The following is a 144,179-nucleotide window of genomic DNA, read 5'->3' on the forward strand; positions in this document are numbered from 1 at the left end:
ACTAACACTTTCTCTTTCTTCTGCATTTGAATTTTTTTTAAAGTCTTCTTTCCATCCCAGTTACAAGGAAATTTGCAAAACTTTGGCTAGCTCTTAAAAATGAACCAAATAAAATTTCCATCCATCTGCACCATCCAAATTCAAAAAGTAGAGCTATTCCAAATATGGAGAGGACCAGGCTGTACCTGTTAAAGCTTTGGGGGTGGAGGTGGGCTATGGGAGCGGTATATAAGTGCAATAAATAAATAAGTAAATAATAGTGTGGGAGAGCCCACCACTTCCCTGGGTAATTGGTTCCATTGTCGTATTGCTCTAACAGTCAGGAAGTTCTTCCTGACGTCCAGCTGGAATCTGGCTTCCTGTAACTTGAGTCCATTATTCCATGTCCTGCACTCTTGGATGATCAAGAAGAGATCCTGACCCTCCTCTGTGTGACAACCTTTCAGGTATTTGAAGAGTGCTATCATGTCTCCACTCAGGTGATAGAGCATCTTGGAACAGGGTAGAGACATTGGAGGTGCGGCTTACAGGTGCTCCCTGATTGCTACTATTTTTTCAGCCCCCGTGTATGAAGACTGAACGCCTGCATAGGACTGTTATAAGTAACTTACCTTATTCATGTGGGAGGCTGCTTCTGCATGGAAGCCCCACACACCCCTGCTATAGCATCAAGTCCAGCTTACCTTTTGGATTCTCTGAGTCACACGGGGATGTTCCTGAAAGTGTTCATATTCGCAGAAGCAGCCTCCCCTGCAGAATCAGATATGGATCCAGATTTAGTCATATTTAGAGTAGGCCCACTGAAATCAACGGGACTTAAGTTAATCATAACTAACTCGAGTCTCATTGATTTCAATGGGTCTGCTCTAGGTATGACTAAATCTGGATTCAAGGCCTGGTAATAACCCCCTCCCCATGTATTATGTACCAGATGAAGCCTTGCATTGCATCCCATCTGCAGTACACTGTGCACAACAAAGGCACAAGTGGCACTTTTGTGTTTGAGTGGCACAAATTGGAACTGAGCCATGAAGAAATGCCTGGCCTTTTATAGAGCACGTTAAGTCCTTTGACAAATGAGTCAAACAGGGCCAAGGAAGAATGAATATTTTGAAGGAGCTTCACCATTCTGCTCTGGACATCTTTCTTCTCCTAAGACATCCCAAAACTACGAGCAGGGATCAGCTTCCTTTGTGATTGTAGCTCGAGGCCCCGTGCTTCTGAGCACTTAGCTGTCTACATGGACTACATTACAAATCCATTTAAAATGATGTATTTGCTACTGGGTTCTAGCCTCTGATCTCTCCGGCAGCTAGATTAATCCTTTATGCCATTTGAAAAGCTGGAATCCTGGCCTTTCAAGGTGGTATAAAAATTATTTCTCTCACTTTGATTACTGATCACTTGGCATCATGTCATAAATCACATAGGAAAAAAGACGACAGCAATCAGAATGCACTTTAATTTCTTTCTCTTTTTTTCCAGAGAAGGGACGATATTTTGCAAACCATATTACCAAGACCAAGGCCGTTGCTGGACAAGGGTTTAGCCTGGGCTGAAACCCAGGCTCACCCCTGTGCGTGCAGATGAGGGGATCCTGGGGTCAGGCTGGGCTAAACCCTCCCTTGACCCGGGATAACCGGATCCACTTGTGGCCCGGGGCTGCGGAAAGTCTAGCTGGTTCTGCGGCTTTTCCCGGCTACGCGGCTTACTCATGAGAAGCCGGGAGAAGCCACGCACTGCCGGGAGAAACCACGCTGTGCCCATTGGGCCAGGGGCGGGGGAATTGTGGGGGGGGGGGAGAGATGGTGGTCTGGGGGGAAAAGAGCAGACCCGGCAGGAGAGATGGGGGGAAGAGCGGAGCCAGGATGGGGAGTTCGCAGCCATGGTGGTGGTGGAGGGGGCATCGGACATGGCGAGTGGGGGGCATCAGACATTGGGGGGAATCGAGGGCAGGGGGAGCGGGAAACCCTTTATTTTAAAAAACAACAACTTACCTTTTCGTTGGTGCGCTCCTGCGCACATGGCCCCTTTAACTTTTTATAAAAAATGGAGGACGCGACGGACTTTCCATTCCGCATTGCATCTGATGTGTGGAAAGGAGCGACAGCCCGTGCTACTTCTAGCATGGGCTGGCTGCTCCTCCCACACGGATTCTGAGGTAGGTCTAGCAAGGCCCCAAGTGTCAGGTGATAAATGTAAATCACAGGAGGGAGTCTTACAGAAGTTTCAAGTCGATTTTAGAACAGTCACCTGTGGAGAGTACATATTTTAGGGGAGTTGGGACAGCCTATTTAAGATGGATCTGCAGGGTTGTTGCTGTAGCCCTTGCATGTGTGTGTGTGTGTGTATCATCTCATTCCTCCAAGTCATTTAGAGAGACAGCTGCTGGCCTATAAGGGATATATACCAGCTAGCAGGGTTCAGCAAGGGTCAACAGCCTCCTTTGGTGGTAGAACCAATTTCTCTGGTTGTACTGCCAGTTTCCTTGGTTACTTTTGGGAAGTGGCCAAAACATCTCACCACAGTATCATGCCTGATGTAGGCCCATTCCAGGAAGTCTCCTCCGCTGATGTAGGTTCCAAAGCTGAAGACCCCATGAGACCTCCCTTTCCCCAGCTCTCTCATATGCATCCCTCACAATCCTGAAGAGGCTACACCAGGCCCTTCAGCAACAGTGAGAGCCAGTGTAGTGTGAGCCAATGTGGTGTAGTGGCTAGAGTGTTGGTCTGGGAGTCAGGAGATCCAAGTTCTAGTCCCTGCTTGGCCATGGAAGCTGAATGGGTGACTTTGGGCCAGTCACAGACTCTCAGCCCACCCTACCTCACAGGGTTGTTATTGTTGTGAGGATAAAATGGAGAAGAGGAGGATTACAATGCTTGGGTTCCTTGGAGGGAAAAAGGCAGGATATAAATGCAATAAATAAAAATAAATGTGGCCTTGAAGCATCTACGGACGGGGCTCCTGCTGAACCCACCTTGTGGAGATAGAAGAGAAAGCTGAGTGACCATCCTAGAGAACATTGGTGCTCAAAGATGAAGGTGGCTTCCTGTGGGCAAAGTGCATACTTGAGGGTCCAAAGAAACCAGTTTCCTGTGGATTAGGAGGGCTCCTCAGGAGCAGGAAGCTGGAGGACTGTGGCCTTAGCTAGACCTACCTTTAAATCCGCGCCGGACAAGGAGAGACCCCGTGATGCAAGTATCGCAGGATGTCACCCTCATCTACATGTCAGGCACGACGAGCTCACAAGGAGAGCCGTCGCGTCCGCCATTATTATTATTTTTAAAAGTGGCCAGATGCGCACGAACGCTCGTGCGCTCGGGTAAGTGGATTTTTTTTTAAAAAAAAGTGTTTTCCCCGCTCCCCCCCCCCAACCCTGCCCCCGATGGCATAGCCAGGAAAAGCGGCGGAACGCGCTACACAATCGCGGTCTCAGGCTCAGCCTGAGTCCGCGGGAAATACTGGGCCAAAAGTAGTGCCCATTATCTTGGGGCAAGGGAGGGTTGATCCCTGCCTGAGCCTGGGATCTGGATGCACAGGGGCGATCCTGGGTATCAGCCCGGAATAACCCCTTGTCTAGCTAAGGCCTGTGTTGACGTTTTGCAGCTGGGTCTGGACAAGGCTCTGAAGAGCAGGCTACATAAGCCTTAGTTCTGGTCAACCCACTGCTGGAACAACAGATTCTGTTTAAAACAGTTGCTCCCTGTCTCTGACTCCTAGCTACCAGCTTTACTTTGTTCTTGAGGCTGTGTTTGTTTCTGTGTGGGTGAAGAGTGCACGTGAGAAACATTTCAAAGAATCATAGAATAGCAGATCTGGAAGGGGCCTACAAGGCCATCGAGTCCAACCCCCTGCTTAATGCAGGAATCCACCCTAAAGCATCCCTGACAGATGGTTGTCCAGCTGCCTCTTGAAGGCCTCTAGTGTGGGAGAGCCCACAACTTCACCAGGCAACTGATTCCATTGTCGTATTGCTCTAACAGTCAGGAAGTTTTTTCTGATGTCCAGCTGGAATCCGGCTTCCTTTAACTTGAGCCCGTTACTCCGTGTCCTGCACTCTGGGAGGATCGAGAAGAGATCCTGGCCCTCCTCTGTGTGACAACCTTTTAAGTATTTGAAGAGTGCTATCATGTCTCCCCTCAATCTTCTCTTGTGTGTGTGCAGCCGATGGCTTTCATTGACACTGGCCCGCAAGGCTGAAAAGTTTATGAACCCCTGAGTTATGGTTCCTCATCCTCATTCTAGCACAGTCTTCCCCAACCTGGTGCATTCCAGATGTTTTGGACTACAACCCCCAGCATTCCTAGCCTTTGGCTGTGCTGGCTGGGGCTGATGGGAATTGCAGTCCAACACATCTGGAGGGTGCCTGGTTGGGGAAAGCTGAGATCAGTAAATAGACATGCAGTTCCTGGGTTCCATCTCTTGGTCATTAGATTTCCCATCTTAAAAACAAAACAAAACATGAGGATGGATTGGATTGAGGCAGGAACCTCAGGGGAGTGGTATTTAACATTTCCCCCTCTCTGTTTTCCAGATTGAATTCCCCCCTCCCCCAGCTGCTATTGGCCCCACTTGAGTGAGGGACATATGTATCAATATTGTGCCTCCCTTTCCCCCCAGTAGAGCTAATAGCAGTTGGAGGGGGGTTTACATTGATCTGGAAAATGGAGCAGGAGATGGGTTCAACACCATCTCCCCTCATGCTACTGCAGGCTCAGTTCTCAATGTCCACCACTGGGGCAGATAAGCAGGTTGCAAGCTGGGACATAGCTGGGGTGAGGGAGGTTGTCCCTTCCGCCTAGATGTGTCCCCTAATTGCCTGATTATAGCCAGCTTATTTTCTGTGATTCAAGTCAGTTACTACCAATGATTTTATATAGGCCAATGTAGATATTCTTCAAAGGCTGGATGGTGGAATGAAAAAGCACCAGGGTCATCACAGACAGGAGGAGATAGAATCATAGAGTAGTAGAGTTGGAAGGGGCCTATAAGGCCATCGAGTCCATGCTCCTGCTCAATGCAGGAATAAAGCATCCCTGACAGATGCTTGTCCAGCTGCCTCTTGAATGCCTCTTGTGTGGGAGAACCCACAACCTCCCTTGGTAATTGGTTCCATTGTCATACTGCTCTAACAGTAAGGAAGTTTAACTTTTCACTCCAACAGTGTTGTTCAGGCCACAACCACCTTAGGAATGGAAATGAAAGGTGGGTATGAAAATGTCTTAAATAAAACGTGGAGAAAGAAAGGAAAGAAAGGGCTGTTCTTGGAAGACACCATCAGAACATGGGCAAAGCTTGCCTCAACCACTGGTCTCCACCGGCCTCCACTGGCAGGGATACTACAGGGGAGGTTCAGGCCTCTGGTGTACTTACAATCTGCAGGCCTTCCTTCCACCATCATAATGACTGATTTTGACAGTGCAGTCCTATGCGTGTCTACTAAAAAATAAGCTCCATTGAATTTAGTACAAGTGCATTTAGGTACATGCATATAGGATTGCAGTTTTATTTTCATAGCAGCCACCCAGATGCATAGCATTTCCTCTTTGCCAGTAGGTGGCAAGGAATGGAGTACTAACTAGGGGTGTGCGCTCCTGCTCCATAAAACTGAGGGTCCGTCGGAGGTCCGATCTCACAGAGTGGATATTGGCCATTTTCAAAACCAACAAATCCCTGCGGTGCAAAGCGAAGGTCATTCAGAGCTCTGAAGGCAACTGAAGTATCCAGCTTTGTGAGGGATTGTTTTAACTTGATAGACTAACTGAACACTCTCCCATATTAGGAAGATGCTGATAGGTGAGGGAGGGGTAGTTTTGAGATTGACATCTGTGAATAACCAATAGCCACAGTCTCCTCCCTGTCATCCCCCGGTCCAATCTCAGTGCTTAGGGGAGGGATTGCAAATGACCCTTATTACATTTCTGTACTACCCAGTAGCAGAAGCTCTCTGTGTCGCCTGGCTCTTGGGCTCTCCCATTGGATCACCACCAACCATGTAGTTCTGTCTGCCTATTTTATATAATTTTATTATTTATTGACATCCATAGCTCACTTTTCTACACCAGAGGGTGCCCAATAGGTAAAGTTGGATGACTCTTTGTGAAGATTGGTGAGTAGGTAGAAACGACCACACTCATAAGTTTTAAAAAACAATGTGAAAACACTGGCAAAGTTCTGGAAGGAGGGTGCAACAATGGCTAGGTTAAAAGCTGTTGTACCTTAACTTACTAATTCAACAGTGGTTATTATTTTTATAATTTCTTTCTTTCTTTCTTTTTAGAAAAGGGTGTCTCATTTATTTTTAACGCATATTTTTTGTATCCCATTGGGTTTTGTGTATTCTTTATGCTTTTGTAAATGCTGTTATGTTTTTCTCATAAATAAGTTTTTTTTTAAAGCCTAGGGTAGTACCCAATCTCAGCAATTCACCATCGCCAATCATGTTGTGCTAGTGGGAATACAGTAGCTGCTAGTGCAATGAGAAGCGAGCACTTCATAGCACAACTCCGGAAACTAGCTCAAACTAGCAGTTCCCAAGCAGGACAAATCAGCTGAGCTCCCTTCCATGAGCTCCACTGACTTGTCCCATTCCATAAGCACTAGTTTGGTTTAGTTTCTGGTTGTGCTATCAAGCACTACCTTCCTGCTGCACTAGGGAATCTGGTGAAATTTCCTCTTCATCACAGTAGTTAAAGCTGCAGGTGCCCTGCCCTCTTTTAAATCTGGTCACTCCACTATAGCTCCGGCCCTTTAACTGTTGTGATGAAGAGAGAATTTCACCAGGTTCTCCATATATACAAATGACCCCTGCTGAAATTCCCTTTTCTATGCAACTGTTAAAGATACAGGTGCCCTGTCCTCCTTTTCATATGGTCACCCTAGGCATTAGTGGTTGTTTCCGCTAACACAAGGGCCCTAGAAACAAAGTGCAAACCCAAGTAGACTGCTGGCAAGCATATCTTACAGAGGCCACATAACAATTAAAGCAATTAAACCACATAACAATTAAACAATTCCTTTAACAATTCCTTAAAGGAATTGCACTGGCTGTCTATATGCTTCCGGTCGGATTTCAAGGTGTTGGTAACGATGTTTAAACCCCTAAATGGCTTGGGACCTCGATAGTTGAGGGAGTGCCTCTCCTTGTATATGCCTGCCCGAGACTTGAGATCTGTTGGAGGAGCCCTCCTCAGCATCCCACCAACGCAACACATACGCTATGGTGGGACATGGGAGAGGGCTTCCTCTGTTGTGGCACCCCGATTGTGGAATGCCCTCCCCTTGGAGGCCCGACTGGCACCAATGCTGACTCTATTCCTGCACCAAGTAAAAACATGGCTTTTAAACAAAGCCTTTAATGGTTAAATTCACCTGGCTTGCACATTGTTTTAACTGTTTTAATTGTTTTTTACTGCCTTTAAATTATATACTGGTTTTAACTTGATTAATGGTTTGATTTGCTTTTAGTTGTGTATATTTATTGTTTTATATTGTATGATTTTCTCTGTATGCCGCCCTGAGATCCTAGTGATATAGGGTGGGATACAAATATTTTAAATAAAGTAATAAATAAAAATAAATAAAGTAGGGTGTAATATTATGAGCTGTTCAGGATACTTCTAGCATATATTGGAGCACATTGTGCAAACATTGAGTCAGTGTGGACTATGGACATCATTTTAATGCTGTTTTTTTTTGGCCGCCCATGCACATTCTGTCACTTGGCCTGCAGATGTAGCTAAAGACCACTTTGAGAATCAAGGCTTAAGAGGAGTCACTGTGCTGATAATGTATTTATTTATTTAGTACATTTATATCCCATTTTCCCTTCAAAGAATCCAAGGTGGTGTACATATTCCTCCTCTGCTCCATTTTATCCTCACAACGACAACCCTGTGAGGTAGGCTGGGCTGAGAGACTGTGACTGGCCCAAAGTCACCCACCAGTGAGCTTGCATGGCCAAGTGGGGACTAGAACCCAGATCTCCCGATTCTCAGTGCAGCGCTCTAGCCACTACACTACCCCAGTGTATAATGATTATATACTGCTATGGGTATATGATGGAAGTGCTGATAGCCTCCTTTGGTGCTACTTCATAGGCTTGGTTTTAGTAAAAGTGGAATTTAGAACCATGGATTTAAGAGCTGGAAAGGACCTTGGTCACTATCTAACTCCCTGCTCAATGCATGAATCAGACAACTACAAAATCCTGGAGTCATGGCCCCCCAGCCTCTGCTTAAATACCCCTGGTAAAGGAGAGCCCACCACCTCCCAAAGGAGTCGCTTCCACTGTTGAACAACTCTCCCCATTAGGATGTTTCTCTAAACGTTTAGCCAATATCTGCTTCCTTGCAATTGCCACCCATTAGTTCTAGTCCTGTCTTCCAGCACAGTGGAGAAAATTTGCCCTGTTTTTTTGGAGCAACATAATGATTTCCCAACATACTCCTAGTGGCACATTCCCCCCACCCCATTCCATTTCCTGAAAACATACAAGAAAACCCACAACATAGTAACATACAATATTGGAGAATGTCACCAGTAATGCTATAGAATGCCATCCCAGCTGTCTAAACTTTTACCATCTCTATGCAAGGCTCAGTGTCATTGCCTTTACACTGCCTTATGACATTCACCTTCCCTTTATCAGTTACTACTAATTAAAAGATCAGGAGATCTGGAAGGTCACCCTGAGGGACAGGTTGTTACAAGCACATACAGTGCTTCAAAGAAGAGCTAAATATTCCAGCCCCTCTTAGGAACATAAGAAGAACCGTGCTGGATCAGATCAAGCAGCTGCCTGTGGGAAGCCCACAAGCAGGACATGAATTACCTAGGGAGGTTGTGGGCGCTGCCACACTAGAGGCCTTCAAGAGGCAGCTGGACAAGCATCTGTCGGGGATGCTTTAGAGTGGATTCCTGCATTGAGCAAGGGGTTGGACTCGATGGCCTTGTAGGCCCCTTCCAACTCTGCTATTCTATGATTCTATGATTCTATGAATGTGACAACAACCTCCCACAACTGGAGTACATAGCCATATGCCTCTGATACTGGAGGTAGTGTTTAGCCATCAGGAGTAGTCATTGATGGCCTTCTCCTCCAGGAATTTGTCCAATCCCCTTTTGAAGCCATCCAAATTGGTTGCCATCCCAATCCACATTCCAAATGTCTCCCAATCCACATTCTCTACTCCATATATATTTTTGTATACTTCTATCAAGTCTCCCTTTACATGCATCTTTTCTAAGCTAAACAATCTCAGATGATGTAGCCTTTCCTCGCAGCGGAGATGATCCAGCCCCTTGATCATTTTAGTTGTCCTTTTCTCCTTTAGGCCCATGAACCTCACAACATCATCTGAAATGCAAAGTTGTTATATACATTCTATGCAACAAGGGTGCCATTGGCATGAGCATGGAATTTCATTTTGAAATAAAGTTTAAAAAATACAGGGATGCAAAGCCAATCCCTTAGCACTGAACTATGCTCTCTCCCCAATGCTGTTAAGATAAGAACATAAAAAAGTAGCTATAGTACTAATTGCTAGCAGTATTTGTAGTTGTTGGAAAGAACCTTCATTTATGACTGTGTTTATAATATTTCAGAATGATCTATTATAATAGATCTAGTTCTTTAACCCCCTGGAGAATCCAATATGACCAACTTCCATGAACACTGTCTTACTTATATGCAAAGTAATAGCATTGACTTTTCAGTTCATCAAGGTTGGATCTGTATAAGAACATAAGTGCCCTGCTGGATCAGACAAAGGGTCTATCTAGTCCAGCACTCTGTTCACATAGTGGCCAACCAGCTGTCAACCAGGGACCAACAAAGCAGGACATGGTGCAACAGCACCCTCCCACCCATGTTCCCCAGCAACTGGTGCACACAGGCTTACTGCCTCTGATACCAGAGGTAGCACATAGCTGTCAGGACTAGTAGCCATTGATAGCCTTCTCCTCCAGGAATTTATCCAACCCCCTTTTAAAGCCGTTCAAATTGGTGGCCATCACATCATCTTGTGGTAGTGAATTCCATAATTTAACTATGTGCTGTGTGAAGAAGTACTTCCTTTTATTTGTCCTGGATCTTCCACCAATCAGCTTCATGAGATGACCCTGGGTTCTAGTATTTTGAGAGAGGGAGAAAAATGTCTCCCTATCCACATTCTCACTCCATGCATAATTTTGTACACCTCTATCAATAGCCTCCTTTCCCCCCCCCAAGCTAAACAATCCAGTTGTAACCTGTCCACAACCCCACAGTCACCTCTGCATATCATATTCTCCATCCTGTCCTCATGATTTATCTGCTTTGGGAGAAAGAGAATTTCACTTGCCCTTTCTGCCTCCTTAGGGAGGATGTTGCGATAAGCCTTAACTCCCAATTTCCCTGGGTTTTGGTGCTTGGTTAAAGCCTACATGGTTTGGGTCCAGGTTACCTGTGGGACCACCTTCTCCTGTATAATCCGCCCTGTACACTCAGGTCCTCTGGGAAGGGTTTACTCTGACAACTGTTATCCAGAGGACCTTCTCTTCTGCTGCTCCCAGACTGTGGAATGGCCTGCCGGGAGAGATTCGTCAACTTAATAGTCTTTTTGAATTCAAGAAGGCTATATAGACTGATCTATTCCAGCAGGCTTACCCAGATTAATTTTAAGATGTTTGACTGTTATTTTAATATTGTATCAGTTTTATATGTTTTTAATCAGTTTTGTGTATTTTATGGCATTTGTATCTAATGTTGTTCACCACCTCGATCCAGAGGGAAAGGTAAGAAATAAATTATTATTATTATTATTATTATTATTATTATTATTATTATTATTATTATTATTATTATTATTGGTTGAAAGCTCTAGAGCCTTAACATTGTTTTGTAAACCATAGGTTTTTTGTTTAATGAATATCTAATTAATTGCAGTATTCTATAGGGAAGGAACAAGATATTTAGATCTCTTTTCCTAGGTACTGTGAGAGCCAACATAGCTATTGGCTTGTAGATAGAGACATTTTCACCCCTATTAATGAATCACCTTAGTTTTCTACCAAGTAATGTACTCGTGACCTGACACATTATTAAAAGTACCAAATGTTCAAATCAAGGCATTTCTTTCAACCCAGAATCTCATTCATTCATCTGAGATCCCCCCTGTTATGCTACTAACTGTAACAATTTATCACACACATCTCATCCTCTCTCTCCCCTAATTTAATTCCTGAATCATACATACACAGAAACTCACACTTGTAGCTGTCTTTCTATCATGCATGGACAGTGCACCCCTGCAAAATTCATTCCCCCTGTTTGGATCTTTAGGGTGGCCACTTATGCATCACTAAAAAGGACCAAAAAGGGCAGAGATTATCATAAAATGTGATTAAGCTAATTTATATATGCATAGATGCAAATGCAGAAGTAATGACTGTCATTGTAACAGAAATACAATATAATTCACCACAGCAGGGGCATAAACTACAGGGGCGGGGTGGGGGTGGGGGTAGCGGGGCTCAAGCCCCCTCTGGGATTTCCCAGAGGACAATGCCCAACCAGGTAACATCAGTAAGCTCACAGCCTGGCTGGCAGCAGTGAATATCCTGAATGTATTTCTTCTCCTCGGTGCTTTGTTTAGTTATCTACCCTTCACTGTTCCCTCTAGTTAGCTAAAATAAATTCGTTTTAATTCCTAAAAGGATTTTGTTGATTTTTATCTTGGGCTTCAACCTGGATAGGACTATGGATGGTGCGGAAGTGTGTAAACTATCATAACATTATAATTAAAATGTAATATTTTTGTTGAGTACTACTTATTTTAATATGTGGCTTTAAACACTCTAGGATCCATTGATGAAGAGGTTCATCAGAGGCGCGTTTTATTGCATTCTCTCTACTGCCCACTTACGGATGTGCGTGCATCCTTTAGACAACAATGTCCACCTCTCGCATGCCTCCTGCTCCTTCCACTTGTTTTTCTGTAGCAAAATAGTCCCCTTTCAATCTGACTTTTTTAAAACAACAACAACAACAACCCAAAATGTGCTGTGATCTCCTGCTGTGTGCAGGAAAAGCCACACGATAAAAACAGCCTCTGAATAGGCCACGTGCAGAGAAGCAACGGTAAGGAAACGTGATTTCCCCCCATGTGATGATGATCGAAGGATGGTTTCCATATATATGCCTAGCCCCTTTCCCTAGGTTTAGCCCCATGCCCTCCATCCCAGGAAATTGATCATTCTACGCCCCTGCATCACAGTGGGGAAGTTTTTCAGGTTCAGCTTTGCTTGATTCCAGCTAAGCCAGATCAACTGCTGGGAATGCAACATGGCTGAAGAGTTGGTTGTCCTGATGCAATCCATCCATAGGCTGCCCATGTACGCTAACTAGCTGATATTCACAGATGCCAGAGGATTCTATCCACTGAAGGCAGCCACGAAAGCCACTCTGTCTTCAAGGAGCTTTCCAGGCACAAAATGAATAGCATCCTTCCGGGGCTCTGCCTTGATCTTCCACTCCCTTCCCAGCCTGTGAAAAACAAGAGCTTGTTATCTAACGGAGAGGCGATGAATTAACACAACCACTTCTCCATACAGCAATTAGCAAATGAAATCAAAACAAGGGAAATGTCCTCCATTTATCTCATCCTGCCAAAGAGCACCTGACTGCCATATAATCCACAGCAATTAGCCAAATAATAGGACAGTGGGAGATTTATCATGATGCAGGAATTAAGGAGGGCACGATTGATGTACTGAACATGAGCCTTACGCTACAGAGCTACCGGGGGGGGGGGGAATAAGGGGGAAATGAGCACTGTGGTACTGAACCTCTTTGTCTTAGCAGGTATGTAGAAAGCCATCTTTTGAAAGGAGTGGAGACTGTTTGCATGTGCTACGTGTCAAACCAGAACCCCACGACACCCTCACAACACTAACGCACAGCCTGGAAGGGGTGGGTGGGCATTTGCAAGGAAGGATTGGCAGGCAGGCAGGAAGGAGTGATTAAGCCAGCGACCTCCAGGTATTTTGGACTACAGCTCCCATCAGGCCCTGCCAACATGCCCAGTGGTCAGGGATGATGGGCATTTTTGTTCAAAACATCTGGAAGGCACCAGGTTGGGAAAAGCTGGTACCTTGGATAGCTCCTTTAGAGTTCTGATTGGTTCTGACTGAAACCCGGAGTGGATTCACTGCACCACTGACATGGGAGTCACCAGCCTCCACTGGCTAATGCATTTTGTGGGATTTTGTGCCTCAGGTGCCAAATAACTTGATTGCCCTTGAATACTCTGCATCTTGACTTTGGATGGGGTGCCCTTTGCTGCCCTGCCCCAGGTAGCTAAATTTCTTGAGCTGGCCCTGATGGGAAGGATCTGATGTCTTGTTATATATCACCGGTTGCCATCTGCCAGGACTGTCCCCAGGATCAGCCACGGATGTAAGGTCAGATGGCCGAAGAGCTGGGGTGAACTCGCTCTCACCGGACTTTTTTTTTCTGTGCAGCTTCGCGGAAACACCCCACTGTGGCTGCGAATCTGTGGCTGAGTCATATAACTGACGCAGCACAGATTTGCAGCCACTGCGGGACTTTGAACATCTATGGGCAGCCCCCTGGCTGCAAGGGATTGAGTCTGTGCAGTTTTTAACATAGTAGAGGAAGATCATGCTCCAGCACTGCCAAAGGGGAGGGCTCACAGCCTCCAAATGGGGTGATGCAATGAGAGGAAAGCAAAGGGTAGGTCAACCTAGTTGAAATGGTAAGGGATCCAAATGGCTTAGGGACAGGTGGGGTGGGTGGACAGGGCAGGCTTGTGTAGCAACCAGGGATGCGCAGATTTTTTTTATGCCCATTCCATCTGTGATTTGCAAATTGTCAGGCGTCTTTTGTCCTATCATCCACTCATTGACAGAATTGGAGTGGTTTTTTAGGGATGTACAAGAATTTAGTTCTACTTGTGCATTAGCACAAGTGTGAATGTGTGCAAATCCCCCCCTCAAAAAAGTAGAAAAACTGGTCTGAACACCGCAGAATTTGCATGACTCGGGAAAAGCTGGTTCGCTGTGTAATCCGCAGGTCAGATTCATAGAAATCTGAACTCATTTGAATCCACTGTAGATTTCTCTGACTTCCCTAGCTGCAGCATTTGTAATGTCACAGGCACCATCGGTGCTTGCAAAGAGTATTGTAAACGGCTTCCACAAAGCAAGTTGCTCCTAATAGGCATATCAGCAAAAGAATTCCCAGGCATTATTACATAAGCTGTATACATGTACAGTAAATGTGTATAGGAGAAATGGCATCATGGCAGGAAACCCTAGCCTTCCCCCATTCACACACACATTTGCACATTTTCATTGTGCCTACGTTTGTGTCTACACCTAAGTGTGATCCTGGACTCTACTTCACAAAACCAATTATTGCATTTGTACTGAAAACAATAGTAACAGGTATGCACCCAGCTGTTGAACTAGCCAGTAAGAAGACTCAGAAAAGACCAAGTAGAACTTGTTCAACACACGTAAGAGGAGCAAACAGCTACTTTTGTAATAGATTAAGAACATAAGAAGAGCTATGCCAGATCAGACCAAGGCTGGACAACCATCTGTCAGGTATGCTTTAAGGTGGATTCCTGCATTGAGCAGATGGCCTTAAAGGCCCCTTCCAACTCTACTATTCTATGATTCTATTATTATATAAGGTTCTATCTAGTCCAGCACTCTGTTCACACAATGGCCAACCAGCTGTCGACCAGGGACCCACAAACAGGACATGGTACAACAGCACCCTCCCACCCATGTTCCCCAGCAACTGGTGAATATAGGCTTGCTGCCTCTGATACTGGAGGTAACACATAGCCATCAGGAGTAGTAGCTATTGACAGCCTTCTCCAGGAATTTATTCAACCCCCTTTTAAAGCCATCCATATAGGTGGTCACCACCACACCTTTGGTAGTGAATTCCACACTTTAACTATGTGCTGTGTGGAGGAGTACTTCCTCTGATCTGTCCTGAATCTCCCCCTAATCAACTTTATGGGATGACCCATGGTTCTAGTATTATGGGAGAGGGAGAAAAATGTCTCTCTATCCACATTCTCCACACCATGCTTAATTTTGCACACCTCTATCAGGTCTACCTTTAGCCTCCTTTTTTCTAAGCTAAACAATCCCAGCTGTTTGCCTGGTACAAAGTCCCATATTGTAAAGCGGTTGTGCAGTGTCTTCTACATTTAGTGCATACCTACTTCTCCTCATTCCCCTTTTTTTTTCTTTTGCTCTACTGATAATTTGAGATGGATGAAAATATTTTGTGGATATATATATATATATATATATATATATATATATATAATGAACCTTTTTATTCACTCAGTATTTTAACACTTAATTTTAACTTAAATTTAATTTTTACTGTTTTAACTCTGTATTTTAATCTTATATCAACTTTGCTGTGTGGTTTTATCCTGGTTGCGCTTTTTATACTGTATTTCGTAATTGTGTTTTAACCTGTTGGGTGTTTTACAGTGGTTTTAATTTTTGTGAACCGCCCAGAGAGCTTCGGCTATTGGGCGGTATAGAAATGTAATAAATAAATAATAAATAAATAAATGAACGTAAGAAAATTTGCATATTTCTCCATAAACAAGATGAAAAGACCTTGAGATTTAAAATGTTCAAATATGGGAGAAAAAGAAAGTGACAAATTATTATTATTATTATTATTATTATTATTATTATTATTATTATTTCAAAAGGTAAAATCCCCTAATATACATTGTGGTTTCATTGGATTCTTGGTGGACAGCAGTGTAATATTTTCAAGAATTGTACTCTTAAACCAACATGCTCCTACACCCAATATGCACCCAACATTCCACCAGGCATTTACACTTTGCAATAATATAAATGTCCCAAATCATGTTTGGGAAGCTGATACATCCCAATATTCACTGAAGACCTCTAACTAGAGCAATGTCAGAAGAAAGTAGCAAGTTCTCTAGTGAATGTCGAGGGCTGAAATCCTGCCTAGAGGGTTGTGTCAAGACTAAAAGTGTATAAGGAACTAGGGTGGTTGGGATGAAAAGGATGTTTTTCAAGAGTCAACCCAAAGATGGATGGATTTCTAAAACAACCAAGACAAGAACCAGGCAAACACCCAGAAATAGACGGCGTTGTGGAAAAAGCTAACCAAGAGCAACCCTGCTGGGCACAGAGTGGGATGCTGAACTTGCCACGATGAGCAGACTGACTTTAAGGCGACCTTCAGTGGAACTCTGAGCAGTGTATGCCAGGCAATCGCTGGTAAATCTTTATTAATTTTAATTGGCGGCACCCATTTATAAGAACCATTAAAAAGGATAAATTGAGCCCATCCGGCGTAATGTCTTTTGTTAATTAGTTTGTCAGCACTGTTTTAATATCCCCTAATGACTTCATATTTCAGGCCTGACATTAAAGGAGACGCTGTGAGAAAGGAAATGGTCTTATCACTGTGTACCTTCTCTCTTCTTCTTCTTTTTCTTTTTCTTCTTCTTCTTCTTCTTCTTCTTTTTTTTTTTTTTTTTGAACAAAAAAATGTCCTTCCAGGGCTGACCAAGGTTAGGTGTCATTAACTCACAAGCAGGTACTGTGGGACTGAGAGGGATGCTCTGACCTGAGCCGAATTTCTCCTCTCACTCACAAGTCAGGGTGTCAGACAGATCTCCTCATGAAGTTCCCTCTCTTATTCACCTGCCTGGACAACAGAGTTGCTATAGGGAATCCCATTTGAAATCTTGGAGGCCTTAAACCAGCCTTACCCCAACCTGGTCCCCAGGTGTGTTGGACTGCAACTCTCATTGTCCCCTGGGAATGATGGGGATTGTAGTCCAACACCTCACCAGGTTGGGAGAAGACTGCCTTAAACCTTGGTTGTCATAGTTTCCCTACCTTCCATCCTCTGCTAAACTGGATGCCTTTACACCAGCCTTTCCCAACTCTGGTCCCCTTCAGATGTGTTGGACCACAACTCCCATAATTCTATTGACCATGTTGGCTGCGAATTGTGGAAGAAGTAGTCCTCCAGGAATCTCACAGGGAGATTCCTCCTGTAGAGATTCCCTAGAGATTCTTCCAGGGGAATATCTGTTATCTCCTGCTGTTATCTCTGATCTGAGGTTGGAGATAACAGTGAGGATGTGGGTGGGTGGGGAATGGCTGCTCTTTCCAGAGCTAGCCAAGTCTCTTTGTGAGGTCCAGGGTGGGATGGATGATAGTGAATCCACTTTAGATAAGAACACATTTGACCCAAAACACACATGAAGGTTGAAATGCAACTCTAAATTAGAGCTGTAACATGTGGTGAGAGAAATTGGGTGTGTGTGTGTGAACACAATTTCACCAAATTTCTTCACTGGGAGGAGAAATTCTTCAACAATTTCTCACAGGTAGGCATCACCATTAGCAAGAGTTGTAGAACAGCGTCTTTCTTTTCTTTTCTTTTTCCCCTAAGGGTTTTTGTTCTGTTTTGTTTTTGCACTGCCACTGCTAGTGGCAACTGGCTTGGCAGCTTGGCAACCATTTTGCATCCTCCACAGTGCCCCATATACCTAGCGTCACTCCAGGGCATTGAGGGGGTGGGTGGGTGGGTGGAATGCAGCCATCACACAAGAATAATGGTGAACAAAATGTAGAGAAAATTCGGAAAAGTTTCTTTTTATTTCTAGCAGGTAAGAAAAGAAAAATCTCAGGAATTTCCTGAAAGTTTTTTTTCTTGATCAGCCCAGAGTAGAGGACACAGAATAATAGGTTCAAGTTACAGGACATTCAAAAAGAAGAAGGCCGTAGTGGGAATGATTCAATATATACAAAGTGCCCAAAGTGCACACTACACAATATACATACAGTGATGAATAGTAACAAATAACCTTATTTATTTACAATATATAACTGATGCATATCAGCTGCACTGTCATTAATGGCCAACTGGACATCAGGAAAAGCTTCCTGATTGTTAGAGCAGTACAACAATGGAACCAATTACCTAGGGAGAACTTGTGCTCTCCCACACTAGAGGCCTTCCAGAGGCAGCTGGACAAGCATCTGTCAGGGATGCTTTAAGGTGGATTCCTGCATTGAGCAGGGGGTTGGACTCAATGACCTTATAGGCCCTTTCCAACTCTGCTACACTATGATTCTATAATCTGCATTTCTCCCCCTCAGAAAGATGTACCTGTATTTCAAAAAAGAGAATGTGTCGAAATATGATTATTATTTTTTAGAAAGATGCCACCCTCTCATTTGTTCATTGGCTTTGATACATATGTACTAAGAGGAGACATTATGGTAAATGTTCAGTTTTTCATCAGGTGGTGGTATCACAGTGGCTGATGTTGCCTGTTATTAACCTTATCATAACTGGAGGCAAAGAAAATGTTGATTAATACCATTCCAGACAGCTTCTAGAGCTTGCCTAAACAATGTGAAATAAGATTTATTGCATAATTTATGGGAATAAAATCCACTCACATTCATTAAAATGACTGTTCTGTTAATATTATTCAATCTGTTCTAATCAATGACGAAACACACTCTGCAGAAATGAGACCCAGCAAAGCAAGAACAGTGAACAGTTTTGCAAATTGAAACTCCAGCTAATTAAATTGAAGCACTTTCCTACAGTACTTGCAAGTGCATTATTTATAGATATGATGGTGGGGGGTGAGGGGAGAAGATCAACCCCCCTGCTTACCTTTTGATGGAGTTCTAGATCCCCTGAAACATTGACAGACATTTCACTTAAACAGCCTAAATACAATAGCTGGGTTCGCACAAAATGCTAACCCACGCTCAGTGGTTGAGTGTGTATTGTTTTTGAACCGCGGGTTGTTAGTTTGAACCATGGGTTAGCGTGTTATCCGAACCCAGGACATTTTCCACAGGGTGGTTTGTTAACCATGAAGTGTGCAAGCCACCATCTAACCCATTATTTGTCCATCTAACCCAGTATTGTTGACAATGACTGGCAGTAGCTTATCATGGATTTCAGGCAGGATTTGTTTCTAGCCCTACCTGGAGATGCCGGGGATTGAATTTGGGTCCTTCTTCATGCAAAACAGATGCTTTACCACTGAACTATGGCCCTTCTTCTCTGCCTAGTGGTAGAAGGACAAAAAGGAAACTATCTAGCCTCCCTTGACAGGGATTTCCAGTGCCTAGGAGCAGCCACCAAAAAGGCCGTCTCTCAAATCCCCATCAAATGCGCTTCTGATCACAGTAGGACCAAGAGAAGTTCCTCCAGCCAAGATCTTAAACCCTGGGCAGGCTCATAGGGAAGAATGTGGCCTTTCAAATAGCTCTGATTGCAAGATCTATTGCAAACTATCCAAAAAGCTACCAATAGATCATGATCTATCTTTAGCCCATCCCTGGGGTAGGAAGCGAAGTCTTTTTAGAAAATGGGCCGTGATGTTCTCCTTCCCCCCCCAGCCACCCCCCGGCCTTTCTTACATAGGTCCTCTTATCTTTTCAACAGCAAGCTCTTTCTCAGCCTTTCCAAGTCTCCTTGTTTTGCCCTCTTCTTAGAGTTATGGGAGGTGCTGGGTGGATCCACAGAGGCTGCTGAACTTAACTGGGCAGTCCGTGGCTGCACAGGGCCATCAGCTGAGGGCAAAAGTCTGAACGACACATGATCCTGCAGGCTGGCAGAAACGGGTCTGCTTTAGAGCAAGCAGTGGAGGCTGGTGACTCCGATGTCAGTGGGGCAGTGAATCCGCTCTGGGTTTCAGCAAGAACCAGTCAGAACAAGGAGGCTATCCATGGTGCTTCTTGGATAGCTTCTTTAGAGTTCTGACTAGTTTTGACTGAAACCTGGAGTGGATCCATTGCTACACTGACATCGGAGCCACCAGCCTCCACTGAGAGCAGGGACCAGATCGTAATAGTGGAGCATTTGCTGCAAAGGTCAGTGCCAGCTGCAACTTTTGAAGACCCCTTGGGTAGGGTGACCCTATGAAAAGGAAGACAGGGCTTCTGTATCTTTAACAGTTTTATAGAAAGGGGAACTTCAGCAGGTGTCCTTTGTGTGCATGCAGCCCCTGGTGAAATTCCCGCTTCATTGCCTGCTCTTTGACTGAATTGGACTTTGTGGACTTGGGTGTGTAGGAATTGGACCGAACACCTCTGCAGAGGAGGATGCGATAGGAATAAGAGACCCCAGAGTCAGACATCAGATGAAATGGAAAGAGCAACGTAGGGTCATGAGGTGCCCCAAGAGACTTGCAGCAAGGAAGGGGACCCTGTGAAAAGACCCACCTTGGGGATGTCTACACAGCATTCCGAAGGCGCCCCGAAGTCACTTCCTCGCCCCGTTTCCCTTTAGCCAGCAGGCCCTGCGAGAGCTCCCAGCAGCGGGACTGGGTCGTGGGAGGGAAGAGAGCGGACGAGCGAGGAAAGGGGCGGCGGCGGCGGTGGAGGCCCCTGCGCGGTCCCGGGGGCGTGGGAGGTGCCCTCCCCTTTCTTCGCCTCCTCCTCCGCCTCTTCTGGGGACGATTAAGGTACGTACTACACGAGCGTTTTCAGGGCGCCCTCAAGGGGCTTCGGGGCGCCTTCGGAACGCTGTGTAGACGTGGCCCTTGAGGATAGGATTTGGTAAGCTACTCAGACTGTGAAGGGAGGTCTGTAGTAGCCGGTGACAGTTTAAAAGCAGCTATCATGATGTTTTAATCCAGGTAGTTACTTGAGGCATTGTCTATTATGCAAAGCCTACTAGAAAAGCTTGTTGTCAATTGCTGCATAAGGATACTGTCTGTAGGCTGAACCAAGGTTTGTTTGTTTGTAGCTTGCATAATAAAAGTAATTGACTGGAAACATGGCTTGACAACTTGACAACAAAGGAAGCCAGGGGCTGGGCACCTCATTTGGGAGGGGGTTCAGCTTTGGACCTTTATTCCCTACCCAAGGCCCTATAAATAAAACAAAGGATGCTGCTTCTACCTCCTCATTCTTATCTCCACTTGTATGCAGAGGAGGAACAGCCAGTGACAGTAAAGAGAACAAGCAGTGACAGAGGGCTCTAGAATTTATTTTTATTTATTATTGCATTTATATCCCGCCTTTTGTCCTCTTAAGGAGCCCAAGGTGGCATACATAATCCTCTTCCTCTCCATTTTTTTGGGCTGAGCATATGCAACTGGCCCAAAGTCACCCAGTGGGTTTCCATGGCCGAGTGGGGACTAGAACCCGGATCTCCCAACTCCCAGTCCAACTCTTCAGCCACTACACCACATTGGCTCTGAATTTGTCCATGGGGCTCCTGTATGGGCCTGGGCAGGGTCCTTACAGTATTATTCCCCTATGCTGGCCCTGCAGAAGGTCCCAAATTCAATCCCTAGCAGCTCTCGTTAACAGGGTCAGAGAGCAGGTAACAAGGAAGACTTCTGCCTGAGAGGCTAGAGCAGCCTTCTGCAATAGCCCTCGGAATATGTTGGACCACAACTGCCATTGTGGCTGATAGGCAGAGATGATAGGAATTATAGTCCAAATGTCTTGGAGGCACCATCTTGGGATAGGCTGCCCAGGAGTGCCCCTGCTGGTCAGAATAGAAAATACTGGTCATGTGTGAATTGCCACAAAGGAGGACACCAATTTCCATTAAAAAAATGCTGAAGCTAATTTGCTATCTCTGGTATCAGTGGCAGAATCCCTATGTACACCAGTTGAGGGGGAATTTCAGCAGGAAAGTGCTGCTGCATTTGTGTCCTGCTTGTGGGTTCCTGGTCAAAGGTTGGCTGGCTGGCTGCTGTGTGAACAGAATGCTGGATTATTTATTTGTTTGTTTATTTATTTATTACATTTTTATACCGCCCAATAGCCGAAGTTCTCTGGGCGGTTCACAAAAATTAAAATCATGAAGAGCATAAAAACAACCAACAATCTAAAAACACAAATATAAAATACAATATAAAAAGCACAACCAGGAGAAAACCACTCAGCAAAAATTGATATAGGTTAAAATATGGAATTAAAACAGCAAAGTTTTAAATTTAAATTAATTTAAGTTAACTTGAGAAAAAAAAAAGATTTTCAGCTGGCGACGGAAGGAATACAGTGTAGACGCCAGCCAAACCTCTTTGGGGAGCTCATTCTACAGCCGTGGTGCCACAGCAGAGAAAGCCCTCCTCCTAGACCTCTGGTCTAATCCAGCCTGGCTCTTCTTAAATTCTAATTCATATGTATAAATAGAAATTTAGAAATAGTGGTTGTAATTTAGATAGAAATACAGTACATCTCGCCCTAGTGTGGAAGGTTGTAACCAGATGAGCTGTATGTCTTGTTTAGTCTACTGTTCAGGTTCTGTTGATGAGCAACTTTAAGGCTTCTTTATTTTATATCAGCCCCCCCGCCTTTTTTTTTTTTACATAAGTCTGTTAATTGGCTATTAATCTGCTGTATCTACTTTCTGTTTCATTGCAGAACTGAGATCTGAGCACTACACAAGGAGCATTTCCTTTCCTGCTTTTCTGCTAAATAAGCTGTAGGTGGCACTGCTGTATAGCGGAATAGTGCAAATATACAAGAGGGAATTGCACTTTCTGTCGTTTTCACAATTAAACGTCGCATTATTCCTGCTCTAAAACACCCCCACCTTGCTTAAAGGGCTGATTAGACAGAGAAGCGAAATTGATGGGCCATGAAGCCATCTAAAGAACTCGTAAACAACTGTGAGTAAGGAATGACAAGTGCAGGGTAAATGCCTCAGGTAGAAAAGCCCTTGGATTGGAATAGAGGATGCTTCTAAATAGAGGACAGTCCTCTGGCACCCCTGTAAAAGAGGACACATGGCCACCCTGACAAATAGTCTGGCCTGGCATAAGGCCACTTCCTATGCTCAGATCTCCTGGGAATCCTGTGTATGCTGCCTTGAACTTCATTGAAGGAAAGTAGGGTGTAATTTTTAAAAAATCTGTGGGGTCCCTATCAGAGCAGTTGTTATCCAATGTCACATGAATCCTGCAAGCCATTGCTTTGGCATCCCATTTCTTTGGCTGCAATAACCATAATTAGTCTCTGTGGGACTGTTTTCATAAGAACAGATATATCATGGGGGTAATTTCCAGATAGCTCTATTAGACTCTGCTCATGCATGCATTTCAGTAGGCATTAAAAAGAAAAAGAAAACACTTCATTGTGTTGTGTGTCTTAGTTTGGTCCCCTAATGTTGAAATCAAGGTTACAATATAGCAGTTGTTTATGTAATCAGGGACGGCAGCATTATTTGACAGATGCTGATCAATCAAGAGTTTTAAATCACTTTCTCCCCACTCTGTTGGAGTTAGTTAAACCTCTACTCTACTTTATTGCTATGGATCAGGACAGGTAACAATTTGAAAACCACAACAAAGAGCATGATGGTGTGATGCTCTGCGCATTTACTCAGAAGAAAGCCCCACTCCGTTCAATGTGGCTTACTCCCTAGAAAGTATGTTTAAAATATCAAATTATAATTATATTATGTGAACATGTTTAAAATTACACAAACTTTACTAAAACTGCATCAGTTGCAAGCTAGACCTAATGCCGTCACCCTTTCTGCTGACTTCCTGTTTCCTCCTTGGGGCTTTGGTGTTACAGAGATGAGGAACGAAATTGCGAGGGGAAATTGTGGTTAAGGACAGGGAAAGTGTGCATTGGGAGGGGGGCAAGAATAGAGCAATTCCCACCATAGGAGTGAAACAGATATGGGAAAAGTCTAGAAGTGTATGGTTTTAAACATGAAGTCTGGGTTATTCCTAATAAAACTTTCTCTCTTTTTTGAGATTTTACAAAATATTATATGCAGGGCTATTGACCTCAAGTTCTTTTTCTAAACAATAAGCCATCATGAGTTAATGTGGTGTCTGAATCCAGTCACTGTGTTCAGGACAGGTAAATGCAACACATGCTTCAAAATTCAAGTGATGCTGAACAGCTTTCCTCCACCAGGTGCTGTCCAGACATGTTGGCCTACAACTTCCATCATCCACAGCCAGGCGACTGGGGTTGAAAGGAGTTGCAGCCAACATATCTGGAGGACACCAGGTTGAGGGAGGCTGAAACAGAACAATACAACTTCATAGCAATGTGTGTGACTAAAATATTTCTATACCACTCTGCAGAAACGGTAGCATTCATATCCTTTCTTGATTCCATCTCTTAAAATGTCTCCAGTAGCCACTAGAGGGCGCTATAGAAAGCTGTGAATATCGAGGAATTTGTGGGTTGTTTTTTTTAATTGTCATTATTTTTAGCTAATGCTTTCTAAGGTGCTTGTGATTCAAAAACAAGGGAAGCACTTCCAATTAACCCAGCTAATGAATTAGAGACAAGGAAGCTGCTCCTTCTGGGAAATCAGTGAACAAATGAATCAGAAGAAGACATTACGACTTGCATTAGAATTAGGGGTGTGCACGGACCCCCCGCTCCGCTTCACTTCCAGATCCGCGATTTTCGGATCGGGCCACTTCGCCCCGCCCCCGCTCCGCCCATGTCCGCTCCGCTCCGCTCGGAGCTCCGGATCCGGATTGGAGCTCCGTTTCCCCCCCCCCATAGGGTTGCATTGAAAGCTAAAAAAGTAAACAACTTTTTTTCTGTGAAAGTTAGAAACCTCATGTTTGGCACCATGACACCTCATGGGGGTATACACATGCACGCCAAGTTTCAAGGGAATCCCATCATCCCCTGATTTTTGGGGAATTTTTGAAAATCAGGCACCCCATTCACACCCCTTTCCATAGCTCCGTCAATTTGCACGCTAAAAATCTCAAACTCGCCACCATGAGAGCTTATCCAGGGACACACACGCATGCCCAGACTCAAGGCAGTCCCATCATCCCCTGATTTTTGGCACGGCTCTAACCTCTAACGCACCACCCATAAGCCTAAGTCACACCCCTTTTGATAGCTCCGTCAATTTGCACATTAGAAACCTCAAACTTGCCACCATGATAGCTTATCCATGTGTCCACATGGACGCCCAGACTCAAGGCAATCCCATCATCCCCTGATTTTTGGCGCGGCTTAACTCACCCCAAATTGTCCCATTCTACAACTACGTCAATTTGCAGGTTAGAAACCTCAAACTTGGCACCATGATAGCTTATCCATGTATCCACATGGACGCCAAGTTTCAAGGCAATCCCATCATCCTCTGATTTTTGGGGAATTTATGAAAATCGGGCACCCCATTCAGACCCCTTGGGATAGCTCCATCAATTTGCATGTTAGAAACCTCAAACTCGGCACCATGATAGCTTATCCATGTGTCCACATGGACGCCCAGACTCAAGGCAATCCCAGCATCCCCTGATTTTTGGCGCGGCTTAAATTTTTTAACTCACCCCAAATCAAGTCCCATTCTACAACTATGTCAATTTGCATGTCAGAAACCTATCCTTTGGTCCCATGACAGCTTACCCATGTGTCCACATGGACACCAAGTTTCAAGGCAATCCCATCATCCCCTGATGTTAGGGGAAGTTTTGAAAATCGGGCACTCCAGTATGTCAGGGATTTAAAGTTGCAATGCAGACAGCTCAATGGGGCCAGTTCAAAGGAAATCCCAACATGCCACGAGATAACCCTAAATCTTCTTCCACATTTGAAAAATGGATTATTGAACTTGATAAAGTCTAAGTGAGCGCAGGAAGGACTTCTCCCCTGAGTCAAAGCAAGACACATACACCATCCCTGCAAGGCGGGAAGGGGAGAAGGGAGAGAAGGCAGGCAGGCAGGCAGGCAGGCAGGCAGGCAGGCAGCATGCATTGTAGTGCCGCAAGGATGGCTTGAGCACTAATGCATAGCAAACCAACTCGTAAGCGGGCGCAAGGAGCAAGTGAGGCAAAGATGGCTGGTTGTTTCTTTCTAAGCCAGCAGTTACGCATTGAGGGGCACAGAGGAGGACGACTGGGAGCAAGCGTGCCGGAGGGTGCTGGGCACGAACCGCAAAGCCCATCTCCCAGGCACCAGGCGGGCAGAGAGGCAGGCAGAGCAGGCGTGGAGTCAGTCCTGGCAGATGCCCCACCACAGCAGCACCCCGGGGGAGGCGGGGAGGCGGGCAGGCAGGCAGGCTGCGGGCATTTCTGGGGGCACAAGGAAGTGATGGCTGGTTTCTAAGCCAGCACTGCAGTTAGTCACGCATTGAAAACGCAAACCATCCCAGCGAGTCGGTCACCGAGGAGGAGGACAGGTCCAGCAGGAGGCTCGTGGGCTCAAACGATAATGAAGGACTTGGGGATACTCCTCCTCCTCCTCTAATGCCACCTGCCTCTTGTAAAGGGGCACTTTTCCCATTCCCACCCTCAAAAAGAGAACGCCGGGCACAAGTTGCAGAAGAGAGTGCCTCTGCCTGCTCCTTCTCCTGCTTCTGTTGCGGAGCAGCCAGCCAAGGAGTTGCCCATTTGATTTTCACAGCAGGAGAGGCAGCCTGCTTACTGGTGCCAGCCTGAGCCTTGCCTTGACCACTGCTTTCAGCACGCCCCGCCACAGACATGCGCCTGCTCCCTCTTCTCATGATGATATTACTAATAATAATATCTATAAGAATATACTAATATACTACTACTAATATGTATAAGAATAAAATATTAATACTAATAATAATATGTATAAGAATATACTACTACTAATATGTATAAGAATAAAATATTAATACTAATAATAGTATGTATAAGAATATATGTATAAGAATATAAGAATATGTATAAGAAAATTACTGTATGTAGGGAAATGGGACAAGAAGTGTGTGTATGCTTTGCCCAAACAGGATTTGAAATGCTCAATCAGTGGCTGTTGCACTTCACAAACAGTGCACTGCACACACAGCACGCTCACACAATCACACAGTCACACACAGAGTCCAAGTAACAGAGAGAAGAAATAGAGAATAATTTTTTTTTTTTGGTATTTTTTTGTATTTTTTGGTATATAGAAGGAAGGAAGATGAAACACAGTCAGGCTTTAAGAGAGGGGAGGGGGGGGACAACCAACCAATCAACCAAACAAACACACACTCCAAAGTTTAAAAATAAAGTTTATATTAAATCAAAGTAAGGGAAAAACACAGAGCAAACTAAGCTAAAAGTCAGAAAGAAGCAAACAAACACACGCCAAGCTAAATCCTAATCTATCTCCAAAGTCCAAACACAGCAGCAGCACCTATAACTAACTCCTCTCTCCACGAACGCCAACCCACAAAGAGACACAAAGCAGAAAGCTGTGAGGGTGACTCTGCCTTAGTCCCCCCCTCGAACGCTGGGATTGGAGGATGCTTCATGAGGTGATCAATTCTCATCAGGATTGGGAGTTGAATGTGCCTGTCATCGCTTCAAATAAACCCCGCCGCGCCGCAGCCGGGTTTACCCTACCGTTTGTATTGTAAATGTACCCGATTTTTTTAAAAATTCTAGCACGCGAACCAAAGGACACAGAAAGTTGAGAGTAGTCTCAAAATGACCCCCATTCACGACTGTCTAAGCACAAGAATTTTCAGAACGATAGCTTAAAAATCAACCCAGTTATCCCCGATTCTTTTCCGCAATGCAATCCTATGGGCGAAAACCGCCGTTTGACCCGCGCTGTCCCTGTTTGTTGACCCGATTTTTAAAAAAATATAGCACGCGACCCGCACGACGCAGAGAGGTGAGAGTAGTCTCAAAATGGCCCCCATCCACGACTGTCTAAGCACAAGAACGATAGCTTCAAAAACAACCCAGTTATCTATGGGCAAAATGTTTCAAGATGGCGATCGGAGCGCTCCGCGGAAAGAGAAGCGCTCCGCCAATGGCCGCTTCTCTTCGCCTTGCTTCTAGGGGTCCGCGGTCCGCTTCTACTCCGCCTCTGGGCAAGGTGGAGCAGGCCAATTCGCTCCTGCTTCTGCGCTTCTAATAGGAGCGGAGCACATGCCTAATTAGAATCATGTGTTCAAGTTCCAGTCTTTGCATTCCTGATGTCTTTGATGTGGAAATCACTTAACTTAGAATAGGCCATACAGAGGCCCTTCCATAGAGCTGAATATAGTGCATCTTAACTGAACATTAAGGCTTTTTCTTGAAAAACAAAATCAAGGGCATTTCTACATGAGGCTTTTCTTCCCAGAACGGTACTGCTGTTTCTGCTCCGTCTTTCAGGGCTCCATCTGATGAGCGTTTTATTGCACACTTGTTACTGGGCACTCACGGATTTTTTGCAGGTCCCTCACATGACATTGTCAACATCCTGGAATGGGGATGCTTCACACTGAATGTTTGCCTGGTGTGCAGTTATAAAGATACATTAAAAATCTGCCCAATGGGTGGATGGAGGGATAAAAGTAAAATTTAAAAAAATACAAAATTGTAAATACATGGAATTCAGAGGTTTTGATTTTTTTTTTTAATGATGATTCATTTCATCACTAGTTGGTACAGGGCTGCCAACTTTCTTTTTACCAACTCCTGTTTCAGTGTCTTTAACAGTTGATTGATATATAGGGTGTTAGCAGGTGATAAAGCCTCTGTGCATGTCATGAAAAGTTTCACTTGCCAATTTCTCCTAGTGATGCTGCTATTAAAGGCACATGGATAGGAGTGGGCATTTTCTGGTCTGATAGTAAAACTATAGTTATTATAATGGTGTAAAGAATTATACCAAAATATAGGGGATGTGTCTTCAATGGGGGAGTGTTGGAGCAATAACGATGGTCTATACAACTTCATGTTGAGTGTGGATATGACCAGGGCAGTGGGGGAAACCAAGAGAAGGGCCTCCTGATGGAGAATTGAATATGGAAGATAGTCAGCATAAGAACATAAGAGCCCTGCTTGATCAGACCGAGGGTCCATCTAGTCCAGCACTCACACAACGGTCAACCAGCTGTTGGCCAGGGACCAACAAAGCAGGACACAGTACAGCAGGACCCTTCCACCCATGTTCCCCAGCAACTGGTGCATATAGGCTTAGTGCCTTGGATAATGTGTTTATTGTAACATATTAGCAATCTTGCCACAACATTGCAAACCAGTCAAAGTGGAGTCTTCAGAAGTGGCTACATGTACAATGCACTACTGTAGCCTAACTTAGATGTGACTGAAGCATGAATAAATGTGGCAACTGGCCAGAAACATGGCATGGAGATAAGCATTAACTCCATGCCATGAAATGCTGTGTCTGCTGATTCCTGCATACCAACTTGCAGTTAAGGGCATATACCCCTGTACTTCAGCCTTCCTCGTGCATGGCAATTAGGTGCTAATCCCCGTACCAATTGCATGTTCAGCAGCTGTGTAACCTGATCATCTCAAAATCCTATGGTGGTGCCTGATGTAAATACATTAATATTTGTGCACACAGCCCCTTCACACCAGTGCACAAGGTGTGGGTGACGGGGGCATGGCCAGCAGGTGCATCAGGGGAAAGGGGGGTGCTTGGTGGGTGCAACCCCACTGCCCTTATGCATTCATGAATATGTGAGGTCATGTGAGCGCGCGCACACACGTGTCATGTTGGTAAGGGCAAGGGGATTAAACAACTGAATCCTGAACTGTTTTAGAGCTTTAAAAGTAAAAACCAGCACTTTACTAGAGATGGAAAAGGACCAGCATCCAGTCAGCAATGGTATAACCACAGAGAAGCCCTACATGTCAGGGGGAACAGAAGGGATCTTTTCCCCAGACATCCGTAACCTCAAGCATCACTTTTATGAGAACAGAGTTCATAAAATTTGGGCACAGATATATAACATATGCCCTGTGGCTGTTTCATCTGCAACTTTCAGATTATTTCACCAGATTGCTTTATTTATTGGCACCACTGATTAAATAACAAAACAGTCTTTCTTCTCTCAGTTTCTTGCAGCTCTGTGCAATGATGAGGAGACAGGAATACAAGCAGCTGACTCTGCCCATGCGAATATGTCATGGACCTTTTACCCGTGCTTATTAGGAATATGCCATGGATGCATTTCAGCCTAATATGCAATTATAAAAACTCTGATAAAGAATGATTCACCAGTTGCTGCTACAGACCATGGGATCAAATGCTAGGCTACCAGCACCAGTGCAGAGAGGCCTCAGTTCTTTCCCCAGAGCCAACCCTGCATTTGTTGCTGAGCCAGAGCTGGAGATATGCTCTAATCAATACAGCAATAGTTCCTCTTGTTATATCCTATAGGCCATCAGTGAAGCCTCATCCACCTATTGCTGCCATATTGCTCCATCCGCTTCAACAGCCAGCCAAGGTGGTGCAGTGGTTAGAGTATTGGACCACAAATGGGGAGGTCTAGGCTCAAATCCCCACTCAGCCATGAAGTTCACTGGGTGACTTTGGACAGTCACTCTCTGAGCCAATTCACACAATCACAGTGAAGGAAATAAGCCAAAGTGGCTTATTTCCTCCACCACAAGTTCCTGGAGAATTTCCCTAGTTACCCTCGCTGGCCATGTCATCCAAACCCAGGTGGCATGGCTTGTTCTTGGGAGGGAGGGCAGCAACCCTCAAATGACCCAACATGGTTATTTAAGGGTTGATGCTGCCTCAAACAAGCCATGCTGCCTGGGTTTGCACAACATGCCAGCCATGACAGTGAGGGTAATTAAGGAAATCCAACCAGCATATGAGCAGCATGAGCAGCAGGGTTAACAAGCCTCTCTCAGCCTAACCTACCTTACAGGAATGTTGTGAGGATAAAAATGGGGGAGGGGAAGTCCCATGCAAGTAGCCCTGACTTCCTTGGAGGAAAGACTAACGTCTTGAATGGGGAAAACCGAGTGGAATCAGAAGAAGGGGTGTAGCCATCTGGGGACCCCAGAGGTTCTCCATCCCTGCTTTGGGCCAAGTGATTCAAGTAAACAGCTTGAATAGGTTTCATTCCTTTGGGCACCTCAGAGCCTAGCCAGGTCTGAACCAGTCATAAACATCTTGCCCGAGAAGGTGGCTATGTGTCCTACTTGACAGAGGACAGCCCTGTATTTGAAGAACCATCTAGTCCATGTCTGGTTTAAAGATAAAGGACCATAAGGAGGGAGAGCTGGGCCTCAAAGTTGCCCATCAACATTTAGCACCTGGGCAGCAGACTGAATAACAGGTGCCCAGGTCACAGCCTTCCTTACTATGGTGAGATGTATTGTATTTGCATTTACATAGTAATTATTTCTAGATTTGCATCTAGGACTATAAATTAGAATATTAAAATTTTATGCAAATCTGCATACTCTGTGATGCTGTGTTTTCTCTTGTTTGGTGATGCATAACTGAACTATTAGCATGGCAGTTGCAGGGAACTCCAGACAGGGCTTTGGCCTAACAGTGGCATTGTTTACAGGCAGTTTAAGGTTAAACAAACTATAGTATTAGCAAGATAGTATTTGCAATGAACCACAGAGTCTGAATTAGAAGAAACAAACTTTACTTAGCAGTGTGCTGCTATACGTAACTGAAAATAGGCAGAAACTCCTTAGCTTCCTTTCCTGAGTGGTCTTCTCCAAAACTGATTCCCCTATTTCTAAATCACTTTAGTTCCTACTCACATAGATGCTTTTGAACTGTGGTGTTGGAGGAAAATTCTGAGAGTGCCGTGGACTGCAAGAAGATCAAACCAGTCCATACTCCAGGAAATAAAGCCAGACTGCTCACTTGAGGGAATGGTATTAAAGGCAAAACTGAAGTACTTTGGCCACATAATGAGAAGACAGGATACCCTGGAGAAGAGGCTGATGCTAGGGAAAGTGGAAGGCAAAAGGAAGAGGGGCTGACCAAGGGCAAGATGGATGGATGATATTCTGGAGGTGACAGACTTGACCTTGGGGGAGCTGGGGGTGGCGACAGCCGACAGAAAGCTCTGGCGTGGGCTGGTCCATGAAGTCACGAAGAGTCGGAAATGACTGAACGAATAAACAACAACACATTACACAAACAGATTTATTTATTTATTTATTTATTTGCATTTATATACCGCCCCATAGCCGAAGCTCTCTGGGCGGTTTACAAAAGTAAACACATAGATACAGCCCAAGTTTGGAAGGCTGCCCATTCCAGCTTTAGATATAAGCTATCCTAACTTGGAACACGTAAGCTCTGCTGGAACCAGTCAGAACCAGTCCAAACTCTAAAGGAGCTCTCCAAGGTGACTGAAACCCAGAGTGGATTTCCAACCTACTGACATCAGAGCCACCAGCCTCCATTGGTAAAACTTGAAAGCCTCGTAATCATCTCCTTCACTAGTCAGAGCAATGAGGATCCATCAGTTACCCTGATTCTCGGGAGGTGGGGGGAGTCCCAGAGCTGCAGTCCCTTGTGTTCTCCCTCCACTGCATCCCCCAAAAGCATTGTAGCAGTGAAACCAGGTCATCTTCTGCTTGATCATGTAAATATATAAATTGGAGGACTAGAACTTGTAGATGCAAGAGAAGTAACTGATGATGAACACACTGGATTTAAAGAATTAATTAATAGAGGAGTGAAAAATTAAAAGAAGAAACCAAAAGAAATATGTTGATATAGCTCACTTTAATTTGTGTGATGATTATTTAAAATATATGTTGTGAGACGTCTCTCTCTCTCTCTCTCTCTCTCTCTCTCTCTCTCTCTCTCTCTCTCTCTCTCTCTCTCTCTCCTATGGTGCTATACACCTTGAGCTCATATTTACATAGGACAAGGGGCTCACCCTCTCAGCCCCCTAAAAAATTAAATCCAATTCCCAGAGAAAACAGTGGTGTTAACCTCTCACCTCAACGTTTAGGACCCTGCCCATGAAAGCCTCCTAGACCTGTTCTGCTCCATCAGTATGAAGCAAGTGCAATACTTGGAGAAAAATGACAAGTGAATGTTTGCCAATTGCCACAGAGTGCTGAGATCAGATAATGGGATGTCCCTCATCCATTGCTCACTGTGCTGTTGTCTCTCACACAACTGCCACCCACACAGTCATTGTCACTTTCTGCAGTAACCCCCCCCCCCCCAAATGTGTCTCTGATCCACCCACTGACCAGAGGCAGACCTGCTTAGCTTCAGGGACTTGTCTTTGGTCCAGGACTGAGCCCCTGCTATGGAAAATTCTTCCCAGGCCTGATCAGTACTTTGCATGACCAAAATTAAATGTGAGCCAAGGCTTCTTCTGGAATCTTATTTTCAGGTGGGAGCTCAGCCCCAGAGTAAGTTGAAGTCAGACGTCAAGACAAAACTGCCTTTGAGCACGTACAGAGTGTCTTCCCTTAAGTGGCAACCACCGGTCCCAGACCTCTGGGACTAGGGTTGCAGAGGAGAGAGAAGATGGCTTGGAAGGCCACCCTGCCCCTTCTGGCGGTTTTTCCCTCGCCTGGCTCCAACCAAAGCAGCCGCCGGCCCAGGTTGTGCGGGAGCCGCTGTCCCTTTAACTAGCCCCAGCCGACAGGAAGAGACGCATGCGCAGGCAGCATTTGGCGCCGGGCATGGGGCGGTGGGGAGACCCAGCGGTGGCCGCCCCCGGTGCAGCCCCCGGGCGTTGGAGCCCCAGCCGCGCCACCAGGCCGGCCCTTTCCTGCGCTCCGGCCTGAGGCGCCGCCTGGACGTTTGGCAGAACGCGGCCCTGGTGCTTTGTCCCTCGCATGCAGCAGCGGCAGCATCTGTCCCTGCCCAGCCGGCTCCACCTCCTCCTCGCCCAGCGGCAAGAGAGCCGCTGCCTCCGGGCAGGCAGGCAGGCGAGCGGGCCTTTGTTCCTCCGCCTCGCCCGCGCAGCTAACGGGTTTGACTGGGAGGGAGCGCGCGGGCTCCCTCATTATCCCCAAAGCCCAGCAGCGGCAGCGGCAGCTGCAGCCCTCGCCCGCCTCCCTCCCTCCCTTTCCCACCAGCCGCCTCCCTTTCCCGGCCGCGCTCGCGGCATTGTGACCGGCTCTGAGCTCACCTGCCTTGCAAGCGGGCGAGGTTTGGGCTGCACCGAAAGGCAACCTCAGGCAGCCCGGGGAGGCGCCTCTCCCCCGCCCGTCCCGTTTGCTCCTCCAGCCTCTTTTGTTTGGCTCTCTTCTTGTCTACTGTATCTGGGCAAAGGGGGCTGCGCGTCTCCAGGTGCCTGGGCTTGGCTGGCTGGCGCTTGGGCACCTCTTCGGCTTTGCCCTCCTGCCCTTGGGATGGTTTCTTGGACCTGCTGCTCTCACAGTTGGCGACGTCCTGCTAGGTGAGCCAGACAGATCTTTCTTTACGTTCTGCCAGGATTTTAAACACGCGTCTCTCTCCTCCTCCCCTCCCTGTGGTTTCTCTGAATAACTGAACCATATCATTGTTCTGTCGCTGCATCCTTGAGGGAGAGCCACTCCGGTCTTGTTTTCTTTAGACAAACAACCACCCTCTCTCTTTCTCTCTCTCTCTCTCATATTCTCTCTTTAACTCTTTCTGAGGTCTTTTTATAAGTTCCTGAATCAACAGCCTCTTGTTCCAGGGTTCTTGTGTGAATGAACCATACCCTTTTTTGTGTCTGTCTGTTTTTCTTAAAGGGCCTCCTCTGTTGTCTAACTGCTATGTCTTCAGCAACTCTGGTTCTGTCTCTGGCAACCTGAAGAGGCCCGGAGGGGCTGAGCACTAAGTGGCAGAAGGTCAACTTGATGGATGCCGGGATGTCGGGTGGCAAAGTGGATGGTGGTGGCAGTGTTGCTGTCCTGCGGCGGTCTGAAGCCAGGGAAGGGGTGGCCCAAAGAGAGGAAGAGCAGGAAGAAGAGGGGGATGAAGATCTCCGAGATGGCGGAGTCCCCTTCTTTGTGAACAGAGGAGGGCTTCCTATCAATGAGGTCACCTGGGAAAGGATGTGGAAGCACGTGGCCAAGATCCATCCTGAGGGAGAAAGAGTCACTCTGAGGATCCGTGGAGCTACGGACCTACCCAAGGTGAGAAGACTTTGCGGAGGAAGGATGTTGGGGGGTGGGATTGAATGGTGGAGTTTCTAGCCAAACCTCCGGTGAATTCGTGAACATGGCAAAAATAAAAATAAAAATTGAGGATTGGAACATGTAATGCTAAGATACTAGTGCGGACTCTATATTTATAATGATGAATGGATATGAATTCCAGATGCTGGATTCTGTCTCTATATACATGGGTAGGATAGGCAAACAGTGGGTGGGTATCTAAGGGAGATAGTTATTTCGGTTAGTTAGAGAAACCAATTTGGGTTTTCAACCATAGCTTGGCAGAATGCAGCATCCTTGGAACATGTTTGGGAAGGCTATGTATTCTGATAGGGCATGAACCTATCTTGGCTTCAGCAATGCCCCGCCTGCTGCACATGACAGACTGAGGTGATGCAAGTTACCTTTGCTCGTGCTAACTTGTTTTGAACAACTTTGTTAACATACTTAAATAATCCACTCTAATGCTGAGAGCACGGTGCAACCCATGCTGGGAAAATAACTGAATTATGTATATATCATTGTCCGTAGCTATCTAAAACACATATTGAGAGTAATTTCCAGAAGGACTGTACCTGCAGGAGTTTGGGCTAGAAAAGGAATAGGTCTGAGGAAGCACTAGTGATAGGAAAAGGTTCTCTATACTTTTAACACTGAACTAAACAAGCTAGTAAAGTACTTTTGTTAACTACAGATGTCTAACAGCAGGTTAGGTTACAACAATTGTAGGATGCTTTCATCCTGCTCATTGCAGGGTTGCTTAAAAGGGAGCAATCCTATGGCCCTTAGACATTGTCTGAGGGGCCATAGGATACTGGGTCTTCCTTTCTCTGAGGTTGGAGACAAAGCTCCAACTTTGGAAGGGGGAGTCAGAGATCCACCCACCCACCCTGGTCTCCTCGCAACTGGTGTGGAAAGAAACATGCTGGCTGTCCTCCAAGGTTGGAAAAGCAACCTTCAGTGGGCAGGGAGGGGAGGAGACCAGAGAGGCCAGGATACAAGCTATCCTGAGGCCTCTTCAGCCTCTTTCCATACCCCTCCAATTACAAGGCAGGGGGAAGGGAAGGCGAAGATTGCCTCTGTCACTCCTCCCGCTTTTCATTGGATGATTGGAATCCTCCCAAGTTTGGAGGCTTTTGATCATCTAGAGTCTTTATAGGATACTTAAACGTTACAGTGAGATGCTAGATATGTTTCATTCACTCTTCTGTGGGGGCACTGCAGTTCTATAGACTGCCTTCTGCTGCACTTGGAAAGCTTGACTCTTGTTCTTCTAGACTAGGAGCACTGGATTGGCTCTGAGAACAAAACAGCCACACTGCAACCACATAGGTACAAACCGAGGATTACTCTTGTTTCTGTGTCGTTGAAGTTTCTCTGTAATTAACCAGCACCCCATTGAATCCCAAATAAGAAAAGCAGCTGTCTTCATATGTTGTAGCAAAAATGACTGTAGCAGGCAACCTTCAAAGTGAGCACATTTATTGTGGTGGGAGCTTTCATAGGGTCCACATGCATGAAGTGCCCTCGAAACAAGTAGGTAGGGAAGTGAAGGAAACTGAGCTGCAGAAGGCTTGTGGTTGCCAACTTGTATCAAACTTTGTAGTGTAACATTTTTTAAATATCAAAGGATAGAGACAAATCTTGAACAATGGGAACTTGTTTGTCCTCTTCTCCTTGACAGTGTTGGCCTTTGGTCTAGGGCAAACATGAGCAACTTCTGGCCCTCCAATGTTTTGGCCTACAACTCCCTAGCCAGCACCGCCAATAACTTGCCCACTCCTGATCTAGGGAGATTGCTCAGAAGCACATGAAGGGATTCCTGTTGTACACCCATGGCTGGAAAATGTTTCAGTGGTGATTTTAGCATTCAAGAAAGCTATCAAGACTGATCACTTCAAGCAGGCCTATCCAGTAGAATTTTAGTATGCGTTTAGGATGTTTTTTAACAGTGTATACTATGTTTTAATTAGTATTTTATGCTTGCTGTTGTTCCCCGCCTCGATCCAATCGGAGAGGTGGGTAAGAAATTATTATTATTATTATTATTATTATTAATAATAATAATAATAATAATATGCCTACATCCATGCCAAAGAAATTGATTCAATGGGTATTGATCACACTCTTCCACATGTGGCATGGAGAACAATTTGTACCTCCATATTGTTTTTTACTCCAACTTAGTATAACTGTATTTCCAATGCAGTTTGTGTGAAACACAGAATTAGCCTGGTACAGGATACTTTAAAAAATACTATAGTATTAGAGGCCAATGACTTACGTAATACAGAAAGATCCTGCTTCTGTCTGACAAGCAGCAATGCCAGATGGTTGAGTTGAATGGGCCATGGGAGGAACCACTCTAGGGAGCAGAAGAACAGATGGGAAACTAGTACTACTAAAACACAATGTAACGTGGATTCCATTTCATATAGATAGTACCTGCTATTAACAGCTGCTTTGTACCGGGCAAAAATACTGTCTGACTGCCATGGTTGGCAATATAATGAAGGACCCATTTATGCATGTACTGTTCAGCATGGAAGTTGATTGAAAACTCAATCATGTAGCAACCCATGTGGCCCCGGCAGTTTTAAGCACACTGGTGCAACCCCCTGAAAAAGATTTATGAAGGTGTGGCTGAAATGGCCAGAGCCACTCTGTACTAATAAATGGTTTACTGCTTGGGTGTAGTTACATTTTCAAGTGCGTGTCAAGTGCTACCTGTATGAATGGGAGGGAAGACTGTCGCTTTACCTGCCTTTGCTGTTGGCCATAGTGGGTTTGCATCGCATATCTGGTATGATATACCTGGACAAGGTATATCATACAAGCACCGGGGAGGGAGGAGGAATGGGGCAGCCGGCTCTCCTCACTCTGGCTGCTCCGTTCCTCTCCCCCCCCCTGTTTTTTTATTTTTAATCTTTAGATGCGAACCTCCCCTCTCCTTGGTTTTACCAGCGGCGGCAACTCCGATTTGGCGCTCCTTCCCATGTAGATGCTGGGAAGGAGTGCCAATTCAGGAGCCCGGGATGCAGACCCAAGGCCATCAAAGCGGGGGCCAGATTGAACACAAGGATTCTAGTACCAGTGAAAATTGGTTCATTATGGTTCTTTGCTGGGAACTAGTCATTGATACCATTGGATGGCCTCATGATATGGCTTAGAATTGGGCACATGCCATATTGCTGGAGGTGGGCATAAGGCCCCCGGCTGTTACTGTGTTCAGTGGGATTTGCCATATTGCTGGAGGCATAGACCTGTGCAAGAGGCAGCTACAGTATGCAGTAAATGGCTTGATACAGGATTCCCCTGTTGTGGAGCACAGCCAGATTAACCTGCTAGTCTAAGGTTGCAGTCCTAGTCACGTTTACCTGGGAGCACATCCCGTTGAGCTCAGTGAGGCTTACTTTTGAGTAGACATGTATAGGATTACACTGTAAGGATGCTTCTCTCCACCCCCTTTGCTTTCCAAAGATGATCTTAGGAACATGGATAGCTTCCCAGTATGGTTGTGGAGAATCCAAAAGGACTCATTTGTTCTGAAAGAAGTGAGCAGAATGGCTGGAATGAACAGAAGCACATTTCAGAGCTAGTACTGGACTACACTCTATATTCTGTGCTACCTAAGGCTGAGAGGGGCATGAAAACACCTCCTGTATCTGGTTGGCTGCATTCTTGTGCATTCTTGCCAAGCTCTGTTTTCCCTTGATGCTTTGTGATTTAGTGCTGTGCTATCTGAATGTCCAGAACACACTAGACCTGCCAAATCTCCAAAGTTCTTTGTTCTGTAGACTTTTCTTGTCCAGCCCAAAGCTCTCTGAGTCAACTATGGGAATCTGGCAGTTCCTTTAACCCAGCCTTCCTCAACCTGGGGCGCTCCAGATGTGTTGGACTACAACTCCCAGAATGCCCCAGCCAGCTCTGCTGGCTGGGGCATTCTGGGAGATGCAGTCCAACACATCTGGAGCGCCCTAGGTTGAGGAAGGCTGCTTTAACCCAATTCTCAGAATTCTTATATAGATTTATGATGGAATATTGTGTCTGCATTGCAAGAGCTGCATGGGAGCGGCTGAAGTGTGCTCACTGTTCTGCCTCAGAAGCAATACATTTATGCGGTAGGGATGTTGGAGAAAATGAGTTCAGATTTCTTTGAATCTGACCTGTGGATTCCATTGGCTTTTTTTTTTAGTGACACAGATTCCATGGACTTGCAGACCATAATTTTTTAAAAAAAAAAAAATTTTTTTTTGGTAACTTTCTGGTATTTTATGTAAATTTTGTTGTAGAAAAATACGTAAAATAACACCCGCCAAAAATGGCCATCTCCCCCATAGGCTAAAGCATGAAAATACCCATTTAGGGAGGGATTTGCGCATTTTCACAAGTGCAAATTTGCAGAAATGCAACTTTGCACAAGTTCGGGAAATTGGAAAAAAAATCTGATTCCAGTGGTGACGGAACACCATGAAATGCAATTGGAACAGATTTTACAAAATCTATAATTCCCTAATACTAGATCAGATGTGGGCATGAGGTAGATCTGTAACTACTGGTAGATCTCTGGGTGATTTGCAGTAGATTGGCAAGAATTTCTAACACCATTTTTTAATAACAATAGCAATAAAATGATGCCTGGTGCCCCAAATCATACTTCCACAAGGATGTTTTTTTCTTTGGAAGGACTCTGACGTTCTAGGTCCTCCAAACAGATTCCTGGACCCAGAATTCTTTGATTTGAAGTGTAAGACTTCTAAGTAAATAAAAATCAAATAGATAAGCCTAAAGTTTCTTCAGCCTTGCACTAGATCAGTGCTTTGCAAGTCTTCTACAGAGTGGCCCCTCCAATAATGCATTGTTTACTGTGTAGTTATAAGCAAGGCAATCTATTTGTCAAAACCCTCTTTAGAAGGGAATAATGGCCAGCCAAAAAATTATGTTTCCTTTTAGCAGTTGCTTAGATCAATTATAACTTTTCCTCTGGCATATTTTGAGTAGAAGAAATTGCAGCAGGACTGTATCCCATTAAAGCATTAGCCTAGCTTATCAGTTAGCTCTGAGATAAGAGGAACATATTACTGTCTCTCACCCTGCCCCCTCTTTCTCTAGGAAACCGTAACCCAGTCTGGGCTCCAGGCCCAGGTTTGTGTCTACTGAATTCCTCATCAGCCTAATTGGTTAAGTGAGGGGCTAGTTACAGCCGGAGAATCCTCTACACTTTAAGTGGTCTCCATTACACTGTCTGGGAGTATTGCATATGCCCTAGAGGTAAAGCAGGTGGGAAGCAGCAGTAGCAACAACTTCTGCTTTTTCCAGTAGAGAGAGGAGCAACTAAGCAAAGTGTTAATTGCAATGGAGATGAAGCTAAAATTACACACATGCACAAAATATTGATCACTAACTCTTAACATTGAGGAGATTGTTGCTTCTTTCTTTTGTATGTTGTTGTCCCCAACCTACCCCTGTCTCTGTTGTTAGTGTAGCTTGATTTATTGGCTTGAGCTATCACATACTGATTTTTTAAAATTTATTTATTTAAAAAAAACCTTTTTGGAATCTCCCAGTCGCTTCTCACCTGGGCAGTGCTTATGCCTTTGTTATCAGGGCTTTGAAAAACCCCTAGTTAAGTTAGGGTGACCATATGAAAAGGAGGACAGGGCTTCTGTATCTTTAACAGTTGTAGAGAAAAGGGATTTTCAGTAGGTGTCATTTGTATGCATGCAGCCCCTGGTGAAATTCCCTCTTCATTGCAATAAAGCTGCAGGTGCCCTCCTCTCTTTTGTATCTGGTCAAGAGGGCAGGACTGCTGCAGCTTTAACTGTTGTGATGAAGAGGGCATTTCACCAGGTGCTCCATGCATTCAAATGACACCTGCTGAAATTCCCTTTTCTATACAACTTTAAAGATACAGGAGCCCTGTCCTCCTTTTCATATGGTCACCCTAAAGTGCCTGCATTGCATTTCTAGGAGCCCATCCAGCTCTATGACTTCGCTTGGCAAGTACATTTCAGCTCTCCTTCCCCCCCCCACCCCCGTGCATGCTCTTACTGGAGAAATGAATAACTATTGAATGTTGTGGACATCTGACACCATCCTGTTTGTATTCCTTCTGTCTAACAGCTAGTTTCTGTGACTGTGTATAATAACACCTACGATAGTTTAGTGTGCATAGATTTCAGACACAACTCAAGTTCTTGAATTTTTCCAAGGCCTGCAGTACTAGACATGGGTATTCTTGTCCTCATCCCCCAAAATGCCTACCACTGGGAGTGCTTGATATCGTACTAGCTGGGATTCCTGCATGGTATTTCATACAGTGCTCAGTTAAACTGTGGAATTATTTATCACAAAATGTAGTGATGGCCACCAACCTGGATGCATTTAAATGAGGATTAAATACATTGATGGAGGATAAGGCTATCAGCTGTTAGACACGATGGCTAAGTGTTCCAGAATCGGAAGCAGTATGTATCGGTATGCCAGTTGCAGCAGGGTTATGTTGCGCTCATGTCTTGCTTGTGGGCTTTTCGTGAGCACCTTGTTGGCCATGGTAGAAACAGAATCCTGGCCTACACATAGGCTTTTGGTCTGATCCAGCATGGCTGCTCTTCTGTTCTTAATGATCCCTACCAGGAATGAAATGTGCTCCTCACAAGGAACTTCCTTCCTTTTAGCATATCTGCTTGTGACTAGGGATGGATGAATCTTTCACTGAAACTAGGTTTTATATATATATATATATATATATATATATATATATAATCTAGTTTCAGTGAAAGTGATATATAGATATAGATATAGATATATATATATACACACACACACATACATACACACACACACACACACACACACACAAACACCCTCTCAAGTTCTTTCCATTCTGTTTTTAAAGAAATTTGGAAAAAAATCGGTAAATTGGGGTTTTGAAAAATAAGAAATTAAATTCTTGCCCACTTCACCAAAGGTTGAAATTTTTGCAGAATGTTAGTGTAAATTAACATTATTATCGCAGATATGTTTCATAAAATCTACACTGTCCATTTTCATTTCTGCTGTGGTTGCTTTCACAATAAACTTGTAAAGTAGCTCATTATTCTCACTACATGACTTGCCTCTCTCCTTCATTTTTAAGAGTTTTTGAGACCGACAGTCTCCCCTTTTTAAGTATTTGAACATGAAAGTATAAACTCTCTCTCATTCTGTTTCTGCATGATGAACATCGGGTGACCAGCAATAAAAATGGGCTATTTCATGTGGTTGTGTGGGACGATGACCTAATGTGCCTTCAGTGCTGTGTCTGTGTGCAGGCTCTGTATGTAAGTTGATGTCTGCTTGATGATCTCATATCTTCCCTTCTTCCTTCCTCCCCATCTGTACAGATCCCCATACCAAGTGTGCCTATGCTCCAGCCATCCACACCTATCCCTGAGCGCCTGGAAGCTATACAGCGCTATATCAGGGAGCTTCAGTATCCTTTCAACTTCTGCCAAATCACCAAGGAATGAAAAGAGAAGCAAGGCAACTTCCCTAGCTTGACCACAAGAGAACATTTCTGAGCGCTTGGCACTTTGGCCTAACTGGGAAATGAAACTGCCTCCCTATTTGTTGCAGCCTGTGGTTTTGCTGTGTTACGAGTTTCCTTTTCTTTGTTCCCTTGACATCCCAACATCAGCAACATAAGCAAAGCAAACTTACTCCATTGTAAGCTTCCCTCTTCCTGATATACAAAACACAGTATTCAAAAGGCATTTGACTCGATGCCCATCATCATCAGGGACACTAAGGAAGATGTTAGTCTTCTCTTTCTCAGCTTTGTTCAGGGAAAGGGGTTTAGCATTGTAGTTTTGAATGCTCTTGGCCAGCCTTCCCCAATCTCATGCCCACCAGATGTATTGGACTGCAACGTCTATCATTCCCAGCCAGCGTAGGGAAGGCTGCTCTTGGCTCCGTTGAAAGCCAACTCCCATAATTACAACTGGCACCAATGGAACATTTCCCCCCCCCCCCCCAAAATAGCCAGATATGTGGGGCAATTGTCAAGATTGCAGCTGGGGAGGAAAAAGGTAAATGTGGTCCTGATGAAAATTAAACACACACCCCGCCCACACACAACCATATCTTGGCTATTAAATTTTTAATGCAGCGTTAGAACTACATCTAGTTGCCCCTGATTGCACACCTTCCCTGTTGATTTCTTTGTGCTGCTGATTCTTTGCTTGCTGACACCAAAGTGTTTTGTGTAGGTAGCAACTGGTCTTTTTGATGAGGTGGAGGTTCCCCCAGGCCAAACGTTGGCTGCATTGGAGGTGGCTCCGAACTCAGCCAGCTCTTCCAAGCTGTGTAGACCTTAACTCCTTGTCCCCAGGTACAATCATACAGGGACACAGTTCTTTGAAATCAAGAAAAGCAGGCCTTTGACTGGGTAAGTATTATTATTATTATTAATTTATTTGTATCCCACCTTTTGCCCAATACTGGGCCTCAAGACGGCCTTACAAAATTTAAAACATATACATTTTAAAACCTATGAAAAGAAACATACAAACGTTTTAAAAAATTAAATATTAAGTACTATCACTCCAAAGCTCTCTTTTCTAGAGTTTATCTTCTCTGCAGGCTCTTCCCCTTCTGAGTTGGGTGAAATGCCTAGGCTGAGCTCACTAGCATCTGGCCTTTCCAAAGAGGTTGAATTCTAGGTTACATGCAGCTGTTCAGAGCTATGATGTTGTCCTAGTACAAGAGCAAGATTTCCTTCCAGCTGTTGGAGGATCTATTTTAGCAGCACCAGAAAAAGTATTCATGTTAGAGGTCCATCACACTGGGGGTTAACACACTCCCTACCATCGCTTCTCCACTTGTGTCTTCATTCTTCAGTTACTTCCTCTTTCAAAAGAGGAAGTACACAACGAGCACAAGGCCCATTGAGTCTGCTGTTCTAATGGCGCTGCTTCTCCTGCACACAGGAGAGAGCAGCAATTCCGTGTTTAAAAATACATCGGACTTAACTAGGGTTTTTTTTTGTCACGCAAGGAAGGCCAGAAGGGGCAGAAGATGTGCAAGAGGCAGATGACGTCATGTGAGGGACCTGAGCAAACTCCATGAGTGCCTAGTAACGAGCATGCAATAAAACACTCGTTGGATGGAGCTTTTGGCCTGTAAAAGAGAAACTTGGACTTAGTAATTACGTCCTGGATCCACAGGCCTTTCATAGTCCATATCCTTCCTAATACAGGCCTGTAGTGCTCTAGGATACCTGAGCTCATCCAGCATAGCAAAACCTGCACCTTAGCTGTCAGTAATGTCTTGCTGATACAGCAAATGTAAATAGAGGTACACAGATGTGATTGCAGATGGCACCCATGCAGTGGATTTTCTTACAGGCCTCCATTCTGCATTGTGCTTGGTAGCCTGATAGGAGGAACACCATTGTGTTTCTATTAGGTGTTATTCAAAATGTATATACTGAGAATGCAGTCTGGCTTGGAAGATGAATTGTCACTGAATCACTGACAGGAAATTCTTTGTCAGCAGTGAGTGAGATATGATGAGGAACTGAGTCTGAATCTAATACATGGCTTCCCGTCTGTCCTTGTATGACTAGACCGTTCTTTCTTCTTCTGTTTTGTGTCTCTCCGAGCTCATTCTCTGCTCGACACAAGCCTTAACAATAACAGAATTCTCTTGCTTCTCCCCTTGTCTTGTCCCATAGGCTGATGGATCTGGCCAAAGAAATGACGAAAGAGGCTCTGCCAATCAAGTGTCTGGAGGCTGTGATTCTGGGAATGTATCCTTTTCTCTTTGAACAATATATGCATTCCTGTTCAAACACAGGAGTTCCAACTTTATTCCTCTTATACTTTGGCATTCGAAGCCCACTGTATATTATGTGGTGTTACATGCATTAGCAAAATGCATTTGAGTAGATATTATTTATTTAAAGTGACTTTTTAAAGGCCACGTTTAAGGGTAGAACTCTTCCATGATGGCGTACAAGATAAAAACAATTCAGAATATGGAAAATCAAATAGAAAAGTAATAAATATTTAATAAAATACTTTTTAAAATGTCAATAAAAACTGGCTATGGAAAGGCCAGTGAAAGCAAGTAAAAGGCCTTGCTGGAGACCTGCAAAGGAGGGTCCTGACAAACCTTTGATGGAAGCTGATTCCAGAGGTGTAGGGGCACCACTGAGGGGGGGGGGCACTCATCAGCCCAACCATCTTTGGGGGTGCGCAGGAGAGAAGGGCCTCTGCTGATGACCTCAGAGCTTGGGCAGGCTGATACAGGAGAAGGCAGCCCTCCAAGTAATTAGGTATTATCTGGCTTTCCTCTCTCTGGACAGAAGGATATATAAAGGACAAAAGTGCTTATTAATATTTTCCATAAATATATTTAAGAAAATGTGGCAGCCTCATTTTCTGCATAGCATTTTCCTTTGCTTTGTCCTAATCTGGGAATCCCCTCTTGTGTGGGTGTACCTAGATGACATGGAACTGTGAACCTTTTAGTTAGTTTTTCCTCTTAGGAGTTGAAAATATTCTGAAAATTTCAATTATTGTTTGCGGGAGGCACATAAAGATATTTTAGTGACACTGCATGCTTGCCGCATGAACTTGCTTTAAAGCCTCTGGGAAATGAGCTTTTCATTATGCTGCTTGATGAGTCCATCCAATGTGTCCAGGCCAGCAGTGTTTTGCAAAAGCTGTTTCAGAATATCATGCAAAAAAGTGCTGCCCTGCATCCTGTGATTTGTCAGAATTTACATTCTGCTTCATGACTGGAGTGAGAGAAATTAAAGGCGTACACTTCTATGCGATTTTGCAGGATGTAAGTCATTTATTGTTCTGTTTCGAGGTCATTGCATTGCCCCCTCCTTCATTACCAAAGGCCGCATGCCGTGCCAACCTTCTGGGAACAGGGAGTTACACAGTAGCAGAAAATACTGGGTCCGTGAGGGACAAAGGTGAAATGAATGGCTACCGTTGCATATCTGTTTCACCCAATATCTCTTAAGAAAGTGCTTTGTTTTGGTTGCTCCTAGAACATTGGACATATTCAGATGCTTGTATTTCACCTTAATAAGCTGAGATATGAATAAGCTTTTTATCGCGCATGTAGCCCCTGTGCTTCTCCCTTCACATGAGCTGTCAAATGAACTGGGAAGTCTTCAATCAACCATAGTTTTCCTATTTTTCTCCAAACCAGAAAACTATGCTGAACAGCTTTGGAACAAGCCCAGATATTTAACCACAGTTTGAAGGTGGTTTAATATCCTGGCTTATTCTGAAACTGTTAATGCCTGGTTCTGGCCTATGGGAAATGATAGACTTCTGGTTTGTTTGCCAGCTTGTGCGAAAGGTCTGTTTGTGCAGGAAAAAGGCTTGTTCGTATCTTGGCCTATTAAGCCAAGACATGATCATTCAAATCATTCACTATGTGTAGACTGCAACATTTTTGTCATTACTGAAAACCCTCCTAGTGGACGTAATACAGTAATTGACATCAGTGACGCATTCTCTTTCTCTCTGACTTTATATTGCCACAACCTACAGCATTTGAACTTGGGTTGGACAAAAGGTACCTTAAGATGCATAGACTCAATCAAATAGCATTCAGTACCTGTTTAAGGGGCTACTCAAGAGGACATTCCATATTTTAAGAAGAGGAGTCGAGATCCTTGTATGTGTGTGTGCATCTAAGGTGTTCACATGATGGCAAAAAACAAACATCAAGGCGGGCCTCCCTAGGCAAGGAGTTCTACTACTTAGGAGGAGCCAGAGAGAAGGACTCTTTAAGCCCCAAACTAGTTGCATCTCTGAAGTTGGGACATGGAGAACCAGATGATCCTGGTACCAAGTGAGAACCTGATGCTCAAGTATGTGATGCGCCATCACTTAGAGAAGAAGGTCCCCTTAGAGCAGACTTGGGTTTTTTTGGTAGCTTGTATCTTCAGATGGGGTTAATGAGGTTTAGTACCTGGGTCTACCTATCTATCTAAAATTATTTCTAGGATGCTTGAAAGGTGGTGTATAAGAAAATAACCACACAAAGTGAATACAGATCTTAAAAATCCTGAAAACATGTTTCAATAAAATCCATAAAAAAAGAGATTGACAATTAAAACCAACAAAACAAAATTTACCAATAAAAACCAGTGGCCCAGAGTTAAGGGAAGGCCAGTGAAAACAATGGAATCTTCAGAGCTTTTCTGAAGTTCTGCAAAGAAAGGGCCTGACAAATCCCTGATGGAAGTTGATTCCAGAGATACAGAAATCAACCAGAGGCATTGTACCTAGTTGAAATAATTGACTCTAACCAATAGAGTCTGGCTAAGATATTGTAGGAGATGTGGAGAAGGGGCCTTATTAGTTTGTTTCCTCTTTTGTCACACGACCTATTTCCTGAATACTTCACCATTAACAGTTACCTCACCAACAACATGCCAACACTGGAGCGTTTCCCCATCAGCTTCAAAACCTACTTCTCAGGGAACTACTTCCGCCATATTGTGCTGGGAGTGAACTTTGGAGGCCGCTACGGGGCGCTGGGCATTAGTCGGCGTGAGGATCTCATGTACAAGGCGCCCACTTTCCGTACACTGAGCGAGCTGATCTTTGACTATGAGGAGGCATACCGCCGCTGCTGGCACACCCTAAAAAAGGTGAAGCTTGGCCAGTGTGTGTCCCACGATCCTCACAGCGTGGAGCAGATTGAGTGGAAGCATTCTATCTTGGATGCAGAGAAACTGGGCCGTGAGGACTTCCGCAAGGAGCTTGAGAGGCATTCCCGTGACATGAGGCTAAAGGTGAGATTGCTGGGGGTGCTGTTTATTCATGTTTAATCCTGTCTGCTGGGCCATGCCCTAAAGCCAAACGTTGTTGGTTGAGTTGAATGCTTTTACTTGCATGCTGAAACGTATACGGTGCCTTTCAGGGCAAAGTCCTGCAGAGACTCTTGTGTCCAGCACTAGGCAGAAGCAGTTGAGAAGGGAGGGGAGAATTGTTGCTTGCTCCTCCATTGGTCCTGGTCTCAGATAGGGAGGGGAGAACCAGGGATGCTCGAGCTCTCTGAACTTCACTTCAAAGCTTCATTCGGCTCACTCATGTTGCAACCTGTTTTCAGTTCATCTGAATGGGAAAAGTTGCACATTTTTCAAATGTTGTGCATTTTGAGAAAGTTCAGCATTTTTGCAAATCCAAACACATGTCCAGGTATTTGTGAACATTTTTGGAGAACTTGCACTCATGCTCGAGGCTGCAAGTGGGGCATTTTTGAGTGAGTTGCAAGGGGAAATAAAATTCTCATACATCCCCAGTCTCAGCTTTGCTTGTTTATTACATTTATATATCGCCTATTTGCCAGCATAGTAGCAAAAACATCTTTCTTGCTTCTGTACACATATCTAGTTGGGCAGGGCCAGCCCTACTCTTAGGCAGAGTGATGCAGCAGCAGTGGGAAGCCCTCCCCTCCCCAGCCATTCCCCTCTGGTGGAGGACAAAGTTGTAGATGCCATACAACCTGTTTTGACCCCCTAAACTAAACTATTGCCTTAAGATGCAGTGGAGAATGCTAACCTGTCACCAGCATTGAAGTATGATGTAACTTCCAGTACCGTTGGATTCTGTATGTGGAATGTTGAGGGGCGTCATCTTGTTCATTTCCTCAGGCAGCAAAATGTTTTGGGCTGACCCTGTAGCTGGGATTTGGGCAGATATCAATGTGTGTGAGAGATAGAACCACGGAGGTGGAAGGGCCTTCAAAGGTCTAGTCCACTCCCCCTGCCAACACAGGGTGAAAGGGGAAAGTTGCCTTGAGTGCAACACCTTAACGACTCACATATTGTCAGCTGGAGCAGAAAAGTGGCCAAGGGCATGAACTGTGACATCCCCTGGTTCATACCTTGTCTCAGCCATGCTCACTAAGTGGTCCTAGATAAGCCATTATGTTCTCAAGCAGTTAGTTCCTGCATGTCTCAGAGGACTTGGGGAGGGGATGATGCTGAATGAGAGCCATGATGAGCCGCTGAGCCAAATCAAGAATTTTGGTCCTCCACCTGGGTTCTGCACGAAACGTATCCTTGAAGGACATTTGGGATGTCTAGCTGGCCGAAGATCCCCCTAAGAACATAAGAATAGCTCAACAAGATCAAAGGCCTGTTTAGTTCACATTTGGTTTCCACAGTGGTGAAGCAGATGCCCTTGGGAAGCCCACAAGCAGAACATGCAGAAGTTCTGCGTAGGATATTGAAAGAGGAGATGAAGCACCTCCCCACAGTTGGGGCAGCTTAGCATTTGTTCCATTGTAACCTCTTTCTCTTTCCTCTTAATTTTTGCTGCATTCTTCTCACACCTCCCAGCAAAGGGAAGTCGTTTGTGGCTGGTATTGCTCACTGTAATTTTCCTTCTCCTCCCAGATCAGCAAAGGAACAGGGCCACCATCACCCACCAAGGATAGGAAGAAAGATGTCTCATCCCCGCAGCGAAACCAATCCAGTCCGCATCGTCGCAACAGCCGGACAGAGAGGCGGTGAGCTCACAAAGTTGTTTGTTCTGTGTGGATGACCAGCCTTTACGTGGGATTTTTGTCCTCCGCATATGTCACACTATAATTTTAATGCACATAAGTGGTGCATATTTTGACTCCTGTGCATGGAGGCATATTTTACATAGTTGTACTTGAATCTTTTCAATACGCACAACTCATTGCTGCTACTTGAGCAATACCTCGCTTTCCTTCTGTTTGGAAGTTGTGAATTTGCTCACAGCACCCGCCAGCTCCTTTGAAGGTGTCTTTGAGTAAAGCCCTCTGTCGCACAGAGGAATCCTATGCATATTTACTTGGAAGTAAGTCTCATTGCATTCAGTGGGGCTGATTCCCTAACAAGTGTGTTTAGGACTCAATTGGAACAGACAGCTACATCTGCCCCTTAATGATGGAGATGTCCAAAGGCCTCTGCTACCTGGATTCTCAGTGCATAGCAGAAAACCAGTGCGTGCCCAGTGCAAAGAGACCACCCTCACCCATTCTCCTCTGGCAAGGGCAGGGTTATCTTTGGCCTGGGCTGTGAGGAAGCTCAGAAATGGCAAGAAACTGGCACTGCTTCTGGCCCTTCTCTAAAGTGCCACACCAAGGGAGAGACAGTCACCATGTCCTCTACTGAGTTAGTTCCAGCATGTCTCAGAGGACTTGGGGAGGGGGTGATGCTGACTGAGAGCCATGATGAGCTGCTGAGCCAAATCAAGAATTTTGGTCCTCCACGAAACGTATCTTTGAAGAACAATTGGGATGACTAGCTGGCTGAAGATCCCCCTGAGAACAGCTCGACAAGATCAAAGGCCTGTTTAGTTCACATTTGGTTTCTACAGTGGTGAAGCAGATGCCCTTGGGAAGCCCACAAGCAGAACATGCAGTAGTTCTGCGTAGGATATTGAAAGAGGAAATGAAGCACCTCCCCACAGTTGGGGCAGTCTTTTTAGAGACCTTTCCTGAATAATGGCTCTTTATTGCTCATGATCATAGAATCATAGAATAGTAGAGTTTGAAGGGGCCTATAAGGCCATTGAGTCCAACCCCCTGCTCATTGCAGGAATCCACCTTAAAGCATCCCTGACAGATGGTTGTCCAGCTGCCTCTTGAAGGTCTCCAGTGTGGGAGAGCCCACAACCTCCCTAGGTAACTGGTCCCATTGTCGTACTGCTCTAACAGTCAAGACGTTTTCCTGATGTCCAGCCAGAATCTGGTTTCCTGTAACTTGAGCCCATTATTCCGTGTCCTGCACTCTGGGATGATCAAGAAGAGATTCTGGCCCTCCTCTCTGTGACAACCTTTCAAGTATCACACAGAGGAGGGCCAGGATCTCTTCTCGATCATCCCAGAGTGTAGGAGGAGCCGTAGCTCAGTGTGTGAGAGAGCACATGCTCTGCAAGTAGAACATCCTGGGTTCAATCCCCGATGGCTCCAGTAGGGCTGAAAAACTCCTGCCTGAAACCCTGAAGAGCCACTGCCAAAACTAGACATAGATGAACCAATGATTTGACACAGCATAAAGCAGCTTCCTATGTTCCTACACTATATTTCACTTGAGTTTTTCCCCATTTCCCCCCTACCTTCTAGGCCATCTGGAGAGAAGAAACCTGCAGAGTCCAAAGCCATGCCAGATCTTAATGGCTACCAAATCAGAGTGTAAAGAGTCTCTTGCCGTGTGTCGGACCATGGGCTGGACGGCGTTTGGACCGATTCCGCCTGCAGGGTGCGTGGTGCCGGAAAAGAGAGACATTGGGTGGGAAGTGCTGGTTTTCTCCAAGGTGTTTCCTGCACTGCTGCCCCCAAAGCAGTGCCCTGCGGATGGCAGAGTGTCCACTTCTCAGACTTACAAAGGGAGATGTTTTTAAATCCAGCAACTAAACAAAACCCTTAAAGTAGCAGACCTGCCAGCCGGTTGTTCAGTGTTGTACAGTATTGGTAAGGAAAGGAATCTTTCACAGTGCTGCTGCTGTCCATGCAGCCCACGTGGAGCTGTGATACTTTTAACTTTTTATAGCCCCTTAGTGGGCATTAATCTCTTTTCTTTGCTTCTGAAGGAATCAAGCTAACATGGGGAGGAAGAGAGCTGGGGCAGGGGACTGGAATCAAAAAACCCTGATCCTGTGAAAGATTTTCTGAATTTGTACCTTCTGAGAATTTTAATATTTTTTACTAAGGTGGAGAAGGAGGGGAAACAAACCATATCTTTGCAAATGCTCTAAAATCACCCACTTGATCCTTGTGCTCACTTGGTGGAGTGCCTTGTAGGATGAGAAGCTGCTCACCTGTTACACAGCTCATGCGGCAAGCTGATGGGTTTGATCTCCAGGAAGCAAGACTTTAGAGGAGGCAGCTCAGGAGGTGCCTGCCTGATTGGCTCTGGAAGCTGAATGAAGGGCAGTGAGGTCTTAATGGCCTAGTCATGGCACTTGCCCACGGAGAAGCATTCAAGAGAGACCAGATTTCCATCTCTTCACTTTCTGGTGCTATTCTGGTGTTGAGTGTGTTAGTAGAGCATCACAGTCGTGGAATGGGGGTGCAAAGAGCAGATCCCTCTGGCTTGAATTCGTAAGCCAGAAGCGCAGAGCCTCAGTCCCAGAGACCAAACCGGGCTTTCCAAAGGGGCCAAATCCAGCCCCCTGGGGCAATCCAGGTGGCCAAACTGCCTTCCTCCAAGCACCAAATTCTCTGGTGGTTTCCCTGCTTTTTGTGCATTCCCCCCCCCCTGCTTTTTGTGCATTTTCGTTCTCAAAGGTTCAAATGCCTCTCCCCAGGCTTAGTTACTGGCAGTCAGAGCTTCAAGCTAAAATATGCTGATTTGGGGGGTATTTTGGCCCTTCCCCTTTTGCCTTTAGCCCCACCCACTGCTGGAATGTGGCTCTTGAGACTTCTCTGAAATGGAATTTGGCCCTTGGGCTCAGAGAAGTTCTGCACGCCGGCCAGAAGCATTTCTCCCCTTTGTTGGGAAAAGACGTCTTGTTCTCTTTCTAGCAACACTACCCTTGCTTTTTTCTCTCTTCCGAGGTGAGCATTCCTTCTTGCTAGGTGCAGATCGCACCCTGAGGAATCCTAGGATGTGGTGCAGAGGCTTTTAGTAGGAGAGTATGTGGATATTAATGCATGAAGGCGGCTCAGGCCACACCACGTCCTGGGATACATCTCTTTTTGTGCCCTTCTTCTAATTTTGCAAAACGCTTAGAAGTGGAAGGTTTTCTGTGACTGGTCCAGACCAAAGTCTTGCGTTGCCTTTCTTTCTGTCTTGCGTTTTAAACAGTGAATCTGCACCTCTATCTCCTTTTCACTGAGACACCTTGTTAATTAAACATGGTGGCGGCGGCTGCTTTTAGCAGAAGCCAAACTGCATGAACCTGTCTCAAGGCTGCAGCTGTATCCCTTTCTCACCAAACTGGTTGTGGGGAGGCGGCTGTATGTACAATTGCAGTAAAAACACTTAAAGAGGGAGAGAGCCCTACAATTGCTGTGCACCCTGAAAATATGGACAAGAAAGGGCCAAAACTGAAATGCAAGGAGGGTTAGTCTAGCCGCATGAAACCTGCTTTGTGAAAAGGAGTGTGGTGGTCTTCTCAGGCAGAAGTTAAATCTGCGAAAACTGAGAGTCTGCTGTGGGGAACAGTAGTCTTCCTCATCTGAGTCTATTGGCTTACTCTCGTTGGGACCAATTGGCTATGGAGTAGTGCACACACCCCACAGTGGCTGAGAATGCTGAGAGAGGTAATTGTGCCAAGGGGTCACGTATTATGAAAGGAGGGTAGACCCAGAAGGACCTTAAAACCGGAGTGGGCAGAAGGTAGATGAGGATCTACTGGTAGATCTCTAGGTCGTTTGCAGTAGCTTTCTGAGGTTTGCTGATCCCCAATGCTTTAATAAGAGCAAGGAAAGTTTCAAAAAAAGACATTTCTAGCATAGCTGGCCTCATGCTGCTTCTCTCTCAGCCTCAGTGTTCCTCCTCTGTAAAATAGGAGTACTGCTTGGTTGCATTTGACCAGGTCTTTGTTCAGCTCTGCTGGCTGGTTTCAGAGTGTTGTGTTAGTTTCTGTTTCGATAACTCATGTGTAGATTGTATATATGCCAGTGTTTGGGTCATGGGGTGCAGGCCCTGGTTGAGAGACCTTGGCATTAGGGGGGAGGGGGTTCCATACTTGCTCCACAGTATCATGGTTCCCAGTTCTCCTGTTCAGTAGGCTAGTTCATCAGGCAGTAGCTTTTCTGTCATCACGAGAAGCCTGGCTGCCTCCTGTCTCTTTCCCACTTCCCCTCCCAGACATACAATCAGCCATTTTTCAGATTTTGTTTTATTACTTTAACTACCTTTTTGTAGCAGGACCAAGCTGGTCTTCCTCTTGACTAGTGAGCTGTGATTGAGTAATTGAACAGAAAACCATATGCTATGGGTGTCTCTAGCTATAGAAGCAGAGAGGGAGCAGTATTAGGATGTCCTTAAGTGCAATACTTACACAGCCTTCACCAACTTGATATCCTCCAGATGTCTTGGACAAGAACTCCCAGCATTCCCCAACCAGCTGGGGGATGGCTAGCTTAAAGTGTCTTATTACACGGCCGAAGGTCTCCGGATGCTTGTAAGGCAGAATGCAAGCAAATCCTGTTAGAATAGGTTCACAAACAAATGACCCACACTTGGAGTGTTGTTTAGGGAATTCTTCAGTATGATCATTCTCTGTCTTCTTTTATGTCCATCCAAGTAAGAAAAACACAGTTTAAATATGACTGGATCATATTTATATTTAAAGATCGCTATTCCTCTTGTAGTTTACATTGAGCCTAATTTTTAGTTAACAGTGAAACACCACTTGAAATGAAGCCTGTATTAATCCAACAACAACTGCTAGGGATGGGCAGATCTGTCAGGCTTGATACTGTTAAGGTTCTCATATTTTTTCCACCACCAAGCTCGCTCCAACTTGGGTCTGCACTGGATTGTGAACCCTTCCCCCCCTTCTCCACAGGCATTCATATGTATTTCCATGCACATTTTTTTTTTATAACTACATGTTTGTATGCATTTCTTAATGTATGCATTTTTCCCATGGAGGAAAGCTGTCTTGTTTGTGCATTTTTCAAACTTGCTCATTTTTTGTACACAACCCCCCCCCCCCCACTAACAAAAACCAAAAACACCTAATTGCAAGACTTGAAATGTATGAATTTTGTTAGTCAGATGAGTTCTTCTCTGTGCTTAGTCTTGAGAGATGCAAATTGGGTATTCTCGCATAAAAATGTGAACCCAACTAATTTCTCACCAGATCCTATCAACCGCCTCTGTGAAATATCTTAAGCCCCAGCTCCATTTTTTTTTAAAAAAAACACCAGATGCTGTCATCTTACTTGTACTCCATAGCCATTGTTTCCATCTTTCCTATGGGAAGGGGCTGTAGCTCAGTGTGATAGAGCACTTGCTTTGCATGCAAAGGGTCCCCGGTTTGATCCCCAGCTTCTCCAGGTAGGGCAAGGAAAAAATCCTGCCTGAAAAGTTGGAGAGCTACTGCCAATCTGTAAACAATGCCGAGACAGATGGACCAATGGTCTGACTCAGTATAAGGCAGCTTCCTATGTTCCTAGCTTGCTTAGCTGCCAGGTCCCTCTGCAAAAGTAATGGACAACGAATGGGGGGAAGGGAGAAGATGATCCTCATTACTGGGCTGTGTGACATGAGCCTTAAGTTTGAGCGATCCTTCAGATCTGGAAAGGTTTGGCCAAGTTCCAGGATGGAATGCAAAGAAGGTATTGAATGATTGATGCCAATCATTGAGCTGAGCCCTTGAAGTGAACTGATCACTGCCATTAGTAAGCTCTCCCCAAGAAGATGCCATTATGAAGCAGCCTAAGACTTTTTTTTGCTAGTGATGGTGATGAAGCACAACTAATGTGGAAGTAAACACACCACACAATTGGAACGTGTTCTTTTGCCAAGCATGTAACAGGCCCTGCCTGTCCCTAAAAAAGAAAAGAAAAAAGTTGTCTGGCTCTAAGCAGAGAGAATTACTTGGTTGGAAAGTTGGGAAGGATTCAGAGCAGAGCCACAACAGGCAGTAGTAATGAGGACTGGCTGAGAAGTGAGGGAGAAATACATTACATACTTAGTGTAATGAAAAGATGTGGGGGAGAAATAGTTTGAAGAATCTTACGAAGGGCTGCAGCTGTTCTCACCCTCCACTGAACTTATAAACTTCAAGAAGGTAGATTGTGGGAAACTATTAGGAGAACTCCCCAATTGTAATAGAATTCACTGATGGAATAACTATGCCAGGGGCTGGGTTCACACAACACGCTAACCCACCATGAGTTATTGTGTTGTCTGAATGCATCATGTTTTCCACAGGGTGGGTTAATGTGTTCTCTGGACACAGTGCATATTCTGCAGGGCGGTTTTTTAACCATGCGGTGCAGTTTATTTTTCTTGAACAAGTCACTTTGAGAACCCATGGCTGCTTTTTAGGTTGTTCAGGGTAGCTAACAAGCCACAAGGCATGTTTACAAATAACCTTGCGGAAAACCTGTTATGTTCAGATGACACAATAGTGCACTCTGTGGAAAAAGCACTGTGTTCAGACAACACTATAACCCATGGTTCAATAGCAACCCACACTGGGTGAATTAGCATGTTGTGTGAACCCAGAGGGATGTATGAAATTCCCTTCCCTGCTCTCAGGTCAGCCACACATTATTTAAAGAGTATTTTAGTGATGGGGAACCTTGGCCTTCCAAATGCCCATCAGCTTCAGCAAGTATGGACAATAAGTAGGGATGATGGGAGTTGTAGTCCAACATTTAGAGGGCCACAATTCCCCACCCTTGCTTTAAACTTATTACATCTCTGTCTCAAGTGACTTGAGAGAGATGCTTTTCAGTGTCTATGAACTTCAGTCTGATGTGAAAATATGGAAAACACATATAACCTAGACCAGGGGTGGACAACTTATGGCCCTCCAGATGTTTCGGCTTGCAACTCCCATCAGTCCTGGCCAGTATAGCCAATGGTGAGCGATGGTACAAGCTGTAGGACAAAACAACTGGAGAGCCACAAGACAGTTTTCACAATGTTAGTAACTGTGAGGAGCTATACTTGTTAAATCCGTGTTCCATCTGGGCCCATGTCTATCCTGCTTCAAAGTAAATCCTCTATCCTAGAGTTGAGCTTCAACCAAAATACCTTGGACATGTAATGACACTGTATATGTTAAAACTGAGGGTGGGATTGTGCACTGGTGCAGTTTGTTTCAAAGTCCCATGTGGTGAGGTGAAAGCTGATGCATCAGTTTGGACTGGAGAACCAAACTGTATGATCAACAGCCCCATGTGGTGATGGGGGAATTGAATGTTTAAATGCCTCCCTGTACACTTAAAAATTAACTTGTTAGGGAGAAGGTTTTCCTTGGCAAGCTAAGTCTGATTATACAATGAGTGTGTGTGTGTGTGTGTGTGTGTGTTCGTTCGTTCGTTCGTTCGTTCGTTCGTTCCCCCACTACCTTCAACACAAAGAAGCAATTCAGGCCATGGTGTTGGGGAAAATAAAACATCTGAAGTGATACAGTCCAACAAACAGATGATCATGTGACAACTACTGATCCTGTGTCTGTCCCTGGGATGCTCTTTCTTGAGTGTCTGAATTAGTGTGCTTTAATTTGGAACTTCTTGTGTGAAGAATTGATGAAAGAACAGTACAATCCTTCTAGGAAAAAATACAAACCTATGGAAGAGACTCAAAGTGGACAGACATAGAAACTTTCCCCTTAGCCTTGAAGGGAAAGGAAGGAGCTGCATACCCTGTAGCAGAGCTGGAGCAAAAATATTCATCACTTCTGTCCATGGGGGTGCGGGGTGGGGGGGAACTGTGACAAAAGGATGATATATAGGGTTTTTTTTCCTCCCACTCCCATGTGCACTAGTATTTAAATTTGTGAACTGCTGCTCCCCCAAAACTAGCATAGCAGTGTCTTAGATGGAACATTTTAAAATGAGCAGTAAGTTAGTTTGCACGGTAGCTGTGTCAGTATAGCATATCTGCTTTATAATAACAAGGGCAAGTGTTGTGTGTCAGCTATAATTGGTTTGTTTGTTTGTTAAAAAAGAAAGTTAGCTGGACCCTTCCTCTGGAAGTCACGTGGCAGGCTGGTTATATTTTTCTATGGTGTAATGTCCATTTCCAATGTCTGTACACTTGCATGGTAGAAATCTCAGTTTGTGTCCTTTCCCATTCTTTAGCATCAAATTAGCCTGTCCTAATGAATGGACAAACTCATTGGGTCGTGTCAACATAGCCAGCCCCGATTCAAGAGAACTGCATGTTGGCTTAATGCAGTGGCAATCAACCATTTTGCCTTCAGGAAACACTTTTCATACAGCCTTGTCTGTCGGAGAACCCCTGTGTGCTGCAGAGTTTCCAGAGCAGGTCTTGGGGCATACATATGGTTACAGAATAGGTTCTCCAGAGGTTCCAGAGCAGAACTTGCATCCATAATGTACCAGTTGGTACTGCCTTTTAAGTATGTATATCCCAAAACACCTCCCCACAGCTGCCTATTGTAGAGAAAAATGTATAGTGATTGGGAAGCTTGTCTGCCATTAGTGATTTCTCTTTGAGGATCTGTTCTAAACCTGAGATTCCCTGGAACAGAGTTCTTGTTGTTAATCTGCCTTAGATGGCTGCAGAAAACAGAGTGTATCTCCTGCCCCCAGGTTTACATTTGCCTTCTCTTAAGATGTATACAAGGAACTTGTGACTCATTTCCTTGACATTGATTGCTGTTCCTGCCCTGTTAATAGGCCAGAAAGTCAGCTAAGCTGGGCTCCTCAGGGAATTCTAAATGAAGCATGATCTCAGTAGCAGATGTCTTATTTCTCCATCAACCAATCTTCCCTCTCTCTCTCGGCATGGTTTGCTGACCACCTGGCTCAAACAACTGTGACTGCCTCTAAGCTTTGTGGTGCAGAGACACTCTGCCTGCTTTGTCAGGAACAAGATGGTGCTAATGGGATTTGTGGGTTTGTTTCCAACACAATCAGTATTTAATTCTGGGTTTAGTGGCTAGATTTTGTTTTCAGATCCATTGCCATCATAACAGCACCGTACTGAAAACAGCTTGTTTTCTTTATTGGCCTGTCATGTTCGTCTCTTCTGTAAATTCGTGCCACTTGTGGATCTGTGACCTTAAGTAGACACCACACAGACCCTCCTTAGATTTAGTTTTTCTTGCTTCTCGGTTCTGTATTCCTCCCCCGATTCCTTTTCAAAGTAAAAATAATAATTAAAAAAATAAAGTTCTTTTCTGCATAATTATTTACACCCTGAAAAGGGGACAAAAACTCTGTTCATTGATGCTGGCAGGTACCATAACAAAGGATACTTTTAATCTGTGCCTTCTCCCTCCCCAAATAACAGCTGGTACATTCAGGTGAACCCAGAGGATGAAGATGCTACACCAGAGTGGTATATAAAATGAGGGTGTCAGACAGCAGGGTTAGCCATCCTATTCAAGAGATAGATATATTTCTGTATTCACTGTCATTCATTGTAGTTAGTAATAGTTGTTATTGCAATCCAATGAACTGTTCCAGCTGGGGCTGAAGACTTCAAACAGTGCCATATGCTAACTGGAAGCAAGATTCTTTCCAGTAAAGTTAAGTGCTGGCTTCTATTCAATTAGCTTCCCGGTGTGATGATGTCATGAATGCCACCAGCTTGTTAAGGGGTTGACAATGATCTAAATTATCATCAAAGATGCATGTGGATCCTTAATGAATGCAGAGTGGTAGAGAAAGTGAAGTAGCCTTGGCAGCCACCCAAAAGGCCTCATAACAGAAACTTGCCACCTTGACTTTTCCCAATTTGGAACTTTTTAAGCATCACCACCTGTAAAACTCTGGCCGCTTCACTGCACTTTAAATAATCACTTCTATGCCTAAGAAGGTTTCCACTTTGCCTACCTACCCCTTCAAGAAGCCTTTCCACCAGTCGTTTAAAAAAGGACACCAGCCACTTTTAGAAGGAGTAAAGAAATTAAGAGAGGGCTTAATGCCAGACAGGATAGACAACTGGGAAATGTTGTATATCTTTATGGACCCTGTTGGGGAAATGGGTTCGCTGTTCTACAAAACTCAGTAATCACAGGTGCTGCTGTCTAGTCAATCCACCTAAAAAACAGACAGTGGATAAACGTGTTTTACTTAAGCTGCAATCAGGAGAAATGACAGAAGGTGCTCTCCCCACCCACCATGCCTTCCTGTGTATACCTTGCAAAGCACCTTGGATAGCTCCTTTAGAGTTCTGTTGAACTGAGAGTGGATTCACCACCCCACTGATATTAGAGCCACCACCCACCACTGGTTGGTGGTATCTTGGCATCTGTGCCTTTCCCCACCCACCCAATTCTAAAAGGTTGAAATGCCTCTTCTGAAGCTTTTTAACCAGCTAATCCAGATATATCCTGGGATTTTCAGCCCCACTCATGGGCCTGAGAGCTTCTCCAAAATGTAATTTGGCTTTGGGGCTGAAAGAGGTTCAAGACCCATTTAAGGGTTGGTGTGTGTTTCTCAACCCTTCATCTTTAGATCGCACACATGCGAAGAAGGAAAAAAAGAGACAGATTTGTGCTAAATTAGGCCAGAGTTTGATAAAAGGGATTTGGTTTCCTGTTTGGAACATCAACTCAAACTCCTGAGCTGGACTGAAAACTGAGGTTGGGTTGAATTGCTAACAATATGGCAGCTTGTCCTTGATCGCACAGTGTAAAGACATACTTGCAAGAACTTGTAAGTTAAGCAGCATGCTAACCATCTGGAAATAAGTTGTACTGAAAGCAGGTAGCTTTAACTTTCCAATAAACCTGCATTAGAATAAAGCACTGGGATTATAAACCAATTCCTTCAAGTCAGGGATTCAGACGATGAATTTCCCGTCAATCTTATAAACATTTCAACGGCTCATTCATAATGAATTACAAACTCTGCAGTCATTTTTAAGGGGGTGGGGGGTTAGATAACTTGGGAAATGCCAACACAAGTGCTGGAACATATATGTAACCTGGACAGCAAGTGGCAATGTTTGGACCAATGCCTCAAAGGGAGATCACGTGCAGAAAATGTGACTAAGGGCACAGTCTTTTGGGGATGTCCATCAGCCTTCAAATGCAGAGGTTAGCAGACATCCTATGTAGGGTGGGAGGAGTGTAGAGGTGATCATCGCCTCCATGGTCCTCTCCTGCATTTTGACTAGATGGGTGATTTTGCCCATCTAGCTGGAGCTCTGCAGAGAGGGAGGGAAGGAGGCTGGGGTGGCCAGAGGATTCTTTGTAAGCCAGCCACCCTGGTCTCCTCCCCAGCTCACCCACAGGACTGCCCCCCTTCCTTCCTCTCAGAGTCTGTGGGCTTGTAAAGGCAACCAGTGTGCTTCTCTCCATACCTGCTGCAAAGGGGAGGGGAACTCGGACTCCTGGGTCCAAGGCCGGAGTGTTGTTTCTGGCCTCAGATCCAGGAATCCCAAATATCCTATGGCTCCCAGATTCTACCTAGGGGCCATAGGATTGCTCCCTAAAAGTAGTATCCTCAAAACAGGAGTGCTACCTTTATAAAAGCTACATGGATCTTGTATTAACGAGAAATAGTTGCTCATTGTTCCACACACACACAAAAGCAGCCTATTCACAATATGCCCATATTCTGGGCATCTCATCCCCATGTTGGCTGGGGAATACTGGGAGTTGTAGGGTTCCCCCCCCCCCACACACACACACTAAACATGCACAGGGTTGTGGTTTAAGAGTTGTTATATGCAGGTAATTTCTTCAAAGAGGCTCAGTATTCCCCGCTTTAAGCACATGTTTCTAGCATTCTTGCTTTTCAGAGAAAACGGCCAGAGACACCATAGTAGCAGGTGTCCTGAGCATTTCCCCACTGTGTCCACAAGAGGGCCCTTCCTGGAGCCGCACCTCTCCACAAAGCACTTCTGATCAGCCTTGTCCTGCGTCCGTCTCCCCTCACTCCACTGTCCCAAACAGCTGAGTTTACAACTTTACTGAAATTATAAAATTTTATTTTGCAAAGTTAACAAAACATTAAAAATATTGAAAACTCCCAATGCATTTTTTTTTTGGGGGGGGGGGGGGCGAGATTAATGTTGCGCCATGGCCCATGCACAGCTGATGTGATTCATGTGGGTTATGTGCACCAAGAAAAGGGTGTGTTGGGGGGGGGGGGGGGTTATGTAGAGATTTGACCACTACTTTCAGCCACAATCCAATGATGAAAAAGAATGAGAAGCAACTGCCAGGCTCAGTGGAGAGACCCAACGCTGTGCCTTCCAAGCTGTAAAAGAAAAACAACAACGCTCCGATTTGACTTTTCTACCACTTTTCACAGTCCTTTCCTCTCTCCAATGTGAGACAACAAAAACATCCCATGCTGATGGATGAAAGACAGTGATAAAAGCCGTCCGAAGTCCCTGAGAATAAAATGCTGTAAGGCTCTTAAGAGGGGAGATCAAAACGCCTTGGTAACACGTGCAGAAGGCTTCCAAACGTCTGCTACTCATGCAGTCTGGCCAGGGGAATCCTAAAAGGGGTGGGGAGTCTCTGTTTGCATGGTCAGCTGATTCGATTCCCTTTCCAAGTGGACCAGAGGGACATGCCAGTTGACAAGCACCAGCCTTTGGAGATGGTGAGCAGAAGCAGCACCCCACCCCCCAAATGCATCATTTTGCACACTTGACAAAACCAGCCTCACTACCACCATTGGGGCCTGTGTGCAACGGGTGGGGAGGGGCAGGGAGAGCCCACATTAAGACTCAGGCACAAATCAGCTCTTGTCCTGCTAGCCAAAGACTTTGCGGTGCACAATGGCCAAACAGAAGAGGGCCATATAAAGACATAATTTGCTGGAAGGCCGCCCTTAAAAAAGATGGTGTGGGAGCCAGAGTGCAGGCAGGCATAAACTGGCAGTGAAGCTCAGACTAGAATTGCAGCACTACAGGGTAAACCCAGTGGTTATTTCCTCATGAATAAAGCATGGGAGAGCAGAGCAAGGGCATCTCCAAAATAGGGGAGGGGGAGGGTGGGAGAAAGAGAGAAAAATGATTTTTTGTTGTTGTTAGCTGATGCAAACTTCAAAAACGGCATGATTTTCCCAATCAGAATAACTCCCGTGAGAGTCCTAGAGATCTGGCACATGATCAGAAGTCGGAGATCTCTAGGCCAAAGCTGGCCAGCAGGCAGAGGTGATCAGATGAACAGAAAGGGTTCGGCAAGCCGTTTGCGGACCAAAGGATGTCTTCAGAGAGGAGGGAGAGGCGGCCGAGCAGCTTGAGGGCTCCATCTCGGAACATCCGGCGGCCTGAAGATGAACCAGAGTGACATGTGAGACAAGGCAGGCAGAAGCCGCACCCTGCAAAACCCACGCAGAGACTCTGAAAGCAGCATAAGCTCCACCATATGCAGAGAGTGCAATGGAAGTGTCAGAGGGTAAAAACACACACACTGATACCAGAGCAGTGTGTAAGAGCATAAGGACGACCCTGCTGGATCAGACCAAGGATCCATCTAGTCCAGCATTCTTCTCACACGGCGGCCAACCAGCTCCCCACAGAAACTCACAAGCACAACATGAGTGCAAATGCATCCTCCTGCCCATGATCCCCAGTAACTTGTGCATGTAAGCACACTGCAGTCATGGCAACCAATTTCCCCCACTATGTAGCTCTATAGAACAGCCTTTCCCATCCTGGTGATCTCCCCAATGTGCTGGACTGCAACTCCCATCACTCCCAGCCAGCATGGACAATGGCCATACTGGCTGGGAATGATAGGAGCTGCAGTCCAAAACATCTGGCAGCTAACAGATGGGGGAAGGCTGACATGGACTCTGGCATTTCACACAACCCCTCACTAGCATCATTCATTTTGTTTTCTTAAAATAAGAAGAATCTAACAGCCTCCCTCCGTGATTGGAAAGAACCCAGATGTTCATGCAACTCATCCTCCTGAACCTCTCAGTATCCAGGAGTGTGTGAATGCTGGCTCGGAATAATGGGAGTTGGGTTCCAACTTGTCTGGAGGGCATCAGGTTGCGGAAATTTGATCATAGGTACACCACCACCACCACGGCAACTCACTGCAAAAGAGCGTCCAGACGAAAGACACGAGGGGCTAAAACCCCTCTGTCTAGTGTCTAGGCATGTATGGATTTTGTAAAATATTTTCTGTCCGCATTTCGTGGATCAACAGGTGCCTTTCGTTCCGTCGTCTGCTCATTGGTGGAATCAGATTTTCACCAATTTGTCAAATTGCTCAAATTTGCACTTGCAAAAATCCATAGTTGTGAAAATGTACAAAGCCCCCCAAACACAATTATTCACACTTTAGCCTATGGGGAAAATGCGCACTTTTCAGCCAGTGTTATTTTACATATTTTTCTATGACTAAATTTGCATAAAATTCTGGAAATTAAAAAACCTGGTCCGCAAGTCCGCAGAACCCATGTGACTAGGGAAAAGCCGGTTCACTACGGAATCCATGGGTTGCATTCATAGAAATCCAAACTCCTTTGATTCCATTGTGGACTTCTCTGATGTTCCTACTAGTGGCCTGCTGTGGTGAGGAGGTTGAGACGGACAGGCCACAAGGAGATAAGAAGAGCCCTGCTGGTTCAGACAAAAAGGCTTATCTAGTCCAGCATTCTGTTCACATTGTGGCCCACAGGACATGAGTGCAACAGTACCCTCCTGCCCATGATGTTCTCCAACAACCGGTGTATGCAGGCATGTTGCCTCTGATACTGGAGGTAGCATGTAGCCAACAGGACTAGTAGCCATTGAAACCTTCATGGCTCTCAGGCCTGCTAGGAGCAGTTGTTCAAGAGATTACGTTTCTCGCACTCACATTCTTCACGATCATTCTTGATTGGCTTTGCCGAGTAGAAGATATAATCAACGGTGGCCCCCACACCCATTGGCATGGTTGTAATCTCAGGGCAGCCTCTCTCAGGCAGGAAGTGGCTGTAGGCAGAGGTCAGGTTGAGGCCATGCTGAATATTGCCTGGATACCTACAGAAGAGAAAGAGCAAAATGGGAAGGGGATATTAAACTCAATGAATGGAATCAGAAGCAAGAAAACCCTGCTTTTAAAGGGCAGCTAGTATTCACAGCCTGTTTCTACTGCTGCTAAACCTTAGAAATCTACAGAAGCCAATGCCACAGTTGTACACCAAGGGCCAAACCAGTCGGGATGTCAAATTTTATTTATTTTATTGTAAATGAGTTTAAGGCCATCTTGATGGGAAGAACCATCTAAAGGCAGCATACAAATTAAAACACTACAAAACTATGCAAAACAAATGCAACAAAACCAATCAATCAATCAATTTTCAATAAGATGCTATAAAAACAACTATCACCAATAAAACCTACAGTTCAGTCTATGGAAAGGCCAGCAAGAGCAGGTGAGTGTTCAGAATCTTCTTGAAGACCTGCAAAGAAGGGCCCTAACAAAGCCCAGATGGAAGTGGATTCCAGAGATGTGGGGCCACCACTGAAAAGGCCCTCTCCCTTGTACTCACCAGCCTAACTGCCCTTGGCAATGGTCAGGGGAGATGGGTTTCTACTGATGACTTCAGAAGGCAGGCAGGCAGTTTTTTCAAGTAACTTGGGCCTAACTCGTATAAGCCTCTAAAGGTTAAAACCAGCCCTTTAAATGCATCTTTGCACTTAATGTGCATCTTATAAATCATGCAAATAGAAACTGCTGGAGGGCTGAAGACTATTTGGATCAGAGCATGGGGGGGGGGAGGAGTTTAACCCATTCCTCCCCTGCTACTGTTCTGACAAATTCACTTCTTTGAAACTCCTATTTCCATTGGGAAGAAAGTGCCAATGGGATAACAAGGCAATATCAGCCCCTCCCCTCAATAGCTATTTGCATTTTTAAAATATGTGATGCAAAAATGCATTTAATGTCATGTGCACTTTGGAGCTGTAGGACTTTCCCCTCCTATGTTCCTGATTATGGCCCTGCCACAATCATGCCACCCAAACCCCTGCTCTTTTCAGGTTACCTTGAATGAAACCGTTCTGGATCAGTGTTGTTCATCACAGTGAGTTCCTTTGGCCAATACGCAGGACGGTCTGCAGTGCAGCAAAACAACAACAAAAACATGAATCGCACCACCAAATTTGCAGCCTTTGGGGTCAAACGCACCATGAGCGACATCATCGAAGTTGCTGCCCCTTCACAAACACCCCACAACAGGCAACAAGCAGGAGAGGCTGGTTCCAATGTTGAATGCAGATAACCATGACGCTTTCAAATCAGTGGCAACTGGTGCCCATTACAGCTGGAGGCAGGGATTGTCAGAAGAGGGCAGTAAAAGATCACACATGCCATGGAGCAAATGTACCTGGTTGTGGTGGGATTTCTCTGCTGCATGGTGGGGCAAGAGGCAGAAGGTCGCCACTCCATTTGCCCCAAATATAGAGCCACCTCTGCTTTCATTTTGAAAGCATCATGGGAGTTTGCAAGAAGCAATTTTCATGCAGGATTAGAGGTGGAACATGAAGCAATTTAGCCCTCCTCTCCCCACATGCTGGAACACACACACACACACCAACTCTCTTGCATGACGACAAAGCTTAGAGAGAGAGGGGAAAACCTGCCATTGGAAGCTTTTTTCCTAAGCTTAATTGCAGTTTAAGTGTAGAAGCTCGGGAGACAGAAAGTGCAGCATCTTTCAAATGCCTCCTAAAAATCCACCCAGGTTTCCTTGGGCTGTAAATATCATGGTGCTCCATTTTGCTCTTCCTTAAATAGTTTTTACTGTAGTTGTTTTAATATTGTGCTTTTAATATTGTGTCTATTTTAATATTGTGAACTGCTGAAGGTTTTTACTATATTCAGTGACATACAAATGCCACAAATAAAATAATAAATTATTACATGGGTTGGAGGATATTTTTTTCAAGGAGGGAGACAGAAAGAAGCAGGGACATATACCTACATATACATACACACACACACACACAGAGAGAGAGAGAGAGAGAGAGAGAGAGAAAATGTACATTAATTGTAATTGAAGAGGAACAACTGATTTGGGATGAGCTCAAGCAGGGTGCACATTAAAGATTTTTATTTCAGGCAGTTTGGAAGAGAAATTAAATGCTGTGCCTTCTGTGAAATTTAAATAAATCTGAGTATTTCTAAATGTATGTATGTAGCAATGCAACAATATCTGGAGGGCCACACATTCCTCATCCCTGGCCTATGGAGCACAACACTCGCACCACTGGAGGGGCAAAGAACATGAGAGAATTTGTCACGTATCTTTTCATCTGATTTCAAGGAGTGAGGGGCAGGTCCACTAGGTTCAAAATGTGGTATCTTTCTCGAACACAAGGGCTTCGATGAAGCCCTTACAATTAAGGATGGGGAGCGTGCGGTCCTCCAGATGTGATTGGACTGCAACTCCTTTCACCCTTAGCCATGCTGTCTATGGCTGATGGAAGCTGCAGTCCAAGATCACCTGGAGGATAAAACATTCCCCACCCTTGCCTTACAAGATCCAAAGGAACCAAGGGGTACCCTGTTGATGCTTTAGCCTCACCTGGAAAGCCCTTCTCGGGTGTCTCAACCATTTTCTCCTGAAAGATCTCTCGCAACGAGGTGTCTCATAGCTGCAGGAGATAGAAGTGGGGAGGGGGGAACTATGTCTGGGTACCTGGTATGGCATCCGTCACACCTTCCAACAGGGTCAAGTCTGCAGGTCGCTCACAGGCAGCATCGCAGTAATGGAACTGAAGCAGGAAGTCGCGGCTGTATTTACGCCTATCTGCAGGGGGAAAGCCGGATCAAGTTAAAGAGTGTCTTCAGGACAGCAGAGCACACAAGGCCAGGGACCAACCTGGCCCTTTGGGGAAGAGCAGGCCACTGCTGACTAGAAATGTTTCAGTCAGCTACCGAGACTAGCCAAGATTTGTAATCCCCTACTCTAGAGCCTGCTTTTATTTGCATCTCTTCATTAGTGGTCTTTGAGGGGACCGTTTACTTACGACGAGGACATGAAATGTTATATGCAACCCAAAAGCTGACTTGCATATGCCAATCCAGGATATAAGCTGGTGCAAAAAGATAGGAAACAGTCATAACTTCCTCTCCAGCAATGGATCACCGACTGACAATGCAATCCTATATGTGTTTGTTTACTCAGAAGCAAGTCCCAATTAGTTCAATAGGACTTCCGCCCGAGGAAGTGGGTTTAGGATCGCAGTCTGTGGTCTTTACATAACACTAGGCTGGCTAAAGTAAAGTAATTGACACCCTATATGTCTGACATGAAGATCGCCTCAAGTGGAATACATGTTTTGTATATGTGTTTTTATTAGATGTAGTGTGTTAAGTGTGATGTTCTGTAATGTTTTCTTTAGTTGCTTGTCTTTTTTTTCCTTTTTTGTCGAAACTAATAAAATTGTTAATACCCTAAAACTCATCAGATGTTATCAGAAATGCTTAAAGTGTGAGCGATGTGTGTGTGTCCCCTTTAATAAGCAGGGAATCCTAGGCAGCTGAAAAGCTAGAAGACCCTAGAACATTAAAAACAACAACCCACAACTCCGTTTGTGGAAGAGGACAAAGCTATGAGATACGCATCCCCTTCTTCGCCATGAAGCTCACCTGACTTCTTGCTTTGGCAAAGGGCGGCATACTGGCAGCCATCTGTTATGCCCAGGCAGGAGGGCCAGAGAGGAGTCAGCAGTTTCCGCTGGTGGGGGTTCTGACACAACTCTTCCTGTCCAGACACCTACAGCGGCAGAAGCGGCAGGACACAAATGCTCACAAAAGGCTACTGAGGCACGTAGACTCTTTTCAAGTACAGCGGCCATTTACAGGAAGGACACAGACATACCAAAGTCAAGACAGATAGCCAGTACCCACTCTTGCTGGTTGGGAATGATGGGCATTGCAGTCCCATGCATAGGGGGGGGGCTCCAGGTTGGGGAAAACTGATCTACAGAATAAGGGTGCAATCCTATTGATTACACCCTCGCCACTTGGAAGCCCCCCAAAGTTGGAGATTCCTATGCCCTGCTGGACTGAACGAAGCCAGCAGGACAAGCAATCGTCGCTTCCTCATCCTCATCTTGGATGATACTCGCTAGATGGGCTTTTTAGCCCGTCTAGCAAGGGCTCTTTGGAGGGGGAGGAAAGGAGGCTGGAGGAGGTTCAGGATCACTCGTGTCCTGGCCTCTCCAGTGTCCTCCCCTCCCCACCCACTGGAAAGCCCCCTTTCCCCCCTCTCCGAAGTTGATTTTCCAACCTTGGAGATGCATCCGGCACAGCTCTCGCTGCACCAGCTGCGAAGGGGAGGGGTCTGTGATCAGATCTCTGACTCCCCCTTTCAAGGTCAGAGCACTGCCTCCGACCTTGGAGGAGTTTTACAAGCTGTCATAGGGTCCCTGGGACGCTCTCCCAGAGACCATAGGATTGCGGTCTAAAAGCATTCTACAGCTCCACGAAGGATTCAGAAGCAAGGAAATAAATGTCCAGTACAGAGAAAGAAAGCTCCGTGTCATTGAAACAGGCTTTTCGTGGCAGGTGGTGGAATAGCAACAAATGTGTGTTTGTCTCGGGGACAAACAGGAGATTTAGAACCCAATATTCTTAAATGCACTAACGCGCGACAGTGTTCCGCATGTATCCAAGGCACACATGCACATCCCGCAGCCCACACATGCTAGAAGCTTTGCCATCTCCCCGCCCCTCCTTGCTTGATCATACTGCAGAGCCAGCATGGGTTGTGCAGTTTGCTCAACAGATTTCACATTTCTGGCATTTCACTTTTCACAAGTTTGGGTTAGTATTATCAGAAGAATAAAGTACATTGGGTTAAAAAAAAAAGCCCACTAGTTTCTGTCTGCTCCAAGTTAGAAAATATGATAACTTCTATTTAAAATGTCCTCTCTTTGTGTAGTGTCCAATGTAGTCCTACATAGAGTAGATCCATTGAAAAGAATGGGACTTAATTAAGTTGAGACTAACTTAAATCTCATTCATTTGAACAGGTCTACTCTATGCAGGATTAATATTGGTTGGGTGATTTAACGTCCTGAAAATTTTTGATCTCAATACTTCCGTATTTTTGTGCTTACTTTGTCCACCTCCCATCCTGCCTGTTTTGTGCTACTATAGCATTGCAGGAAGCTTTCATGTGGACATACTCTAAGTTTACACAGTTTCAGGTTTCAATTTTCTCTTTTTACCAGAAGAGAAATTAACCAGTTCAGATCTGACCAAAGCCACAAAAAGGGGGATACTGTGGTGGAAAAAACAACCAGCAGTAATCTTAGGAGATGTTTAGGAGAAGAGGATTACATATTTAAGAGCTAAACCAGACCGAGAGCTGTGGCCTCCGATCCACTTTCTCTGCTTACCTTCCAGGCTGGCATCCCATGGTAGTACAACTGCCCGTTCTGGATGAACCTGTATAGTGGCGAGTCAGGCACAGAGTTCAGGTCCCCACATAAGATGATAGGGCAGTAATTGCCATCTGCCATCTTTGCCGTCTTGTCGATCTCTGCCAGCAGTAGAGCCATCTGGACCAGTTTGATATCGCCCCGACGAGGGTTGTACAACACGTGAGTGTTCGCCACACATAAGGGGCTGATCGCCTTGTCGCCCAAGGTCTCTGGGAGTAAGGGCTGTAGCAGTAACACCAGGCCCACATTGTCCCTGTTGAGGATATCCAAGCCAGGCCGGAAGTATTCAACAGGGCTAGCGCTGATCAATTGGAACCTGCTCTGCTTGTAGCAGATTGCACAGCCATCCGTCTTGCGTCCCGTCCGCCGCTTGTAGATGCAGGTGAAGCCTAGCCAAACAACAAAAGCCCTCGTCAAAGCAATACGAACAACCCGGAACTTCAGGCTGCAACCCTGACACACCCGTAGAAGCAAAGCCCAAAGAAAAACTGCACAAGAATAGTCTCCAAGTCTCTGTAAGCAAGGCAAAATAATACACAGCTCCTTGGTTTTGTGATGGCCAGCCAAGAAACGTGCCTCCTGCTTGCCTGGGGAAACTGTGCAGATCAGATTGCCCCAGGGCTTGGGAAAGGCAGACAAAGGAAAGGAACTATGCTGAGCCTGGAGCTTTCCCCCTTCAGGTACGGGCAAAGGCCATCTAAACATCCGAACACCCTTGAGCCAAGCTAGAGGTTACATGGCTATGTATGTAACAGCCCTCTCAAGGGGATATTTTTATTTCTTTTTGAACGAGCAGCTGCTACAGAAGAGGCCAGTCTGAGCAGAGGAGTGGCAGGGAGTCCTTAATCCAGGGCTAGGAAACCTGTTGTCAGACTACAACTCCCATAATCCTCATGAATGTCTTGGCTGAAGCAAACATTCGAACCCTCTGCAAAATGGGCACAACCTCGCTGGCCCTGTGCAGCAGCAACTGTGTGGACTGTCTCTGCATAGCCCCCAATTTCCAGCCTTGTTTGAGAGGGAGGGGGCGCAGCTCAGGGCAAGAGCACCCGCTTGGCATGCCAAAGGTCCTAGGCTCAATCCCTGGCTTCTCCAAGGAGCGTTAGGAAAGAATCCTGCCTGAAAGCCTGGAGAGCTGCTACCTGACAGTGCTGACAATACAGGCAGTAGAAGGCAGCTTTCTAGGAACCATTAGCCGTGCTGGCTGGGGCTGATGGGAGTTGGTATCTAACAACATCTGGAGGTCCACAAGTTCTCAGGCTTAATCCTGTTCCTCCTGGATGTGTATCTGCTCAAAATCAGTTCCCTCAACTGGCAAGCCACAGCTCACGTGTGGCCATTGCAGGCCTTCCATGCAATCTGCTGCAGGTGCCCAAATCCCTCGCCCGCCACCAAAATCCCTCATGTGGCCAACGGGCAGGAAGGTGTGTGAGGAGAGTCACTACTGCATGCGCCTTCCTCTTTGGGTGCATAGGAAGCTGCCTTATACTGAGTCGGACCATGGGTCCGTCCATCTTATTCTAGCTAGTGTTGTCGATAACTGACTGGCAGCGGCTCCCCGGGTTTCAGGCAGGAGTTTTTCCAGCCCCACCTGGAGTTGCCGGGGATCGAACCGCTGCATGCAAAGCAGGGGGGCTCCACCACTGAGCTACGGCCCCTCCCCTGGACTGCACCCCCTCTTCCCCAGGTAGGCTGCGCTCCTCCGAGCCAGCGCAAACTGTGCCTGCTGGGGTGGAGAGAGGGATGCCCTTCTCCACCCCAGCAGAGAGAGCCTCAGGAGCAAAACCTTACAAGGATGAAATGGATTTTCCCAGCAACAACATATTGCTGTGAGCAGTCTCTGTTGTAATGCAAAAGTATTAGGGGGTGGCCTGGCCCTGAATGGGCAATTGAGACCCAATAGCTTTGCAAAAGGTTTCATCCTGGTTGAGATGAAGACTGCTGGAACGAGGCTGTTTGACATTGAGATGAATTGGGCCTGCTCAGAAAACACGCTTAAGCCATGGTTAGGACGCTAACCCTTCCCCAGCAAACGGTTAGTGAGTGTGTTTAAGCCATGGTTATGTAGCCGCCATGGTTAAGAATGGTTCACACGACACACTAAAGCCGTAACGTTTGGCTCAAAATGCTTAACCACCGTGGCTTAATGTGTCTGAACAGGGTAGTTGTTTCTCTGTGGTGCTGGGAAAGAAAACTCCTTGAACATTTTTAACTGGTGGTCTTACACTCTTTGGGGACATCTTGTGTCCCTTTTCCCCCCTTTCTCATGCAATCTCAGATCTCTCTAGCCAAAGTCCAACATGCTAAACATAACACTGCTGCCAGCTCACTATTCTATGACTGTCGGATGTTAGTAATAAATTGGGCATTATACTATACGTATACCACTTGAAGTGGGGGAGGGAGAGAGAGAGACATAGACACACACACGCCTGCATTTTTGGTCTCTCTATGGAGACGTGGCTTTGGGACTGTCCTGATGAGCCCCTGCACTTCAAAATAAAATAATAAATAAATAAAATTTACCACTACATCACTACTGCTCACTATCAAAATGAAGTGATACCTATCATCATAAGTGTTGGCTCTAACTGCTCCCAAAAATGATTTTCCTGAACTTCTTGGAGACAGAGAACCTGGAAAGGAAAAAAAGAGGACACATTTAGCAGCTGTCCCTCTGAGGCAGAACAAGAGAAAAGATTCCCTCATTTTAGCCACTTCCCACCAAATGCTTTCCCTTCGCCGACTCCACTTGGCACAGAGTGGGGGCGTGGAATACAGCATCCTTGAGGACTGCATTCAGCTATGTTTAATCAAGCGATGTCTCCCAAGTTTTGAAGAGGCATAAGATTGAAACCAGGGATGCCCACAACTATCAAATGGTTCTACCAAGAAGCCAGAATGTTCTCAGCGCCCCTCAGTAGGTTGAACCCCCAAATCAGGGATTCAGAGATATGCCAGACTCAGACTGGTAAGTTGTGGACTGTGTGTGTGGTGGATGGGAATTGAAGTGTGAGGTGGATGGGAATTGCTAACTTCCAAATTAGATTATTGCAACCCACTAGGTGGGGCTGCCTTTGAAGACAGTTCAGAAGGTGCAGCCTGTGCAAAATGCAGCGGCCAGATTGATAAGAGGGACAAGAAGATCCAAACATGCAACACAGATTCTGGCCCATTTGCACTGGCAGGCTGTATGTTTCCGAGCCCGATTCAAGGTGCTGGTTTTGAACTATAAAGCCTTACATGGCTTGGGATAACAATACCTGATGGAGCGTTTCTCCCACCCGTATACTCCACTCATCATCTAAGGCCCTCCTCTGGGTGCCTCCTCCAAGGGAGGCTTGGAGGGTGGCAAAAAGAGAGAGGGCCTTCTTGGTGGTGCCCCCCCCACCCCGATTGTGGAATGATCTCTCTCATGAGGCCCGCCTGGCACCAACATTGTTAACTTTTCGGCAGCAGGTTAAAACGGCCCTCTTTTCTTAGGCGTTTGTAAGCATATATGGAGTTTTTAAGCAGGTCTTGGATTGTCTTTGATTGGTGTTTTTTTAAATGTTTATTAATTATTATTATTATTATTATTATTATTATTATTTATTTATTTATATAGCACCATCAATGTACATGGTGCTGTACAGAGTAAAACAGTAAATAGCAAGACCCTGCCGCATAGGCTTACATTCTAATAAAATCATAATAAAACAATAAGGAGGGGAAGAGAATGCAAACAGGCACTGGGTAGGGTAAAACTAACAGTATAAAGTCAGAACAAAATCAAGATTAAAAGCTTTAGGGAAAAGAAAAGTTTTTAGCTGAGCTTTAAAAGCTGTGGTTGAACTTGTAGTTCTCAAATGTTCTGGAAGAGCGTTCCAGGCATAAGGGGCAGCAGAAGAAAATGGACGAAGCTGAGCAAGGGAAGTAGAGCAAGGGAAGTAGAGCAAGTAGAGACCCTTGGGCAGGCGAGAAACATGGCATCAGAGGAGCGAAGAGCACGAGCGGGGCAATAGTGTGAGATGAGAGAGGAGAGATAGGAAGGAGCTAGACAGTGAAAAGCTTTGTAGGTCAACAGGAGAAGTTTATACTGGATTCTGAAGTGAATTGGAAGCCAATGAAGAGATTTCAGAAGTGGAGTTACATGGTCAGAGCAGCGAGCCAAGAAGATGATCTTAGCAGCAGAGTGGTGAACAGAAACCAACGGACTGATGTGAGAAGAATATATATTTTAGATATATGTTGTCTCTGTGTGGTGCTGTCTGCTTATATGTTGCTGGGTTTTTTTAATGTAAATGATTTTGCACTTTGCATAATGTATTTTTAACGGTTTTTAATTTTTGTAAACTGCCCAGAGAGCTTTGGGTGGTACAGAAATATAAATAAATGAAATGAAATGCAGTTGCTGCAGGGGAGTTTTGTGAGCAAACACTAGCTGGGTGCTGGAGGCTGTGGACTCTCCTCTCCAGCTCAGATCATGCCAAATATGGATGCCCCCCTCCCCAGGTTTTACACATAAGAACATAAGAAGAGCCCTGCTGGATCAGACCAAGGGTCCATCTAGCCCAGCACTCTGTTCCCACAGTGGCCAACCAGCTGTGGACCAGGGACCCAGAAGCAGGACATGTTGCAACAGCACCCTCCCGCCCATGTTCCCTGAAACTGGTGTATATATGTTTACTGCCTCTGATACTGTAGGTAGCACATAGCCCTCAGGAGAAGTGGCCATTGATGGCCTTCTCCTCTGGGAATTTAAACAACTCACGTCAGGATCCCAGTGCTGGATCTCCTGCAAGAGATTCGTGAGACGATAACTCCAGTTCAGGATGTCCGGATGGCAATGCATGTAGAGATGAGGGGTCTGCTCTATCAGGTCCTGGGCCAGGATGTTGTAGGACATGACTCTGAATTCAAAGAGAGACCCCTGAGCCTCTGAGCTCTGCTCTGGGATGCAAGCCTGAGCAGAAAGGTCTTCCCAGTCCCGCCACAGAATCTCTGCATCAGAAGAGGAAGATAGAAAAGTTAGGACAGTGCTGAAAATGTCTCGCTGTGAACAGCCACTATTGCATAGGCGAAAGGCTTAAACTCCCTTCCCCCAACACCACAGCCCCAGTCCAATGTAAGGGTCTCCACAGCTGCTTTTAACTTTAAAACAAACAGTGGGGGATGCTGATTGTAACACCCTTATATGACGCCATGTCTAGTTTGACTCGGATAAAATCAGATGCAACGTTGAAAATGCCTCTGCATTTAAAAAAATGGCAGTACCAATGGAGAATTTATTTCATAGGCAAGGAAGCGCCTACGCCACATTTTATTTGCCAGCCCTCACTCCCTCAGAATTCCCTCTGAGCTTAGCTGCAATCCTCACAGTAGCTGGGGGAAATGTATTTTCCCAGCAACAATATATTCTTGCCTGATGCAATGCAAAGTAATTCCATTAGCTTTACAAAAGCCCTTCTCCTGGTGGAAACCGAACTGCTAGAACTGATTTGTTGATATAGGGTGTAGCTATGGGGATTGTCATGATGAGTGCCTGCACTTCATGGTCTACCACTACTAGGGATGGATGGACTCATCGGTGCCCAGCTTCGTCAGGTGCTCCCCGCAACACTGCCGTTGTGTCTGCCTCTGCTATCACAAGAGGAAATACAGTGGTCCTTACCATGATAAGGTATCTCTAGTGGGAGTGGCTGAAATTGACCAGCGTTCTGAAAAGGCCACAGGACTCCCTCTGTTGAAATGCCCTCCGTCTCCTGCGCAGGACTCCAGGCTAACACAGCAGGGTCTTCAATCCACACTTCTGTGGACAGAGGAGCAGCATCGACCACTGGGGGATCAGCCTGCGTCCTTACGGCTGCCCAGAGAGCATTGTCCCCTAACGCCTCTCTTCCCTCCGCTGGTAAGTTTGCCAGGGTGGTTTCTACAAATTCCTGGAGTCCAGGAGGCAGTTCAGTCTGGACCATCTGCTGGGGCTGTTCCTGGTCCCCAGACTGCGGCGATATGTTCAGGTCACTTAAGCTCGTCATCAGTAGCTCCGGGCCTTCCCGCCACTCCGCAGCCGAAACGGCGGACACTTTCTCTGTGCCTTTCGAAGCACTTTCATTGGTGTGCAGCCCACCAGCTCCTTCCTCCAGCCACTGCTGCAACAGGGCTTGCTGCTCCTCCGAGACCGGCTTGCCGCTGACAGGAGCACAGAGGCCGTCTAGATGGGCGGTCGGGCTCTTCGCCAGAAGCACGTTCTTTCGACATGTAAAGAAAGCATCTGCCCCGCAAAATAAATAAAGACAGACATTTTAACAACACTTGCTTCCTAAGGGAAGGGAAAACAGGTGCATGAAATTATTTAAATGCAACAGCAGAGTTAATGTCACCATCCAGGGGGTGAAAGGTTGGCACAGTAGAGCAACTTTCCAGTTTTTGCCACAGCTAGGAAAAGGAACCATGTGGTCCAAGCCACTGTTCTCAATATTTGTCTGAAGTAGGCAAACTGGTGTCCTCCAGATGTTCTGGACAACAACTCCTATTAGCCCCAGCCAGCACAGCCAATGGCAAAGCTATTCATGACAACGCACCCAAATTCCCCAATGATCTCTCTCAGTGGTGTTATGTAGTTGTCGATTAGCACAGGAGACAACCCTGAGGAACACCGCATATCAAGGACCCAAGCAGAAGTCTTCAAGATTGCCTTCGTAAATTTACCCCCAAGGAAGGTCCAGAACTACTGTAAGACAATGACTGGGGTCACACAACATGCCAAGCCACACTCAGTAATTGACATTTTCCACAGGGTGGCTCGTTAACTATGCAGTGCAGCTTATGTTTCCTGAACAAAACCATGGTTTGTTGTTGGGTTGTTCAGGGTGGCTGACAAGCCACACGGCATGGTTTACGAGTCACCCTGCAGGAAATGTCCAGGGTTCAGACATGCTAACCCACAGTTCAACAAACAATGCACGATTCAACAGCCCACACTCAACCACTGAGTGTGTGTTAGGGTGTTGTGTGAACACCCCCATTAACTGCCAGCCTATTTCTGACCAGACAGTCCAGAAGAATACCACAGTCAATGGTAGTGAAGGCCGCTGAGAACTCCAGCAGAATCTACAGGGACATGCTCTACCAGGATGACCAAAATGGTCAAGATGCTTCCAAAGCCACCCAGGAAGTTGCCTCCTCCTCCTCCCCTCACACAGGCCATTCCACCCAACTGCCCTGTGAGCAGGAAAGGAAGAGTTAGGAGGCTTCCATCATCAACATCTCTTCAAATAGGCTTTTTAAAACAATTTAAAATTACATCCTCCCTTACTCCTTGTGTATTATGTGGTAAATTTAGACTGTAAGCCTAAGGATAAGTACTATAATGCTATTTATCTTTGTAAGCTGCTCTGGGAACCTTTTTGGCTAAAGGGCAAATAAAAAACAATATTAAAAATAAATTTGAAACATATGTAGTCCAATGAACTCTAGTTATAAAAGGTCTCACCTCTGCCTCTCTGCGGAAAAGGGGAACAAATGTGTGCACACATACAAAACCCTATGGATATTGTATTTCCAGGCCACTCAGAAAGCTGAAACGCGGCCTACTCGCCCCCAGCCTCATCTGTAATACGGGGAAACGAATTCTGAGCAAACTCACAGGGGTGATGCAAGGATGGCAGCAAAATAATGTACCTGAAGCCTTTCCAACAGTGCAACAGCTGTATATAAACGCGGGGTGTTACATAAACACCATGTGTTTGCCAGCCTGCCTGCCGCCCCGCCTGGGGTCCGCCCCTTTGAGCTCGGCTCTCGGCGTGAAGCACACAGCAGCAGCTGGCTTTAAAAACCGAGATGAGGAGTTGCGCAATTCCAGACGGGGAGCCATGTTAAGGCTGCTGCAGCACAAACAACACACCGTCCTGTGGTACCTGAGACACGGGCACGCATGGTTCCGCCACGACCTTTCGTGGACTGGGCAGAATGCGTTCGTGATGCAATCCCTGGGCGGAATCCAAGCTAAGCTCTACTTAGAGTAGACCCACTGAAATGAACGGGACTTAACGTGAGTCATGACTCACTCCAGCCCAGTTCATTTCAGCTTAGACTGGCTTTTACCCGCTGTCAACGGAGCAGTTGTCACTCCTATATTTTACCTCCCCCAGAGAGAAGCGTCGTGGAGACCTTAAGCAGCCGAGAGGCAGAAGGGCTGGCGGGGGGGTGGGGGGCCGCAGGCTGCTTGGAGGACGCCGATACAGCGCCCTCTGGCAGACCTGGGGGGGGGGAGAAGCAGGTGTCCCCCTCTCCCCGAGGTTCCTGTCAGCCTTGGGCCACCCGCCCACCTCGCATGAGATTAGGCCGGGGCGGGCTCGCAGCAGGCCAGCGGCCTCCCACCCGGCCACCAAGAGCCCCGGCCGTGCCTCGCTCTTGCTGACGCTGCCCCCTTCGTGGGGGGGGGGAAGCGAAGAGGCAGAAAGGGGAGGGCGGAGGGTTACCTTGGAAAGCCCGGAGGAGCCGGACGAGGGGCAGCAGAACATAACAGAGCACCGTCCCGATCATGCCGCCCGCTCCGCTCCGCTCCTCCCCTCGCAGCCGCCGGCCACGCGGGAGCCTGGCTCCGCCTCGGCAGAGCTCCCGTTGGGACGGGGGGTGGGGGTGGGGAGGACTGAGCCGTTGGGCGTCGCAGCGCCGGCCGTGAGGCGGCCTCCCTCGGCGGCGCTCTTTAGGTTGGAGGCCGGCGAGGCGTTGGGCTCCGGCGGGCTTCCAAACAAGCAGCGCTGGGAGCGGAGGAGAGGAGAGGGCTCGCTTCCCACGATACGCTGACTCCTGGGGGTGGGGCGGGGGGGGGGGAGAACCGGGTACACGCAAAAAATCACGGCCTTCGATGCCGCGTCCGTTAATCCGAAATAAGACCCAGCGCTCCTGTTTGATCCGATCTGTTTGAAACGTCCAGTGAGGTTAAGGTGGTGGTGGGGGAGGGGGGAGGAAACAGAAACCCAGATCCAACCCCGGCCTTGAAGCTCTGCTCTCGGACAGATCTTGGACCAGTCCGTGTCTCAGCCTAACCTACCTCACAGGGGTTTTAGGAGGATAAAATAGGAACTCGAGAGAGAGTTATAAGCGTAATCAGTGGAGACTGGTGACTCCGATGTCAGTGGGGCTGTGGAACTGCTCTGGAGCTGCCCAAGGTGCTGCCCAAGGAGCTGCCCAAGGTACTGAACCCAGTCCCCAAAAATGGGTTCAGCACCTTGGATTGTTCTTTTAGATTTCTGACTGAAATCCAGAGTATAAACAGTCCCCTGAAATTAGAGCCACCCGCCTCCACTGAATGTAATATGTGTGGACTGCCCAAAGTTGGCTAGTGGGGGTGGTTGTAGCAATAGCACCTGCTTGGCTGTGTGGTGGGAAAATCAAGATGGGGGTGCTATCTTAATCTACATCTCATTGTTTATATTTCCCCCTGTAAATCAGCATAATACTCTATTAATTTGTTGGGTGTATATATTAGAAAAGCCCATTACACAGAATGTCCCCCAATTTAAGCACCCTTTTTGGTAGACCTTGTTTCTTTTTTTCCTATTCAGATGGTTACGTATTTTATGCATTAGCAAACAGTACAGAATCATGGATTAGTAGTTATTCGAGATTAATTTATCCAAGCTGGTGTGATTTTATTTCTGTGTGTATGTCCTGAGAAGCATTCCCAAGCCCTAATCAGAGTACAATGTACAGGTCAGCTCCTTCATAGAACCAGGAAGGTTAACAGCATGAATCATGAGATTTATTTATTTATTTTTAAACTAAAATCTGGTTTCTTTTTGCCTTCTGGTTTCTGACACCTAAATTGCTATCACCTTTAGAAATAAAAATAAAAAATCTGTAATCAAAATGGCTAGAATTTTTTTTAAAGTGTCTTATCAGATTTTAGCACCAATATTGTAACTTACCTAGTTTAAGAAGCTCCTAAAAATCATCAGAGTCCTGCCACCTGTGTAGTTCATTTCTCTTCCTCTTTTCAATATTATTGTTGCCTTTTCCTTTCATGTATGGCCTAGCTTATTTACATCACCCATGTGAGTTGGTTTTACTAAATTTACCCCTTCGTTGTTCATGTGATCGCTCTTCCCAAAATAACAACCCTATCGCTGGCTCCAGCCTTGGATTTATTTACATGCTTTACTGGGTAAATCAGAGGTCAGATAAGGTGACAAATTGGAAGTTCTCTCCAAATGGTTATACACAGCGCAGCTGTAACTGGTAAACAACAAAACAGCCCGTACTCAGAATAGCAAGTGTTGGCTGTGCAGAGTTGGCTGTGCTTAAGCAGCATCCACACGTACCATCTTTTAATCAACAATAGTAAGTGGGTGGAAGAGGTGCCAGCAGGGCGGGAGGAACAGTGGAAGGGATCTTTACCTACCCGTCCTCTGATCTTTGCTTTTCTCACTAGATGGACTTTTCAGCCCATCTAGCAAGGGTGCTGCAGAGGGGGAGGGAAGGAGCTTCAAGATATGTACCTGCTCAGACCATAAGATCAACTTCAGGGGTCCTTCTCCATGAGCCCCTGCTAAAAGAAGTGAGGTGGGTGGCTACCAGGAAGAGGGCCTTTTTTTGCTGTGGCACCTGGGCTGTGGAATGAGGCCCCTAGAGAGGTTCACCTGGCACCTACACTGTACTCTTTTGAGTGTCAGGTGAAGCCCTATTTATTTCCCTAGTATTTTAGCTCTGCTGTTTTAAATCCATCTTTTAAATCTCTGCATTGCTGCTCAGTTTTATTCTGGTTGTATTTTTATATTATGGTTTTAAGTTTCCATATTTTATACTGTATCTTTTGGGTTTTACTTTTCGTGAACTGCCCAGAGAAGCTTCAGCTATTGGGCAGGATAGAAATGAAATAAATAAATAATTTGTATACTAGCCTTTCCAGTCTCCTTTCCTCCCCGCCCACTGGAACGCCCCTTTTCCCCTTCTCCTAGGTTGATTTTCTGATTTCAGAAAGGCAACCAGCACAATAAACTTCACACTAACTGCGAGGGGGTGGTGTGTGTGTGTGTATTGGATCTCCAACACCCATCAAGCCATCGTATGGTCCTTGGGATGTTCCCCCAGAGACCATAGGATAATTGCTTCAACCAGAGGGCTGAATTCAATTTCAGAGAAGGGGCCACATTCCTGTGTTAGGGCCAAGAATACCAGCGTGTTTGAGCTTAAAGCTCTTACTGCCAATAACTAAGCCTTTGGAGAGGTATTTCAACCTTACAGAATGAGGGGGAAACTGCACAAAAGCCTGGAAGCCACTAAGCGATTGGCCAGCATTGGAGCCAAAGTCAGTCAGATTGGGCCTACAGGCCTAAGGTTCAACACCTCTGATATAAATGAAGTACGAGTCTAAATATTGTGGTTGAGAAGAATTCTCCAAAAGTGGCCAGCTGGGGTGTGAATTCCTGAGAGCCAGCTCATCTCATAAGACTGGGGTGCTAAATCCAAATTTGGATGTTAATTGGCCCTCCAAGGCTGGCTTTTGTTGTATAGCCAGTGTTGCCATACTTGTATAGAGAAAAATACAGCCAGTTGGTGTGACACTTTAAAAAAAGAAGGAAAGAATAGTCTGGATTTGGGTCAAGAAAGTTAGCAAAATTAATATACCCAAACCAAGTATTGTTCCTCATAACCTCCACAGGTTTAGTTGTCCCTTTCATGATCAACAGCACCACTCCCGGAAACCAGATCTCTCACCTGAATTCTGATCCATTTTGATCCAGCTCGACAAAGAAGACCTGATGCAGGCTTGAGCTATGTGACCATGGGAGGTGCCATATATCTTGAGTCACAATGTCTAGATGAGGTCATGGAATACTTGAGATGAAATTAAAGTGACCTGAACTCAAGAGGGAGCAAGCAGCATGCATAACACACAGGCAGTCCTGGTGACTAGGAAATGCGGTCTTCCTAAATGGAAACAATGTCATTTGGGATTCCACATTGCCAGCTGACACCATAGTTCATGAAAAAAAACCCCGATGTGATGTATAATAGTGATGGTTGGATGGCTCAAGTTTTGTTTTGAGAAGTTCTGAAACAGAGAGGACTGTACATTACTGATAACACAAGAAGAAAAAGGAAGCATTGGACCATCTGCCTAGTTCCCTAACAACACCATGGACTTTTTAAACTTTGACTTTGATGAGGATGAAGGTGAGAGTGCTAGACAAGTGGTGTTTAAAATTAAAATTGCCAAAAGAATGCCAATGGAGTTTCAGCAGACGCGACAACTACACAATGGCTTGTTGGTGAATGTGTGAAATCCAAAAAGTGGAGGTAGAGACTTCGAAATGTCTTTATGGGACTGTGAAGTAGGCAAGGGTTGAGTGGGCCCAGAAACCAACTCTCCTTTCCCACAACACTAATTATCTCATGAAGAGACCAGGAAGTGATGCTCACATGTGATAGAAAATGAAAACTGTAGACTGATGACACAGCCAACAATAGCAGGCCATCCCTACCCCGCGAGAACAAACATTCATGTTAGTACAAACAAAGTGATGCATTATTATAACAACGGTTGCTTGTGTGGACTGGAACCAGGGAGTGGGTATGGAGAAAGAGCTTGGGTGGGCAAGCATTACCTTTCAGAAGGGGGTTGACCCTAGATGGTGGCACTGTTGGATCCCTCATTGCAGGGATCGGCAACTTATGGCCCTCCAGATGTTGTTGGACTTCAAGTCTATTTATTTATTTATTTATTTGCAGGATTTATTTTTATTTTATTTATTACATTTATATATCACTCTATAGCTAATAAGATTTCCTAGCAGTGAACAATAATAATAAATCAAAATGCAAAACTAAAATATTTTAAATCAAATTATGCCAGTAGATCCATGGCTAGTCAATCAGGGAAGGCTTCAGCAGGCACCAAAAACAAAACAATGTTTCACCAACAAGCAGGGAGTTCCATAGAGAGGGAGCCAATATGCTGAAGCTGATGGCTTTATTCCACATGGACTTGAATGTGGAACCACCAGGAGCTTTTCTATATGAAGCTTTTAACCTGCACCTTTACTAAGGCTTCTGCTTCTGGATTCTTTGTGGGATTAAGATCAGCCCTTTTACAGGTGTGTGTCCGTCCCCTCCCCCAAACCCGGGTTTTCTTTCTCTGCCTTTCTATATGTTTCATTACACACTCACTAGGTGGTGCTGTGGTATAACAGAATTGCACAATTACATGAGAGTCTCTGACATTTCTAATCCTACGCTTTCCTTGATATAAAAAAAAAAGCCGGGACAAGGGTTGCAAAAAGCGGGAGAGGCCATGGAGGAGGATGACATTGTATAAAGAACCAGCAAAGTACCGTGAGTGAGCAATCACAAGCACACAATAAAAGCCTCATGTAGAAAGGCTCCATGAATGCCTCATCTGATGATCTTAGTGACCAGGCAGGCTGGTAAGAGATCCCACACAATTGGCTATGCTGGCTAGGAGTGATGAGAGTAGGAGTCCAAAAACATCTGGAGAGCCACATGTTCCCCAACCCTGCTCTGATGTTATTTCATTTATCAACCATATATCCATTTCCAGTACCCATCAGACTCTTTGACTGGGAGTTCCAACAGGTCCTTCCTTCCTTTAAAAACAAAACAAAAAAACTACTTAATTTTGAGTTGTTACTGTTTGTCCTTCACACCTTATCCTCCTTTGAAAGCAGTAGAAGCTGGTAGCAACAACGTCAGTGGGGCAGGGAATCCCCTGTGGGTTTCAGTCAGGACCAGAACCACTCAGAACCCTAAAGAAGCTATCCAAAGTGCTAAAACTAATTTGATGATAGTGTTCAGCACCTTGGATGCCTCCTTTAGAGGTCTGACTGGTTCTGACTGAAACCCAGAGCGGATTCACTGCCCCACTGAAATCGGAGTTAGCAGCCTCCATTTTTTGAACGAAAAGAGTAACGGGTCAGGCTGGTAAGTCAAATATGGAGAGCAGATCCACTGAAATGAGAGATACGTGTCCATGAACTCAGCCAGCACTCTTCTGCCCCAACCTCCCACCACATATCTATGCCTGGGTGATTGAACTCTGGATCTCATGTCAGGTTTGAATATTGAATAACACTGGGATGGGGGACGGGGTCCAAAAGGACAGGTCAGTAACTCAATGAGTGGAAGGAAGAGGCTGAAGCACTGTGCGGAAAAAGAGTTTACGGGGTGGGAGGGGGGAAACAGTAATACCATTTTTCTTTCCAGTCGTCAGGATTAGATTTAGCAACCACACCACTTGGAGGCTGTGATGTGCTTTGAGTTCTCTTAAGGGGCAGTTTTCCAAGCTCTGTTTCTGCCTAATTGTAAAATAAATTATGAATTGTGAGGCAAGAGAGGTGGTATCGCATCTAATGGCATCTAGTTACGCACCTTGCTTCCAATCCCTGCGCGCACTGGCATTCAAACCATTTCACCTTATTAGAGACGAACCCAACACCCTCGCGCCTTCCCTGGCTGATTCAAAAGACAGCTGGCAGGTCTCTCTGTTTGGGGCAAGAGAGCAACCCTGCAAAAGGAAGGGGGGAAAAACATTGTCATGATTTTAGGTGGATGGTCAGCAATATGTGGGGAATATGGTAGTGGTCACTGATGGTGCAAAGTGTGGGACAGCACTAGGAAAAGAAGTAGCAAGGCCCATTTGAAACAGCCATGGTGCCCCCTTTGAACTTGGGTGCCGCAGGCCTACTGGAGGGGGGACTTCAAGAGACGGCAAGTGATTGAACCTTCTGGCTGCAGCTGTGGAGAGCATCCATTGACCTGTGCCAGCTTCTTGGTGAGTCTTACGCACAATGGACAGGGTGCCAAAGGCACAGAGATAGGAAAGAGAAGAAATGCCATTTAGGGTGCAATCTTAGGCATATTTAGACAGGAAAAAGTCCTACAACTACCAGCATGCTCTAGCCAGCCACAGGGAATGCTGGGAGTTTTAGGACCTTTTTCTTAAAGTACTCTGGAGGGGGGGTTTCATTAATGGATTCACTGTTAGGCAATGTGGTTTCCCTGCGCAGGATGTTGTGTATTGGACATCGCATGGGCCTTGCCTTCACATTTGCAGAGTCAATGTGATCCATCTTGTTCCAGATCAGAATGGCGAGATGTCGGAAGGCAGCACATCTGCAGAGATCCTGTCCCTTACCGATGCCACCGAAACTGCAGAAGAGAAGGCGCGGGAAGACAGCTCTGACACAGACCTTGAGATAGAAGGTGACTGTTTACTGTCCTCTCTTCCATCCAAACCTTCCCCCTCAGCTTATGAGGGGGAAAGATGAGTGAGGGGAGACATGATAGAGGTGTACAAAATTATACATTGTGTGGAGAAAGTGGACAGGGAGAGATTTTTTCTCCCTCATAATCCAGGGTCATCCATGATTGATGCGAGAGTCAGTACTTCTTCACACAATGCATAAACAATGGAATTTGCTACCACAAGATGTAATATTGCCACCAAATTGGATGGCTTTAAAAGGGGAGTAGATAAATTCATGAAGAAGACTATCAATGGCTACTAGTCCTGTGGGCTAAATGCTCCCTCACTATCAGAGGTAGTATGCCTAATACACCAGTTGCTGGGGAACATGGGCAGGAGGGTACTGTTGCACGCATGTCCTATATGTGGGTTTCTCATGGGCAGCTGGTTGGCCACTGTGTGAACAGACAGCTGGACTAGATGGACCTTTGATCTGGCCAGTATGGCACTTCTCACAATAACTTTGTAAAATAGTGACTTGGTCAAAGTCACTCATTAGCTGCCTCCTTAAAGAATGGTTTCTGTTAGGGCTGTGCAGTGCCTCGGGCTGAATCCCTGAAACCAAGACAGGGCGGGCCAATTAAGCCTGCCTCAACTCGGATCCGAGTGGGTACCAGGTTGGCCTGAGGTGAACCGAGGCCAAAGCAGATTGGTACCAAAGCTTCAGGGCGCCTCAAGCCAATTTGGAGCGAAGCTGGGCCGTCCCCCACCATCTGCCTTCCCATCCACCCGGGAAAGCCAGTGCAAGGCCACCAGTGGGTCCATTGGATTCATCTCCCTCCCCACCCTCCCCAGTAACCTACCACCACCGCCGCCCTGCTCCTCCCAGAGAGCCAAGCCGTGATTTATAGTTAAGATCACGATGGCTCTCTGTTTTTACTAGATCTATGGCTAAAACTACAGCAGCCATAAAGAGGAATGGGAAGGCGCAGGAGACATGCAGGAGGTTGATAACATCTTCAAAAGGACCCACAAACTTCCATGACTGGCCTGTCACAAGCATGCCTTATTTCACTTGTGTGAAGAGCCCCACAATCCAGATATAGTAGCACTTAGTTGCATGTGACTAGTGGCCCCAGATGGGGATGCACAGACACACCTGTATCAGGCATCTATCCAATGAATCAGGGACCAGAGTTATAACAGGATCTGTATCCCTATCTGCCCTGCATGAGGATTTCCCTTGCCATAGTGAGTTGCCTGAGAAAAGTTCCCTTGAGCATAAATAGGACTTGTTTGGACTGCAAATGCTGCTTGTCTTGTGGTGCAGGCTTGGGACAACTGAAAGAATGTTTTTTGTGAACTTCTGGGTTTTTCCTGGAGTTGACATGAGGTGTGCAGATTGGCAAAGCATAAGAAAGAACTTCAGAGGTGCTCAACTGCATGAATATTTTAGGCATCTCTAGTTCATACCTTTCCTTAAGGACCCTCCTGCTGAACCTTAGGCAGTCTGTCTTCTCTGTCGTGCGCCCAGGGGGAAACGCTTTGCCAACCAGACTGGTTTGTCTTCGCAGATGTTGAGCGATCATTTGCAACCATAAAGGGTGCCGAGTTGTACATAGAGGCTTGCAAACTGGTGGGAGTAGTTCCTGTCTCATACTTCATTCGGAACATGGAAGAGCCCGTCATGAACCTTAACCATCATGGGCTTGGACCGAAGGGAACCAAAGCCATTGCCATTGCTCTGGTTGTAAGTACTTTAGAAGAATTTCAACAACGCTATTTCCCTTGCAACCAACAAGAATTTTTTTTGTTTTGTTTTTTGCTTTGGGGTGGTGGTAGAGGGGAGTATTCTTACATGTGAGAAGAAGGATAAAGCTAGTTCATCGCTAGATTTGGTTTAACTGTACAGCATAACTGGCAACATCCCTGAGACCCCATAATTCCCCCCTCATTTGTTTTTTTAACCAGAATTACAACAGTTGGTTTGATGTTCTTCACAGCATAGCTGAGTAAAGTAATAGGGCAATCTGCTGAATGTTAAAGAAATAACCACACAGTGCTTTTCAATACACTTTGGTGTTGAACAACTAGCTGTACTTAAATGAAGCCATACAATTGACTGAGTGCTCTGTAACAGAGGTAACCTGTAATGGCTCTGGAGGAGGTGTAACTGATTGACATATGGGCCTCAATGCCTGCTATATGTGGGGTGGACAGAAAGCAGATCTCCTGTTGTTTTGGACTTCACCTCCCAGCATTCCTGACAGTTGGCTGTGCTTAGGGATGTCCGAGAAATCTGCAGTGGGTTCAAATGAGATTGGAATTCTATGAATCCAACCTCTTAATTCCTCAGCAGAGTGACTTTTCCGAGTCCCGTGGATCCCCCAGCCTTGAAGACTGATTTTTTTTAACCTTTGGGGGGATTTGCACAAATTCACACTTGCATAAGTGGAATGAAATTCTCGTATATCCCTAAAAGAAATCTAATTCAGTCCATGACTGGACAATGGAATAAAATAGGGTGACCATATGGAAAGGAGGACAGGGCTCCTGTATCTTTAACAGTTGTATAGACAAGGGAATTTCAGTAACTGTCATTTGTATATATGGAGAACCTGGTGAAATTCCCTCTTCATCACAACAGTTAAAGCTGCAGGAGCTATACTAGAGAGAGGCAGGGCACCTGCAGCTTTAACTGTTGTGATGAAAGGGAAATTTCACCAGGTTCCCCATATATACAAATGACACCTGCTGAAATTCCCTTATCAATACAACTATTAAAGATACAAGAGCCCTGTCCTCCTTTTCATATGGTCACCCTAAGCAGTACTACATCATGGGCATGTTCCTCTGTGATGTGCACTGATTATCACACCAAGTGGTGACCAACTACATGCCACATGGATTGTTGTGCATGCAATTAAATGCTTCATTTCATTTCTAAAGTTAAAATAGCAGCTGTGACCAGGGGAGGGATCAGGATTGGGATCATGATGGGTGATGAGGAGGGACTAACAAAGCTGCTATTAACCCAGGAGGAAAGCTTCTATTGGGATTTCCATCGGGGTGGGGGGAGGTTTAACCCCCACACACACACCATGCATTGCAGTCCTAATCCCACTGCCCACATACAGCTGCCATTTCAACTTTGTTTTTGTTTTTTTAAAGAAGCACGTTAACTGCACTGATGTAGTGAATGCAATGTGAAGTTTGTCTATAACATTAGCTAGCTTGTATTACATTTCTTTCAATTTTGGGGATGGCAAGTTGTGAAAAATAACATTTAAGGCAGAATTGAGGCCCGCCTGGCTCCAACATTGATATCTTTTCAGCTCCAGGTTAAAACTTTTCTCTTTTCACAGGCATTTGATGAGCTTTACTGATCCTAGATTTGTTTTTAAGGCTGTTTATGGTTGTTTTAAATGTATGTTTCTGTGTATGTCGTATGTTTTTGTAGTTTTAAGTTTTGTATATTGTTCTTAAGTGTTTTAATCTTATGTAAACTGCCCAGAGAGCTTCGGCTATGAGGCAGTATACAAATGTAAATAATAATAATAATAATAATAATAATAATAATAATAATAATAATAATGCTTAAAGGCTTTTGGGGTCACTAAATTTAACTAATAGTCTACAATTCTCTGCTGTCTTTGAATTATTCTTTCTATAGTCCAACACGACAATCACTCACCTAGAGCTAGAGGATAACTGGATTCTGGGGGAAGGAACCACATACCTGGTGCAGATGCTGCGGGAAAACTGCTACATCCAGGAGATGGTATCCAATCTTTCCTTGTTTGGAGGGTGAAGGGAGTTCACTTAAATTTGAGAACAGAATGAGCTTTCTTGGACATTCTGCTTGGCTTTATCATTACCTTTTGAATTAATTATTATTATTGATATGCAAAATGTAACACTTTTTAGTGCTACGGAATGGTTTGTTTCCAGATTTCAGTGGCAAACCACTAATTTATTTTTAATTATGTTTTAACTTAGAATCACCCGCAATGGCGGGGTGCAGGGGTGGGAAGAGAGAAAAATGGCTCCCAGGTCTATCCCTGGCTTAGAGGTTGAACATGTTTTCGACACGTATAAAGTCATACTTTCAGACCCACCCACCCCATTATATAGTATCTTCAGTTTAATGTTCTGGGGTACAAAGGCAGGGGAAAAACTATGTCTGAGACTCTAGCACACCACTGTATTCAGAGTATTTATTTATTTAGGCATTCATTTTTTATTTAAAATATTTATAAGCCACTTATTAGGAAAAACTCACAAGATGGCATAAACAACAACAACAACCTTAAACCACAAAACCCAATGAAACAATAACAAAAATAATGATAAAATCAAAATTAACAATTCATACCAGATAGAACCATATATTCAACAGCACCCAAGAAATTCCTAACTGAATTATAGGCCAAGGTAAACAAGTACGTCCTTAGAGCCTAGGCATAGGAGAACCATACATCCCTAGTTAGGCCCGTTTGAAGGTCTGTACTACTAGGGCCTGGTGGACATCAGTTGGAACCTAGTTCCATAAGTGGGGTGGGGGACACTACTGAGAAGGGCCCCAACCCCCTTATGCCCACCAGCCTAATTGCTCGGGCATTGAAGCAGGGTCCCTGAAGAATTTTATTTAATTAAATCTCAGAGTGTGGGCAGGTTGGTATGGATGGAGGGGGTCCTTCAAGTATCCTGGACTCAAACTATTCAGGGTTTTAAAGGACAGTACCAGCATTTTCAATTGGGCCTGGAAACACACTCACAACCAGTGTCACACGATTGAAGCACTTAGCACCAACCAGTACTGAGTGCCCATATTTTGTAGCAATGGAAGTTTCTAATCTGTCTTTAAAGGCAGCGCCAAGTACAGGTTATTACAGTAATCCAGCCTGAATGTCACTGGAGAGTATGGCTAACTAAAGCAAAATCTGTCTTCTGTGAATGCCGTCATAATACTACCCCCTACCTGAGCTTCCCCAAGTTACTATGGAATCCAGGAGAACTTGCAAAGGGCATAGACGGTCTTTCAGAGAGATGGCAAACCTGTCTAGGACCAGTTGCAAGCTTCCATCCAGAATGGGAATTATTTAGTGTTGTTGACTCCTGTTAGAAAGGCAGAGAGTAGAGAAAAAACAAAAGGCAGAACAGAATGAGCATTTACCAGGCCCACACAGCTTTTAAAAAAGAAAAAAGGAGACTACACCCTTCTTTGGTGAAGAAAAGGTAAAACAGAGAGAACAAACACAGCTGCTCCCAGCAATGGAGGAAAGTCAGAGAAAGAGGGGGGCGAAGGGGAAGGAAGGGGAGGAGCAAAACCAAGAAATCACAGGAAACTGCAGGAAGGCTATAGAGGTCCTAAAGCTAGCTGTGCCGTAAATTCCCACAGGCTAACAAATTGCAACACTGCCCCCTTCCATCAACTTGCAGTCAGGGTTGCAAAATTCCCAACAGCAGTAGTCTGTTTCCCCATGTACAGTACTTCTATCTTGTTTGGTTTAAGTTTCAGCTTGCTTATCCTCATCCATTCTATAACCACCTCTAGGCACCACTTTAGGAGTTTTAGGAGCTGAGTAGGTCGAAATCAAAAGTAGACCTGAGTGTTATTGACACAGTAATGGCACCTCAGTCCAAACTGCAAGGTAACTTCCCATCCAAGATAACGTCATGGTTCCATGTTGGAATTTAAAAGCACAAGAGAGACCCTTGCTGGAACCCATAGGCCAATGACCATGGGGTAGAACAATAGTCTACCAGCACCACTTCCTGAAACCAATTCTCCAGGAAGGACTGAGACCAAAATAAAGCCATGTCTGGGTGGAGTTTTGTGTAGGAGTTCACAAATGTCAAATTCCTTAAGCGTTCCTAAGTTGGAAAATCATCATTCTCTGAAGGTTTTTCTTTTTCTCCACCTTCCCTCCACTTTTCTCCTCTTTCCTTTCAGAACATTTCCAATAATCACCTCAACACAGATGGAGCTGAAGCGATCTGCAGGATGTTCTTCAATAATATTTCTAATATCCGAGCCATTCAACTGGCAGGTAGGCTTCGTACACCTAAGAGCAGGGGTGCAATAGTAAAATCTGAAAGAGGCTGGAAAGGCCTCAGGATAGCGTGTATCCTGGCCTCACCTCCCCACCCACCAAAACACCCACTTTCCTTGCCATTTGAGGTTGAGTTCCCAACCTTGGAGAGCAACCGGTGTGATTCTTTCTGCACTGTCTGTGGAGGGGGGTGGGGAGAGGGGGTCAGAGTGTGGATTCCCCCCTCAGAGGCTGGAGCGCTGTCTCCGCCCTCAGACCTGGGAATCTGAAATATCCTATTGCCTTGTCTAAGGGGCCATAGGATTGCTCCCTAAATAAATACATGGTAAATCTAACTTGCCACAGATCAGGCATTCTAATGCCACCCTCCACCTCCTCCAACCCCCACCCATTTGGGTTTTCTTTCCACAGATTTCATGCACTTCTGTAAATATCTTCCTCTTGTGCGTAAATGGTAGTGTTTTGACTACATAAGGATCCATACTTGGAGAATGAGTTTACTATGAGAGCCAGTGTGGTGTAGTGGCTAAAGTGTTGGACTGGGAGTTGGGAGATCCTGGGTTCGAGACCCCACTCGGCCATGGAAATCCACTCTCAGCCCAACCTACCTCACAGGGTTGTTGTTGTGAGGATAAAATGGAAAGAAGGATTATGTACGCCACCTTGGGTTCCTTGGAGGAAAAAAGGTGGGATATAAATGCAGTAAATAAATAATAATATTAGTATATTAAATAAACCCTAAATAACTCAGGACCAGGTTGCCTAGCAGACCGCCCCCAATGCCTTATACACCCAGCCAACCGTCAAGATCTTCAGAGACAGCCTTGCTGGCCATTCCATGATCAGTGGCATGGTTCCATGGAACATCTTGAAAGCACACTTTCTCAGCAGTGGTGCTCATCCTCTCCTGCGGTTTGGAAAGCAGAAAATGTGTTGTTGTTTCAATGTACTTGTTTTTTGTAAGCTTTCCCTAGCTTGTAGCTGATTATCTTGCTGCTGCTACATTTTATTATTTCTTTTCATAGTTTCTATTTATTTATTTATTTGTTTGTTTGCTGTTGTCATAATTGTTTATTAAGAGTGATTTTTAATATCTTTGTATGTGTACTGCTTAGAGATTGGGATATGAATGTGGACCGCGTATGTATTATCCCTGATATGTGCTGAGTTTAGGGAATTCCGAAGGAGGAAATGTATAAGCCTTTCAGAGGGAACATTACTGAAGAGGCCTTATTTTGATCTATGATGATTCCAACCATTTGTCTTGTCTTCCCAAGTCACGATGTAATATGCTATCCCTATCGAGGCGGGGGGTGGAGGGAATGTCATACAAGACAATTGCCATGAAGGAATTCTGTACATGCATCATAACGGGTCTATGGTTTTACATCTCAGAAGGAGGACTCCCACTGCCATTGTAGTTCCTAAGCATGCCTATGTGCGGTGAAAGAGACCCACGAACCTTGTGTGTGTTTCACCTGAGCTTTTCCTACTTGGACGTGAGATGCATGTAGGTAATGCTACTGCCAGATGTGGTGATGGTCACCAATTTGGATAGCTTTAAAAGGGAGTTGGATAAATTCCTGGGGGAGGAGGCTATCAATGACTACTAGTCCATTAGTAGACGCAGCAAGCCTATGTACACCAGTTGCTGGGGAGCATGGGCAGGAGGGTGCTTTTGCACTCATGTCCTACTTGTGGGCCCTTGGTCGACAGCTGCTTGGCTGCTGTGTGAACAGAATACTGGACTAGATGGATCTTTGGTCTTATCCAGGATGGCTCTTCTTATGTGCTTATGCTGTTATGTAATGGTTGTCACAATGGCCTAAAACCTGGCAAAGCGGACACTTTATCTTTCCCTGTAGTGGCTGGAATTGCAGCCTCCATTTGGTGCAAACCGTCTCATCATGTCCCATCCCCTCAGATACACAATGCAGCATGGTGGAAACGGATCAGCGTCTTCCTTGCCCAAATTCTTGTTTTCCAGATGCAAACTTTGCTGCCGACTGCCCCTTTGCTGGGCAACTCATGTATACATGCAGCTCTGTCCTTTGGGCCAAAGGAGCGGCCGCTGTCCATCAAAGTCACTCCTGGTCAAACAGCATAAAACATGGCAAAATGCCCCTTTTAATCTGCCCCCTTCTTGCCCCTTTCCATCTTTCTGGATCACTTCAAGACACTTGAGGGATGCCAATGAGGGACCATGACATAAGTGGTGTTGCTCTCCTAGCTTATGCATTGCAGCTTTTAAGCAAACAAGGATTGCTGGTTTCCTCTTTTGTTGTGCAGACCCACTGCTTCCTCTCCCTTACCCTGTTTTACCCTTACTTTAATAAGCTTGCTCAATTGGACTATTGGGCTGGATTGGTTCCAATTTACACCCTCAAGGTTTGTTGCCACATGTTTTGCTTACACATCCTGGGTTAGTGGGGGAGGCACAGAGGGAGGGACAGAAGGACAGAGGGACAGGCGGACTGCTGACCAGCAGAGACTGAGAACTTTTGCTGGCTGTTCTCCTACTTCTGAGTAAGCGCTCTGAAAGCAGAGAAAGCCTGCTCCCTCCACTTGGAGCATTGGGTGGCAGTAAAGACAGAGCAAAAAGTGACTGGCCTATGTCCAGAGGTCTGCCCTGGGCCTAATGTACACCAAGCAGGATGTTGCACTATAAAAGCGGTATGAAAGCAGTATATAAAAGGCAGGAGCCACACTACTGCTTTATGGCAGTATTGACGTGCACTGACAACTGTTGGGGCCCATTGACACATACCATACCATGTACTGCTGTCATTCTACTTTCATATTGCTATATCCTGCTTGGTGTGGCTGCTGCCTTTTATATACCACTTTCATACCGCTTTCATTCTGAAATATCTTGCTTGGTGTAGATTAGGCCTTGGAGGGCATTGGACATTGCTACTGTGCAGTCTTGACCCTGGTTTGTCCAAAACAGCCCTTGGTCCTGTTAACATCCTTTTTTCCTCTGCAGGAAACAACTTTAGGGAAGAGGCAGCCCTGTATTTTTCTGAATCGTTAATGGTGAGTAACTTGCCAGACCAAGCTAGAAGAAGGGTCAATACACATGTAAGGTGGAATGCCTTTGCCTTGGCTCTCTTGCATGCAACATCCCCTCCATCATTCAGCAGACAAATGGCCCAGTCATGATGCGTTGAGGAGGCAGCCAGGTAAAGCAGCCATCCCCCACCTGGTCCCCTCCAGACGTCTTGGACCGAAGCATCACCACTTGGGGCATTGCCAGTCCTGGGGCCCTGGATCCCATGGCCTGAATATATTTCCTAAGGGCCCAGATCTGTTCCCCAGAGCCCAAGGGAGTGCCAATGGGAGGTGTTCTTTTCCCCCTCAGCTTAATTTCCATGCAAGGGGCGATTTTCAAGGGGACTGCGGCTGGGGAGAGAAGGGTTAACTCTCCCCTCCCCACATTCTGCGACACCTCTACCCCCACCCCAAAATATATCCCAGAATGGCAATTAACCTTAGACAAAACCTTTTCCCATTTGTTTTCCATTCCCTCTGGGGCAGGGTGCCAATTAATGGAAGAATTTGTTTTATTTGAGATTATTTAGATGAGAAATTAATTGGCTGGCTTTGCCTCCTGTGAGGGTTAAATAAATCCTAGCAATTATTTCCGTATTTGAATATAAAGCTGGAAGTTGTCAACATAGGATGCAAATTTGTGTCTTATGGGTTTGAGCCCTTAATCTTTTAAGTGTCTAGCCACAATCCTGCCCATCAGAGTTTTTCTTGTACATGTCAACTACAACAGCACACACCTCTTGTTGGTGTGAGGCAGTAGCTGAAACAGCGCCAGAGGATCGGGAAGAGGAGTAGCATAGGTCAGGGGTCAGCAAACATTTGGCTTGTGGGACCTACTTTGTTTTTGTTTTTTTACTAAAAACTCAGCATCCAGAAACTGGAGTAGGGTGACCATATGACCGGATTTCCCCATTTTTGTCCGGGGTTTTGATGGCAAATCCGGGAGGGGGAGGGGAAATCCGGATTTTGTTTTTTCAGAGAGCAGCTCTAATGGGAATTAACAAAAATGCTTATAACTCCGTCATTTTTTTAAGATAAAGACATGAAACTTGGCACAATGGTAGCTCTTAGGAAGGGCTTTAGTCATACCAAATTTGAAACAGATCCGTTCATCCATTGATTTTTTTAGGAATTTTTTTAAAACTGAGGTTTTAAAATTATTATTTTTAAAATCGTCATTTTTAAAGTTAAAGAGATGAAACATTGTACCATGATAGGGTTTAGGTAGAGCTTTAGTCACACCAAATTTGAAATAGATCTGTTCATCCATTGATTTTTGGGGATTTTTTTAAAAAATCAGGTTTTAAAATTATTATTTTTAAAACTGTCATTTTTATAGATAAAGAGCTGAAAGTTGGCACCATGATAGCTTTTAGGTAGAGCTTTAGCCATACCAAATTTGAAACAGATCTGGGGCCAGTAGCAAACCCTGTTAACAACAACAGCAACTTGCAATGAGTGAAGATACAGTCAGAAAAGATATTTGAGGGAAGGGGAGAATGTAACACACAGAGTATAGCAAAAGCTTCAAAGTACAGCAAAACCTACAAAAGTAGGAGTGAGTGAAGTTAATTTCAGATACATTTAATCTCTCACTTGTTCTTTATTTCAGTGATTTTAACATTAAGATGTTATGTAGAACAGATTTGTCTTAAATGTGTGCTGTAAAATCAGACATGTGACCAAGGCTATGTTCGGGTGGGCACGTCCCCTCGGTACTGGACACGCCCCCTTGGGGGTGACCATGTTGTTCTCCTTTTTGGTTTCCAAAATATGGTCACCCTAAACTGGAGTCTGGTGCAACAGTCATACTCTTAGAACTAATGAATACACTGTCTGAGCCCAGGAATTTGTTCTGAGTGTGGAATGGAACCCACTCTCCTTCCACACAAAATCAATTCCTGGTCACCTCAGGGTCTCTTCATTTCAGCAGCAGGATTTGCAAGGATGTGAGCTATTATTAAACAATTATTAATTTTTAAAACAATCTACTACAAACCACCCAGAGATCTACCAGTATATCCAGATCTACTTCTGCCATGGGATCAGAGGACAGGAGGGAAGGGGAGGGGAGAGATTTTCCTTCCCACTGTGCTGCCACTTCCCTCTCTGCCCCCCCCCCCTCAAAAAAAGTCTGGAAAAATTAATAAGACAGAATCTACCATCCTACTTTAAAATGGTTTTTAACGGTTTTGACGTCTGTTGGGGCCCATGATGACTCACTCCATATACAGTTTTCAAAGTGTTCTATCCTGCTTGGTGTAGATCTGGCATAAGAGTCAGATCCTGGGGTAAAGTGTGGACTGCACCCGGTATTGGTAGTGTGTCCTGGAGCATACTCTGCAAAATGCAACCAGTGAGGGCAGACCAAAGTGATCAGCAAGCAAGCAAGCTTCCCTGCCAGGCGTCACGTTGGGGAACTAAACGTGGACAGCTCACCACAAAGCCCACTGAAGCTGCCACAGCAAGAAGCAAATGGAGGGCAAAGTAAGGGATGGTGTTCCACTAGCAATGAGTGGAGCAGAAATGATGCATCAGGTAGAGGGGAGGCATTTCGTGATGTGTCGCTAGAGCTGAAGTCTCCAACATGGTGCCTCACTTGGCCCCCGCCAGGCTCCCCGCCCCTCCTGGTTTTTATTTTATTCCTTAAGATTTTTAGATATTAAAAATTGGGAGGCTGGCATGCTGCAAAGTGAAGCACTGCCCCCTTAACAACCATATTTGTTTGGGTTCAAGTTCAAATGAGTGGTTTTGTGTTTTGGAGCTCAGAGCCCACCTCTACCTCATACTTATGTCAAGTTACTTTTCTTTTCGTCTCACCAGTTTGCCTTTTGCAAAATGTCTGTTTTGTGACCAGCCCTGCCCACCATGGTAGCCATTTCATGAATGGGCAGGTTTCCCCCAAGGGCAGCCATTTTGTGAGAGACCCCATGACACTTCCTCAAAATTCCAAGTGTTCCCACAGACCCAAATAGGTCAGAGACTCCTGTCTTAGTGATTTGAATGCACATATGGTGCCATCTTGGCAATGTCATTACCACTACCTCAGAGGTGGTTTGTTGGATGCACACTACAAGTGGGATTGGTATGCATGAGGAGCAGTGGTTCCTGTATTCCACCTCAGGAAACTGAATGTCTAAGGCCAGCCCTTGGCCTTAAGGCCCCAGCTGAGCTCATAGAGTCTGTGTACCGTTTCTCTTCACAGGCCAATTATAGAGTGATAGAGCTGGACCTCAGCCACAACGAGTTTGCTGACAAGGCCGGAGAGCAGTTGGGCCAGATGCTCGGTAACGTTGCTCATTATTTCTGCAGAGCCACCTGCTATTCGTGAGTTATGTGCTCTCCACTGCCTGAGCAGAGAGAAGGGACAACAGTACCTGGATTTGGCTTCCTTTGGGGAAGGAGATCACCGGAGACTATGCTGTTCATGTAATATTTATTACCTTTTTATACTGCCCAATAGCCGAAGCTCTCTGGGCAGTTTACAAATATACCGGTATGACATAGAAGCAAAGAGCAGAAGCCACGAGCCTTCCTTACAGGCCTGCTACCCCATTCCTTGTTGATTCTGCAAGAGGCCTACCTTATAGTGGTTTCTCAAGCAGAGTATGTATTGATAAACTGACCATAACCATTTTTAAAGAAAAGGATACAATTCTGACCCAGTGCTAGTGCTAATGACATTGCGCTAGAATCTACCGACGTGCGCACAACGTAACAAGTGTTTGCTAGAGGCAATGGGGAAAAGTGGTGATTTGCCGCTTAATTTCAGCGCTGCCAAATTGGCGTCTTCCTTCTACCTGGTACTAATAATATAACAGAGTGAGTCTGGGATTGTCGTGAGCCCCTCTGTGCCTCACATGCCTCCAAAGGAGCACCTCTTTTGATCCATCCTACTCTTTGCTTCCTCAGCAAAGATTTTTTTTGTTAATTTATTTACAATATTTATATACTGCTCCCCATCCAAGTATTTTGGAGCAGTGAAAACAAATAAAACAAAAAAATAAAAATGCCATATTAAAAATAAAAATTTTAAAAGAACAAAGTTCTGATAAAACCCCAGCACTGGTAAAACAAAACACACACACAGCTTGTCATCTACGGAAAGCTTCCTGAAACTATTTGTTCTGCTTTGTTGTTTTGCTTCTCCTCCTCAGCCAACAATGAGTCGCTGGAGATCCTGAACCTGAGCTGGAATCAACTGCGGATGAAAGGGGCTGTGGCCCTGAGCGCCGGCCTGAGGGTAAGAATCTGTCTCAGGCTCTGCTCTGGCTGAGTCCTGGGGAGCGAGGGAAGGCTGGGTGTGCTGGGAAAGACACAGAGGAAGACCAGGAAGAGCAGCAAGCGGAGTGCTCTTGCTGCTCAAACTGGAGAGGGATCCTGAATATTTCAGCAGAAAGACATAAGATTTATTTATGTATTTATTTATTTCTAGTATTTATATACTGCTGAATATAATAAAATCTCTCAGTGGTTCACAATATTAAAATACAATATTAAAAGCAGAGCATTCACTTCCAACTCCAGTAAAAAATCAAGGAGCAGTAAAATGGAGGGGCATAATTAATTTACTTAATTACTGGGTAAACAAGTGTGTTTTCAGGAGGCATTTGAAAGACGTCACATTTTCTGTCTCCCGAACTATATGAGGGAGAGTTTTCTCGAAGGTGGGTGCGTAGACATGTGCAAGGGGTGTGCCAGGTGTGCCCAGGCACACCCTGATGTCTCAAGCAATAAGCACCAAATTGAGGGGGGCATTGAGTAGGGATCCTGACGCAGTGGGAATGGGCCTCCAGCTGCCTTCTGTCTGATCTGCCACCGCGTCGAAGAACTGCTGCCTCCAAGAGAGCAACATTGCTCCTGGCAGCAGGAGAGAAGAGGAATCACTCTGTGGGAAGCCTCTGTGCCAGGAGCCATGCCCCCTTGGCCACTAGGCCTCTCCTGGAGCGGCTGCGTTGACTGACTTTGCCCCAACAGAGGCACATGTAAATGATAGTGGGTGCACACCGAGTTGAAATGTTGCTCATGTGGCAAGAATGGCCATCTTACTGCTCTGCTGCTGCCCCTCCTGCCAGCGTACCATTGCTCCCAGCAGCAGGAGTGCAAAGGAATTGCTCTGCTGGAGCCTCCTTGCCAGGAGCTGTGCTTCAAAGAGGCTAGGAGGAGGGCCCCCGAAGGCTAATATCTCCCCGTAAGCCCCTCCTCCGGCCAGTGTCACCATAAAGCCCCACCAATGCTGGGACTTGAAGAGCGTCTCCTCATTCCCCACCCTCACCTGCAGCGGCCCTTCTGAGGTGAGGCAAGCTGAACACAGAGTAGGGAATCAGTGTCTGCAGTGTTTAATAAATAAATGAATAAAAATAATGTCCCTTATGATTGAGTATTCAATAAGTATTTACCTTAAAAAATTCCCTGAGTGCACATCCTAATGAAATGTGCTCCGCATGCCTATGTGTGGGTGTGGCTACATGGGTAGTTCATGGTGACATTCCGTTCATTTTGGGATGACCAGAAAGTCCTTCAATGCTAATATTAAAGGTTACCTGTGTGTGTATAGGGGAAGGGGGTCTGCTAGGTGTACTGATCCCAAGTTGTTTAGGGCTTCATATGACAATAACCTAACCTTATACAGTTATGTAAGAAGAGTCCTGCTGCATCAAACCAAGGCTCCATCTAGTCCAGCAATCTGTTCACGTGGTGGCCAACCTGCGTCCACAATGGGAACCCCACAAACAGCACATGAGTGCAACAGCACCCACCTGCTCATGTTCCATTGCAACTGGTTTATAGAGGCATGCTGCCTCTCTTACTGGAGGTAATATATAGCCCTCATGACCCGTAGCCATTGATAGTCCAATCCTCCATGAATTTGTCTACTCCCCTTTTAAAGCCATCCAAGTTGGTGGCCATCACTACATCTTGTGGTAGCAAATTCAATCATGTAACTATCTGCTGTGTGGAGAAGTACTAATTTTTATCTACCCCACCATTCAGCTTCATGAGATGACCCCAGTTCTAGTATTATGAGAGTGGGAGAAAAATGTCTCTCTGTCTATTTTATCCAGACCATGCAGGATTGTGTACACCTCTATCATGTCCTCCTTTAATTCTCTCCACCCCTCCAAGCTTAAAAAAGCCTCAAGCATTGTAACCCTTCCTCATGGCAGAGTTCATCCAGCCCCTTGATAGTTTTAGTTGTCCTTTTCTGCACCTTTTCCAACGCTACAATAAAATGTCCATTTTGAAGATCATCTGCCCAGGTTCACATGACACAAATGCCATCCTGCTGAGGGTAATTATACTAATCGCCCCGGCACATGACCAGCATGTGTGTCAGGGGAAATAAGTCACCATGGTTTATTTCCCCAGCCACGTTCATACAAACCCAACCAGTGAGTTGCAGGTGATCTTCAAGATGACCTTCAAGACATTTTGAAAGAGCAGCTCACAGGGTAACTGGGTTTAAGCCATCAGAGGGCTTTAGAGACTGCAGCATTATGAATATAGGAAAGGATGGATCATTCTATTTCCAAATGTTTTCAATTGTGCATGTGCCTGTCCTGTCCTGTTTCCTCATTAATACTTTTTTATCCATGTTAAAAAAAATCATATATAAGTGCATATTTAAATACACATTTTAATGTATTTTCTCACAAAATTCACATTTCTAAATATATTTTACCTAAATGCAAGTGTATATATAATTCAGAGAACCATGGCATCTGAAGGATAATTACATTCTGATCCAAACTTTAGTGCAGGAGGTGCAGATAATGTCACTTTTCACTGGAATTCACAAAAACTGGATTCCTCAAGTGTTCCTTTTCATGAGAGGGCAGTTGGTACATGAAAATAGGGTGACCATAAGAAAAAGAGGACAGGGCTTCTGTATCTTTAACAGTGGTAGTGAAAAGGGAATTTCAGCAGGTGTCATTTGTACTCATGTAGCACCTGGTGAAATTCCCTCTTCCTTGCAACAGTTAAAGCTTCAGGAGCCCTGCCCTTTTTTGTATCTAGTCAAGAGGGCAGGGCTCCTGCAGCATTAACTGTTGTGAGGAAGAGGGAATTTCACCGGCTGCTGCATGCCTACAAATGACACCTGCTGAAATTCCCTTTTCAATACCACTGTTAAAGATACAGAAGCCCTGTCCTCCTTTTCATATGGTCACCCTATTGAAAGGGGTTGGTGCAATGACGGCTACCAACCTGGACAACTTTCAAAGGGGATTAGTTATATTCATAGAGGAATATATTAATTTATTACTTTTCTAGACCTCCCAATAGCTGATGCTGTCTGGGCAGTGCACAACAATAAGGGCACATTCCTATGCATGTTTAGTCAGAAAAAATGCCCTACAAATTTCTCCCCTTGCTGGGAAATGCTGGAAATTGTAGGGCTTTTTTCTGTCCAATCATGCATAGGATTGTACCCTGAAGCATTTAATGGATGTTAGACGTGATAGCTATACATGTCTTCCGAGGCACTATACCTTTCAGTACCAGTTGCTAGGTAACATGAGTGGGAGGGTGCTATTGCCCTCATGTCCTGCCTGTGGGCTTCCCATTGGAGCTTCTGGTGTGCCACTCTGGAGTAGGCAGGTTTTGATCCAGTAGGCCTTTTCCTACGCTTTTATGCATGTTTGTTTATTGATTTAATTTTCAAGCATGTCTGTACCGCCCTTCATTGAAACAGATTCCAGGAAATAGATAGATAGATAGATAGATAGATAGATAGATAGATAGATCCACAAATAAATGTAGATTCCCTCCTCCGACCTTTCTCTCTCCCTTGAGGCCAACGGGTCATTGAAGATACTAAACCTCGCATGGAACGGCTTTGGAAATGAGGGTGCGTTGGCCCTTGGGGAGGCCCTCAAGGTCAACAATGTTCTAACCGAACTTGACATCAGCAGCAACCACATCAACAACGAAGGGGCTGTAAAACTGTGCAGGGGATTAGAAGTCAATGGAACCCTTAGAATCCTGAAGGTAGGTTCTCATTTACTGGTCTGGAACTGAGGCGGATACCCATGTTATTATTTAGCTATATAGCGCATCAATGCACATGGAATTGTGCAGAATAAAACAATAAATTCCTGCCACAAGGGTTTGCATTCTAATAAAATCTGCACCAAACTAAAGCCAAAAGGAAAGGAAGGGAATGCACCAAATAGGCACAGGAAAAACTACAAAAATACAAAATTAACATTACCAAACCATGAATCAAATCAAAACTAAGCTTTGGGGTGGGGTGGGGAATGCTTTTAACTGAGTTTTAAAGACAGTGGTTGAAGCAACCATGTGCAAATAGTCTGGAAGAGAATTCGTGGAATAGGGAGCAGCAGGAGAGAATGGATGGAGCTGAACAAGAGAAGGAGAAACCCTTGGGTGAGTAAGAAACATATTATTCAAGGAGCAAAGAAGGTAAGTGGGGCTATAATGCAAAATAAGGACTGGAAGATAATGAGGAGCTAGCTCATGAAGCTTATACTGAATCCTAAAGGAGATAGGAAGCCAGTGACGAGATTTCAGAAGTGGAGTTACATGATCAGATTGGGGTTGTGTGGCTTGTGTGAGCCAAATACGTTAACAACGCAGTTTTGTGAAGCTTTGGGGCTCTTAGTAGAATCTGAAAAATCCATGCACCACCACCAGCATGTTTCTAGATCTTAGGGTTGCAGAGACTGATTTGCAAATGAGGGTAGCAACAAATGCAAAAGAGTGAAGGGGTGACGGTGAAAGTAAGAAGGATCTGTAAGATGATAGTGTTTTAATTATCTTGAAATTTTACAAGATAGTTGAGAGGCTGGAAAAGTTTATTTCACATTTTGTTATGGCTTTTGATTGAGATAGGATTGCCCATTGGTCAGAGGCAAATAATGTCCTTGCCAGTTTTGTTGTTACTGTTGTTGTTTGCTTTGGGCCAAGTTGCCAGAAATGTGAAAGGCAAGGTTGTTTCTCCCCACCACCCCGCCCTCCACCATTTTTCTTTAGCTTTGCAGCCCCCAGATATTTTGAACATTGCTAGGCCACCCGAAATAGTTGGATCTACCCCTGGACTGGCCAGAAACAGATGGGTCAGCACCCTGATTCGACCCCCAGGCCCACTCCAGGCTCCACCCCAGACCTCTCCCAGGTACCAGAATTCCTTTATGTTAAAAGTTGCCAAGACTACGCTGAGGTTATTTTCACACTTAAGGTGAACAACTTTCAAATAACTCCACCATGCTCAGGGTTATGAATTATCACACTAAATGCTACTAAGTGTTTCTCTAAATGAGCCATTGATAGCATGCTCGTGTCTAGCCACTCAGTTTCCGGGTCGATTACACAACACTATAAACCTCCAGTTGCCTCTCTTGTACTTTAGAAGGATTTCCATGGCTTAATTTGAAATAGAAATAAACTAGTAACAAAAAGATCCCCTTTCCATTTCAGCTTGAAAAGGGGAAATCATGCTGTAAGAAGAGGCAGGCTATACCGCCATCTTGTGGCTGTATAAGTGAAACATATCAAACTCCTGGGACTGTCTTGACGTCCTCTTTGCCCCAGGGTGGTGCTGGATCTGCATGGCATCAGTTAGATGATGCAGCCCCAGATTCAAAGCTGCCCAGGGGCAAAGAGCCAAAAATGCGTGGCTGAGGAGTCTGGGGCTTAGCCCGACTTTTCCAGCCAGAGCGACGGCAACCCGGCTCTTCCGCCAGTCTGTTCTTGCTCAGAAGCTGCTCTGGAGTTGCTCCGGGGGGGGGGGGGTGGGATTCCTGGTGGATGGTGACCCCTAATTGGTCACCATCCACCCAGGCAGAGGGAGGGCGTTAGCCAGTGAGTAGAATGGATGCCAGAATGCCCTGTGGAGAGAAGAGTTTATTTTCTTCCCCAGAGCCGCTGCTGCCTTCTCCTGCTTACATTTTTAAAATCCCCTGCTAGCTGCTGCCACCCCGACCACTTCCTACAATATTTTCTTCCCCCCCCCCTCAAGTTGCTTCCTCCTCCTTGCCCTCTCCCAAGAAGGGAGGGGTGGATGACAGCCATAAACTCTACACTTGCTCAGGCACATGGGGATTATCAGGCGCAAGCCCTCAGGAGCAAAAGCGTGGGGTTTGGGGAGAATGTGGCACCAACTCGGCGCCGTAAAGACACCCCCCTGGTTAAAGGGAAAAAGGGGAGTGGGGAAGGGAAGTGTGTGTAAAGAGAGCACGTGGTGATCGTGAGACAAAAGCCGCGGTAAAGTTGCAGGATTTTCTCTGGTGTAGAAATCTTCTAAATCTGATGACTAGCTGCGGACCTCAGATTGGTGGCATAGTTCCACTCCCCCCCACCTTGTGCTGAGCAAGCTGGCTAGTTGCCTTCACCGTAGGCGGTACAGCGAGGGAAGTCCTGAATTCTTTGGGAGAGAATAATGAGTTTGGAATTGAACCAAAGAAAGGAAGAGAGTAAAGATAGTGGAGAAAGAGAACATTTTGAGGAAACCGGGGAGGGTGGGGAGAGACCATCATAATTTGTGGCATTCCAGGATCTGGGACTCAAGGGTATTCTCACAATCCATTCATACTACTACATGCAACAAGCAAAAAGCTCATGAAAAAAGCGCTGTGCCTTTCAATCCTTATTCTGTTCAGTGTTTGCAGCATGGTGGTTGAACTCAGCTGCCCTCATTAACCAGAAGTCAAGGGAAGGGAGGGAACAGAAAGAGGGAGCAGGTCAAAGCTGCCTGGTGCAGCTCATGGGGGGCGGGGGGGGCGGCAGGGGCGTAGGTCAGTGACACCTTCAGCCCATAATGAACACTGCTGACAACTTTCCAGGCAGCCTAGGTCCCATCTCCCCCACACCCTATGAGTCTCTCTCCCCCCACCCCCAACCTCAGTCACCAGTGACCATGTAGTGCATTCCACCTCTTGACCTGCACAGCCCTAGAATTATTGTGCCCATTTTATAGATCCAGAATGGAGTCCAGGGCTCATGAATAGCTTAAAGCAGTCTTCCCCAATTTGGCATCCCCAAAATGTCTTGGACTACAACTCCCATCAACCCTAGCCAGCATGGTCAAAGGTCAGGATTGCTGAGTGTTGTAGTTGAAAACTTTTGGAAGGCACTAGGTTGTGGAAAGCGGCCCTGAAGTCCATATCAGAATTGGGCCAAACCCAGGTCTCCCAGACCCAAGTTTCCGTGCTTTAAAATCTGTTACTGTATTTTAAATTTTTGCATTGCTGCTAGGTTTTATTTTGGTTTTTATTTTTATTTTCATTTTCATTTTCTATTTTTGTTTTAAGCTTTTATATTGTATTTTATTATTATTTTATGGTTTTGATTGTTGTGAACTGCCCAGAGAGCTTTGGCTATTGGGTGGAATAAATCAATCATTCTTTTTAGCATCAGGATTACAACTACTTGTAATACATTTATTTCTATATTCAAATAATCTGTTCTTTCTTTTCCTCATAGATTTCGCATAATCCTCTTACAGTAGAGGGCGCCATTGCTCTTGTCACCTCTGTGAGGAAGAATTCAAAATCCAGAATGGAAGAAATCAACATCTCAGTAAGAGGATACTAGGGGTGGGAGAGTTCAGAAATGTATATGCTGCCCTCGAAGTTTATAATGTTGAAATCCTGATCATCTGGCTTATCAAATTCAGCAAAGACATGAATGACCCAAGGAGTTTCAGTCTTACTGTTCTTTCATTTTGTGGGAGCGTTTCTACATGAAGCTGTTAATTGGCTGTTAATCCGTTATTTTGGTTTCATTGCAGAATTGAGAGTTGAGCACTACATGAGTATTTCCTTTCCTGTTTTTCTGCTACATAACCTCTAGGTGGCACTGTTGAATAGTGGAATAGTACAAATACACAAGATGAAATCACACTTTTTTCACTTTCACAATTAAATGCCACATTTCCCCTGCTCTAAAAACAGCACAAAGTGCTGATTAGACATAGAAGCAAAACTGTTGAGTCATGACATCATCGAAAGAACCTATAAACAACCTTGAGTAGGGAATAACAAGAGCATGACAAATGCCTCATGTAGAAAAGCTCTGGGTCAAATGAAGCAAATTGATATAGATCTTGAGATAGATTACAAAACTTTCTTTGAGCATTAGAAACAGTGATTCATGGCAAAGATACCAAACAGAAATCAGAACAAAAGATGTTGGGGATTGTCTAACCATCATATTAAGGTTCCATCTTATTTATGCATACTTTCAAAGATCCTATTCATTTTTACTTGGACATGTCACTTTGTGCAATGGGATTTCCTAATAAATGTGTGCAGGGGCAGGCAACCTGTAACCCTCCAGATGTTTTGATTGTGTAAGTTGCCTTGAATGCCATTTTTGGGTCGAAAGGCAGGGTACAAATCAAATAAATAAATAAATAAATGACACTTACAATGAATGGCTGGGTATTTCAGCATCTCCTCACCCATATTGCTGACTTCATGGGAGCCAGGTCTCCCTTTCTATCAGTGAACTCCACTTATCAGAAGTAACAAGTCTTCCTTTGTTTCTAGAGTAGTTGAAAGAGGAATGAGTCATGGAGTGCTCAGTTTATCCAAGGACTCTCTAACACACTCCATTTACTGTTTCACTTCTAGGACACAGGGCTTCTGAGTGTGCTGCAATTCTGCTGAAGTGCAGGAAAAGAATCTGCAGTTTTGTAGATGAAAAGCCCCAAGTTTTCCTTAAACACACTTAAAAGGTGTGCGGGCAATGCCTGCTAAATACTCAGAAGCTAGAGAGGTGGCTGAACAGGAATCCCAGTAGCTGAGGATGCAGCCGCAAAGCTCCCCCATGACTAGCAAATCCAGAATACATTTTGCAAAATAGTAATAAAAGAAAAGGTGGGGCAAAAACAATTGTGCAAAATGAGAGTTTTACTCAAATCACAGAATCCAGCTTTTCTAGGTGCAGAGTTTGGATTGCCTGGGCCCAGGATTTGGATTGATTGATGGATTGTACAAAGTATGCACAGTCCAGTCCCCAGACATGTAAACCATTCAGAGAGGCTGAATAAAGTGTGTGTGTGTGTGTGAGAGAGAGAGAGAGAGAGAGAGATCCCACAGTCAAAGATTGTGTAAGCCTCGGTGTGTGCGAATGGGATCCATTCTTTCTGCACTAAACCTGCTCTGCTCTCTGCTCTGCTTTAGAATGTGCTGGTAAATGAAGGCTTCATCAAGCTGCTGGATACCGTCAGTGAGATACGGCCTGAACTTGATGTCATCTATGGAGGGGTTGGAGGCTACATTGCCAAGAAACCAGAACAGCTTCCAGATGCTATGAAGCTGATTCAGGTGAGGTTCTCTCCTTGCACTTCAGTCAAGGGTTGGTCAGTAGGTTCATTCGGGGCAGGAATTTGGGGCAGATATCCAGGGCCCCACTCAGCAGAATGAACAGGAGTGGGGGCCTTCAAATGCAGCAGGTTTGTCTTACCTTCAGTGTATTGGAATAGCAATGGAAGCAGATCACACCAAGAGAACGTCTCACCAAATAGTTCATTTGTTCTTGGGGTGCAATCCTATCAACTGCGCCCTTGCCACTCGGAAGCCCCCAAATTCGGAGGCGTCCGGGTTTCCTATGCCCTGCTGGGCTGAAGCCAGCAGGGCGGGAGGAACAGCAGAAGCGATCACCTCCCCATCCTCTGATCTCTTGTATTTTTGCTAGATGGGCTTTTCAGCCCGTCTAGCGAGGGCTCTTTGGAGGGGGAGGGAAGAAGACTGAAGGAGGCTCAGGATGACTCATATCCTGGCCTCTCCACTCTCCTCCCCTCCTCACCCACCGGAATGCCCCCTTTCCTGAGGCTCCGAGGTCACTTTTCCAACCACGCAGAAACAGCCAGCTGGTTCTTTCCACACTGGCTGCAAGGGTGGGGGTGGATCTGGGGTTGGAGTTCTGTCTCCCCCTTCGAAGAGGTTTTACAAGGCATCCTGTGGTCCCTGGGACACTCTTCCAGGAACCATAGGATTGCTTTCTTAGAGTGTTAAAGATGGAATAGCTACTCGTGTAGCTCTTTCTCATCTTCTTTTTTAGTCCCTGTAGGGGTGTTGGTGGTGGAATTTGGAGCAGAGGAAAGTGGTTGGGTGGGAAGGTTTCAGGGGCCTGCATATTTATATGAAGATAAATAAAATGAAGAGGATCAGCTATATATTATGTATTTAACATAGCATGTTGTTTAGCCCTTAGAGGGCTATATTGGATTTGAGGAACAGAAAGTACCACAAGGTATAGATGTACTGGTAGATCATGTAGGTTCATTATCCAGAAAGACAGAAAAAGGCAGGGGAAAGTGGCATGAAGTGCAGAGTTATTGTACTTGTGGTCTCATTTGTGATTTTTTTATTTCCCCGTTTTTATCCCTAGAACTACTTGGATGAGCGTAAGCTGAGACTCTGGGATTTCTTTAGGAATATGGATAAATACGGCAACATGAAAATTCCTGTGGCAGAGTTTCGGAGAACCATGTTGCTGGTATGATTTGAACCTTAAAGAAGTTTGTATGGCTGAGCTGACATGGTTTCCACCAAAGAACCCTGGGAATTGTCCATTCATGGGGGTGCTGAGAAATTGAGATCAGAGGTTCCCAGCCCCTTCCCAGAGCTACAAGTTCCCAGGTTTTCCATGGTTGGAAAGCATGATAGTTAAGCAAGTGTGAAACTGATTTAAACATATAGTGTAGACATGCCCTCTGATGCAGATGTGGCCTCCAGGATTCTCAAAGCAATACGTTAAAGGATGAAGCTGCTGTTGAACAAACAGTATTGCAGAGGAGTGTTGTGTTATGGTCAATGTCAGAAACTCAAGGCCAAACAGATACTTTCAGTAAATGACCAAGAGAGCAATCCTATTAATGTTTCCACTGGCTGGGGCATGTTGGTTGTTGTAGGACATTTTTCTGTCTAAACATGCGTAGGATGTCACATTCATCTTCATGATTTACTAGTAACAGATGCTGGGTTGTGTCCAATGTTACTCTAAATTAAGCCCCATTCATTTCAATGGGTCTTCTCTATGTAGGACTGAGAGTGGATACAACACATATTTGCTATAACAAGGGTGAATTTCTTTTAAGGTACACCACGAGTACAACAAGTGGCTTCACGGTGTAATTTATGGCTATAGACTTTCATTTCCTCCTCATGGATCACAATATTGATGGCACAGAGAAGTAGATAGGAAGGGAAAGAAATGGACCACTATACAGTGAAGAAAAACAGCGACATTAATGGGGGTTGAAGCTGTTTGGAGAATGAGACAGTTGTAGGGATTGTAATTTTATGGACAGAAGCTACCTTGAGTCCTATGGAAATCAATCAGTCAGTAAGGATATGCAGGAACATTTTTGGCTAAAGTCTAGACATTGGATTGGCAATGGCAGAGCTGGCTGATAAAAACTAAAATTCAAAATGGAGGGTAGACATTGATAGGGATGTTTGTGTAATCTGCAACGGATTCAAATGTGTTTGGTTTTCTACGAATCTGATTTGCAGTGGATTGTTTCTTTCTGACTTGCACAGATCCATGGACATGCAGATCGTTTTTTTTACGTTCCAGGATGGTATGCAAATTTAGTCGTGGAAACATACCAAAAATATGATTGTTTTAAAAAAAACATGATTGAAAATACTCATTCCTCCTTCGCATAGGCTAAAAGAAAAAAAAGCCATTTTAGAGGGCTTTGCGCATTTGCGCAAATGTGCATTTCCAGACGTGAAAGTTTGTGCAAGTGTGCACTTTCCAATGCAAAATTCAAGAAAATGAGAAAAAACCAATTCTGTCAACAAGTGGACAATGGAACAAAAGATGCCTGACAATCTGAAAATCACAGTTGGAACAAATTTATCGAAATCTGTACATCCCTAGACATTGATAGGAAAATCTAGGAAGTAGAGAGCAAGGGTCAATTGAGGTGGGCTTTCCACCTTGTGGTTCAAGCAGTTTGGGGGACATTTCGTAATGGACAAGCAATATGAAGAGAAAAGAAGTTGGGCTGACTCTGCTTGCCTCCTCCAGTGTTGCAGTTAGATCATTGTGTGGCATAGTGGTTAGAGATCTGAGTTCCAGCCCCCACTCAGCCATGAAAGCCCACTGAATGACTTTGGGCCAGTCAGACACTGTCAGCCCAACCTACCTCACAGGGTTGTTGAGAGGATAAAATGGAGACGAGGATTATGTATACCACCTTGGGTTTCTTTGAGGAGAAAAGGCAGGGTGTAAATGTAATAATGAATGAACACGTAACATTTTAGACTAGGGTTAGGGTGCAATCCTTTGAATGTTTAGCCAGAAAAAAGTCCTACAGCTCCCAGCATCCCCCAGCCAGCATAGCTGGGAGCTGTAGGACTTTTTTCTGCCTAAACTTGCATAGGATTGCACCCTAAATGGTCTTATCACTCTTTAAATGGTAATGTGCATTACTTCAAAAAGGAGGAAGCCAGCCCCACTGCATCTGGAGGTCCTTCATTCTGTGGACAGGGTCCCTAGACCCTTGCCTGAAATTCCTGCCTTGTCACACGGTCTCTTTCTCAGATAGTAGGAAAGACAGAGGAAAGGGGCAGGCAAGCGTTCTTACCTCACAACCTCCCAGCATGGAAGGAAATCTGTAATCGCCAAGACCTAACTCAACATACAGTAACGTTGTTGTTGTTGTTGTATCCCAAGCAAACAAAGATTCCTCTGGACCGGGCACAGGTTACAGAATTGGTACACAAGCTGGACCAGAACAGGACAGGGCACGTGGACTACAGGTGCGTATTCTATAGCTTTATAGCATGGGTGATTATTTAATCAATTCCTATACCGTCCAATAGCCAAAGCTCTCTGGGCGTTGAACTTCTTTCAGCCTGGATTCAATTTCAGATCAGCTCTCGGGGGCCGCATTCTGGTGTGGGTGGGATGAAAACACCCCAATTCCCAGCATGTTTTAGCTTAAAGCTCTTACCACCAGTAACTAAGGCAGAAACACCAGGTGTGGTTAGTGGTAACCACAGTGAGACATGGACTGTAGCTAGACCTAAGGTTTATCCCAGGATCATCCTGGGTTCATCCCTGCCTGAGTGCTGGATGCCCTGTGTGGCACTTAGATGAACAGGTTTGACCCCAGGACAATCCTGGGATAAACCTTAGGTCTAGCTATGGCCATGGTTAGCAGAACCACGTTCCCAAAGTGCCGTCTGAACACGGTCATTTATATAGTGTGTTTCTGCTGAATCTCACAAAGTTGTTTACATAAAAAGTATTAAAACAATAAGCAGCAATAAAATTATGTAATAAAGACAAGCTATAAGATAAAAACAACTTTTGGAAAGTTAAGATTTCTTCTTCCCTCAGGATAAGATGGTTGTTAAGTAGTCCTGCACTGGTAGCTTGGGTGGGGGGGAAGCTGATGGTGGGCAGCTCACCAGGCAGTGTTCTCTCTCTCTCTCTCTCTCTCTCCTCCCCTCAGGACAAAATGGTCCTGATTTTATGTTGTTGTTGTTGTTGTTATGATCTGCCCATTTAGAGACATTCTCTGGGCAGATTATGAAAACTTAATAGGTTAAATTTCAATACAAAGCAACAAACAGCACAGAAATTAATATGAAATATATAAAAACAGCCATACAGTCTTAAAACTAAGTCTCTAAAGTCACAATCCTGTGCATGTTTAGACAGAAAAAAGGCCTACAACTCCCAGCACTCCCCAGCTAGAATGCTGGGAGTTGTAAGACTTTTTTCTGTCTAAACATGCAAAAGATTGTGGCCTAAAATGCCTGGGGGAAAATAAGGATCTTCACCTGGCATCAAAAAGATAAGAATGTAAGCACCAGGTGAGCCTCCTTGGGGAGGGTGTTCTATAAACCAGGTGTCACCACTGAAAAGACCCTCTCTCTTGTCCTTAGGAAGCATAATGTGTGGTGGCAATTGCATGGAAGGGTAGGTCTTCCATTCTCTGCTTCCTTGATTTTCTATTTTTAAATATCCAGGAAGTGACATTGGCAAAGCTTTAACCTCCAAGACATCTCCAGCGCCTTCCCCCTGTAATCTCGCTTTTAAAAAGATCAGAGATAATGCACTATTTCAAATTATTGCAGAATATACCCAGTATGTAAAGTCAGCATAGCCACTAGATGGTGCAATTTCATTCAACTTTATGGAGAGGGGAAGTTTTCAATTACAAATCACGTGGTCACTGTTGATCATCGGCTAAAGGCGCTGTAGTGAACGCAGAAAGACCCCAGGAAAAGAAAGCTTGGTGTGGGTTTTTTTCCTGTTATTCAGACTGCTCTCAGTTTATGGCGAGGAACATTCAAGTTCTCTGTTGCCACATGTAAAATCCAGCTTTCGGCACATTGCACTGATGTGCCAAAAGCAAAATCCTACAATGGCCCTGGAGGCACCTGACTATGGGTCACAGAGGCAGCATCTGCAGGCTTTCTATGCTCTTTCTCCTACAGCAGTCAATGCGCCCAGTGTTCACTTCTCTTCATTTCTCTTAAGGTGAGGTCAGTTGTGGCAAAAGGGAGAGAAATTCAGACATTTTCATTATTATTATTATTATTATTATTATTATTATTATTATTATTATTATCATTTATATACAGCCCCATAGCTGAAGCTCTCTGGGCGGTTTACAAAGGTTAAAAACAGTGAACATGAAAAACAAATATATAAAATTTAAAACCATAAAAAGCATAAAATACAAAACCAAACAGACAATATCCATTTAAAACCACTATTCTGGGGTCAGTTAAAAAACTCAGCATATGCTGTTAAATGTCTGGGAGAAGAGAAAAGTCAACCTGGCGCTGAAAAGATAACAGTGCTGGTGCCAGGCAAGTCTCGTCAAGGAGATCATGTCAAAATTGGGGGGCCACCACTGAAAAGGCCCTCTCCCTTGTTGCCATCCTCCGAGCTTCCCTCAGAGTAGGCACCCAGAGGAGGACCTTAGAAGTTGAACGTAGCGTATGGGTAGGTTCATGTTGGAAGAGGCATTCCGTCAGGCATTTAATCCTCACTGTTTTTTCCTTCACCTTTCAAACTAGTCATTTTAAAGTTCAGGAGCCAGAGCAGAAGCCTAAGGAGGAGAAGGAAGAAGAGGAAGAACCCTAAACAGGTCCAGAAGTCAGGTCAGCCAGTGGAAGGATTAAGTGCTGGCAGGAAGCTAAGAAACATGTACTGAGGGTTTGGGGGAGAAAGACCAGAGGTGGAGAAGCATTTGGATAATCAAAGGTCTTGACTTTAGACAATAAAATATACTGCAACACCATCTGATTTCTGTACATCCGAAAGAGGGAGCCATAGGGCCCAAATATACCCAGGGGAAATGCAATATCTCTCCCGGGCAGTGCCTTCTTTATGATTGCCTTTTCATTGCCCTTCAGAATGCATGTGTCATGGGCACCTATTAAATATTCACTTGAAGTTACTAGCGACAAACTACAAAACTCTTCCACTTGTGCTCTTGCCGTTTTGCAAGCTCCCTTTAGTTTTTTGTTCCTCGACGGCATCTAATATTTATGAGTGAAGACAGGCGTGCTGTTGTGAGAATGGCAGAAACTGTTTCATCTTTCTCTGAATTGATGAACACTTTGCTGTTCTGAGGGAAGCTCTATCTAAAATCAGTCTGGCGAGTGACAAATGACACAATTATTTCCGCCCACCCCCATCCCATGGCTGTGCTGTCTGGGAGTTTCTTTATTTTTAAACCCTTCAGTAGCATTGCACTCTCCTGCTATACAACTCCAGTTTTGAAGTACTGATCGATATTTATGGCATGAACCTATGAATATTTACTCGGAAGTAAGACCCCCTGAGTTCTGTGGGACTTGATCCCAAATGGTGTACATAGGCATGCACCCTTAAAAGGAAAAGGAGGCAATAGCCAAGCTATTTCCCACCCAATGCCCTGTCCTTTTATGCCCTTTTCGGTTTTTATCTTTGTATAATTTGGGGGGAGATGCTGTTCTCCCCACTCTTCTGGACTGATAGCACATCCGGAAAATGTTATGGTATTAAACAGAATAAGCAGCAGTGTGAATATTATTCCCTCCCTCTCCCCCTTATGCACACAATATGCACACTGTTGGGGTTCCTTCCTATGACTGGGACCCCCTGAGCAATTCCTTAAAGATCTCTTGCCTCCTTAAGAGTCCCACCTTCCTTCTCTTTACCTTCCTCTTCCCAGTAATGTGGGGTTCAGGCTGTAGACACAGGGTGACTGACACTCCAGACATTGGTGGCTTAACACAACAGTTTACTAGTGAATTAGAACAACCAGATTACAGTTAAAGGGATTTGGTCAATATAGTTGAGTGAGACAAAAGTCACTAAAGAAAATAAAAGTTGGAAAAAGACATGTTCTTTCACCCTAAGGTCCTTCAAACTGCATCTTTCTGCTTCTTTCTTATGCTCTGGTTATCCCTGGCTCATTTCCTCTCAGGGAATACCCTCTCCCAACAGAAAAACTCCAGGCCTCTGCCTCTGTCAGCCTCAGTCCTTCATACACACAGGGCCAGCCCAAGACATTCTGCTGCCTGAGGCAAAGAACAAGATGAAGCCTCCTCCATTCCACATACAAAAGCTGTTTCTTCAACATTGACAATGGAAAGCATCCTCCACTGCACCAGAAGGCAGCAGGTTAGCTTAGAGGGCAGAGGGCAGGCCATTTGGCCCTCAGCTCTCTCCTCCAACACCTTCCCTCGCTCTGCCTAATGGCATGGCCTGTTCTACACACACACTCACACACACACCATAGCCAAATATTCCTAATGTGTTCATAAAGGTGGGATATGGTGCTATCATCATTTAAGATGGACTTGAGGGAATTTTGCACATAGGGTATAATAAAGGTACCACTTGTTTTGATTGATGATGCAGAAGGGTGTAATCGTAAGGACTACGCCCTTGCTGCTTGGAAGCCCCTGAACTCGAAGGCTTCCAAGATCCCTCGGCCCTGCCTGTGGGCTGGAAGCAGCAGGGTAGGACGAGCAGTGGAGGCCTTTTTCTTTGGCCTCCCCAGACTCCGATCTCCTATATTTTTACTAAAGTATTTTAGTCCATCTAGCGAGGGAGCTTTGGAGCTGGAGGGAAAGAGGTTGGAAGCAGCTCAGTATGAATAATATCCTGGCTTCTCCAGTCTCTTTCTCTCCCCACCTACCAGAACGCCCCCGTTTCCCCCTCTCTGAAGTTGGTTTTCAAGCTGGCTGTGAGGCAGCAGAGATGAGGGGTGGATCTCCAACTCCCCCTTCCGAGGTTGAGTGCTGTCTCTGACCTCAGAAAAGGTTTCCAAGCCATCCTATGGTCCTTGGGACACTCGCCCATGAACTATAGGATTGCTGTCTAAAATTTTTGATTAGTCTGCCATGCTTGTACTTGACTAGGGCGATGGCAAGCAAAAGACTGCACTGAGCTCCTGTACCTTTAGAAGACTGAATAGTAGCAGCTACATAACGAGTTTCACTTGGATAAATAGCCTCTTCTGCACAATGACAAAAGATTAGAGACTGCCCTCTTTTGCATCACATTTTTCTACTCAACACATTTGGAGATGGGCCTCTCCTGCAAGGCATGTCTGCAGGATTGTGAAAGATTACATCAAGTAGCTGAGATCTCATTAGGCACTTGGGTTCTTCTGTCACTTCAGTGTTAAAAGAGCTAACTAGATTGAAAAGGGGATTAGCAGTGTTGCAAAGAAGTTACACCCGGTTGTCAGTAATCTAGTGAAAAAGACAGAGAATGTCTCTTGTAATGGATCATCAGCATTAGTCTAGGGTGACCATATGAAAAGGAGGACAGGGCTCCTGTATCTTTAACAGTTGTATTGAAAAGGAAATTTCAGCAGGTGTCATTTGTATATATGGGGAATCTGGGAACTTTCCTCTTCATCACAGCAGTTAAAGCTGCAGATGCCCTGCCCTCTTTTAAAACTGGTCACTCTAGTATAGCTCCTGCACCTTTAAGTGTTGTGATGAAGAGGGAATTTCACCAGGTTCTCCATATATACAAATGACACCTGCTGAAATTCCCTTTTCTATGCAACTGTTAAAAATACAGGAGCCCTGTCCTCCTTTTCATATGGTCACCCTACATTAGTCGGAAGTTTAAAGATGAGCAAACTCCATTCACCTGAGGCTGTTCTAGTGGAGACCAAGGGTTTGATCTAATGGTGTCATTCTGCCAGCTACTGGAACTGCTGGAGGAACCGATTTCCAATGTCCCCCTGCACCCCTTATGCACCCCTCAAAATCTGTTTCAGAGGGTTAGGGGAATCCTCTGGAACAGATCTGGGACACGTGCAAGGGGAAGGAGAAGTTCTGTCGCATGAATGCAAGTCCCGTTGCATGAGCAGACATCATGCAATGGGACTCCAAGCCCAAAATGCTTCTTGCACAGGTCCAGCCTTGAGGGGGACATTCAGTTCTTGAGAGAGAATGACCATGTTTCATGGTGATAGTTAATCCACAAGGCTGACCTAAAAGATATGAAATCTATTCAGCCATTTGTGAGGGCAGCCCCTCTGTCCTACTTTACAGAGGACAGTTCTGTAAGGGAGGGCCCATGGCTCAATGGTAGAGCCCCTGCTTTGCATGCCGATTCAATCCCCGGCATCTCCAGGAAGAATTGGAAAACTCTTGCCTGAAACCTGGAGAGCTGCTGCCAATCAGTCTCAAAAATACTGGGCTAGATGGACCAATGGTCTGACTCAGAGCTTCTTTAAACAAGCGATTTATAGCTACTGGCCACTCAAAGATGTTCACAGGTCATTTTGACAATGCCATCAGCTTCCTACATGTCTCCCGCCCCTTTTCTCAATTGTAGCATCACAAAATAAACCTCAGAAAACCCGACTCGTCTGAGATATGTCGGGTTTGTCAGGATTTTCTGCCGTGTGCAGGGGAGGTTGCGCTATGAAATGCCCACTAGAGGGTGCTGTCCCATTGAAATGTACAGGCTGCATGGTTGCTGCTCCCTTCTCCGTGTAATTCTGCTAGTCTAAAACACGGAAGAGAACCAGGAAGAGAGCCACGGTAAGGAAACACGATCTCCCCCGCCCCCGTCTGAAAGTCCTCTCGGTATAAGGCAGCTTCCTATGTTCATATTTGAAGTGTTCTGAAAGGACAGTCCTCCCACTGAATGGCTGCCCAGTCCAAGCCTAATTTAAACCATAAGAAGGGGGAAAGGAAGTTGCTCACTGACAGTTAGTACCTGGACAGCTGACTGAGCAAGCGCACAGGTTACCTTGGCCACAGTTTTCTCCAATATGGCAAAATGTATTGTTAAGTATCAAGTTATGAGGCACATGAAAATCAAGTCTCTTTGAGTAACAAAGGGGGGGAGTCTTAAATAATGGGAAAGTGTGTTTATTCATGGGGGAAACAAATTGAACAATAAAACTCAGACAAATAAGAAAATACAAACCAAAATAACATGACCTAGCTAAAATTCTGATGTAGGCAGAGGTGGAAAATGCTTTGTCAGAGCTAGGTGATAAGTTTCCATAGTTACTGAAAAAGTTGCTTTTCCATTCACATGTCAGCTTCTTAATCACGGGGAACAAAGCAAACCCAGGAGGATTGTACTTTGCGCTTATTTCAAACACCTGAAACAGCTCTCACTTTCCCTGGGTTCAAGGATGGCGATCCAATCAAAGGGCTGGCTGTGTGGGTGTTTTCTTTAAAAGCTCCAAATTCATTGGTGAAAAGGGGAATCTAGAGCACTTTGGCACGATAGCTAGAAAGGGAGTGCCCATGTGAGGTGGCAGTAGGTCATTCATTATCAGGTAAGATAACCAACGAACAGAGAAGGATGCCCTGTTTGAAAACCTGGGCACCTGGCTAGCTGCCCTTAAACTCAGTACTGAGAGGTTTGGTCATATTTAAACTAATGCTTTTTCTTACCACTTCTTAAAAGAGAACAGCAACCTGGGTTGCAATCCCAGCTTGCCACATATCTGTCGCTATTGCTGCATACAGTTTGAACCTGTTGCAAAGTGGAGTTAGTGCTGTTCTTATGAGTGGCCCAGTGTGGGGTCCTCTCAAAGCTGATTTCGTGTCATATTTATTCAGTAGACACCCTGATTGTCATATTGCAGTAGCTTTGCTATGTGCTAACTGATTACAGCCAACTTGACCATGAAGACAACCTTACCTTGAGCAGGGGGTTGGACTCGATGGCCTTGTAGGCCCCTTCCAACTCTGCTATTCTATGATTCTATGACCATGAAGCGACAGGAAGTAAATTCTTTAGGCAAAAGTTTAGGCAGCGCCACTTCGCTGATGCCCATCGCTGTTTGTCATTAGGAAACAGAGCTGTCCAGAATAGAGAGGAGCCAGCACGGCTACGGCCTTGAGCAGGGGAGGGCAAGTTTGGGGAGTGGGGGGGGGAGTATTTTTTTACCCTCAGATCTCTCTCTCTCTCTCTCTCTCTCTCTCTCACACACACACACACACACACACACACACACACTGCAGTCCATAGGGTGCCAGGGAGAAAATGGTGGGTTGTCACTGAAATTTGGTGGCAAACCACTACAGCGCATTAAAAGGGTCAAATTTAGCTTGCTCTTAAACTAAAACTGACCCCTTCAGCACACTATAGTGGCTACAGAGTGCTAAAAGGATCAAATTTAGCCTGAAAATGCTAATAACCACCAATTCTACCCACCTGCCAAATTTAGAGGCATGGGAGGGGGGCAAATGGGTTGGCAGGGCCAGCATTATTATTTTTACTTAGATGTATAACCCACCTTTCTTCTATTATGGAATTCAAGGAAGCTACATAGGGTTCCCAGGCAGCCTCCCTTCCAAGCACTGACCAGACCCAGATCTACTTAGCTTCAGCAAAGCAGCTGCCTGCCTGCCTGATGTGCCTTCAGACCATGCAAGTAGCTCACAATTCAAATATTGCCAACCCCTGATCTATGGGATGGGCCCAAATGCTGCCATGTGAAGATATCCTTATAGAAATATTCTAGAAATATTTTGGTGTCTCAGAAGACAAACATTTGATGCACAGTGATAATCAAAGCACCCTCTGGATGACAGGAAACAGACAAGATCCATGCAGCAGTAAAAAGCAATACTACCTGCTGCTACCTATGGAAAAGTCTCTTTATTTATTTTTTAACTAAGAGGATGTACCGATGAAGGGTCTATTTGATCTGGAAGCATTCCATCTTCCTTTGTCCCTCACATGCGCCAAAACCTTCCTTGAAATTCACTTGCAGTAGCCTCTTACAACTCAGTTGTAGGCTCCAACTCACTGTTTGGAGACCATTTGCTCTAGTGGAAAAAAAGGTAAATGATTTTGATCCATGAAGACTTTCAGTTCACCTGTTTATTCCTCTCCTACCCTCATTCTCTGTTGCTTCACAGAGACCTGGTGGATACACGGAACCAGATGGTGCGTGACCAACGACGTCAGCTAAGGTTGGAAGAGTCGCGGCAGAAGAAGGAGAAGCACAAGAATGAGCGTGTGCTGGAGACTTTCAAGAGTGCTGTGGAAGTGGTGACACCACGCAGCTCTATGGTGATATCTCCTGAGCAGAAATCAGTGGCACAGCCAGAGTCTGAAAGTCCTCCTCTCACCCATTTCTCAACCACCCCTCTGAGTTCATGGTATTACCCAGGTACGACAGGGGCGTCCACCAGTAGCCAGGATTCTGCTGGACAGATGTCCCCTTCCAACAACCCACTCTCCCAGAGTGAACTCCATTCTGTCTCTAGGGAAATGCCAACCTCTGACCTGGAAATGAAGTACTACTCAGAGCCCAACCTAAGTTGTCCAGAAACCCCCATTTGTTCTCATTATAACATGGCAGCCTCAGAACTAGATGCAGGCCCCACTACCCAAACATGTGAGCTGGCTAAGTCTTTCAGGGTCATGCCTGTGGGGAGTAGACATTTTACCCACAGGCCCCATTACCACTTGACCCAAGATTATAATCCTGTTGCCTCGACTCAACAAAGACTCAGATTAAAAATTGCAAAGAAAGGAAGATAATTGAGCAGGGGATTATTGTAGTCCCATTTGTAACAGAGCAGAAAACTTCCAAATGATATTCAGCACAAGGCAATTTTTTTTTACTTGATTCCCTCCACATACAGACACATACAATGTAGTTCCAACTTCTTTTGTGCTGCACTTGCAAATAGACGTGATTTTCAAAGGCTAGGAAGTGAGATGAACCACAACTTGAGTTATACTTGGCTAGCTGCCTGTGGCTAGAATTGGGTCAGGGCCAACATAGAATCATAGAACAGCAGAGTTGGAAGGGGCCTACAAGGCCATCGAGTCCAACCCCTTGCTCAATGCAGGAATCCACCCGAAAGCATCCCTGACAGATGGTTGTCCATCTGCCTCTTGATGGCCTCTAGTGTGGGAAAGCCCACAACCTCCCTAGGTAACTGATTCCATTGTCGTACTGCTCTAACAGTCAGGAAGTTTTTTCTGATATCCAGCTGGAATCTGGCTTCCTTTAATTTGAGCCCGTTATTCCGTGTCCTGCACTCTGGGAGGATCGAGAAGAGATCCTGGCCGTCCTCTGGGTGACAACCTTTTAAGTATTTGAAGAGTGCTATCATGTTTCCCCTCAATCTTCTCTTCTCCAGGCTAAACATGCCCAGTTCTTTCAGTCTCTCTTCATAGGGCTTTGTTTCCAGACCCCTGATCATCCTGGTTGCCCTCCTCTGAACACGCTCCAGCTTGTCTGCGTCCTTCTTGAATTGTGGAGCCCAGAACTGGACGCAATACTCTAGATGAGGCCTAACCAGGGCCGAATAGAGAGGAACCAGTACCTCACGTGATTTGGAAGCTATACTTCTATTAATGCAGCCCCAAATAGCATTTGCCTTTCTTGCAGCCATATCGCACTGTTGGCTCATATTCAACTTGCGATCTACAACAATTCCAAGATCCTTCTCGTTCGTAGTATCGCTGAGCCAAGTATCCCCCATTTTGTAACTGTGCCTTTGGTTTCTATTTCCTAAATGTAGAACTTGGCATTTATCCCTATTAAATTTCATTCTGTTGTTTTCAGCCCAGCACTCCAGCCTATCAAGATCACTTTGAAGTTTGTTTCTGTCTTTCAGGGTATTAGCTATCCCGCCCAATTTTGTGTCATCTGCAAATTTGATAAGCATTCCCTGCACTCCTCATCAAAATCATTAATAAAATCATTAATAAATCATTAATAAAAAAGTTGAAGAGCACTGGGCCCAGGACTGATCCCTGAGGTACCCCACTCGTTGCCTCTCCCCAGTTTTAGAAGGTTCCATTGATAAGTACTCTTTGAGTCCGATTCTGTAGCCAACTGTGAATCCACCTAATAGTTGTTCCATCTAGCCCGTTTTTAGCTAGTTTGTTAATCAGAATATCATGGGGCACTTTGTCAAAAGCTTTGCTGAAATCAAGATATATGACGTCCACAGCATTCCCACAGTCCACAAGGGAGGTTACCCCATCAAAAAATGAGATCAAATTAGTCTGACAGGATTTGTTCCTGAAAAATCCATGTTGGCTTCTAGTAATCACCGCATTGATTTCAAAGTGTTTACAGATTGACTTCTTTATAATCTGCTCCAGAATTTTCCCAGGGATGGATGTCAAACTGACTGGTCTGTAGTTCCCAGGTTCCTCCTTTTTGCCCTTTTTGAAGATAGGGACAACGTTAGCCCTCCTCCAGTCGTCCGGCACCTCACCCGTCTTCCATGATTTTGCAAAGATAATAGACAAAGGTTCTGAGAGTTCTTCTGCTAGCTCCTTCATTACTCCAGGATACAGTTCATCAGGCCCTGGAGATTTGAACTCATTCAAGGAAATTAGGTGTTCTTTGACCATTTGTTCATCAATCCCAAACTGCAATCCTGCCCCCTCAACTTCTGCTTCACTTTTTCCAGGGGGGTCATAGACCCGCTTTTGGGAGAAGACCGAGACAAAGTAGGAATTGAGCACTTCAGCCTTTTCTTTGTCATCTGTTATCAATTTGCCATCCTCGTTAAGCAGTGGAACCACCATTTCTTTCCTCTGTCTTTTACTACTCACATATCTGAAGAAAGCCTTTTTATTGCTTTTAGCATCCCTCGCTAATCTCAGCTCATTCTGAGCTTTAGCCTTCCTGACGCCATTTCAGCACTTCTGCGCCACTTGTCTGTACTCTTCTTTTGTAGCCTGGCCTTCCTTCCACTTCCTATATGTATCCTTTTTTGTTTTCAGGTCATCTCTAAGCTTTTTGTGGAGCCACATTGGTTTCCTCTGTTGTCTTCTATCTTTTCTCCTTGTTGGAATTGTTTGTAACTGTGCCTTTAAAATTTCATTTTTTAAATACTCCCACCCATCCTGCACTCCTTTTCTCATTAGGATCATTTGCCACGGGACCTTACTTATCATAGTTCTGAGTTTATTAAAATCAGCTTTCCTAAAATCCAGAGTACGTGTATGGCTACACTCAACTTTTGTCTCCTTCATAATCAAGAATTCAAGTATGACGTGGTCACTTTCCCCCAGAGTTCCTGTAACTGCCACTTTATCCACTAAGTCATCCCTATTGGTCAATATCAAGTCAAGGATTGCCGATCCTCTAGTTCCTTCCTCCACTTTCTGTAGGAGAAAGTTATCACCCACACATGTCAGGAATTTCTTGGAAGGGCCGCTTTTGGCAGTATTGGTCTCCCAACAGATATCAGTGTAATTTAAGTCCCCCATCAGTACTACATCACACTTCCTTGAAACACTGGCAATTTGTTTCTCAAAAGTTGTGCAGCAGGATTGGGCAATGGGTGGCCCTCCAGATCTTTTGGCCTACAACTCCCACCAGCCCAAGCCAGCAGAGCCAATGGTGAGAGAGTTGTAGTCCAAAACATCTGGAGGGCCACATGTTGCTATCTAGAACAGATAAACATGCTTCACTAGGGATCATGCATAGAAGATACTAAGTGTGTTAGTGTCCATGTGTCCCATCCCACCCTAGGTTATAGCGTTGTAAATTGGGAAGGTCTTCTAATGAAGAGAACTCCCTTCATGAGGTTGGTGGGAGAAGTGGGTATTTTAGCAAGGGAGGGTGCATAGTTCAGTGACAGAGTACATTTTCGATGCAGAAAGTTCCAGGTTTAATCACTGGCATTTCCACATAAAAGAATCATAGGTGGCTCTGCCTGAGACCCTGGGGAGAGCTGCTGTCAGAGAAAATCGTTCTGGACTGTCTCAACCAATGGAGACTGGTTTCTCTGATGTCAGTGGGACGGTGAATCCACTCTGTGTTTCAGTCAGAACTCTAAAGGAGCTATACAGTATCGACTAATAAGAGCTTTGGGCTTTCATTTTCTTCATCAATGAGAAATATTGCAATCCTTCTGCTTGGGTGTAGTGAGCCACAGGATGAAATAAAAACAAGGTAGGGATATTTTACGACAGTGGCCTTCTTAGTAACATGTTAGTCCCAAGAGTGTGTCACACTCTAATTGGGACAAGATGAGAATTCTCAGTGATGGGCCCAAATAGGATCTGGAGTCAGTCAGGGAGAAGATTTCTGACAACACTACAGGACGTCTGGTTTTCCAGTATACCACACTTAATGTCGCAAACCTTCAAACACACAGTTGCTTAAAAGTAAATCCCATTTAAACAAACAGAGCCCTTACAAATAAGAGTGGGAAGGAATGGGCCACAGGTCATAGAGCATGAAATATTGACGCCACCATTTTATCTCTCCCTCAGCCTGTTCTGAGACTTCGCTTTTGTGATGATTTGCAGACTATGGCCACGTCTACACAGCGTTCCGAAGGCGCCCCGAAGCCCCTTGAGGGCGCCCCGAAAACGCTTGTGTAGTATGTACCTTAATCGTCCCCAGAAGAGGAGGAGGAGGAGGCGTGCTTCGGCAGCGCAGACTGCGGGCGGGCTGCTCCAGGCTCCGTTTCCCTTTAGCCAGCAGGCCCTGCGAGAGCTCCCAGCAGCGGGGCTGGGTCGTGAGAGGGAAGAGAGTGGACGGGCGAGGAAAGGGGAGGGTGCCTCCCATGCCCCTGGGACCGCACAGGGGCCGCCGCCGCCACCCCTTTCCTCGCCCGTCCACTCTCTTCCCTCCCACGACCCAGCCCCGCTGCTGGGAGCTCTCGCAGGGCCTGCTGGCTAAAGGGAAACGGAGCCTGGAGCAGCCTGCCCACAGTCTGTGCTGCCGAAGGGCGCCTCCTCCTCCGCCTCTTCTGGGGACGATTAAGGTACGTACTACACGAGCGTTTTCGGGGCGCCCTCAAGGGACTTCGGGGCGCCTTCGGAACGCTGTGTAGATGTCCCCTATATCAGTTGTAATTTGAGCTTTATTTTTTTAACTCCTTGTAAAACAAGTGCAAAGCAGAACCTAATGTCATTTAAGGGAACACCTTGGAAACAGATATTAGTGCTGCACAACCAAATTCACACACACACACAAGCTGTCCTTGGTGCCAGAGATCCATCTGTGCTACACAATGGAAAAGGAGAGACACCCACTGAGGGTGTCTTGTCCGTGCGCCCTCTAAAGCCTGGAGCTCTCACTGCTCTTGCTTGATAAGCTTCCCCCATTGTTGTGTCACACGTTGAACCGAGATTAACAGGTCATATGGCTGAGTTTGTTACTACATAACATTTGAGACCATCTGGGGATTTTCAAGTCCAGGGCGCTGGTTATACCTGGAACTGAGACACATAAGGGGTGTCTTGTGCCACGAACCCCCCCAAACCCCGTGCTTGACTTTGGGGGTTGTCCCCATGCCAAGGAGCAAGTGCAGGGTTTGTAGCCATTAATGGGAGGGGGAAGAAGGGCCACTGCCACCCCGTGCACTGCTGTAGGAGGGCCACTGAGCCTTGTCACATCCCTTACCGGTTCCCCTTCCTCTCTCCTGGGGCTTTCCAAGCCCTTCTTCCCACATTGTCAGAGGAGGTGCAGCCATTTGGCTCACTGGCTGGCCCACTCATTCCTGTCCAGCTAATCATGGCAACCAGTCAGGGGCCACCATTGGCCGGCCATGCTTCCCCACAACACTGGAACAAGGCGACAGATGTGGTTGCACCATCGTCGCTTTGCTCCTCAGAAAAAAGTTGGGGTAAGTCCCTGACTTTTTAAATTCGAAGCTTCAGGGGAAACCCTCGGATGATTCCACAATGGCTGCTGCATCATTCCCCTCATCAAGACGCTAATAATGGTTGAACAAACTTTATTTTGCTCAAGTTAAGCAACCATTTGGTGCTTTAGCCACTAGGTGTCATGGCAGTACCAAAATTAAATAAAGCAGAGTCGATCTGTCTCCTCAGATATCTGTTGCCTCACCTTTCTAAAGAGATTCTCCCATGATATCACCCATGATATCACCATGGAAACAGCTTCCATTTGTTTGGAACAGTAGACCTTAACATGTTGTTTCACCATCCTTAAATTCATTTGCAAGTTCTCACACCACATTTTATCATTTTGAATTACGTTTCCCCCTCTCACTTTTATAACATAACTCTATAAGCTCCCAAAAGCCTGCATTGGTAATTGCTACTGCTTTATGTTTTTATTTTATTATTATTATATTTCTGTGTGTGTGTGTGTGTGTGTGTGTGTGTGTGTGTGTGTGTGTGTGTTAGAATTAAGCTATAAACTCATCCAGAATGTTATTACATTGAAGGGTGGGGTTATAAATGGATTACATATATAAATAAATAGTAGCATCTCACAGGGGAAAGAGTAGGACTCTTACGAAGGCACATCCTGAATGATTACCGAGCCAGGCCCTAAACCTCCCTCCTGGGATCCCCAGAGAGCCCACATAGGGCTTCTCCAGATAGCCACAATCCCTTTCCTTGGCCTTCCTGGGCTTTCTTTACAACAGTTTTGAACTCTGTAATATATAGAAATAGTCAAGGGTGCGTTCTCTCAGGCTACCAGAGGGGGCAGTAAAGAGCACTCTAACCGGTGCTAAAGGACAATCTTTTATTGTCCCTGCTAGCATCCTGAAGGAATGCATTCTTGCCTTGTTCTATGCCAGGGATGAGAAAACAGTGCCCCTCCAGTTGTTGATGGACTCCAACTCCCATCAGCCCTGGCCAGCATGACCAATGGTAGGCAAAGATGGGAGTTGTAGTCCAACAACACCTGCAGGGCTCCAGGTTTCCCATCCCTGTTCTATGCAGTCACATCCTTCAGTAAATTAACCCACAGTAAATTATTATTATTATTATTATTATTATTATTATTATTATTATTATTATTATTATTATTATTATTTTCTATACCGCCACATAGCTGAAGCTGTCTGGGTGCTTTACAAAAAAAATAAAACATTAAAAAGGATATACAAAATTTAAGACCATAAAAACGTAAAGAGAAGCGTCTCATAGAAGCACTGCTAAAATAAAAAAAAATGGGCACATTCCAAGAAGGGATTGAAAATTTGCATGGAAAGAATAAGGCAGGCAGAAAAAAGACAGAGTAGTTCCCAGTAGGGGTGTGCACGGACCCCCCGCTTCTTTTCCAGATCCGCAATTTGCGGATCGGCCCGCTCTGCCCCGCCCCCGCTTCGCCTATGTCCACTCCGCTCCACTGCGGAGCTCCGGATCCGGATCGAAGCTCCATTTCCCCCCCCCCATAGGCTTGCATTAAGCTAAAGAAGTATACAACTTTTTTTCTGTGAAAGTTAGAAACCTCAAGTTTGGCACCATGACACCTCATGGGGGTGTACACACGCACGCCAAGACTCAAGGCAGTCCCATCATCCCCTGATTTTTGGGGAATTTATGAAAATCCAACACCCCATTCACACTCCTTTTCATAGCTCCGTCAATTTGCACGTTAAAAATCTCAAACTCACCACCATGAAAGCTTATCCAGGGGTGCACACGCATGCTGAGACTCAAGGCAGTCCCATCATCCCCTGATTTTTGGGGAATTTATGAAAATCCAACACCCCATTCACACCCCTTTCCATAGCTCCGTCAATTTGCATATTAAAAATCTCAAACTCACCACCATGAAAGCTTATCCAGGGGTGCACACACACACTGAGACTCAAGGCAGTCCCATCATCCCCTGATTTTTGAGGAATTTATGAAAATCCAACACCCTATTCACACCCCTTTCCATAGCTCCATCAATTTGCACGTTAAAAATCTCAAACTCACCACCATGAAAGCTTATCCAGGGATACATATGCACGCCAAGACTCAAGGCAGTCACATCATCCCCTGATTTTTGGGGAATTTATGAAAATCCAACACCCCATTCACACCCCTTTCCATAGCTCCGTCAATTTGCATGTTAGAAACCTCAAACTCACCACCATGATAGCTTGTCTAGGGATACACACGCATGCCCAGACTCAAGGCAGTCCCATCATCCCCTGATCTTTGGGGAATTTATGAAAATCCAACACCCCATTTGCAGACGTGGACTGTTCTCTGACATTTGGACAGATTAAAAAAAGGGAAGTGAGCACACTCACAGATGCCATCTAGACCCACAATCATGCCAAGGTACAAGGCAATCCCATCATCCCCTGTTTTTTGGCAGGGCTTAAACCTGCAGACATCTCAATGGGGCCATTTCAAAGGAAATCCCAACATGCCATGAATTGGGGAGTAGAGATAAACCTATGAATCTTCTTCCACACTTGAAAAATGGATTTGGAACCTCCAAAATTCCAAGTGAGCGCAGGAAGGACTTCTCCCCTGAGTCAAAGCCAGACACACACAACATCCCTGCGAGGCAGGCAGGGGAGGAGGGAGGGAAGGCAGGCAAGCAGCAGACATTTCTGGGGGCATAAGGAAGTGAGCCGAGGATAAGCCAGTAATGCATATAAAATGGAATAAATAAATAAATAAACAAACAAAGGAGGGGTGGAATTAAAAGCAGCAGTGTTGCTGAATAAACAACAAGAAGAACTTTTTTAAAAAGGCTATATCTGTCTTTTACCAGTAATAGGGGGACGTGCCCGGGGGAGGGTGAAGCAGCTGCCAATTTGACTGGTTCTAGTAGTGACCAGTCTTTTAAGAAGCAAGGCTGTCAGTTCAACTCATGAAAGACATTGCTCCACCACTAAGAAGTAAAACTCTCACTTCAACTCATGATAGGCACTGTGATAGCCCCCCAAGTACAGGAGAGAGTGGGTGCACGTCCACATGGCATGCCCTAGGGGAGCTCATCCCCTTGCACCACATCTTTTCAGTTGTCCCCCAAATTTAGGGTGGGTAGCAGTGCTCTCTTATTATTGGCTTAGTATATGATTTCAGGTTGTGTTTGTGCATTTGGTGGGGCTACTGTTTTAAAAACACTGGGAAAAGTCCGTTCAGACTAAAAAAGAGAAGTTTCCCAGAATCCCAAGTTACCCGTTTTTCCTATCCCCTCCTCCAACTTTGGGATCATGTGATCATGACCGGGAGTTGACTCTGCCCCTCAGCCCTTTGAAAAAGGTATTTCCCGCCGGGGTTTTTTTTAAAAAAATCTAGCGCGCGACCCACACCACGCAGAGAGCTGAGACTAGTCTCAAAATGACCCCCATCCACAACTCTCTGAGCACAAGAATTTTCAGAAAGATAGCTTCAAAAGCAACACAGTTATCCCCCTTTCTTTTCCGCAATGCAATCCTATGGGCGAAATGTTTCAAGATGGCGATCGGAGCGGTTCGCCTGAAAGAGGAGCTCTGAAAATGGGAGCTTCTCTTCACCTTGCTTCTAGGGGTCCACGGTCCGCTTCTACTCCGCCTCTGGGCAAGGCAGAGCAGGCCAATTCGCTCCTGCTTCTGCGCTTCTAATCGGAGCGGAGCACATGCCTAGTTCCCAGTGCTTAAGATAATTTCTGGTTAGAGGGGATGGAGAGAGAAGATGTGTCTGATTTGTGTGTGCATGCATGCACATGTGTTTGCAATTGTGTCTACATGTGGAAAGTAAAAGCCAGTTTATCCATCATCTGTTTATTGCATGGTTTATTGCTCCATCCTCTGAAATAGCATCAGGTACAGGGCTAGAAGGCTCAAATGTCTGATCCGTTACAGTCATTCTTTGATTCCAGTGCCTTATGTTCTTGTGAAATATGCTGGGGAACTCCATGAATGTGTACACCATATGGAAGCTGTCACTAATGAAGCTGGGGCATTGTAACATGAACAACACCAGCCCAGTTACGTTGGCCAGAGAGTTTTGAAAAACATCAAGATATAGTAGAAGACTGGGTGTCATAGTGCAGGAAAAGGCTTCGAATTTGAGGAACGAATAGAGTTTCTGATGAGGCGTTGCAGCAAAACAAGCTAGCTACAAATAAGGCAGCCTGTTTTTAATGTCACAAAACCTTGTAATGGTAACATATTTCAATTGTCTTCTGCTCACTGCTGGAGCTGAAATGTGCAGCTTTTGTATCTTGGCAAAATAGGATGGCCAGGGGTAATATCCAATATGCGCCCATGTGTGTATGGCCAGCCCTACTGGTTCTGGGCTGCACGTGCCCACCCCCCCTCATCCCAGGTCTGTGTGCAGCCTCTGTAGCACAAGACTGTGATACAGCACTTCTGGGGGCAAGCCCCGACATGAACAAAAATGCTGGTTTCTTGAACAACCCATGAAGAGGACCCATGGTTTATTGTTGGGTTATGAACTGTGGGTTGTTCATGGGCAACAAACCATGGTATGCAAGTGCTGCTGGATTCAGATAATGCAAAAACCCATGGTTGATTCAGCCCATACTCAACCCCTCAGTGTGGGTTATCATGTTGTCTGAACCCAGCCAAAGGCTATCCAGGTTTTACAAAGTTTATTTTTTCCAGATTTACTTGGGGGATGCTGGGGAGCAAACATGTGGCCTTCTGCATGCAAAGTGTGTGCTCTGCTACTGAGTTAGAGCCTTGTGGTAATTAGTGAGCCATATAACTCAATAGATGAGGTCTGAGGAAGATGGCCAGAGTTATGACAGCTGCCCACCTTCTGTATCTCTGCCTTGGGGATGGTGTGTCACCCTGGCTGCAGCTGTCATTTCCCCCTTAATAACAACGTCCCATGAAGCCTTCTGTCCCTCACACACCAGTCCTAACTGCGTTTTACTCTGAAGTAAGCCCTGCTGTGTATGAACCTGTTCAGATGACATGCTAAGCCATGGTGGTTAAGCATTTTGAGCTAAATGTTATGGCATATCGTATCGTGTGTATCACTATTTACCTTTGGCAGTAGAAGGACGCTGGTGAAAGGTTGCTTTTGGCTGAACCTGTGGAGATCAAGACAGGTTCAGAGAAGGGATGTTTCGTTAAGACATGAATATGCCATTTTGGACTTTCTAGGTCAAACCCAGAACATTTAATTATTCCCTGAAATATACATTCTTAACTGAGAGTTGAACTTCCCACTGACTTTGTTCAGATGACACGCTAAGCCATGCTGGTTAAGCATTTTGAGCTAAACATTATGGCTTAGCGTGTCAGGTGAACCTAACCATGATAGTTACATAACCACAGTTTAAACATTCTCATTAACCATTTGCTGCAAAAGGGTTAGCAGCCTAACCCTGGCTTAGCATGTTGTCTGAAAAAGCCCATTAAGTCGGCAACCCTATAGCCACTTGCCTGGAAGCAAGTGCCGTTGAACCTGGTCGGTTGGAAATCCATAAGATTATTTATTTATGACATTTCTATACTGCCCAATAGTAGAAGCTCTCTGGGCAGTTCACAAAACAACACAGAAGTCCATAAAATATATAACTTAATAAAACATGATATAAAACCCTTAGGTTTATAGCAAAAACCGGAGGAAAAGCCAGCAGCAACAGCTTGCTCTGAAATTGTGGCATTGCAGATTTAGTAATATCTTCTGTGGTTAAAAAGTGAAAGAGAAGGGGGGACTCTTGAAGGGGCTTCCTCAACACCCTTTAGACTGGAGGCTCAACCCTCTGACACCCAGAAAAGCATATGGGGCTTCTCACAGTGAAGGCTGGTGGCACCAATGTCAGTGGGGCGCTGAATCTGTTCTAGTTTTCAGACAGAATTCTAAAGCTTCCTGCACTGAGCGGGGGGGGGGGGGGTTGGACTCAATGGCCTTATAGGCCCCTTCCAACTCTACTATTCTATGATTCAATGATCTTGGAGAACTCCTTTAGAGTTCTTACTAGTTCTGACTGAAACCTGGAGCGGATTCACTTCCCCACTGACCCCAGAGCTACCAGCTTCCCTGATGTTCTCATTGTGAAATAAGGTGGCCATAATTGGTGTGCGCTCTCTCTCTCTCTCTCTCTCTCTCTCTCTCTCTCTCTCTCTCTCTCTCTCTCTCACACACACACACACACACACACACACACACACACACACTTAATTTTAATCCAGCAGGTCAGATTCTGCTGCTTGTGCCCTATGCAAATTGAAGCTTCAAATGCATGCCCCTGGGAACTCTCTCTTCTCTCTTCCATTCCTCCACTGGCCTCCTCCCAGCCAGTGTGGACAGCACACAGCTGCTGCTCCGCCCATGAAAAAAGCGGCCAGCAGCCCAGATGCAGCAGCCTGAGACTGGCCGAGGTATGGCAACGTCAACAACAAAATGATGAAACCCAACTCCCCTCCCGCCAACACACACACGTACACATCGTTGCTGGATGCACAGCATCCCTCTGGAATCCAGGATTTGAAATGGACATTTTAGGAGTCCCGAGAGAATCTGAAGGAAACTCTAAAACAGATGACAGAATGGGACAAATGAGGCCCTCCAAGTGCAATTTCCTGCACTAGCAGGGATCTGAACTGGATGGCTCAAGGTTTCTATAATTTAATTTATTCAGTTCCCACCTTCTTTTAAATATATTCTCCTGGTATGTGTCATTTCCAATCGTATTTTGGGCAGCTTAGCTACAAACAACTACATGCGATGCTCAGCGGCATGATTCTTTCTCTTTCTCCCTACTGTTGGCTTTTAATGCAAAGCAACCTTGAGGCTTCAGGTCTGAATGGAGGAACAGCATGGAGACGGTTTGCATCATCATCATCATCATCATCATCATCATCATCATCATCATATATTTATTTATTTCTTACCCGCCTCTCCCTGGCTCCCCCACACAAGCACTCAGTTCCCTGCCCCCAGCTGCTTGTGTGGGCCAAATCTGAGGTGTGGCTCATAATGTTATACCAGGGTCCCTTGGGAAAAATGAGGGGACCTCAGGGGTGCAATGCTCAAGCAACCCTAATTCTCACAGGAAAACCCCAGTTCCAAAACTCCACCCCTTCGCCCTTGGAGAAAAGCCACCTTTCTAAGAGCTCCCAGGCCTCTGCACAACTTCTGCACACAGGTAACAAAATGTGGCTTTGTTTTCTTTCTCCCTTGCCTGTAGACCTCCTTGGCTAGCACTGGGAGAGAGGGATGGAAGCAGTAGAGGCTGGTGAATTTTGGCTGGGCTGTGAATCCATTCTGGGTTTTAGTAAGAACCATCCAGAACTCCAAAGGAGCTATCCAAGGTGCTGACCCTAATTCAGAGCTAGGGCTTGGCACCTTGGGTAGCTTCTTTAGAGTTCTGGCTGGTTCTGACTGAAACCAGGAACAGATTCACAGCCCCACTGAAACTGGAGCCACCAGATTCCAGTGGATGGATGGTGTAATGGGATACCAAGGCTGGCCCTGCCATGAGGCAGAATGAGGTGGCTACTTCAGGTGTCAGATGCTGGGGATGGTGGTGCAAGTAGTGATGCCAGGGTGTTGGAGGTAAGAGTAATATGGTGTCATGTGGGTTGTACCCCATAAAGCACTTTGCTTCCCGTAGGTGCAATGGAGAATGCTATCCTGTTGCCTTCTGTATATTTACTGTGCTGGGGGGAGGCCTGACCATCTCATCTTAGCCTCAGGCAGCAACATCTGTTGGGCTGGCCCTGTGAGGTACAAAGGATGGCAGGATTCCTGAGCCTTTAGAGGAGATTTCAGTAGATGCAGCTTGCACAGCACAGCACAGCACAGCACATGGAGAGAGAAAGAGAGAGAGAAAGAGAGAAGCAGAGCCTACCAAAATTATAGGGGTGTGCAAGAATATAGGGTTTTTTTTCCATTCAGTTACCCTCCCTTTGTTTCCATTATTAAAATTTCAGTAGTTTCATTATTCATTCTTTTCTTTTTTCATACCTTTTCATTAAATAATTTGGAACTAGTCCATTTGTTTCATGAGACCCATTCATTTTTATTCTCCAATTGATTTCTTTGCAAAACTCCACTCTTCTCCTGATTGTGACTTTGGTAGTTTCCACCCAAATGCCAATGCACTTTCCAGCCATTCCACTATCACCCATGGGGTCAGATCTGCTAAATTTCAGACATATTGTACAAAGGGTCCCCATTTTAAGGAGCCATATTCTATATCTGTCAATTTCACTGCACCCCACCCCCAACCCCAATAACGTTTCTGTGACCTGTAGAGGCTGTTTCAGGGTGTTTAGATTTCTCATACCAATAGAAATAATGAAGAATAAATTCCACCAGTCAAACTAATAAATAACTAACAGCCTCTGGAGGCATTGTAGCAACTGTACTAATAGCTCTTTTTAAATAGACAGACAGACAGATAGAAGCAGATAATAATGACATCAGCTTTGTTTCAAAAGTCTCTGTTCCACTGCTGAGTAAACTCACATTGCTGCTTTAATAACATCCACATCACTGGCAATATGATATCCAAATGACACCCAAATGTTACTCACAATTGAAAAGGAACATCACAAGTCAAGTTTATCAACATGACCTTACAGAGACTGAAGGACTAAGAGAAGGAAAGACTGAAGGACTAAGAGAAGGACACATGTGAATATTTCCAGCCCTACAGAGTATTTGGGCCACATTATTGATGCTAATGTTCTTCACAAGACAGCAGGAAAGGTCAAAGCTATAATGGATATCTCTGATAATGTATAAATCAGATGTGTTCTTCTGTTACAGATGACTCATTCCTCTTCTGGCTAAGGGCCTAAAGTGACTCCTTAACTTTGTAAGTCAAGGGAAACCCTGAATTTAGATAAATGAGGAAAAGCTTTCTGATAGACAGTCCGTGGAACTAGGGCCTTGTAAAAACAACAACAACAATAACAACAACACCCAAACACCCATAGCTGGTAGATTTTGATTACCTAATTTGTTCTTCATGTTGTAGCAACCATGAAGTAGAAAGCGGTCACCATATACTTATTCCTAGTAGCATCCACCTCCCTGTTGGCAGATGTTCATGGCAAGCTTTGTTCCCCTTACACTGCAATCCTGCACCACTCCCAAGAAACGGCAGAGCCAGCACATAGAATCATAGAATAGCAGAGTCGGAAGAGGCCTACAAGGCCATCAAGTCCAACCCCCTGCTCAGTGCAGGAATCCACCCTAAAGCATCCCTGACAGATGGTTGTCCATCTGCCTCTTGAATGCCTCTAGTGTGGGAGAGCCCACAACCTCCCTAGGTAACTGATTCCATTGTCGAACTGCTCTAACAGTCAGGAAGTTTTGAAACCCCCTGCTACTGAGAGGCTGAACAGAGATATGCAGTGATGTAGAAGAGCTAGGCATAAAGGGATGTGGCAGGTTTTGATTAGCAGGGGTGCTGACATCATCTGCCACCCTCACCCCAACCCCAGAATGCCCTGTTCCCCCTGAGCTTAGCTGCAGTCCTCACAGTAAGGCCAGATCTACACCAAGCACTATGAAAGTGGTTTGAAAATGGTAGATGGAATGTGTCATGGGCCCAAACAGTTGTCAGTGCACTTCAATGCCATTACGAAGCAGTAGTGTAGCTCCTGCCCAAGTGGTCAGGGAGGGAAGGAGGGAGGTGAATTTTCTCACCAAAGGAATATATAGGTGTGAGCTATCCCTGTTGCAATGCAAAATATTTTGGGGTGGCCTGGTCTTGAATGGGCCATTAAGACCCAATAGCTTAATAAAGGACTTGCACCTGGCAGAGATGAAAACTGCTGGAATTGTTTTGTTGATCTGGATCAACACAGTTACCTGCAGTTTTGGGCCATGGCTAGCCAGGCCTATAACCCGGGATTGTCCCAGGATCATCCCTGTGCATCCAAATGACACACAGGGGATCCCGGGAGCAGGCAGGAACGACCCCTCCATTTGCCTGGGATAACCCTTAGGTCTAGCTAAGGCTTTGGCCTCTCTATGAGGGTGTGGTTATGGGGACTACCATGATGAGTGACTGCACTTTCAAACTGACCACTACACTATTGTGGGACTGAAGAAGCACTTTCATACCCACATATACTTTACCAAAAAGAGGGTGGGGGGGGGGGAGAGAGAGAGAGAGAGAGAGAGACCAAAAGAGGACACAGGTAGAGATGGATGAATCTACTGCTCTCAGGTTTCTAATTTTTCCTATCTTAAGTTCGGTTTATCCCAAATTTTGACAATTAAATTCGGTTTCCTGCAAATGTTGGATTTTTTTAAAAAAAAAACCATTCACATGAATATTTGCACCCATTTTAGTGTGCTTTTCTCCTAAAACATGAATTTTTTAATGCAAAATTTGATATACACATTTTTTGCAAGCAATTATCTTAATGTGATGCGTTCCGAACGTTATTTTCATGAATACACACATTTTTGTATGCATTTATTTTTATAGGAGATCTCCATTGCAAATTGAGAGAAGTTGAATTTAGAAGGTTAACAGTATTTATTCACACGTGCGAAATTCAGTAAATATACATTACAATACAAACCAAATGAATTTCACCCCCATCTCTGCAGCCCTTCAAACAGAGGCAGTCCTCTGAAAAGTACGACACATGGCCACTCTAGGTTTTGTTGTCATCTCAGGGCAGTTTAGGCTTAGGCTGCTAATCACATTCCAAATAGCTCAGTCAGTTCATGGAAATGCTGCATTTTCCTGTGAGATTCTCTGCCTTTGGGAGTAACAGCGCAAGCGTCTCTGTGCGCGCACACATACCATTCTCTATGGTGGCAGAGAGACAGCACCTTAGACAAGTATAATCTTAGCTGGATGAATTATTGCAGCATTTGCCAAGTATGGATTCTTGGCCTTTCTCCCAAACATTAGAAAGCCTAAGGTGATGGAAACTGCACAATGTTTTTATAGAGCTGTGTCCCAGTTAGATTCAACATAGGCAAGGATGCACGAACGTCCTGATTTTCCATCTGCAAAAGCTTGAGCAGTTTGCCAGCACTCAGTTTGACCACAGGCCCCATGGAACAGCTGCTGCCTCCACCATCACCTCCATTTCCTTACTATAAGCCAAAACCATTGGGTCACCTAGTCACAGTCATCCTTGCTATGGTGAGCTATCTTGGGTTTCTGTTGATAGTCATTCTTTCTAAATTGGCATCTATGCCTGGACATTAGCCCACAAAAATGTTACGCCAATGTCCTTTGGTCCTTTTTGTCAATGCATTTTCTCTTTTGGGGTGATGTATTAGTGGCCCCCCTAAGTGAAGCCTGTTCTTGCTGCTCACTTCCATCCTGTTTCCATGCTCCACGTTCGAATATTTACAGGATGCCTAATATAATGGTGTGTGTTTTACAGTGTGATCCTATGCATATTCACTCAGACATAAATTCTATTGTGCTCAGTGGGTCTTACTCCCCTGTAAGTATGCACAGGACTTCAGCCATAGTTGACAGATTGATTAAACATGGGTGAAAATCGACATACATTTGAACAGGAAAGGGGGGGGGTGATGGGGGGGAAATCATACTTCGTTTTTAGATTATGCACTTATTTAAAACACTTCTTGGCCACCTTTCAGGGAAGAAGCTCTCTCAAGGCAGCTTACAACAATAAAATACATAAAACAGTTAAAATATTAAAAGCTGTTTATTTATTTAAAACATTTCTTGCTTTAAATTTCTGATTGCAGCCGTGGATGATCATTCTTCCACCTCTCTCACAAGAGGGGATGCCTCTTCGAGGGTTTTAGTAAATGTTTATTTACTAGCAGCAAAGGTGTGCGCAAGGGGTGTGCTGGGTGTACCCAGGCACACCCTAATATCTCAAGCAATAAGCACTGAATTGAGGGGGGCATTTAGTCGGGATGCAGAGGGGGGTCTAGACACAGTGAGAACAGTCCTCTGACTGCTCCACTGCTCCTGACAGTGCGCCGTTGCTCCCACAGCAGAGTTGAAAAGGAATCGCTCTGCTGGGAGCCTCTTTGCTGGGAGCCAGGCTTCAAAGAGGCTAGTGTTGGGGCTTGAGGAGCATCTCATTTCCCCACCACCACCACCTGCAATGGCCCTCCTGCAGTTAGGCAAGCCAAACGTGGAGTAGCGCATCAGTGCCTACAGTGTTTAATAAATTAATTAAAAATGTCCTTTATGGTTGAGTAAATTATTGCCTTTAAAAAAATTAAAAAATAAAATAAAATAAAATTCCCTGGGTGCACACCCTAATGAAATGTGCTGCACACGCCTATGAGTAGCAATCTCTTTTCAGCCACCAGAGGGAACTCTGTTCTCACAAATATTATTGCAGCTTTGAGCCAGGAGCTGAGCGAAACTGCCAAAAGAAAAGAAAAATCACACACACACACGTTATGTACACACACCTCAAACGAACTCTGCTCTCAGAAACACTTTCTTAAGCCTCTGGAAGTCCAGCCAGGCAAGCAGCTTGTGAGCCAGAGAGGAAGAGGACCACCTGCCCATCCCCTGCCCCGCCAATCTCTCCCATCTGCCAGAGAGAATCTGGAAACCTCTGCTTCCTTTTACCAAGCAGAGACATCCTTCTACACCCCACCTCTGAGTATGGTGGCCACTTGAGAATCACCAAAAAAAGAGGAGATGCATCCCCCACCCAAAAAGCAGACACAATGTGCCCATTCATATGCATAGATGCAAATTTAGAAATTATTATTATAATTCAAATAGAAAGACAGTACATCTCAGCAGAGTGCGGAAGACGAGGTGTCCTGCGTACCTTGCTCAGCCTGCTGTCCAGGTGCTGCTGATGCATAACATCGAGGCTCAGCTCTTCCTTCTGATGGCTTTTTGTTTTTAAAATGGATTGGACTGGGCAGCCCTTCAAATAGAGGATGCCTTCAAAACAGAGAACAGTCCACTCTCTAAAAGAAGACAGATGACCACCATACCCCTTAAGTATCCCTGGGTACAGTGTCCCATTCCTGCATGCTTATGAGCATTGTTTTCACTGGGCAGTAGAGAGACACATGTTTCTCCCTGGGAGGTCTGAAGACAGAAATAAACACAGCCATGGCTAAGATATTTCAAACTTTCCTGTCCTTTCCCAGTGAGCGGAACCTACTTGTGCCATTTCCAACCTGTCCTTTCATTCTTTCCTTCAGCCCATATGAAAATGTTTCTCTTCTGCAGACAATCCCCCCTATCCTTTGCCCCCAAGGCCCGTCGCTTGCCACACGTTCCAAAACAGTGAAATATGAGAGCATTTTCCTCTCGGTAGCCCCTAAAACAGCTGCTCAAGGGATACAATGAGGTTCATCAGAGGAGCATTTCACATGCTTGCCGCTGCCCACTTATGGATGTGTGCGCGTCCTTTAGATGATGACGTCCGCCTCCCGTGTGCCTCCTGCTCCTTCCGCTCGTTTTTCCGTAGCAAAATAGACCTTTTTACATTTTTCTTTTAAAAAACAGAATGTGCAGCGATCTCCTGTTGTGTGCAGGAAAAGCGACGCAATAAAAACAGCCTCTGAATGGGCCACGTGGTCTTTGTTTAGTTCCTCTTTCCCCTCTGGGAAGAATGAGGAAGTGCAGAGAAGCGACAGTAAGGAAACACAATCCCCCCCGCCCCCCGGTGTGATGATGACTCTCAATATTCAAGCTGGTTGTGGCTGTGGCAGTTATAGGTTTGTAACACAGCTGTTTGGCTTGAAAGAAGAACAGACGCTGCCTTTGATAGAGTGGCCATGATGTGCTGTCATTTACAGAGGACACTCCTCTGTTTGAAGGCGTCCTCTCTTTGAAGGGCTGCCCAGTCCATGTCCAGATGAAACATAAAGAACCATAACAAGGAGAGCAGGTCGGGCTTTGAAGCTGCCCAACAAGCATCAGCCTCTGGTCACCAAACGGAGCAGGTAGGCCCAAAGCCTGCCTGGTGATTGTCCTTCCCCACCAGACAGAGTTGTTTGCACTTCTATTTAAATTATAGGAATTATTGCTAACTGTGCATCTATCCCTATAAATTAGTAGATGTAAACTTTATGCAAACCTCTCTGTCCTCATCTGGACTCTTTTTTCTTTTCTTCTTTTGGTGGGGCATAAACAGCCATCTTACATTACATGAGTCAGGCCATGGGTCCATCTGCCTCAGTATTGTCCATAGTAGGAGAAGGCAACCGTGTGGCCTCCAGTGGCACCAGCCAGCATGGCCAATGGGCAAGGATGATGGATGTTGGAGACCAAAACATCTGGAGGGGCTTCTCCTGGTTTACATGGATTGGTAGGGGCTCTCCAGGGTTTCACAGAGGACTCTTTCCTAGCCCTGCTTGGAGATTCTAAGGATGGACCCTTGGACCTTCTGTATGTGCTCTACCATTGAGCCAAAGAAGAAGGAGATTCAGAAGGAGATGGAGAAGACGGTGGTAGTAGTAGTAGTAGTAGTAGTAGTAGTAGTAGTAATATCTACATTCCCCTCTTCTGTGAGCTATGAAAGCTTCCAGAGGCAACACTACCTGGGTTCAGTTTCTTTAGAGTGGGTGAGAACTAGAGACTTACAGTGTTGTTGTAATACTGGCTTTTATTTACACATAGACAAGTAGGGCATAAGTGGAGGCAAACAGCAGGCATGCCAGCAAATCCGCTTTGAGAACAAGGCAGGGCAGCTTGCCAACAGCACGGCATCATTTCTCATGGCAACGTTTTTGGGTTGAGCTTGAGGAATCAAGGATAGCCTGCAGACGTGTTTTTAAACAAGGCACAGTCTTACAATGCCTAGGAAAGCGACATCTCTTTGCTCACACTCCAATTCTCCATCATCCCATGGTGTCAGTTGTAGACTTCAGGGGATCCACAGTAACATGCCCTCAGTGGGCTTCCAGTCCTCTTGCTACCTTTTTGCTCAGTGGACCCCACATTCCTCCCCATTGTGTTGCCCAGACGGAGAGGGCAAATGAGTGCAGGCCCGTCCTTGAACTGCCTCCACCACTTACACAGCTAAGCAAGTGAGGGATCAATGGAGGCAGCTGCCTGCAGGAGCACCCATCTCTATTTTGGGATTAGGTCCATTGGGTGCCATCTTCCCAGTCAAGCAATGGTGGTGGCTGAAAGGAGCAGGGCCCAGGCCTCCAGGCCGCCATGACATGGAACAGGGGTGGGCAACACGCATCCCTCAAAACACAGGTGGCCCTCAGCCTAATTTCAAAAGCCCTCTGCATGTGATCAGTTCACACCTCATCTATTCTTTCCCTGGAAGCCCGCTGTGTGGGAAGGAAGGGGGGAAGAAAAAAGGGAGTGGCAGATAGAAAAATAAGGGTGACCCCCCCCCGACACACACATTTGGCTCTGACATGCATCCAATGACCGATTACTCACCAGGGACGTGTTGCCCTGGTCAGAAAAAAAGGTTGCCCACCCCTGAGGTAGAGGGTGAAGGTGGGGGTGGGGGTGTGCCACCCTCGCTGCTTCACATGCCCACCCAAGGAACTGTCACCTCTGCTCAACTGCCCTCTCGCCACTTAACACGTCATCCCCAAAAGAGGAAATTCATCAACAAAAAAGAGGGCAAAAGATGAGACAAATTTGCATAAAATGCGCATGTGCTGATCTATATCTATAGATGCCACTTTGTCAAAAATTGCTATTACCCTATTTCTTCGATTCTAAGATGCACTTTTTTCCCCATATAAACATCTCTAAAAATGGGGTGTGTCTTAGAATCGTGGGTGTGTCTTAGGTTTTTTTTCTGTTGGTGGTGCTGAAATTAGTGTGCATCTTACAATCGATGGCGTCTTACAATCGAAGAAATACGGTATGTTAGGGTGACCATATGGAAAGGAGGACAGGGCTCCTGTATCTTGCATAGAAAAGGGAATTTCAGCAGGTGTCATTTGAATGCACGCAGCACCTGGTGAAATTTCCTCTTCATCTCATCAGTTAAAACTCTAGAAGCCCTGTCCTCTTTTGTATCTGGTCAAGGGGGCAGGGCTCCTGCAGCTTTAAGTGTTGTGATGAAGAAGGAATTTCACTAGGTGCTGCATGCATACAGCACTAAACCTTGGGAGAGGCATTTCAACATTTCTGAATGGGGAGGGGGTGGAGGAACTGTACAAACACTGGGAAGTCATACAACAATACACCTTGGATGCCTCCTTTAGAGTTCTGACTGGTTCCAACTGAAACCCAGTGTAGATTCAATGCCCCACTGACATCAGAGCCACCAGCCTCCACTGAGCAGACTGCCTCAGAAGGGGATACAGACTCTCATTCATTGGAGATTCTTAACAGGAGGCTGGATAGCCAGTTCTCAGGAGTGCTGCAGCAGCAGACTTCTGGCATCAGTATGGGGCTGGACTTGATGACCTTTGAGGTCCCTTCCAACTCCATGATTCTGTGGTTTCAAATGGACCTTGAAACAAATCTCAAAACAGTGCTCCATTGTTGCACATTTGTTTCAATAGCTTTGGCTTCTTGGAAACATGGTGAATTTTCTTTCAAAATGTGTCCTCCATGCATGGGTAAACAGAGAATAGTTTGCATTCCTCATTAAATTCCACATAGAAAGGGTTTGGTTTTTTGCATTATTTGTCTTCTGGAGAAGTCTATACATAGGACAAATCTCAGTCTCCAAAACCAGGGAGCTCTGAGGGGGTGGGGAGAGAGAAATGCATCTCCCACAAGAGAATTGTGTACCACATTTAAGTTAAGAGCTCTCTGTGTGTGTTTTTAAAGTTCTGAACCTCCAGGAAACTTTTTCTACTTCAGGATCTGCCTAACACTTTGAGGTAGCACTATGCCTTGTCGGAAAGTAGTGAGCAACAGGGGACATTTCTGGATCTGGTGATTTTTTTTTCTTGGACATTTGCCCTCCCCTGTAGCCCATGTTCAAGGCAAAGACAAAGCAAAACGTGGGTGTATGGAGCCTAACTTGTGTGAAATGCAAGGCAGGACAAAGTTTTCTCTGCATCCATGGGTGCTTTTGGCTTTAATTTCTAGTGGTTTTTGGAGCATGAGTGGAAATTATATGTGCCTTAACACTCATCTTAAACTGATGTGTTTTGTTTGTTTGTTTGTATTCTTGCTTGTTTACTATAGTACTCTTCTACCTTCAGGGAATCCTTTTCACATGTCTTGCAAGTCTGTCTTGGGACCTCAGTACATTACAGATTATTCTTGAGTGCGTTTAGAGCAGTGGTTCCCAAAGTGGGCGGTGGGATCGCATAGGGGGTGTTAAGAGGCAAGGGGGCAGCAGGGGGGTGCTTGAGGTGGTCTTTTCCGTACCAGCAGTTTTGGTTACAGAAGGAAATTTCTGGTCGTTATCCTGCACTATGGAGAGTGGTTCAGAAGCTCCTGGTTGCATTTCCAACATCATATTTGGTGGAATGTGGTTTTGGTGTGGTCTGCCTACTTCTTTCCAAGCAAAGAAACCAGATTACTAAACGTGGTGATTTAAGACTCATGTTAAGTGACTTTAAACCAGACATTGGGAAACTGGTATCACTTCATCAAGCCCATCCATCACATTAAGAATTTACAGAATAGTGAGGTCCTCTACCCTAGTTACTAAATGTGCTATCTAATATTCTTGCTAAATGACTATCAGACTTTGAAAATATGATATCACTGGATCAAGTTCATCACTTATGTTTAACTGAATAAACTAAAAAAATGTAATTGGATTTTGAATAAATATTCAATTATTATCTTCCTTAGTGGGTCGTTGAAAACCGCTATTCTGAATCATGATTTTTATAGTGTAGGGTAAAGGGCACTGGGCATGAGTTTGTGGAACCAAGGGGGCGGTTACCTGAACAAGTTTGGGAACCACTGGTTTAGAGTAATGGGTTTCAACTAGGGATGTGCTCCGCTCCGATTAGGAGCGTAGAAGCAGTAGCGGATTGGCCTGCTCCGCCTTACCCAGAGGCGGAGTAGGAGCGGACCGTGGACCCCCTAGAAGCAAGGCGAAGAGAAGCGACCATTTTTCGGAGCTCCGAGTTCAGGCGGAGCGCTCCGGTCGCCATCTTGAAAACATTTCGCCATAGGATTGCATTGCGGCAAATAATCGCGCATAACTACGATGTTTTTGAAGCTATCGCTCTGGAAATTCTTGTGCTCAGAGAGTCGTGGATGGGGGTCATTTTGAGACCACTCTCACCTCTCTGCGTTGTCCGTGTCGCGTGCTATATTTTTTTGAAAATCGGGTCAACCGCGCGGCTCAAACTGCGTTTCGGCTTTTCGCCCATAGGATTGCATTGAGGGAAAGAATCGGGGATAACTGGGGGGGGGTTTAAGCTATCATTCTGAAAATTCTTGTGCACAGAGAGTCGTGGATGGGGGCCATTTTGAGACTACTCTCAACTTTCTGCGTGCTGTGGTTCACGTGCAATATTTTGTTAAAAATCGGGGTTTGGGGTTTTTTTATTTATTTTTTTATTTTTTTGGAAGCGATGACAGGCACATTCAACTCCCAATCCTGATGAGAATTGATCTCCTCAGAAAGCATCCTCCTCCAATCCCAGCGTTGGAGGGGGGACTAAGGCAGACCCACCCTGAGAACTTTCTGTTTTGTGTCTCTTTGTGGGTTGGCGTTCGTGGAGGGAACACTTAGTTAGTTAGTGCTCCTGCTTTGGACTTTGGAGATAGATTAGGATAGGTTTAGTTTGGCGCGTGTGTGTGTTTGTTTGCTTCTTTCTGACTTGTAGCTTAGTTTGCCCTGTGTTTTCCCCTTACTTTGATTTAATATAAACTTTATTTTTGAATTTTGGAGTGTGTGGTTGGGTTGGTTGCCCCCCCCCTTCCCTGTATTAAAGCCTGACTGTTCTGCTTTTGTGAAAGCTTTCTTTTGAAAGCATACACACACTTTTTGTCCCATTTCCCTACATTTATATTCTTAAACATATTTTATTATATTCTTTCACATAGTCTATTAGTATATATTCTCATA

At 45.3% G+C, this 144,179-nt stretch overlaps 3 protein-coding genes across 4 annotated transcripts; 2 read left to right on the forward strand and 1 right to left on the reverse strand.

The window, feature by feature from the left end:
* The first annotated feature begins 34,039 nt into the window (after positions 1 to 34,039).
* Positions 34,040 to 52,036, forward strand: VASH1 (vasohibin 1). Of its 2 annotated transcripts, XM_063118916.1 has the most exons (8): positions 34,040 to 34,138; positions 34,455 to 34,841; positions 42,248 to 42,336; positions 43,234 to 43,290; positions 44,578 to 44,652; positions 47,292 to 47,673; positions 49,282 to 49,394; positions 50,982 to 52,036. In XM_063118916.1, the coding sequence occupies exons 2-8, from the start codon at positions 34,563 to 34,565 to the stop codon at positions 51,052 to 51,054; spliced, it is 1,068 nt and encodes a 355-aa protein (XP_062974986.1). In that variant the 5' UTR covers positions 34,040 to 34,138; positions 34,455 to 34,562; the 3' UTR covers positions 51,055 to 52,036. The 2 variants fall into 2 exon arrangements, with proteins under 2 accessions (XP_062974986.1, XP_062974985.1); XM_063118915.1 differs by lacking the exon at positions 34,040 to 34,138 and having other exon boundaries at positions 34,325 to 34,841.
* Positions 52,037 to 61,531: 9,495 nt separating this feature from the next.
* Positions 61,532 to 78,456, reverse strand: ANGEL1 (angel homolog 1). The gene is made up of 10 exons (XM_063117906.1): positions 78,342 to 78,456; positions 75,533 to 76,132; positions 74,633 to 74,862; positions 72,446 to 72,515; positions 69,835 to 70,268; positions 68,078 to 68,204; positions 67,125 to 67,235; positions 65,469 to 65,538; positions 64,298 to 64,461; positions 61,532 to 62,753 (listed from the first exon to the last, which is right to left on the reverse strand). The coding sequence occupies exons 1-10, from the start codon at positions 78,403 to 78,405 to the stop codon at positions 62,593 to 62,595; spliced, it is 2,031 nt and encodes a 676-aa protein (XP_062973976.1). The 5' UTR covers positions 78,406 to 78,456; the 3' UTR covers positions 61,532 to 62,592.
* Positions 78,457 to 82,004: 3,548 nt separating this feature from the next.
* Positions 82,005 to 113,259, forward strand: LRRC74A (leucine rich repeat containing 74A). The gene is made up of 14 exons (XM_063118479.1): positions 82,005 to 82,041; positions 84,964 to 85,086; positions 86,644 to 86,819; positions 88,743 to 88,850; positions 91,026 to 91,122; positions 94,112 to 94,161; positions 97,382 to 97,463; positions 98,334 to 98,419; positions 101,971 to 102,165; positions 105,619 to 105,714; positions 107,322 to 107,465; positions 108,532 to 108,639; positions 110,830 to 110,915; positions 113,193 to 113,259. Exons 1-14 carry the CDS (start codon positions 82,005 to 82,007, stop codon positions 113,257 to 113,259), a joined length of 1,455 nt encoding a protein of 484 aa, XP_062974549.1.
* Positions 113,260 to 144,179: the final 30,920 nt, after the last annotated feature.

The sequence above is a fragment of the Elgaria multicarinata genome, chromosome 2 (genome assembly GCF_023053635.1).
Source record: "Elgaria multicarinata webbii isolate HBS135686 ecotype San Diego chromosome 2, rElgMul1.1.pri, whole genome shotgun sequence".
NCBI classification, from domain to species: Eukaryota; Metazoa; Chordata; class Lepidosauria; order Squamata; family Anguidae; genus Elgaria; species Elgaria multicarinata.

What these genes read in the sequence shown, in the direction of transcription:
- VASH1 (XM_063118916.1), top strand. Translation starts at nt 34,563, where the DNA reads ATGGATGCCGGGATGTCGGGTGGCAAAGTGGATGGTGGTGGCAGTGTT. An exon ending in AAAAGCAGGCCTTTGACTGG is followed by an intron (nt 43,291 to 44,577) that starts GTAAGTATTATT and finishes CTTGTCCCATAG; the next exon opens with GCTGATGGATCTGGCCAAAG. An exon ending in CCCGTGACATGAGGCTAAAG is followed by an intron (nt 47,674 to 49,281) that starts GTGAGATTGCTG and finishes TTCTCCTCCCAG; the next exon opens with ATCAGCAAAGGAACAGGGCC.
- ANGEL1 (XM_063117906.1), bottom strand. Translation starts at nt 78,405, where the DNA reads ATGATCGGGACGGTGCTCTGTTATGTTCTGCTGCCCCTCGTCCGGCTC. An exon ending in TCCAGCACTGGGATCCTGAC is followed by an intron (nt 72,516 to 74,632) that starts GTGAGTTGTTTA and finishes TTTCCTTTCCAG; the next exon opens with GTTCTCTGTCTCCAAGAAGT. An exon ending in CCAGAACGGTTTCATTCAAG is followed by an intron (nt 64,462 to 65,468) that starts GTAACCTGAAAA and finishes TCTCTTCTGTAG; the next exon opens with GTATCCAGGCAATATTCAGC.
- LRRC74A (XM_063118479.1), top strand. Translation starts at nt 82,005, where the DNA reads ATGGACTTTTTAAACTTTGACTTTGATGAGGATGAAG. An exon ending in CCCTGAGCGCCGGCCTGAGG is followed by an intron (nt 98,420 to 101,970) that starts GTAAGAATCTGT and finishes CTCTCCCTTGAG; the next exon opens with GCCAACGGGTCATTGAAGAT. An exon ending in ATGCTATGAAGCTGATTCAG is followed by an intron (nt 107,466 to 108,531) that starts GTGAGGTTCTCT and finishes TTTTATCCCTAG; the next exon opens with AACTACTTGGATGAGCGTAA.